Source organism: Taudactylus pleione, unplaced genomic scaffold (assembly GCF_031769625.1).
Source record: "Taudactylus pleione unplaced genomic scaffold, aTauple2 ptg000103l, whole genome shotgun sequence".
Taxonomy (NCBI): domain Eukaryota; kingdom Metazoa; phylum Chordata; class Amphibia; order Anura; family Myobatrachidae; genus Taudactylus; species Taudactylus pleione.
The window spans coordinates 99,160-243,338 of record NW_028284505.1 but is presented as its reverse complement, the minus strand read 5'-3'; the positions used below and the strand labels follow the sequence as shown (position 1 = coordinate 243,338).

General features: G+C 49.4%; 1 protein-coding gene across 1 annotated transcript; it reads left to right on the top strand.

The window, feature by feature from the left end:
• The first annotated feature begins 25,407 nt into the window (after positions 1-25,407).
• MSH4 (mutS homolog 4) lies at positions 25,408-136,634 on the top strand. Its single transcript, XM_088470754.1, has 19 exons — positions 25,408-25,906; positions 48,046-48,216; positions 54,821-54,984; positions 68,687-68,797; positions 71,654-71,769; positions 93,739-93,911; positions 95,823-95,890; positions 99,200-99,274; positions 101,847-101,911; positions 106,118-106,287; positions 111,140-111,270; positions 113,011-113,114; positions 117,136-117,260; positions 118,485-118,685; positions 128,121-128,239; positions 129,128-129,256; positions 131,967-132,141; positions 132,219-132,307; positions 134,999-136,634. Exons 1-19 carry the CDS (start codon positions 25,408-25,410, stop codon positions 135,188-135,190), a joined length of 2,877 nt encoding a protein of 958 aa, XP_088326880.1. The 3' UTR covers positions 135,191-136,634.
• Positions 136,635-144,179: the final 7,545 nt, after the last annotated feature.

The following is a 144,179-nucleotide window of genomic DNA, read 5'->3' as shown; positions in this document are numbered from 1 at the left end:
GTTTCCGGAAACGCTGCCAGTCGCCACGACATTACATACCCAGATCTGTACATGCGCAGTATGTGTCCTGCGCATCCGCAGACTCGCACCATCAGCCAACTATGGAAATATCTGAAATAGCTTTCACCTCTGAACCAGCCCCATACTGGCACATTTTCTATATATATATATATATATATATACACACAGTAATAGTCAAAAGTTTGGATGCACCTTCTCATTCAATGGTTTTTGTTTATTTAAATTATTTTCAACATAGTAGATTAATACTGACTGAAGACATCAAAACTATGAAAGATCACATATGGAATTATGTTGTAAACAAAAAAGTGTCAAACAAATCAAAATATGTTTTATATTTTACATTCCTCAAAGTAGCCCCCTTTTGCTTGGATGACAGCTCTGCACACTCTTGGCATTCTCTCAATCAGCTTCATGAGGTATCTCCTGGAATGGTTTCCAACAGTCTTGATGGAGTTCCCAGAGGTGCTGAGCACTTGTTGGCTGCTTTTCCTTCACTCTGCCGTCCAACTCATTCCAAACCAGCTCAATTGGGTTTACGTCGGGTGATTGTGGAGGCCAGGTCATCTGACGCAGCGCTCCATCAATTTCCTTCTTGGTCAAGTAGCCCTTACATAGCCTGGAGGTGTATTCGGGGTCATTGTCTTGTTGAAAAACAAATGATGGCCCCAGTAAGCACAAACCAGATGGGATGGCATGGCGCTGCAGAATGCTGTGGTAGCCATGCTGGTTAAGTGTGCCTTGAATTTTGAATAAATCACCAACAGTGTCACCAGCAAAGCACCCCCACACCATCACATCCTCCTCCATGCTTCACAGTGGGAACCACACATGCAGAAACCATCCGCTCACCTTCTCTGCGTCTCACAAAGACACGGCGGTTGGAACCAAAAATCTCAAATTTGGACTCATGAGACCAAAGTACAGATTTCCACTGGTCTAATGTCCATTCCTTGTGTTTCTTGGCCCAAACAATTCTCTTCTTCTTGTTGTTCATCCTCAGTAGTGACTTCCTCGCAGCAATACGACCATGAAGGCCTGATTCACGCAGTCTCCTCTGAACAGTTGATGTTGAGATTTGTCTGCTACTTGAACTCTGTGAAGACTTTATGTGGTCTCTAATCTGAGGTGCTGTTAAGTAGCAGTTTCTGAGGCTGGTAACTAATGAATTTATCCTCTGCAGCAGAGGTAACTCTTGGTCTTCCTTTCCTGGGGCGGTCCTCATGAGAGCCAGTTTCATCATAGAGTTTGACGGTTTTTGCAACTGCACTTGAGGGTACATTCAAAGTTCTTGAAATTTTCCGTATTGACTGACCTTCATGTCTTAGTAATGATGGACTGTCATTTCTCTTTATTGAGTTAAGTGGTTGGTGCCATAATATGGATTACAACAGTAGTCATATAACAAGAGATATGGTATCTCTGTTTCTACGAAGTCCATAGGGTCCACAGGGTTGACCTTGGGGTATAGCTTGGATCTGGATCCACGGGCACCATACAGTTAAAGCTTTAGCTCCCAGGATGCACTTGGGTCCATCCTCCTCTATACCCCGCCCCCGAGCCACAGGCACCTCAGTTGGTAAGCAGCCTAGGCCGAAGAAGGAGACTAAACAGAGAGAAGGAAGACTGGAACACACAAGAAACCATACTCACAGAAATGGGAGATGGAAAACCGGTGACCAGCCACACAGCCCATTTGAAGCCAGGTGCGTCAGGGCGGGCGCCCTGTGGACCCTATGGACTTCGTAGAAACAGAGATAACAAAGGTAAGTTCTTACCATATCTCTTGTTTTCTACTTCAGGGTCCACAGGGTTGACCTTGGGGATGTCCCAAAGCAGTTCAACTAAGGGCGGGGACGCTCCTGTGCAGAAAGGAGAATCCTGCGCCCAAAGGATGCATCCTGAGAGGCAAAGGTGTCAAACGCATAAAACCTCAAAAACGTCTGAATGGAAGACCAAGTGGCTGCCTTGCACAGCTGAACAGCGGAGGCACCACGTCTAGCAGCCCAAGAAGGACCCACAGACCGAGTGGAATGAGCCTTAACAGAGGCTGGAACAGGTAAACCTTCCTGTACATAAGCCTCCCTTATAACAGAACAAAGCCAACGGGCTAAGGTTTGTTTGTTGGCAGGCCAACCCCTCTTATGAAAACCAAAGAGGACAAACAACGAATCGGACCTTCTAACTGAAGCAGTCCAATCAACATAAATTTTTAGAGCACAGACAACGTCCAACGAAGCCTCACCAGCTGTAAGATCAGGAGACTGAAAAGCTGGCACCACAAGTTCCTGATTGATGTGGAACTTAGAGGCAACTTTAGGCAAAAACTCAGGACGAGTGCGAAGTACTGCTCTGTCCTGGTGAAAAATTAAGAAGGAGGGACTACAGGAAAGTGCCCCCAACTCGGATGCTCTCCTGGCCGAAGCAATTGCCAGGAGAAACACAGCCTTAAGTGTTAACCACTTGAGGTCAACCGACTCAAGAGGTTCAAAAGGAGGTCCCTGCAGGACCCGAAGAACCACCGCCAAGTCCCACAGAGCCACTGGAGGCACAAAGGGAGGCTGGATTCTAAGAACACCCTGGAAAAAGGTATGAACGTCAGGCAGTGTCGCGATTCTACGCTGGAACCACACCGACAGAGCCGATACATGAACCTTCAGGGAAGCAAGACGTAAGCCCAGGCCAAGACCTGACTGCAGAAATGCCAAAATCCTAGAAACCCTGAACACCTGAGGATCAAAGATTCTGGACTCACACCACTGAAAATAAGTGTGCCACACTCTGTGGTAAAACCGTGCAGAGGCCGGTTTACGCGACCTCAGCATGGTACCGATGACAGGGCTTGAAAAACCCCGGGACCTTAAGACAGCTGTCTCAAGAGCCACGCCGTCAAAGACAGCCGACCCAGATCTGGGTAAAGGCAAGGCCCCTGAGACAGTAGGTCCCGACGCTGAGGTAGAAGGAAAGGAGCGTCGACGGACAAGCTCCTGAGATCGGAGTACCAAGGACGTCTGGGCCACGCTGGAGCCACAAGCAGAAACGTGCCCCCGTCCTGTTTGATTTTTCTGAGTACCCGAGGTAGCAGGGAGATCGGAGGGAATAGGTACGCTAGGTGAAATGTCCATTTCACCGACAGCGCGTCCACCAGGCTTGCGCCTGCATCTTGTTCTTGAGCCGTACATGGGTAACTTGTAATTGTGACGAGAGGCCATCAGGTCCAACTCCGGCAGTCCCCATCTGTTCACGAGAAGTTGAAACACCTCTGGGTGAAGCGACCATTCCCCAGGATGCACGTCATGACAGCTGAGGAAGTCTGCCTCCCAATTGAGGACTCCCGGGATGAAGAATGCTGAGATCACTCGAAGGTGGCGCTCCACCCAATCCAGGATCTGAGACACCTCTGACACTGCAGCTCGGCTGCGAGTTCCTCCCTGGTGATTGATGTACGCCACTGTGGTGGCGTTGTCGGATTGCACCTGCACTGCCCTTTCGTGAAGAGCGGTGCCTGACGACAGCAGAGCCCTGTACACGGCCCGCAGTTCCAGCACGTTTATGGGCAGAACTGCTTCCTCCGCAGACCAACGGCCCTGAAGAGACAACGAGCCGGTCACTGCCCCCCAACCCCGGAGACTGGCATCTGTTGTGAGCAGAACCCAGTCCGGGATCCAAAAGGGGCGACCCTCGATGAGATGAGCTGGCAGAAGCCACCAAGCTAGAGACTGGGGCACTTCCGAGGACAAGACCAGTGTCTGGGATCGGATCCGGTGAGGTAACCCGTTCCATTCCAATAGAATCTGCCCCTGCAGGGGCCTGGAATGGAACTGGGCAAATTCCACCATGTCGAATGCCGACACCATGGACCCTAGGACTCTCATGGCCGAGTGTACCGACACCCTGGCCCTGCTCAGGCAACTGTGTATCCACAGTTGTAGGGAAGACACCTTTTCCGGAGTCAGGAAAACCCTTTGCTGACGAGAATCCAGAAGGGCTCCCAAATGAACCATCCGTTGTCATGGGATCAGAGATGACTTCTTCCAATTTATCAACCACCCGTGTGCTTGAAGACAAGCAATGGTCAGGTGGAGATGACAAAGAAGTACCTCCGGGGAACCCGCCAGCAGAAGATCGTCCAGATACGGCAGCAGCCGTACGCCCTGGTCCCGAAGGTGGGCGGCCATAATTGCCATCACCTTGGTGAACACCCTCGGAGCCGTGGAAAGGCCAAAAGGCAACGCCCGAAACTGGTAGTGATGTTGCAGGATAGCAAACCTCAGATACCTCTGGTGTGCCGGAGCTATGGGCACATGAAGATAGGCGTCCTGGATATCCAGGGAGACCATATAGTCCCCGGGTTCCATCGCCAGAATGATGGAACATAACGTTTCCATCCTGAACCTGGGAACCCTGAGGTATTTGTTCAGAGACTTCAAATTCAGGATAGGGCGATGAGAACCATTGGGCTTCTGTACCAGAAACAGAGTAGAATAGTACCCCGTCCCGCGTTGAGACTGTGGAACGGGAACAATGACCCCTGCTTGTAGCAAGGATTGTACAGCCACCTGAATCTGGGAAGCTTTGGTCTTGTCCAGAGAAGGACTCGTGCAAAAAAACTGGCGTGGCGGCCTGACCCGAAAAGACAGGGCGTACCCCTGAGACTACTTCTCGAACCCATGCATCCGTGATGGTATTGTGCCAACACTGGGCAAATTGGAGAAGTCGGCCTCCCACTCTGAGGTCCCCCAGAGGGAGGCCCGTCCCATCAGGCCGCAGGTTTATCTTCCTGCTTGGAAGAAGGGCGCCGAGCACTCCAGGCTTGCTTCTTGGGTTTAGAGGCGGTCTTAGTCGCCGACTGTCTCGGGAAGGACTGACCCTTTGCCTTACCTTGAACCCGAAAGGACCGAAAAGCAGAGCTCCTCACTTTAGCCGGCGTAGAAGCCGAAGGGAGGAAGGCTGACTTGGATTTAGCCAGAGTATCTACTATCTTGTCCAAGTCAGGACCAAATAGCAATTCACCATTAAAAGGCAAAGCCTCCAGGCCCTTTTTAGAGTCAGCATCAGCCCTCCAGGACCGCAGCCACCAGGACCGGCGAGCAGACACCACAGTAGCTGAAACCCTAGAGGTCAGCAGACTGGTATCCAACGATGCCTCCCCAATATAGGAAGCAGCATCTCTCATCTGTCCTATCAGCGCTCTCTGCATTTCCAGAGCATCTTCAGGAAAAGTATCTTCCAAAGCGTTGGCCCAGCTCTCGATGGCCTTAGCCACCCATGAGATGGCCATGGATGGGCGAGCCACCGCCCCTGAGAGAGAGTAAATGGATTTCAATGCAGTCTCCACTTTCCTGTCTGTGGGATCTTTCAAAGAAGAAATAGATGGTAAAGGCAGCGTAGCACTTTTAATTAAGCGGGTGACATGGGAATCCACCGCAGGTGGGGTTTCCCATTTCCTGCAATAATCATCAGGAAAAGGGTAGTTAGAAACCAACCTTTTCTGTGGTTGGAATTTCTTACTAGGCAGCTGCCAAGCTACCGCCATATGATCCGCCAATTGATCAGATAGAGCAAAAACACTTGAAGTAACTCTAACCTTTTTAAAGTTAGGATACTTAGGCTTAGGCGCCGGGGCATCCTCCTCTATATGAAGGATGACTCGCACCGCCTTAACTAATGCCGGCACATTAATGGAGGACCTAGTTTCCACCTCCTGACCTGTAGCATCAGAATCAGAGTCCTCAAGAATCTCTCCATTGTCTGAGGACACCTCAGAGTCCGATAATTGCGCCATCAATGTACTAACGACATGACGCTTGGACGCCTTCTGCGGCATATCACTTTGTAACATCGACTGAAAAGCCGAAGATGTGGCCGCCAGGCTCTGTACCGAGCTGGACAGTACCTCTACCCAGGGAGGATTAGTCGCCTGAGGGAAACTCTGAAAAGGTACAACAGACTGTTGCGTCACCGGTGGGGGCTGTACGTACACAGGCGTCCCCGTATAGGGACCTACAGTCTGGGACCCAGGGGGAGACTGCAGTATTTGCTGAATACCCGGGGAATGGGGGATGGTGTGCTGGGGCAACGCCCTAGGAGGGACTGTCGGGACCGATAAAAGGTCAGCAATTGACACCAGCACCTGTGAAAACATCGCCCATGGAGGGTCCTGTGACATAGGGGTTTTAGTAGGGCCAGGTACCAGCCGGCACCGCCCGCACAGACCATCCTCAGATAGATCCTCCCTATTGAATCCTGCAGAACAGCGTCTGCAGGAAACCAACACAGGGGTCCCAGAGTGCTCTACCTCCTCATCAGACATGATACAGTAAATACACAGGAATTACTTATCACAGGAAGCAGTATGGTATTAACACCTGCGCACTCTCAAGTGTGCAATACAACAGTTCACAATATGGTACTGTGTGGCACACAACTGTATGTGACTGACCTCACCAATACTTGTTTTATTCAAGTGAGGTCCGTAGAAAGACCCTCCACCACACACCTTAGGGCCGTAGGAGAAGGAAAGGGATAGGTATAAGCTGACAGTAAGTAGAAAGAAATCAGACAGGGAGCACTAGCAAAAGTCACATACAATGCAGAAAGATATACTCACTGCACCTTCCGCTAAACTCAACCGCCCAGATTCAGTGTCTGGGAGGGCTATAGCGCTGTGTACTCTGTCCTACAACAGGGGAGAGGTACACAGGGGGACCGGTCCACATGTACAGCCTGAGAGATCTGAGTTGTGCCACTGGAGAAAATGGCCGCCGGAGACCTCAGAGGAGGAGTGGCCGAAGATAGGAGCAGCTCAGCGACGCCAGACACCGAGCAGAAAGGCGCGCTGAGCTGAGGAGCCATAAGACAGGGAAAGCTGTCTCCCCCGGCTAGCTATTAACCCCAGGGTTGCTGGTCCCGCTTCCAGTGTACTATCCTGGTGGTCTAGTGTTCACACGGGGTATGCCTCAATGGAGGGGGAGCCCGCCGCCACCGCTAGCGCCTCCGGTCTGTCCCCAGAGACCAGGAGGCATCTGACTGCATTTTTAAAGTATCCGCGGGCCGCCAAAAAAACGGTCACTCGCGGCTTACCTGAATCCCGTATGTCCGGCAGCAGTCAAGGGAGTCCCCAAAGCCCGGCTAGTACAGACTCTGGGGTCCCGCCGTGATCCCCAGATCTGTACTGGCGTCGCGGCGCCAGCGGGAAGAACATGCGGCAGCGCGGACTTCTGACAGACAGTCTGATGCTGCCGCTTAGTTAACAAAGTGTAAAAAGAAAGAAAAAAATTAATTCTTCTTCTTTAAAAGAAAGCTTTAGGAGCTGCTCCTGCAGCCCCCCTGCAACAGGTGACCGACTTCGGCCGGCACCAAACTAAACTGAGGTGCCTGTGGCTCGGGGGCGGGGTATAGAGGAGGACGGACCCAAGTGCATCCTGGGAGCTAAAGCTTTAACAGTATGGTGCCCGTGGATCCAGATCCACGCTATACCCCAAGGTCAACCCTGTGGACCCCCTATGGACCCTGAAGTAGAAAGTGGTGTTCACTGTGTACTAACCCTACCTCTGCACAACACAACTGATGGTCTCAAAGACAAGGCACACGTGTTACTTCATAACCATTCCAAGAGACTACCTCATGGTGCTGATTGAGAGAATGCCAAGATTGTGCAAAGCAGTCATCCAAGCAAAAGGGGGCTACTCTGAGGAATTTAAAATATAAAACATATTTTGATTTCTCTTTTGTTTGCAACATAATTCCATATGTGTTCTTTCATAGTTTTGATGTCTCCAGTATCAATCTACTATGTTGAAAATAATTTAAATAAACAAAAACCATTGTATGAGAAGGTGTGTCCAAACTTTTGACTGGTACTATATATATATATAATTATTTTATATAATCCCATTCTTAAATTGTGTTTAGCCTTCAAAACAAAAGACAGACGATGCGTAACCTCTATGTCGCAAGATTGGGGAGGAAATCGTGAGTTCTATCAGTGTAGAAAAGTAATCACTCGTCTCATTGTAAAAAGGCGCGCACACATACACATTAATAGTAAAAGGTAGATAGGTTCCTAGTGGTGTCGAGATCTGAGATAAACAAAAGATTACATTTATAATTCCTCCCCATCTGTGTCACACCTGTCTGTCTCCCCTTCCCCTTTAGAATGTAAGCTCTTACGAGCAGGGCGCTCTTCCCTCATGTGCTTCTCCCTACTTTAGTTTCATCTACTCCTTAAGCTGCATACACACACAACGATTCTTTTAATGATTATCGTTTAACGATAATCGTTTGAAAAAATCATTCACTTTCTGAGTCAAACGATGAACGATTATTGTTCATGCGCGTTCACGTTTGTAGTTCAGTCAGACTTGTCAACTCAACGAATTTCATTAAGTTAATATGCAAAAATCGTTTGTAGTTCATAAAAATCGTTCATTACATTTAAATGAACAACTTTAGTAAACGATTTTAGTTCATTTTTTCAAGGTAGAAAATTGTTTACTAAAATCGTTCATTAACTCAATCGTTGTGTGTGTATGCAGCTTTACTCCCCACTAGGGCACCTAACACTTGGCTGTTTATGCTCTGTTATGGTCACTAATGTAGCAATGTATATTATCCACGTCCTTGTCCTGCATTGTAATGTACTGTAAGTCACTGCTCACCTATTTATGTACTTTGTAAGGCGCTGCAGAACACTTGTGGCGCCATATAAATAAATTATAATAATTATACAGTGGGTAAAGAAACATTGTGCTGAATGTGAATAGTAGAAGCTACAATGTACGTCATAGGGAACATAATTAGAAAAAACAGATGGGAATATCTAGGCCACAATGACATTTAGGGGCGGATTCAATTACAGTAGATGTGAAATCGGAAAATTTTATCGCCGGCGATAATATCGGCCGATTGCGCCTGCGGAATTGGACGTTTTTCACAAAAAAAACAGGCGAAAACAGGTAGGTGCGAAAAAAAACAGGCGAAAATAGGCGTAAAAGTCAGGATATGCAGGAAATTGTGTCTGTACCTCAAAAAATGGCTGATGTACATTGGAAATTATTTTAGAAGTGTACGATTTGCCAAATTAAGTCTTTTGGGGACTTAAATTGCGTAGTTTGGTGGTAATTTGCGTATATGAAAGTGTTAAAAAAAAGTATTTATTTTTTTTCCAGGAAAATACTGTTCCACGTAAATTGGGGGTACGTTAAAAAGGGTACAAGTATATTTTTGTGTTGTAAAAGTGCACTTTTAAAAACCGTTAAAAAAGCACCTGCTGCAACCACGTGCAATGTTTAATACACTTAACTCATCCATATAGCCCCCCGAAATACCAGACCCAATACGTTAAACCCATTTTCATTGTTTGTTTGTTTTTACCCAAAATTTGACCGGTCATTTTCCGCCAAATGACGAAAAACTTTTGGGGTAGTTTATCGTAGGGTGGGGGGAGGTCCAAAGGGTTCTGAAAGAAATCCCCACATTGTTAGGCAAAAATAGGGATTTTGCATTTTTTTTCACCTGGTCTGAAAACTTTTTGTCTGTTTTACACTAATTATCACGGGTGCGATAATTTGCTGCAAAGTCAGACGATTTTATTGCCGGCAATAAAATCGCCCGTTTCCGCACCTAACTGAATCCGGCCCCGAATTGGTTTATTACACGTTTACGAAAATTAGCTACTACATGGTAACGAGATAAAACTTCATGAGGGTCATTTGGAAGATAGCACATAATTACTTGGCAATATATTGTCAGTGGTATCTAGTATTTCATGTGTATATATCTAAAATAGAGCTCACTGTATAGACTATAGGATCCCATGTTAGAGGATATGTATTTCCATTTTATAGATTCATCGAGTGAGAGATAATCCTAGAGCCGTATTCAATATGAGCGGAGTCGCGATACTTTTTCGCGGCCCGGACTTTCCACCTACTTCGCCTGTTTTGTAGGCGGAAAAGTATCGCGGCCGTCCCAGCTTTACCCCGTATTCAATATGGAAGTACGCGAAAACGGGACCCGGCGAAACTTGAACAGGCGGAAAGTACTGTCAGTTTTGGGAAAGTCAGCCTGACACCCCCCAAATGATGCTCTGACATGGGGGTTCCCTATGGTACCCCCCGATTTGGCTTGCTGAAGGTATTTGGTGTTTTTAACGGGCTCAATAGCTGCTAAATAGGGTTTTTCTATACGTGATGCAGAATAGTATTTTGGAGTTTTTTTTCCAGAATATAACTTATCCCAGCAAATTTGGGGTACTTGAAAATGGGGGTCAGCAAATTTAAAATTTGCTAAAGTGAAGTTGACAAAATCGTGAAAAATCCACCTGCCGCAAGCACCTGCAATCAAAAAAACACTTGAGGCATATTTGGGGACCCCCCCAGAGTCAAGTTCTCTGGTTTTTAAGTTTGTACCCCAACTTTTTTTTTTTTGCCCCCTTTTTCAAAGTAATTTTTTGGGGTGTCCTTAAGTGTTTTTCTTTTTATTATTTTTGACAGTTTACCTTTGGGGGACTGTCTGAAGGCTGCAGGGGGGGGTCCCCGCAACGTTGCACCCCAAAACCCCAATTCTGCACTTTTTTACGCCTGCCATTCATAGGCGAAACTTTTCCGCCTATTACACTGCATTGACTTTCCGCCTAGGCGGAAAGTCTTTCAAATTGAATGTGGGGTAAAAGTCAAACAGGCGAAAATGACGTCATCGGCGTAAAGTTTCTGCCAAAAACACGCGAAAACAGACTTTTCGCCTCAAATTGAATACGGCCCTCAGTGTTCCTTTATGAGTACAGGGTGAACATATGTAGAGTAGGGATGGACATTGGAAGTAAATGGATAACAAACATCAACGTTCCCGGCTCAATGGAAATCACCTTTCTACTCAATGTTGGCTATGCGATAGCTGCTAACCATCGCATGCCTCCTTCCGATGTCAATCTGCAGCTGCGGACGCACGGAAGAGCCTGCTTCCAAGTATAGTCTGGTACTATGCCAGCGTCTTCTGATCTCTGGGAATATGGCAGCCACGCCATTTTCATGGTGATCGCTCTGCTATGAATGCGCAGGTCTTTGGGAAAATGGAGCAAGCAACATTTTTCTGCTGATTTATTTGGAGCTGATTTACTGGTATGGGCGCAGGGTGTGAGGTGTGTGCCCCCCTGGGCCCATTTGCACTTTACACCCTGAACCCATTATAGATACGCCCATACATCGATGGTATCCTTGCCATGGCTACACACCAGGCAAGTTTCCCGCTGGTGGTATGGCTGCCACTATACTATGGCCATCCCTCATCTATGTGTACTGAGGTGATTTAAGCTGAGTACACATAAAACGATGTACCCAGGTGATCTATCCTGCACTGGGACCCGGCGGGGGTCCCAGCATCGGCAAGTGCATACACACTTGCCGATGATGGGAGGTGAAGGTGCAGCAGCGGGGCTCATACTGCTTTTGGCAGCAAGGCCCTCGCTGAGGATACACGGGAGCGCACATCGTCAGCGACATAGAGGGTACACACTAGACGATGTGCCCAATATGTCACTCGATCCGGCTGGATCGGACATATCGTCTAGTGAGTACCTGGCATTAGGGTGCAGAGACCTGGGTGTGGAAGTCTTGATATCAGACGCTATCTCATACTGTGGGTGTGACTGTGGGGCATATGTCTGTCTCTGGCTGTGAATGTGGGGTGTGTCTCTCTGGGGGTGACTGTGGGGTGTATGTCTCGTTGGGGTGTCTGTCTCTCTCTGGGTGTGTGTGGGCTGTCTGTCTCTCTCTGGGTGTGACTGTGGGGTGTATTTCACTCTCTGGGTGTCACTGTGGGGTATCTCTCTCTGGGTGTGACTGTGGGGTGTCTCTCTCTGGGTGTAACTGTGGGGTGTCTCTGGGTGTGTGGGGGGTGTCTCTGGGTGTGTGTGGGTTGTTTCTTTCTGGGTGTGACTCTCTCTGGGTGTGTCTGGTGTGACTGTGGGGTGTCTCTCTCTGGTGTGACTGTAAGGTGTCTGCCTCTGGGTGTGACTGAGAGGTGTCTCTCTCTGGGTGTGACTGGGGAGTCTGTGGTGTGACTGTGGGGTGTCTCTCGCTGGGTGTGACTGTGGGGTGTCTCTGGGTGTGACTGGGGTCTCTCCGGGTGTGACTGTGGGGTGTCTCTCGGGGTGTGACTGTGGGGTGTATGTCTCTCGGAGTGTGACTGTGGGGTGTATGTCTCTCGAGGTGTGACTGTGGGGTGTAACTGGGCTGGGTGTGACTGTGGGGTGCCTCTTGGGGTGTGACTGTGGGGTGTCGCTCAGGGTGTGACTGTGCGGTGTATGTTTCTCTGGGTGACTGTGGGGTCTCTCTCTTGAGTGTGACTGTGGGGTGCCTCTAGGGGGGTGACTGTGGGGTGTATGTCTCTCGGGGTGTGACCGTGGGGTGTATGTCTCTCGGAGTGTGACTGTGGGGTGTATGTCTCTCGAGGTGTATGTCCCTTGGGATGTGACTGTGGGGTGTATGTCTCTCAGGGAGTGACTGGGGTGTCTCTCTCTCTGGGTGTGACTGTGGGGTGCCTCTCGGGGTGTGGCTGTGGGGTGTCTCTCTCTCTGGGTGTGACTGTGGGGTGTCTGTCTCTCGGGGTGTGACTGTGGGGTGTCTGTCTCTCTCTGGGTGTGTGTGGGCTGTCTGTCTCTCTCTGGGTGTGACTGTGGGGTGTATTTCACTCTCTGGGTGTCACTGTGGGGTATCTCTCTCTGGGTGTGACTGTGGGGTGTCTGTCTCTCTGGGGGTGACTGTGGGGTGTATGTCTCGTTGGGGTGTCTGTCTCTCTCTGGGTGTGTGTGGGCTGTCTGTCTCTCTCTGGGTGTGACTGTGGGGTGTATTTCACTCTCTGGGTGTCACTGTGGGGTATCTCTCTCTGGGTGTGACTGTGGGGTGTCTCTCTCTGGGTGTGTGGGGGGTGTCTCTGGGTGTGTGTGGGTTGTTTCTTTCTGGGTGTGACTCTCTCTGGGTGTGACTGGGGTGTCTGGTGTGACTGTGGGGTGTCTCTCTCTGGTGTGACTGTAAGGTGTCTGCCTCTGGGTGTGACTGAGAGGTGTCTCTCTCTGGGTGTGACTGGGGAGTCTGTGGTGTGACTGTGGGGTGTCTCTCGCTGGGTGTGACTGTGGGGTGTCTCTGGGTGTGACTGGGGTCTCTCCGGGTGTGACTGTGGGGTGTCTCTCGGGGTGTGACTGTGGGGTGTATGTCTCTCGGAGTGTGACTGTGGGGTGTATGTCTCTCGAGGTGTGACTGTGGGGTGTAACTGGGCTGGGTGTGACTGTGGGGTGCCTCTCGGGGTGTGACTGTGGGGTGTCGCTCAGGGTGTGACTGTGCGGTGTATGTTTCTCTGGGTGACTGTGGGGTCTCTCTCTTGAGTGTGACTGTGGGGTGCCTCTAGGGGGGTGACTGTGGGGTGTATGTCTCTCGGGGTGTGACCGTGGGGTGTATGTCTCTCGGAGTGTGACTGTGGGGTGTATGTCTCTCGAGGTGTTTGTCCCTTGGGATGTGACTGTGGGGTGTATGTCTCTCAGGGAGTGACTGGGGTGTCTCTCTCTCTCTCTGGGTGTGACTGTGGGGTGCCTCTCGGGGTGTGGCTGTGGGGTGTCTCTCTCTCTGGGTGTGACTGTGGGGTGTCTGTCTCTCGGGGTGTGACTGTGGGGTGTATGTCTCGTTGGGGTGTCTGTCTCTCTCTGGGTGTGTGTGGGCTGTCTGTCTCTCTCTGGGTGTGACTGTGGGGTGTATTTCACTCTCTGGGTGTCACTGTGGGGTATCTCTCTCTGGGTGTGACTGTGGGGTGTCTCTCTCTGGGTGTAACTGTGGGGTGTCTCTGGGTGTGTGGGGGGTGTCTCTGGGTGTGTGTGGGTTGTTTCTTTCTGGGTGTGACTCTCTCTGGGTGTGACTGGGGTGTCTGGTGTGACTGTGGGGTGTCTCTCTCTGGTGTGACTGTAAGGTGTCTGCCTCTGGGTGTGACTGAGAGGTGTCTCTCTCTGGGTGTGACTGGGGAGTCTGTGGTGTGACTGTGGGGTGTCTCTCGCTGGGTGTGACTGTGGGGTGTCTCTCTCTCTGGGTGTGACTGTGGGGTGTCTCTGGGTGTGACTGGGGTCTCTCCGGGTGTGACTGTGGGGTGTCTCTCGGGGTGTGACTGTGGGGTGTATGTCTCTCGGAGTGTGACTGTGGGGTGTATGTCTCTCGAGGTGTGACTGTGGGGTGTAACTGGGCTGGGTGTGACTGTGGGGTGCCTCTCGGGGTGTGACTGTGGGGTGTCGCTCAGGGTGTGACTGTGCGGTGTATGTTTCTCTGGGTGACTGTGGGGTCTCTCTCTTGAGTGTGACTGTGGGGTGCCTCTAGGGGGGTGACTGTGGGGTGTATGTCTCTTGGGGTGTGACCGTGGGGTGTATGTCTCTCGGAGTGTGACTGTGGGGTGTATGTCTCTCGAGGTGTATGTCCCTTGGGATGTGACTGTGGGGTGTATGTCTCTCAGGGAGTGACTGGGGTGTCTCTCTCTCTCTCTGGGTGTGACTGTGGGGTGCCTCTCGGGGTGTGGCTGTGGGGTGTCTCTCTCTCTGGGTGTGACTGTGGGGTGTCTGTCTCTCGGGGTGTGACTGTGGGGTGTATGTCTCGTTGGGGTGTCTGTCTCTCTCTGGGTGTGTGTGGGCTGTCTGTCTCTCTCTGGGTGTGACTGTGGGGTGTATTTCACTCTCTGGGTGTCACTGTGGGGTATCTCTCTCTGGGTGTGACAGTGGGGTGTCTCTCTTTGGGTGTAACTGTGGGGTGTCTCTCTCTGGGTGTGTGGGGGGTGTCTCTCTCTGGGTGTGTGTGGGTTGTTTCTTTCTGGGTATGACTCTCTCTGGGTGTGACTGGGGTGTCTGGTGTGACTGTGGGGTGTCTCTCTCTGGTGTGACTGTAAGGTGTCTGCCTCTGGGTGTGACTGAGAGGTGTCTCTCTCTGGGTGTGACTGGGGAGTCTGTGGTGTGACTGTGGGGTGTCTCTCGCTGGGTGTGACTGTGGGGTGTCTCTCTCTGGGTGTGACTGTGGGGTGTCTCTGGGTGTGACTGGGGTCTCTCCGGGTGTGACTGTGGGGTGTCTCTCGGGGTGTGACTGTGGGGTGTATGTCTCTCGGAGTGTGACTGTGGGGTGTATGTCTCTCGAGGTGTGACTGTGGGGTGTAACTGGGCTGGGTGTGACTGTGGGGTGCCTCTCGGGGTGTGACTGTGGGGTGTCGCTCAGGGTGTGACTGTGCGGTGTATGTTTCTCTGGGTGACTGTGGGGTCTCTCTCTTGAGTGTGACTGTGGGGTGCCTCTAGGGGGGTGACTGTGGGGTGTATGTCTCTTGGGGTGTGACCTTGGGGTGTATGTCTCTCGGAGTGTGACTGTGGGGTGTATGTCTCTCGAGGTGTATGTCCCTTGGGATGTGACTGTGGGGTGTATGTCTCTCAGGGAGTGACTGGGGTGTCTCTCTCTCTCTCTGGGTGTGACTGTGGGGTGCCTCTCGGGGTGTGGCTGTGGGGTGTCTCTCTCTCTGGGTGTGACTGTGGGGTGTCTGTCTCTCGGGGTGTGACTGTGGGGTGTATGTCTCGTTGGGGTGTCTGTCTCTCTCTGGGTGTGTGTGGGCTGTCTGTCTCTCTCTGGGTGTGACTGTGGGGTGTATTTCACTCTCTGGGTGTCACTGTGGGGTATCTCTCTCTGGGTGTGACTGTGGGGTGTCTCTCTCTGGGTGTAACTGTGGGGTGTCTCTGGGTGTGTGGGGGGTGTCTCTGGGTGTGTGTGGGTTGTTTCTTTCTGGGTGTGACTCTCTCTGGGTGTGACTGGGGTGTCTGGTGTGACTGTGGGGTGTCTCTCTCTGGTGTGACTGTAAGGTGTCTGCCTCTGGGTGTGACTGAGAGGTGTCTCTCTCTGGGTGTGACTGGGGAGTCTGTGGTGTGACTGTGGGGTGTCTCTCGCTGGGTGTGACTGTGGGGTGTCTCTCTCTGGGTGTGACTGTGGGGTGTGACTGGGGTCTCTCCGGGTGTGACTGTGGGGTGTCTCTCGGGGTGTGACTGTGGGGTGTATGTCTCTCGGAGTGTGACTGTGGGGTGTATGTCTCTCGAGGTGTGACTGTGGGGTGTAACTGGGCTGGGTGTGACTGTGGGGTGCCTCTAGGGGTGTGACTGTGGGGTGTCGCTCAGGGTGTGACTGTGCGGTGTATGTTTCTCTGGGTGACTGTGGGGTCTCTCTCTTGAGTGTGACTGTGGGGTGCCTCTAGGGGGGTGACTGTGGGGTGTATGTCTCTTGGGGTGTGACCGTGGGGTGTATGTCTCTCGGAGTGTGACTGTGGGGTGTATGTCTCTCGAGGTGTATGTCCCTTGGGATGTGACTGTGGGGTGTATGTCTCTCAGGGAGTGACTGGGGTGTCTCTCTCTCTCTCTGGGTGTGACTGTGGGGTGCCTCTCGGGGTGTGGCTGTGGGGTGTCTCTCTCTCTGGGTGTGACTGTGGGGTGTCTGTCTCTCGGGGTGTGACTGTGGGGTGTATGTCTCGTTGGGGTGTCTGTCTCTCTCTGGGTGTGTGTGGGCTGTCTGTCTCTCTCTGGGTGTGACTGTGGGGTGTATTTCACTCTCTGGGTGTCACTGTGGGGTATCTCTCTCTGGGTGTAACTGTGGGGTGTCTCTGGGTGTGTGGGGGGTGTCTCTGGGTGTGTGTGGGTTGTTTCTTTCTGGGTGTGACTCTCTCTGGGTGTGACTGGGGTGTCTGGTGTGACTGTGGGGTGTCTCTCTCTGGTGTGACTGTAAGGTGTCTGCCTCTGGGTGTGACTGAGAGGTGTCTCTCTCTGGGTGTGACTGGGGAGTCTGTGGTGTGACTGTGGGGTGTCTCTCGCTGGGTGTGACTGTGGGGTGTCTCTCTCTGGGTGTGACTGTGGGGTGTCTCTGGGTGTGACTGGGGTCTCTCCGGGTGTGACTGTGGGGTGTCTCTCGGGGTGTGACTGTGGGGTGTATGTCTCTCGGAGTGTGACTGTGGGGTGTATGTCTCTCGAGGTGTGACTGTGGGGTGTAACTGGGCTGGGTGTGACTGTGGGGTGCCTCTCGGGGTGTGACTGTGGGGTGTCGCTCAGGGTGTGACTGTGCGGTGTATGTTTCTCTGGGTGACTGTGGGGTCTCTCTCTTGAGTGTGACTGTGGGGTGCCTCTAGGGGGGTGACTGTGGGGTGTATGTCTCTTGGGGTGTGACCGTGGGGTGTATGTCTCTCGGAGTGTGACTGTGGGGTGTATGTCTCTCGAGGTGTATGTCCCTTGGGATGTGACTGTGGGGTGTATGTCTCTCAGGGAGTGACTGGGGTGTCTCTCTCTCTCTCTGGGTGTGACTGTGGGGTGCCTCTCGGGGTGTGGCTGTGGGGTGTCTCTCTCTCTGGGTGTGACTGTGGGGTGTCTGTCTCTCGGGGTGTGACTGTGGGGTGTATGTCTCGTTGGGGTGTCTGTCTCTCTCTGGGTGTGACTGTGGGGTGTATTTCACTCTCTGGGTGTCACTGTGGGGTATCTCTCTCTGGGTGTGACTGTGGGGTGTCTCTCTCTGGGTGTAACTGTGGGGTGTCTCTGGGTGTGTGGGGGGTGTCTCTGGGTGTGTGTGGGTTGTTTCTTTCTGGGTGTGACTCTCTCTGGGTGTGACTGGGGTGTCTGGTGTGACTGTGGGGTGTCTCTCTCTGGTGTGACTGTAAGGTGTCTGCCTCTGGGTGTGACTGAGAGGTGTCTCTCTCTGGGTGTGACTGGGGAGTCTGTGGTGTGACTGTGGGGTGTCTCTCGCTGGGTGTGACTGTGGGGTGTCTCTCTCTGGGTGTGACTGTGGGGTGTGACTGGGGTCTCTCCGGGTGTGACTGTGGGGTGTCTCTCGGGGTGTGACTGTGGGGTGTATGTCTCTCGGAGTGTGACTGTGGGGTGTATGTCTCTCGAGGTGTGACTGTGGGGTGTAACTGGGCTGGGTGTGACTGTGGGGTGCCTCTAGGGGTGTGACTGTGGGGTGTCGCTCAGGGTGTGACTGTGCGGTGTATGTTTCTCTGGGTGACTGTGGGGTCTCTCTCTTGAGTGTGACTGTGGGGTGCCTCTAGGGGGGTGACTGTGGGGTGTATGTCTCTTGGGGTGTGACCGTGGGGTGTATGTCTCTCGGAGTGTGACTGTGGGGTGTATGTCTCTCGAGGTGTATGTCCCTTGGGATGTGACTGTGGGGTGTATGTCTCTCAGGGAGTGACTGGGGTGTCTCTCTCTCTCTCTGGGTGTGACTGTGGGGTGCCTCTCGGGGTGTGGCTGTGGGGTGTCTCTCTCTCTGGGTGTGACTGTGGGGTGTCTGTCTCTCGGGGTGTGACTGTGGGGTGTATGTCTCGTTGGGGTGTCTGTCTCTCTCTGGGTGTGTGTGGGCTGTCTGTCTCTCTCTGGGTGTGACTGTGGGGTGTATTTCACTCTCTGGGTGTCACTGTGGGGTATCTCTCTCTGGGTGTAACTGTGGGGTGTCTCTGGGTGTGTGGGGGGTGTCTCTGGGTGTGTGTGGGTTGTTTCTTTCTGGGTGTGACTCTCTCTGGGTGTGACTGGGGTGTCTGGTGTGACTGTGGGGTGTCTCTCTCTGGTGTGACTGTAAGGTGTCTGCCTCTGGGTGTGACTGAGAGGTGTCTCTCTCTGGGTGTGACTGGGGAGTCTGTGGTGTGACTGTGGGGTGTCTCTCGCTGGGTGTGACTGTGGGGTGTCTCTCTCTGGGTGTGACTGTGGGGTGTCTCTGGGTGTGACTGGGGTCTCTCCGGGTGTGACTGTGGGGTGTCTCTCGGGGTGTGACTGTGGGGTGTATGTCTCTCGGAGTGTGACTGTGGGGTGTATGTCTCTCGAGGTGTGACTGTGGGGTGTAACTGGGCTGGGTGTGACTGTGGGGTGCCTCTCGGGGTGTGACTGTGGGGTGTCGCTCAGGGTGTGACTGTGCGGTGTATGTTTCTCTGGGTGACTGTGGGGTCTCTCTCTTGAGTGTGACTGTGGGGTGCCTCTAGGGGGGTGACTGTGGGGTGTCTGTCTCTTGGGGTGTGACCGTGGGGTGTATGTCTCTCGGAGTGTGACTGTGGGGTGTATGTCTCTCGAGGTGTATGTCCCTTGGGATGTGACTGTGGGGTGTATGTCTCTCAGGGAGTGACTGGGGTGTCTCTCTCTCTCTCTGGGTGTGACTGTGGGGTGCCTCTCGGGGTGTGGCTGTGGGGTGTCTCTCTCTCTGGGTGTGACTGTGGGGTGTCTGTCTCTCGGGGTGTGACTGTGGGGTGTATGTCTCGTTGGGGTGTCTGTCTCTCTCTGGGTGTGACTGTGGGGTGTATTTCACTCTCTGGGTGTCACTGTGGGGTATCTCTCTCTGGGTGTGACTGTGGGGTGTCTCTCTCTGGGTGTAACTGTGGGGTGTCTCTGGGTGTGTGGGGGGTGTCTCTGGGTGTGTGTGGGTTGTTTCTTTCTGGGTGTGACTCTCTCTGGGTGTGACTGGGGTGTCTGGTGTGACTGTGGGGTGTCTCTCTCTGGTGTGACTGTAAGGTGTCTGCCTCTGGGTGTGACTGAGAGGTGTCTCTCTCTGGGTGTGACTGGGGAGTCTGTGGTGTGACTGTGGGGTGTCTCTCGCTGGGTGTGACTGTGGGGTGTCTCTCTCTGGGTGTGACTGTGGGGTGTGACTGGGGTCTCTCCGGGTGTGACTGTGGGGTGTCTCTCGGGGTGTGACTGTGGGGTGTATGTCTCTCGGAGTGTGACTGTGGGGTGTATGTCTCTCGAGGTGTGACTGTGGGGTGTAACTGGGCTGGGTGTGACTGTGGGGTGCCTCTAGGGGTGTGACTGTGGGGTGTATGTTTCTCTGGGTGACTGTGGGGTCTCTCTCTTGAGTGTGACTGTGGGGTGCCTCTAGGGGGGTGACTGTGGGGTGTATGTCTCTTGGGGTGTGACCGTGGGGTGTATGTCTCTCGGAGTGTGACTGTGGGGTGTATGTCTCTCGAGGTGTATGTCCCTTGGGATGTGACTGTGGGGTGTATGTCTCTCAGGGAGTGACTGGGGTGTCTCTCTCTCTCTCTGGGTGTGACTGTGGGGTGCCTCTCGGGGTGTGGCTGTGGGGTGTCTCTCTCTCTGGGTGTGACTGTGGGGTGTCTGTCTCTCGGGGTGTGACTGTGGGGTGTATGTCTCGTTGGGGTGTCTGTCTCTCTCTGGGTGTGTGTGGGCTGTCTGTCTCTCTCTGGGTGTGACTGTGGGGTGTATTTCACTCTCTGGGTGTCACTGTGGGGTATCTCTCTCTGGGTGTAACTGTGGGGTGTCTCTGGGTGTGTGGGGGGTGTCTCTGGGTGTGTGTGGGTTGTTTCTTTCTGGGTGTGACTCTCTCTGGGTGTGACTGGGGTGTCTGGTGTGACTGTGGGGTGTCTCTCTCTGGTGTGACTGTAAGGTGTCTGCCTCTGGGTGTGACTGAGAGGTGTCTCTCTCTGGGTGTGACTGGGGAGTCTGTGGTGTGACTGTGGGGTGTCTCTCGCTGGGTGTGACTGTGGGGTGTCTCTCTCTGGGTGTGACTGTGGGGTGTCTCTGGGTGTGACTGGGGTCTCTCCGGGTGTGACTGTGGGGTGTCTCTCGGGGTGTGACTGTGGGGTGTATGTCTCTCGGAGTGTGACTGTGGGGTGTATGTCTCTCGAGGTGTGACTGTGGGGTGTAACTGGGCTGGGTGTGACTGTGGGGTGCCTCTCGGGGTGTGACTGTGGGGTGTCGCTCAGGGTGTGACTGTGCGGTGTATGTTTCTCTGGGTGACTGTGGGGTCTCTCTCTTGAGTGTGACTGTGGGGTGCCTCTAGGGGGGTGACTGTGGGGTGTCTGTCTCTTGGGGTGTGACCGTGGGGTGTATGTCTCTCGGAGTGTGACTGTGGGGTGTATGTCTCTCGAGGTGTATGTCCCTTGGGATGTGACTGTGGGGTGTATGTCTCTCAGGGAGTGACTGGGGTGTCTCTCTCTCTCTCTGGGTGTGACTGTGGGGTGCCTCTCGGGGTGTGGCTGTGGGGTGTCTCTCTCTCTGGGTGTGACTGTGGGGTGTCTGTCTCTCGGGGTGTGACTGTGGGGTGTATGTCTCGTTGGGGTGTCTGTCTCTCTCTGGGTGTGACTGTGGGGTGTATTTCACTCTCTGGGTGTCACTGTGGGGTATCTCTCTCTGGGTGTGACTGTGGGGTGTCTCTCTCTGGGTGTAACTGTGGGGTGTCTCTGGGTGTGTGGGGGGTGTCTCTGGGTGTGTGTGGGTTGTTTCTTTCTGGGTGTGACTCTCTCTGGGTGTGACTGGGGTGTCTGGTGTGACTGTGGGGTGTCTCTCTCTGGTGTGACTGTAAGGTGTCTGCCTCTGGGTGTGACTGAGAGGTGTCTCTCTCTGGGTGTGACTGGGGAGTCTGTGGTGTGACTGTGGGGTGTCTCTCGCTGGGTGTGACTGTGGGGTGTCTCTCTCTGGGTGTGACTGTGGGGTGTGACTGGGGTCTCTCCGGGTGTGACTGTGGGGTGTCTCTCGGGGTGTGACTGTGGGGTGTATGTCTCTCGGAGTGTGACTGTGGGGTGTATGTCTCTCGAGGTGTGACTGTGGGGTGTAACTGGGCTGGGTGTGACTGTGGGGTGCCTCTAGGGGTGTGACTGTGGGGTGTCGCTCAGGGTGTGACTGTGCGGTGTATGTTTCTCTGGGTGACTGTGGGGTCTCTCTCTTGAGTGTGACTGTGGGGTGCCTCTAGGGGGGTGACTGTGGGGTGTATGTCTCTTGGGGTGTGACCGTGGGGTGTATGTCTCTCGGAGTGTGACTGTGGGGTGTATGTCTCTCGAGGTGTATGTCCCTTGGGATGTGACTGTGGGGTGTATGTCTCTCAGGGAGTGACTGGGGTGTCTCTCTCTCTCTCTGGGTGTGACTGTGGGGTGCCTCTCGGGGTGTGGCTGTGGGGTGTCTCTCTCTCTGGGTGTGACTGTGGGGTGTCTGTCTCTCGGGGTGTGACTGTGGGGTGTATGTCTCGTTGGGGTGTCTGTCTCTCTCTGGGTGTGTGTGGGCTGTCTGTCTCTCTCTGGGTGTGACTGTGGGGTGTATTTCACTCTCTGGGTGTCACTGTGGGGTATCTCTCTCTGGGTGTAACTGTGGGGTGTCTCTGGGTGTGTGGGGGGTGTCTCTGGGTGTGTGTGGGTTGTTTCTTTCTGGGTGTGACTCTCTCTGGGTGTGACTGGGGTGTCTGGTGTGACTGTGGGGTGTCTCTCTCTGGTGTGACTGTAAGGTGTCTGCCTCTGGGTGTGACTGAGAGGTGTCTCTCTCTGGGTGTGACTGGGGAGTCTGTGGTGTGACTGTGGGGTGTCTCTCGCTGGGTGTGACTGTGGGGTGTCTCTCTCTGGGTGTGACTGTGGGGTGTCTCTGGGTGTGACTGGGGTCTCTCCGGGTGTGACTGTGGGGTGTCTCTCGGGGTGTGACTGTGGGGTGTATGTCTCTCGGAGTGTGACTGTGGGGTGTATGTCTCTCGAGGTGTGACTGTGGGGTGTAACTGGGCTGGGTGTGACTGTGGGGTGCCTCTTGGGGTGTGACTGTGGGGTGTCGCTCAGGGTGTGACTGTGCGGTGTATGTTTCTCTGGGTGACTGTGGGGTCTCTCTCTTGAGTGTGACTGTGGGGTGCCTCTAGGGGGGTGACTGTGGGGTGTATGTCTCTTGGGGTGTGACCGTGGGGTGTATGTCTCTCGGAGTGTGACTGTGGGGTGTATGTCTCTCGAGGTGTATGTCCCTTGGGATGTGACTGTGGGGTGTATGTCTCTCAGGGAGTGACTGGGGTGTCTCTCTCTCTCTCTGGGTGTGACTGTGGGGTGCCTCTCGGGGTGTGGCTGTGGGTTGTCTCTCTCTCTGGGTGTGACTGTGGGGTGTCTGTCTCTCGGGGTGTGACTGTGGGGTGTATGTCTCGTTGGGGTGTCTGTCTCTCTCTGGGTGTGTGTGGGCTGTCTGTCTCTCTCTGGGTGTGACTGTGGGGTGTATTTCACTCTCTGGGTGTCACTGTGGGGTATCTCTCTCTGGGTGTAACTGTGGGGTGTCTCTGGGTGTGTGGGGGGTGTCTCTGGGTGTGTGTGGGTTGTTTCTTTCTGGGTGTGACTCTCTCTGGGTGTGACTGGGGTGTCTGGTGTGACTGTGGGGTGTCTCTCTCTGGTGTGACTGTAAGGTGTCTGCCTCTGGGTGTGACTGAGAGGTGTCTCTCTCTGGGTGTGACTGGGGAGTCTGTGGTGTGACTGTGGGGTGTCTCTCGCTGGGTGTGACTGTGGGGTGTCTCTCTCTGGGTGTGACTGTGGGGTGTCTCTGGGTGTGACTGGGGTCTCTCCGGGTGTGACTGTGGGGTGTCTCTCGGGGTGTGACTGTGGGGTGTATGTCTCTCGGAGTGTGACTGTGGGGTGTATGTCTCTCGAGGTGTGACTGTGGGGTGTAACTGGGCTGGGTGTGACTGTGGGGTGCCTCTCGGGGTGTGACTGTGGGGTGTCGCTCAGGGTGTGACTGTGCGGTGTATGTTTCTCTGGGTGACTGTGGGGTCTCTCTCTTGAGTGTGACTGTGGGGTGCCTCTAGGGGGGTGACTGTGGGGTGTCTGTCTCTTGGGGTGTGACCGTGGGGTGTATGTCTCTCGGAGTGTGACTGTGGGGTGTATGTCTCTCGAGGTGTATGTCCCTTGGGATGTGACTGTGGGGTGTATGTCTCTCAGGGAGTGACTGGGGTGTCTCTCTCTCTCTCTGGGTGTGACTGTGGGGTGCCTCTCGGGGTGTGGCTGTGGGGTGTCTCTCTCTCTGGGTGTGACTGTGGGGTGTCTGTCTCTCGGGGTGTGACTGTGGGGTGTATGTCTCGTTGGGGTGTCTGTCTCTCTCTGGGTGTGACTGTGGGGTGTATTTCACTCTCTGGGTGTCACTGTGGGGTATCTCTCTCTGGGTGTGACTGTGGGGTGTCTCTCTCTGGGTGTAACTGTGGGGTGTCTCTGGGTGTGTGGGGGGTGTCTCTGGGTGTGTGTGGGTTGTTTCTTTCTGGGTGTGACTCTCTCTGGGTGTGACTGGGGTGTCTGGTGTGACTGTGGGGTGTCTCTCTCTGGTGTGACTGTAAGGTGTCTGCCTCTGGGTGTGACTGAGAGGTGTCTCTCTCTGGGTGTGACTGGGGAGTCTGTGGTGTGACTGTGGGGTGTCTCTCGCTGGGTGTGACTGTGGGGTGTCTCTCTCTGGGTGTGACTGTGGGGTGTGACTGGGGTCTCTCCGGGTGTGACTGTGGGGTGTCTCTCGGGGTGTGACTGTGGGGTGTATGTCTCTCGGAGTGTGACTGTGGGGTGTATGTCTCTCGAGGTGTGACTGTGGGGTGTAACTGGGCTGGGTGTGACTGTGGGGTGCCTCTAGGGGTGTGACTGTGGGGTGTCGCTCAGGGTGTGACTGTGCGGTGTATGTTTCTCTGGGTGACTGTGGGGTCTCTCTCTTGAGTGTGACTGTGGGGTGCCTCTAGGGGGGTGACTGTGGGGTGTATGTCTCTTGGGGTGTGACCGTGGGGTGTATGTCTCTCGGAGTGTGACTGTGGGGTGTATGTCTCTCGAGGTGTATGTCCCTTGGGATGTGACTGTGGGGTGTATGTCTCTCAGGGAGTGACTGGGGTGTCTCTCTCTCTCTCTGGGTGTGACTGTGGGGTGCCTCTCGGGGTGTGGCTGTGGGGTGTCTCTCTCTCTGGGTGTGACTGTGGGGTGTCTGTCTCTCGGGGTGTGACTGTGGGGTGTATGTCTCGTTGGGGTGTCTGTCTCTCTCTGGGTGTGTGTGGGCTGTCTGTCTCTCTCTGGGTGTGACTGTGGGGTGTATTTCACTCTCTGGGTGTCACTGTGGGGTATCTCTCTCTGGGTGTAACTGTGGGGTGTCTCTGGGTGTGTGGGGGGTGTCTCTGGGTGTGTGTGGGTTGTTTCTTTCTGGGTGTGACTCTCTCTGGGTGTGACTGGGGTGTCTGGTGTGACTGTGGGGTGTCTCTCTCTGGTGTGACTGTAAGGTGTCTGCCTCTGGGTGTGACTGGGGAGTCTGTGGTGTGACTGTGGGGTGTCTCTCGCTGGGTGTGACTGTGGGGTGTCTCTCTCTGGGTGTGACTGTGGGGTGTCTCTGGGTGTGACTGGGGTCTCTCCGGGTGTGACTGTGGGGTGTCTCTCGGGGTGTGACTGTGGGGTGTATGTCTCTCGGAGTGTGACTGTGGGGTGTATGTCTCTCGAGGTGTGACTGTGGGGTGTAACTGGGCTGGGTGTGACTGTGGGGTGCCTCTAGGGGGGTGACTGTGGGGTGTCTGTCTCTCGGGGTGTGTGTGGGAGGGGTCACTGTGTGAGGTGCTTCCCGCCATTATCCGGTGACCCCGCCGCCGGCTCAGTGACAGGAGAAGCCTCCCGGGTATCTCCGGCATGTCGTTTGTGTCGGATGCTCCCTGTCATGGTGCCCGGGTGTCGGATGCTCCCTGTCATGGTGCCCGGGTGTCGGATGCTCCCTGTCATGGTGCCCGGGTGTCGGATGCTCCCTGTCATGGTGCCCGGGTGTCGGATGCTCCCTGTCATGGTGCCCGGGTGTCGGATGCTCCCTGTCATGGTGCCCGGGTGTCGGATGCTCCCTGTCATGGTGCCCGGGTGTCGGATGCTCCCTGTCATGGTGCCCGGGTGTCGGATGCTCCCTGTCATGGTGCTCGGGTGTCGGGCGGGCGCTGGCCGGTGCCGGGAAGCTCAGACTCCTCCTGTTATTCGGGGCGTGAGACTCCGCCTCACTCCGGGTCCCGGCGCATGTTCTCCATGCTGGAGACCCCGGGTGACCAGGCAGCCAGGACAGGGATCTCCTCCTCCAGCACCCGGCCCTCCCCGCTGTCAGTGAGAGCGACCTCCCCGGCGACCAGCAGTGCGGAGCGGCAGAGGGGTGAGGAGGCCGGGGATGGGGTGAGAGAGGGTCACTGGTAGAGGGATGAGGAGGCCGGGGATGGGGTGAGAGAGGGTCACCGGTAGAGGGGTGAGGAGGCCGCGGCTGGGGTAATAGAGGGTCACCGGTAGAGGGGTGCGGAGGCCGGGGATGGGGTGAGAGAGGGTCACCGGTAGAAGGGTGCGGAGGCCGGGGATGGGGTGATAGAGGGTCACCGGTAGAGGGATGAGGAGGCCGGGGATGGGGTGAGAGAGGGTCACCAGTAGAGGGGTGCGGAGGCCGGGGATGGGGTGAGAGAGGGTCACCGGTAGAAGGGTGAGGAGGCCGGGAATGGGGTGATAAAGGGTCACCGGTAGAGGGATGAGGAGGCCGGGGATGGGGTGAGAGAGGGTCACCGGTAGAGGGGTGAGGAGGCCGTGGATGGGGTGAGAGAGGGTCACCGGTAGAGGGGTGAGGAGGCCGTGGATGGGGTGAGAGAGGGTCACCGGTAGAGGGGTGAGGAGGCCGTGGATGGGGTGAGAGAGGGTCACCGGTAGAGGGATGAGGAGGCCGGGGATGGGGTGAGAGAGGGTCACCGGTAGAGGGGTGAGGAGGCCGCGGCTGGGGTAATAGAGGGTCACCGGTAGAGGGGTGCGGAGGCCGGGGATGGGGTGAGAGAGGGTCACCGGTAGAAGGGTGCGGAGGCCGGGGATGGGGTGATAGAGGGTCACCGGTAGAGGGATGAGGAGGCCGGGGATGGGGTGAGAGAGGGTCACCAGTAGAGGGGTGCGGAGGCCGGGGATGGGGTGAGAGAGGGTCACCGGTAGAAGGGTGAGGAGGCCGGGAATGGGGTGATAAAGGGTCACCGGTAGAGGGATGAGGAGGCCGGGGATGGGGTGAGAGAGGGTCACCGGTAGAGGGGTGAGGAGGCCGTGGATGGGGTGAGAGAGGGTCACCGGTAGAGGGGTGAGGAGGCCGTGGATGGGGTGAGAGAGGGTCACCGGTAGAAGGGTGAGGAGGCCGTGGATGGGGTGAGAGAGGGTCACCGGTAGAGGGGTGAGGAGGCCGTGGATGGGGTGAGAGAGGGTCACCGGTAGAGGGGTGAGGAGGCCGTGGATGGGGTGAGAGAGGGTCACCGGTAGAAGGGTGAGGAGGCCGGGAATGGGGTGATAGAGGGTCACTGGTAGAGGGATGAGGAGGCCGGGGATGGGGTGAGAGAGGGTCACCGGTAGAGGGGTGAGGAGGCCGTGGATGGGGTGAGAGAGGGTCACCGGTAGAGGGGTGAGGAGGTCGTGGATGGGGTGAGAGAGGGTCACCGGTAGAGGGGTGCGGAGGCCGGGGATGGGGTGAGAGAGGGTCACCGGTAGAAGGGTGAGGAGGCCGGGAATGGGGTGATAAAGGGTCACCGGTAGAGGGATGAGGAGGCCGGGGATGGGGTGAGAGAGGGTCACCGGTAGAGGGGTGAGGAGGCCGTGGATGGGGTGAGAGAGGGTCACCGGTAGAGGGGTGAGGAGGCCGTGGATGGGGTGAGAGAGGGTCACCGGTAGAGGGGTGAGGAGGCCGTGGATGGGGTGAGAGAGGGTCACCGGTAGAGGGGTGAGGAGGCCATGGATGGGGTGAGAGAGGGTCACCGGTAGAGGGGTGAGGAGGCCGTGGATGGGGTGAGAGAGGGTCACCGGTAGAAGGGTGAGGAGGCCGGGAATGGGGTGATAGAGGGTCACCGGTAGAGGGATGAGGAAGCCGGGGATGGGGTGAGAGAGGGTCACCGGTAGAGGGGTGAGGAGGCCGTGGATGGGGTGAGAGAGGGTCACCGGTAGAGGGGTGAGGAGGTCGTGGATGGGGTGAGAGAGGGTCCCCGTGTCACCTGCATGTAGTAACAGCAGAGATCAAGCCTTTACTTAAATAATCAGGACTGTAGTAAATCTGCCCTTCTCTCACCAGTGCCTCTGACAGTCCATCTATACTGATATAATGACAACATTGTGACTGTTCCAAGTTGCAAAAACTACTGAACAGATTTTCATGCATCATTGTGTAGTGAAAACTCCTAGAAACAACCTGCACTTTGGGCCTGACTTATTACAGATCGCTATTGCGATCGCGGACCCGATTACGCACACAGATCTGCTGTGAAAATATGCTAATGACTGCAATCGCATAGCCAGCATAGAGACGCCCACTACGGCTTTCGCACATCCGTAATAGCTTGCAGTCCTCCGTATACATCGGGAACATTGAGTAACATCCGCCCCTCACGCACATTTACAGCAGGTCTGACCTTACTCAGAGATAGCTAACCTCATCGCACGCAGCAAGTACACAAACTGCGTATGCCGTCGCAGTGGCTAATTTATGCCAGGTTGCTGACAATCTGGCTGCCTCTCCGGGGACTGTTGCCAACTCTGAAATGAGAAACAAGCAACTCTTGAGTGAAAAACAAGCCCAACCCAATCCGATAAAGCCCAAAACATAAGCCCAACGTAATATGGTGGTACTGGTATGGGGGTAATTTAATGAAAACCACAAACGTTATTGTTTATTGTTCATTTTATTAAAATACATATCAATATTTGCAAAGCACGGCTTTTCCCTGCTCTACGAATAAACTCCACTGTGCGAAGTAAAGCGCAGGGCACTCGGGGCCTGATTCGGCATAGGACGGAATTGCAAAGCCGCATACAAGCAGCTTTGTAATTCTGTCTTTGCTAAAATGCAAATGCAGCAGAAGGTGTCTGAAATCTCCTTGCTGCATCTGCGATCCCAGGCTGTGACCGAGGCTGCAGTCTGGGATCACCATTGCACCCATCGATTGCGATGGTTGCACCTTTGGTCAGGCTGCGGTAGCTGAAGCTTGCCATGTTCTGTCATCATGTAAGGCCAGGAAGTCTGCATCCATGGATGCAGATCCTAGCCTTGCCACTCCCGGAAAACGGGGGCTACATGCCCTCGTTTCCGGGAATGCAGAAAACAGAGGCAACATGCCCCCATTCCCAGGAACGCAGGCCATCTCTGCCCCGCAAACTCCTCTGCCTGTCAATCAGGTAAATGCATACAGGTGCCTGTGCGATATAGCAGGACCCGTTCTGCACATGCGCAGAATGGGTCCTGCGCAGATTCCCAAGCAACTAGTGTGCACTGGTGAATCAGGACCTCTGTGCGCGGTAATGTACAGGACAAACAAAATAACTGACATATGGGAAAATGTAACTTCTATTGATCGTTTAAACGAGTCATTCTAATTAACCAAATCCATATAACTACATATACAGAGAGATATACATACAGACAGCTAAACAGAAATGGATTGGTGAAGGAGCTATATAACATTTGCTCACCTTAGTGGTGGGATCTGGCTATCAAGCCCAAAAACAAGCTACCTAAAAAAAATAAGCCCAAAAACAAGCAACCATCCAAAAAAACATTCAACTGGGAAAAACAACAAGCCCAATTCCGGTTGTTATAAGCGGACTTGGCAACTATGCTTCCGGGAGGAGGTAGCCAGATTGTCAGAGCAGGTGGGCGTGATGTGAATTTGGGGGTAGGACTGGGGGGAGGGGGCTGCGAGATGGCTTCATTGTGGCCACACCCCCGCTACAAAATTCAGAGATTTTGCAGTCGGGCCCACGATGATGCGATTCACCACAAATCGCATCATCAGCTCCCCTGGATGGCCAGTCACAGAGCAGAGCGAACGGCGGGGGGGAGAGAACAGCAAGGGGGTGCGGGTGGGTGGCGCCGGCCGGGAGACTTGCCCACTCTTCCAGGCGGGCCGGGATCACCCGATTTTCAAGAGGCTCCTGATCAACCCCAGAGAGTAGACAAGTGTGGTTTATGCACGCCCATGCAACAGCGTTCAAATGGACTGGCACACCTGCGTTTCTCCGATCACTCCCCTGTCAACACCCCCAAAAGCTGACGTCCCGTCTCACAATCTGCGATGGCTTAGTATATACGTGAGTGATCACAGTGCGATCACAATGCTAACTCGCGCACTGCAGTGGATACGCATGCGCAGTACACCATCGGCCGATCTGCGTACATTGTTGCAGTTGCGATCCGTAATGAATCAGGCCCTTTGTTTCATCTCCATCTGTCAAGTTAAAGCTGAGCAATAATAAAAACAAAATGTATTGACCTCATCAATGTAAGAGATAGGTAGAGCTTTGGGCCGCGGGAGATAGATAAGGAGTGGGGGGAGAGGAGCTTTGGGCCCGCGGGAGATAGCTAAGGGGTGGGGGGAGAGGTGCTTTGGGCCCGCGGTCTCATGAATAGGATAGGCTACATAGCAGTCTGTGCACAGGCCACACAGTGACATTGGTGAGATAGGTGTGGCACCATGTGTGTGGCTGGTAAGGGGTGGGGGGAGAGGTGCTTTGGGCCCGCGGTCTCATGAATAGGATAGGCTACATAGCAGTCTGTGCACAGGCCACACAGTGACATTGGTGAGATAGGTGTGGCACCATGTGTGTGGCTGGTAAGGGGTGGGGGGAGAGGTGCTTTGGGCCTGTGGTCACATGAATAGGATAGGCTACATAGCAGTCTGTGCACAGGCCACACAGTGACATTGGTGAGATAGGTGTGGCACCATGTGTGTGGCTGGTAAGGGGTGGGGGGAGAGGTGCTTTGGGCCTGTGGTCACATGAATAGGATAGGCTACATAGCAGTCTGTGCACAGGCCACACAGTGACATTGGTGAGATAGGTGTGGCACCATGTGTGTGGCTGGTAAGGGGTGGGGGGAGAGGTGCTTTGGGCCTGCGGTCACATGAATAGGATAGGCTACATAGCAGTCTGTGCACAGGGCACACAGTGACATTGGTGAGATAGGTGTGGCATCATGTGTGTGGCAGGTAAGGGGTGGGGGGAGTGGTGCTTTGGGCCTGCGGTCACATGAATAGTGTCACACGCCGGCCTGGAGACCCCAGAATCAGACCCCGTCGCTTACCTGTGCGGGCGCTGACCCGCGCTGTCTTCCGGCTCCCGCGCTGTACGCTCCTTCCTCTTCTTCCAAGGCAGTCTCCGCTGTTGTCCTCTGGAGGGTCCCGCTGCTGTGCTGCTCCCACGCCGGCTCCTGCTGACCGCTGGTCCCCGCTGACTACCTCCAGGAAGCGCTGTCCTCCGGTCCATGGGCGCGGCCATCTTGGATTGCCCATGTGACCCCACTACCACCAATGAGGAGTACTTCTCCTTCTCTCTCAGCCTGTCAGCTCCCAGTGTCCACTATAAAAGGATCCCCAATGCTCACACAAGTTGCCAGTGCAACTAGTTTCTTAGTTTAGCTAAGCAAGCCTTCCCACTGCGCTCCAGCCGCTCCACGTAGCCACTCAGCTACCAACGTCTACCCACGGCTATCCAGCCGCTCCACGTAGCCACTCAGCTACCAACGTCTACCCATGGCTATCCAGCCGCTCCACGTAGCCACTCAGCTACCAACGTCTACCCACGGCTATCCAGCCGCTCCACGTAGCCACTCAGCTACCAACGTCTACCCACGGCTATCCAGCCGCTCCACGTAGCCACTCAGCTACCAACGTCTACCCACGGCTATCCAGCCGCTCCACGTAGCCGCTCAGCTACCAACGTCTACCCACGGCTAACCAGCCGCTCCACGTAGCCACTCAGCTACCAACGTCTACCCACGGCTATCCAGCCGCTCCACGTAGCCGCTCAGCTACCAACGTCTACCCACGGCTATCCAGCCGCTCCACGTAGCCACTCAGCTACCAACGTCTACCCTCGGCTATCCAGCCGCTCCACGTAGCTTCCTAGCTACCTCGTTACTGCCGCATTCCTCAAGTTCCTGTCAGTTCGCTGCACCCTCTCATGCGGAGAAACTTCATTAAGCCAAGTCTCCAACGAGCGTCTGCGCCAAGTAATACAGATCCAAGTCCCAGTCCGGGAACACAGCTCCTAAATTCCACGCTTGTGACAGTTTGCACTGGCCAGATGGACTCGGCAAGTGGTCAAGGATCTGGGATAGAAGCCTCGCAGGATGTACTATCCCGTCTGGAAAGACAGGAGACCTCTCAGGCTCAGCTGATCCAATTTATCCAAGATATGTCGTCACGCCTGGACAACATTCAGTCCTTACGGGCTTATCTCGCTCCCGCTGGCTCCCAAGCCGCCTCTCCTCCTGTGGTGTCACCTGCTCCTCCGGTTCTACCTCCTGCTCGTCTTCAGCTTTCCCCTCCGAGCAAGTTCGATGGCAACCCCAAATTATGCAGGGGTTTTTTAAACCAATGCGAAATCCAATTCGAGCTACAATCCGCCAACTTTCCGACGGCCAGAACCAGGGTGGCATATATCATCTCTCTACTCTCTGGCCAAGCACTCGATTGGGTCTCGCCCCTTTGGGAGAAGTCGGATCCCCTGCTCTCCAACTACCCCGAATTTGTTGCTACATTTCGCAAAATCTTTGATGAACCCGGAAGAACCACTTCCGCATCAGCTGATATTCTACGCCTCCGTCAGGGCAGCAGGACCGTCGGCCAATACGTAGTCCAGTTCCAGACTCTGGCTTCAGAACTCAATTGGAACGAGGATGCCCTCATCGCTGCCTTCTGGAGTGGCCTTTCTGAAAGACTCAAAGACGACCTAGCTTCCCGTGACCTTCCAACCAGTTTGGATGGGTTAATCTCTCTCTGCAACAAGGTGGATCTCCGTCACAGGGAGCGTGCCTTGGAAAGAGGCAGATTTGATCGTGGAAGGCCACGTCCAGTTTCCCGCTTACCCTCTCCTCCTCTGGGTGAAGAACCCATGCAGGTCAACCGCTCTCATTTATCGGCTGAGGAGCGGCAGAAAAGGCAGAGGCAGAACCTCTGTATGTACTGCGGATCTCCTCAACATTTAGTTAAAACTTGTCCCATTCGTCCGGGAAACGCCTCCTCCTAACTTATGAAAGAGAGGTTAAGTTAGGAGTTGCCATTGAATCACAAAGGAAGTCTGATTCCACCATCCAGGCTCATTTAAAGTGTCCTCGAGGTTCCAAAGCTGTATTAGCTCTCCTGGATTCCGGAGCGGCAGAGAACTTTGTCACTACTGAATTTGTCCAGAAGCATCAAATCCCCATGGAAGCGTTGCCTCGAGTCATCACTTTAACCGCCATCGATGGTAGTCGCATTTCTAGTGGAACCATCACCCATCGTACAACACCACTTAAACTTACCATTGGGGTGCTCCATTCCGAACAACTATCCTTCCTAGTGATTCCCAAAGCCTCTCATTCTTTAGTCCTCGGATTACCCTGGCTACAGAGACATTCACCTCAAATCGATTGGACCACCATGCAAATAATCTCCTGGGGTTCCAATTGCTTGAAAGGTTGCCTTCAGCGGGTAATACCTATCAGATCTTCCGTTGTACGGGATTCTACAGACCTGCCCAAAGCCTACGATGGGTTTCAGGACGTCTTTAGCAAACAGAGCGCAGACCTGTTACCTCCCCATCGTGATTGGGACTGTCCCATAGATCTGATTCCCGGGAAGAATCCTCCTGGAGGCCGAACCTACCCTCTATCTCTCCCTGAGACTCAGGCCATGTCGGAGTACATTACGGAAAACTTAAATAAAGGCTTCATTCGACCTTCCACGTCTCCAGCAGGGGCTGGATTTTTCTTCGTAAAAAAGAAAGATGGTGGCTTGCGCCCGTGTATTGACTACCGGGGTCTTAATGAAATAACTATTAAGAATCGCTACCCTCTTCCTCTCATTACAGAGTTATTTGATAGAGTCAAGGGAGCCACAGTTTTTTCCAAACTCGACCTAAGAGGAGCTTATAATTTAATTCGTATCCGTCCAGGCGATGAATGGAAAACGGCCTTCAACACCAGGGATGGGCACTACGAGTATCTCGTTATGCCCTTCGGCCTCTGTAATGCTCCGACCGTCTTCCAGTTTTTCGTCAATGAAATCTTCCGGGACCTCTTGTACAAGTGTGTGGTCGTTTACTTAGACGATATTTTGATTTTTTCTCAAGACCTCCAAACCCATCGAGACCAGGTCAAACAAGTCCTTCTGAGGTTGCGGTCCAATCAACTGTTTTGCAAATTAGAGAAGTGTCTGTTTGAGGTCTCAAGTGTACCATTCCTGGGATACATTATCTCCGGAACAGGCCTTCAAATGGATTCGTCAAAACTACAAGCCATTCTTGATTGGTCTCTTCCTTCCTTAAAATCCATACAAAGATTCCTAGGATTTGCCAACTACTATCGCAAGTTTGTAAAAGGTTTCTCGACTCTGGTAGCTCCTATTACAGCCCTCACCCGCAAGGGAGCAGATCCAACTATATGGCCCGTCGAAGCTACCTCTGCATTTCAACTTCTTAAGCAAGCCTTCATCTCCGCTCCCATCTTAAAGCAACCAGACTCCACCCGGCCCTTTATCCTGGAGGTGGACGCATCCTCTGAAGGTGTCGGTGCAGTGCTCTCCCAGCGATTTAAAGATGAAAAACTTCATCCCTGTGGTTTCTTTTCCCGGAAGTTTTTACCTGCAGAGAAGAACTACACCATTGGAGATCAAGAGTTACTCGCCATGAAACTAGCCCTCAAAGAATGGCGATATTTTCTAGAAGGAGCTCATTACCCCATTACCATTTTTACTGACCATAAGAACCTCCTTTATCTTAAATCTGCAAATTGCTTGAACCCTCGTCAAGCCCGGTGGGCAATGTTTTTCTCCAGATTTAACTTCAAAGTCTCCTATCGCCCCGGTTTACAAAACCTCAAAGCCGATGCACTCTCCCGTTCCATGACGAGCAACCCTGATCTACCCATGGAACAGCCCCAACCAATCTTGAATTCAGCTTTCTTCGCCTCTACCCAATTATCTTCTATACCCCCGGTTGGGAAGACTTTCGTCGCTCCGGAACTCCGCAAGAGGTTACTGCATTGGGCTCATGCTTCCCGGTTCTCTGGTCACCTGGGTATGGATAAAACCCTAGAATTTATCCAGCGGTCCTATTGGTGGTCTTCGATGAAAAAGGACGTCAGGTCTTATGTGTCTTCATGCATCAAATGTGCCCAACACAAGATACCTCGGCGGGTTCCACACGGTCAACTCCAACCTCTTGCAATTCCATCTAAGCCATGGACTCACCTATCTATGGATTTCATCTCTGATCTTCCTCCATCTCGGGGCCACAACACAATTTGGGTTATCGTGGATCGTTTTTCTAAAATGGCTCATTTCGTACCACTTACTGGGCTTCCGTCTGCACCTCTACTCGCCCAGAGCTTTATAAAAGAGATCTTCAAGCTCCACGGCCTTCCTCAAGAGATCATCTCCGACAGGGGAGTACAGTTCGTAGCGAAGTTCTGGAGGTCACTCTGCTCAGCCCTTCAGGTAAAACTCAAATTTTCTACCGCTTATCATCCCCAGACCAACGGTCAGACCGAAAGGGTCAATCAAGACCTGGAACAGTTCCTGCGCACTTTTGTCTCCTCCTCCCAAGATGACTGGATTGAACTTCTTCCTTGGGCCGAATTTGCCCACAATAATCATTATCACACGTCCACCAGCTCAACTCCTTTTTTTTACAGTTTTTGGTCAACATCCTCGAGTGCCAGATTTCCCTCTTCTTCCCACATTAGATGTGCCTGCGGCCAAAATGTCCCTTCAACGGTTCTCCAACATCTGGGAAAACGTTCGTTCCTCTCTGACTAAAACGTCAGCCCGGTACAAGAGATTTGCTGACCGCCAAAGACGAGCGGTTCCAAATTTCCGACCTGGGGATATGGTCTGGCTCTCTACCCGAAACCTAAGACTCCGAGTACCCTCGATGAAATTTGCTCCGCGATTCATTGGTCCATTCCCAATCATCAAAGTCTTGAATCCTGTGGCTTACAAGTTAAAGCTTCCTCCATTTCTTCGCATTCCAAGTTCTTTCCATATTTCTCTTTTAAAACCACTAGTCTTAAACCAATTTCAGAAGGTCCTGCCTAAAGCTTCTAGTGTTCAAACACAGCAGGGAGAGGAGTTCGAAGTTGACAGAATTTTAGATTCCCGTTGTCAATACAACCGTCATCAATACCTCATCGACTGGAAGAATTATGGTCCGGAGGAACGAATCTGGATAAATGCCTCCGATGTCCACGCACCCCGTCTGGTCAAAGCGTTCCATGTGAAATTTCCTCAAACCAAGGAAGTGTCCGGTGGCCACTCTTGAAGAAGGGGGTACTGTAACACGCCGGCCTGGAGACCCCAGAATCAGACCCCGTCGCTTACCTGTGCGGGCGCTGACCCGCGCTGTCTTCCGGCTCCCGCGCTGTACGCTCCTTCCTCTTCTTCCAAGGCAGTCTCCGCTGTTGTCCTCTGGAGGGTCCCGCTGCTGTGCTGCTCCCACGCCGGCTCCTGCTGACCGCTGGTCCCAGCTGACTACCTCCAGGAAGCGCTGTCCTCCGGTCCATGGGCACGGCCATCTTGGATTGCCCATGTGACCCCACTACCATCAATGAGGAGCCTTCTCCTTCTCTCTCAGCCTGTCAGCTCCCAGTGTCCACTATAAAAGGATCCCCAATGCTCACACAAGTTGCCAGTGCAACTAGTTTCTTAGTTTAGCTAAGCTAGCCTTCCCACTGCGCTCCAGCCGCTCCACGTAGCCACTCAGCTACCAACGTCTACCCACGGCTATCCAGCCGCTCCACGTAGCCACTCAGCTACCAACGTCTACCCACGGCTATCCAGCCGCTCCACGTAGCCACTCAGCTACCAATGTCTACCCACGGCTATCCAGCCGCTCCACGTAGCCACTCAGCTACCAACGTCTACCCACGGCTATCCAGCCGCTCCACGTAGCCACTCAGCTACCAACGTCTACCCACGGCTATCCAGCCGCTCCACGTAGCCGCTCAGCTACCAACGTCTACCCACGGCTAACCAGCCGCTCCATGTAGCCACTCAGCTACCAACGTCTACCCACGGCTATCCAGCCGCTCCACGTAGCCGCTCAGCTACCAACGTCTACCCACGGCTATCCAGCCGCTCCACGTAGCCACTCAGCTACCAACGTCTACCCTCGGCTATCCAGCCGCTCCACATAGCTTCCTAGCTACCTCGTTACTGCCGCATTCCTCAAGTTCCTGTCAGTTCGCTGCACCCTCTCATGCGGAGAAACTTCATTAAGCCAAGTCTCCAACGAGCGTCTGCGCCAAGTAATACAGATCCAAGTCCCAGTCCGGGAACACAGCTCCTAAATTCCACGCTTGTGACAGTTTGCACTGGCCAGATGGACTCGGCAAGTGGTCAAGGATCTGGGATAGAAGCCTCGCAGGATGTACTATCCCGTCTGGAAAGACAGGAGACCTCTCAGGCTCAGCTGATCCAATTTATCCAAGATATGTCGTCACGCCTGGACAACATTCAGTCCTTACGGGCTCATCCCGCTCCCGCTGGCTCCCAAGCCGCCTCTCCTCCTGTGGTGTCACCTGCTCCTCCGGTTCTACCTCCTGCTCGTCTTCAGCTTTCCCCTCCGAGCAAGTTCGATGGCAACCCCAAATTATGCAGGGGTTTTTTAAACCAATGCGAAATCCAATTCGAGCTACAATCCGCCAACTTTCCGACGGCCAGAACCAGGGTGGCATATATCATCTCTCTACTCTCTGGCCAAGCACTCGATTGGGTCTCGCCCCTTTGGGAGAAGTCGGATCCCCTGCTCTCCAACTACCCCGAATTTGTTGCTACATTTCGCAAAATCTTTGATGAACCCGGAAGAACCACTTCCGCATCAGCTGATATTCTACGCCTCCGTCAGGGCAGCAGGACCGTCGGCCAATACGTAGTCCAGTTCCAGACTCTGGCTTCAGAACTCAATTGGAACGAGGATGCCCTCATCGCTGCCTTCTGGAGTGGCCTTTCTGAAAGACTCAAAGACGACCTAGCTTCCCGTGACCTTCCAACCAGTTTGGATGGGTTAATCTCTCTCTGCAACAAGGTGGATCTCCGTCACAGGGAGCGTGCCTTGGAAAGAGGCAGATTTGATCGTGGAAGGCCACGTCCAGTTTCCCGCTTACCCTCTCCTCCTCTGGGTGAAGAACCCATGCAGGTCAACCGCTCTCATTTATCGGCTGAGGAGCGGCAGAAAAGGCAGAGGCAGAACCTCTGTATGTACTGCGGATCTCCTCAACATTTAGTTAAAACTTGTCCCATTCGTCCGGGAAACGCCTCCTCCTAACTTATGAAAGAGAGGTTAAGTTAGGAGTTGCCATTGAATCACAAAGGAAGTCTGATTCCACCATCCAGGCTCATTTAAAGTGTCCTCGAGGTTCCAAAGCTGTATTAGCTCTCCTGGATTCCGGAGCGGCAGAGAACTTTGTCACTACTGAATTTGTCCAGAAGCATCAAATCCCCATGGAAGCGTTGCCTCGAGTCATCACTTTAACCGCCATCGATGGTAGTCGCATTTCTAGTGGAACCATCACCCATCGTACAACACCACTTAAACTTACCATTGGGGTGCTCCATTCCGAACAACTATCCTTCCTAGTGATTCCCAAAGCCTCTCATTCTTTAGTCCTCGGATTACCCTGGCTACAGAGACATTCACCTCAAATCGATTGGACCACCATGCAAATAATCTCCTGGGGTTCCAATTGCTTGAAAGGTTGCCTTCAGCGGGTAATACCTATCAGATCTTCCGTTGTACGGGATTCTACAGACCTGCCCAAAGCCTACGATGGGTTTCAGGACGTCTTTAGCAAACAGAGCGCAGACCTGTTACCTCCCCATCGTGATTGGGACTGTCCCATAGATCTGATTCCCGGGAAGAATCCTCCTAGAGGCCGAACCTACCCTCTATCTCTCCCTGAGACTCAGGCCATGTCGGAGTACATTACGGAAAACTTAAATAAAGGCTTCATTCGACCTTCCACGTCTCCAGCAGGGGCTGGATTTTTCTTCGTAAAAAAGAAAGATGGTGGCTTGCGCCCGTGTATTGACTACCGGGGTCTTAATGAAATAACTATTAAGAATCGCTACCCTCTTCCTCTCATTACAGAGTTATTTGATAGAGTCAAGGGAGCCACAGTTTTTTCCAAACTCGACCTAAGAGGAGCTTATAATTTAATTCGTATCCGTCCAGGCGATGAATGGAAAACGGCCTTCAACACCAGGGATGGGCACTACGAGTATCTCGTTATGCCCTTCGGCCTCTGTAATGCTCCGACCGTCTTCCAGTTTTTCGTCAATGAAATCTTCCGGGACCTCTTGTACAAGTGTGTGGTCGTTTACTTAGACGATATTTTGATTTTTTCTCAAGACCTCCAAACCCATCGAGACCAGGTCAAACAAGTCCTTCTGAGGTTGCGGTCCAATCAACTGTTTTGTAAATTAGAGAAGTGTCTGTTTGAGGTCTCAAGTGTACCATTCCTGGGATACATTATCTCCGGAACAGGCCTTCAAATGGATTCGTCAAAACTACAAGCCATTCTTGATTGGTCTCTTCCTTCTTCCTTAAAATCCATACAAAGATTCCTAGGATTTGCCAACTACTATCGCAAGTTTGTAAAAGGTTTCTCGACTCTGGTAGCTCCTATTACAGCCCTCACCCGCAAGGGAGCAGATCCAACTATATGGCCCGTCGAAGCTACCTCTGCATTTCAACTTCTTAAGCAAGCCTTCATCTCCGCTCCCATCTTAAAGCAACCAGACTCCACCCGGCCCTTTATCCTGGAGGTGGACGCATCCTCTGAAGGTGTCGGTGCAGTGCTCTCCCAGCGATTTAAAGATGAAAAACTTCATCCCTGTGGTTTCTTTTCCCGGAAGTTTTTACCTGCAGAGAAGAACTACACCATTGGAGATCAAGAGTTACTCGCCATGAAACTAGCCCTCAAAGAATGGCGATATTTTCTAGAAGGAGCTCATTACCCCATTACCATTTTTACTGACCATAAGAACCTCCTTTATCTTAAATCTGCAAATTGCTTGAACCCTCGTCAAGCCCGGTGGGCAATGTTTTTCTCCAGATTTAACTTCAAAGTCTCCTATCGCCCCGGTTTACAAAACCTCAAAGCCGACGCACTCTCCCGTTCCATGACGAGCAACCCTGATCTACCCATGGAACAGCCCCAACCAATCTTGAATTCAGCTTTCTTCGCCTCTACCCAATTATCTTCTATACCCCCGGTTGGGAAGACTTTCGTCGCTCCGGAACTCCGCAAGAGGTTACTGCATTGGGCTCATGCTTCCCGGTTCTCTGGTCACCTGGGTATGGATAAAACCCTAGAATTTATCCAGCGGTCCTATTGGTGGTCTTCGATGAAAAAGGACGTCAGGTCTTATGTGTCTTCATGCATCAAATGTGCCCAACACAAGATACCTCGGCGGGTTCCACACGGTCAACTCCAACCTCTTGCAATTCCATCTAAGCCATGGACTCACCTATCTATGGATTTCATCTCTGATCTTCCTCCATCTCGGGGCCACAACACAATTTGGGTTATCGTGGATCGTTTTTCTAAAATGGCTCATTTCGTACCACTTACTGGGCTTCCGTCTGCACCTCTACTCGCCCAGAGCTTTATAAAAGAGATCTTCAAGCTCCACGGCCTTCCTCAAGAGATCATCTCCGACAGGGGAGTACAGTTCGTAGCGAAGTTCTGGAGGTCACTCTGCTCAGCCCTTCAGGTAAAACTCAAATTTTCTACCGCTTATCATCCCCAGACCAACGGTCAGACCGAAAGGGTCAATCAAGACCTGGAACAGTTCCTGCGCACTTTTGTCTCCTCCTCCCAAGATGACTGGATTGAACTTCTTCCTTGGGCCGAATTTGCCCACAATAATCATTATCACACGTCCACCAGCTCAACTCCTTTTTTTTACAGTTTTTGGTCAACATCCTCGAGTGCCAGATTTCCCTCTTCTTCCCACATTAGATGTGCCTGCGGCCAAAATGTCCCTTCAACGGTTCTCCAACATCTGGGAAAACGTTCGTTCCTCTCTGACTAAAACGTCAGCCCGGTACAAGAGATTTGCTGACCGCCAAAGACGAGCGGTTCCAAATTTCCGACCTGGGGATATGGTCTGGCTCTCTACCCGAAACCTAAGACTCCGAGTACCCTCGATGAAATTTGCTCCGCGATTCATTGGTCCATTCCCAATCATCAAAGTCTTGAATCCTGTGGCTTACAAGTTAAAGCTTCCTCCATTTCTTCGCATTCCAAGTTCTTTCCATATTTCTCTTTTAAAACCACTAGTCTTAAACCAATTTCAGAAGGTCCTGCCTAAAGCTTCTAGTGTTCAAACACAGCAGGGAGAGGAGTTCGAAGTTGACAGAATTTTAGATTCCCGTTGTCAATACAACCGTCATCAATACCTCATCGACTGGAAGAATTATGGTCCGGAGGAACGAATCTGGATAAATGCCTCCGATGTCCACGCACCCCGTCTGGTCAAAGCGTTCCATGTGAAATTTCCTCAAACCAAGGAAGTGTCCGGTGGCCACTCTTGAAGAAGGGGGTACTGTAACACGCCGGCCTGGAGACCCCAGAATCAGACCCCGTCGCTTACCTGTGCGGGCGCTGACCCGCGCTGTCTTCCGGCTCCCGCGCTGTACGCTCCTTCCTCTTCTTCCAAGGCAGTCTCCGCTGTTGTCCTCTGGAGGGTCCCGCTGCTGTGCTGCTCCCACGCCGGCTCCTGCTGACCGCTGGTCCCAGCTGACTACCTCCAGGAAGCGCTGTCCTCCGGTCCATGGGCACGGCCATCTTGGATTGCCCATGTGACCCCACTACCATCAATGAGGAGCCTTCTCCTTCTCTCTCAGCCTGTCAGCTCCCAGTGTCCACTATAAAAGGATCCCCAATGCTCACACAAGTTGCCAGTGCAACTAGTTTCTTAGTTTAGCTAAGCTAGCCTTCCCACTGCGCTCCAGCCGCTCCACGTAGCCACTCAGCTACCAACGTCTACCCACGGCTATCCAGCCGCTCCACGTAGCCACTCAGCTACCAACGTCTACCCACGGCTATCCAGCCGCTCCACGTAGCCACTCAGCTACCAACGTCTACCCACGGCTATCCAGCCGCTCCACGTAGCCACTCAGCTACCAACGTCTACCCACGGCTATCCAGCCGCTCCACGTAGCCACTCAGCTACCAACGTCTACCCACGGCTATCCAGCCGCTCCACGTAGCCGCTCAGCTACCAACGTCTACCCACGGCTAACCAGCCGCTCCATGTAGCCACTCAGCTACCAACGTCTACCCACGGCTATCCAGCCGCTCCACGTAGCCGCTCAGCTACCAACGTCTACCCACGGCTATCCAGCCGCTCCACGTAGCCACTCAGCTACCAACGTCTACCCTCGGCTATCCAGCCGCTCCACATAGCTTCCTAGCTACCTCGTTACTGCCGCATTCCTCAAGTTCCTGTCAGTTCGCTGCACCCTCTCATGCGGAGAAACTTCATTAAGCCAAGTCTCCAACGAGCGTCTGCGCCAAGTAATACAGATCCAAGTCCCAGTCCGGGAACACAGCTCCTAAATTCCACGCTTGTGACAGTTTGCACTGGCCAGATGGACTCGGCAAGTGGTCAAGGATCTGGGATAGAAGCCTCGCAGGATGTACTATCCCGTCTGGAAAGACAGGAGACCTCTCAGGCTCAGCTGATCCAATTTATCCAAGATATGTCGTCACGCCTGGACAACATTCAGTCCTTACGGGCTCATCCCGCTCCCGCTGGCTCCCAAGCCGCCTCTCCTCCTGTGGTGTCACCTGCTCCTCCGGTTCTACCTCCTGCTCGTCTTCAGCTTTCCCCTCCGAGCAAGTTCGATGGCAACCCCAAATTATGCAGGGGTTTTTTAAACCAATGCGAAATCCAATTCGAGCTACAATCCGCCAACTTTCCGACGGCCAGAACCAGGGTGGCATATATCATCTCTCTACTCTCTGGCCAAGCACTCGATTGGGTCTCGCCCCTTTGGGAGAAGTCGGATCCCCTGCTCTCCAACTACCCCGAATTTGTTGCTACATTTCGCAAAATCTTTGATGAACCCGGAAGAACCACTTCCGCATCAGCTGATATTCTACGCCTCCGTCAGGGCAGCAGGACCGTCGGCCAATACGTAGTCCAGTTCCAGACTCTGGCTTCAGAACTCAATTGGAACGAGGATGCCCTCATCGCTGCCTTCTGGAGTGGCCTTTCTGAAAGACTCAAAGACGACCTAGCTTCCCGTGACCTTCCAACCAGTTTGGATGGGTTAATCTCTCTCTGCAACAAGGTGGATCTCCGTCACAGGGAGCGTGCCTTGGAAAGAGGCAGATTTGATCGTGGAAGGCCACGTCCAGTTTCCCGCTTACCCTCTCCTCCTCTGGGTGAAGAACCCATGCAGGTCAACCGCTCTCATTTATCGGCTGAGGAGCGGCAGAAAAGGCAGAGGCAGAACCTCTGTATGTACTGCGGATCTCCTCAACATTTAGTTAAAACTTGTCCCATTCGTCCGGGAAACGCCTCCTCCTAACTTATGAAAGAGAGGTTAAGTTAGGAGTTGCCATTGAATCACAAAGGAAGTCTGATTCCACCATCCAGGCTCATTTAAAGTGTCCTCGAGGTTCCAAAGCTGTATTAGCTCTCCTGGATTCCGGAGCGGCAGAGAACTTTGTCACTACTGAATTTGTCCAGAAGCATCAAATCCCCATGGAAGCGTTGCCTCGAGTCATCACTTTAACCGCCATCGATGGTAGTCGCATTTCTAGTGGAACCATCACCCATCGTACAACACCACTTAAACTTACCATTGGGGTGCTCCATTCCGAACAACTATCCTTCCTAGTGATTCCCAAAGCCTCTCATTCTTTAGTCCTCGGATTACCCTGGCTACAGAGACATTCACCTCAAATCGATTGGACCACCATGCAAATAATCTCCTGGGGTTCCAATTGCTTGAAAGGTTGCCTTCAGCGGGTAATACCTATCAGATCTTCCGTTGTACGGGATTCTACAGACCTGCCCAAAGCCTACGATGGGTTTCAGGACGTCTTTAGCAAACAGAGCGCAGACCTGTTACCTCCCCATCGTGATTGGGACTGTCCCATAGATCTGATTCCCGGGAAGAATCCTCCTAGAGGCCGAACCTACCCTCTATCTCTCCCTGAGACTCAGGCCATGTCGGAGTACATTACGGAAAACTTAAATAAAGGCTTCATTCGACCTTCCACGTCTCCAGCAGGGGCTGGATTTTTCTTCGTAAAAAAGAAAGATGGTGGCTTGCGCCCGTGTATTGACTACCGGGGTCTTAATGAAATAACTATTAAGAATCGCTACCCTCTTCCTCTCATTACAGAGTTATTTGATAGAGTCAAGGGAGCCACAGTTTTTTCCAAACTCGACCTAAGAGGAGCTTATAATTTAATTCGTATCCGTCCAGGCGATGAATGGAAAACGGCCTTCAACACCAGGGATGGGCACTACGAGTATCTCGTTATGCCCTTCGGCCTCTGTAATGCTCCGACCGTCTTCCAGTTTTTCGTCAATGAAATCTTCCGGGACCTCTTGTACAAGTGTGTGGTCGTTTACTTAGACGATATTTTGATTTTTTCTCAAGACCTCCAAACCCATCGAGACCAGGTCAAACAAGTCCTTCTGAGGTTGCGGTCCAATCAACTGTTTTGTAAATTAGAGAAGTGTCTGTTTGAGGTCTCAAGTGTACCATTCCTGGGATACATTATCTCCGGAACAGGCCTTCAAATGGATTCGTCAAAACTACAAGCCATTCTTGATTGGTCTCTTCCTTCTTCCTTAAAATCCATACAAAGATTCCTAGGATTTGCCAACTACTATCGCAAGTTTGTAAAAGGTTTCTCGACTCTGGTAGCTCCTATTACAGCCCTCACCCGCAAGGGAGCAGATCCAACTATATGGCCCGTCGAAGCTACCTCTGCATTTCAACTTCTTAAGCAAGCCTTCATCTCCGCTCCCATCTTAAAGCAACCAGACTCCACCCGGCCCTTTATCCTGGAGGTGGACGCATCCTCTGAAGGTGTCGGTGCAGTGCTCTCCCAGCGATTTAAAGATGAAAAACTTCATCCCTGTGGTTTCTTTTCCCGGAAGTTTTTACCTGCAGAGAAGAACTACACCATTGGAGATCAAGAGTTACTCGCCATGAAACTAGCCCTCAAAGAATGGCGATATTTTCTAGAAGGAGCTCATTACCCCATTACCATTTTTACTGACCATAAGAACCTCCTTTATCTTAAATCTGCAAATTGCTTGAACCCTCGTCAAGCCCGGTGGGCAATGTTTTTCTCCAGATTTAACTTCAAAGTCTCCTATCGCCCCGGTTTACAAAACCTCAAAGCCGACGCACTCTCCCGTTCCATGACGAGCAACCCTGATCTACCCATGGAACAGCCCCAACCAATCTTGAATTCAGCTTTCTTCGCCTCTACCCAATTATCTTCTATACCCCCGGTTGGGAAGACTTTCGTCGCTCCGGAACTCCGCAAGAGGTTACTGCATTGGGCTCATGCTTCCCGGTTCTCTGGTCACCTGGGTATGGATAAAACCCTAGAATTTATCCAGCGGTCCTATTGGTGGTCTTCGATGAAAAAGGACGTCAGGTCTTATGTGTCTTCATGCATCAAATGTGCCCAACACAAGATACCTCGGCGGGTTCCACACGGTCAACTCCAACCTCTTGCAATTCCATCTAAGCCATGGACTCACCTATCTATGGATTTCATCTCTGATCTTCCTCCATCTCGGGGCCACAACACAATTTGGGTTATCGTGGATCGTTTTTCTAAAATGGCTCATTTCGTACCACTTACTGGGCTTCCGTCTGCACCTCTACTCGCCCAGAGCTTTATAAAAGAGATCTTCAAGCTCCACGGCCTTCCTCAAGAGATCATCTCCGACAGGGGAGTACAGTTCGTAGCGAAGTTCTGGAGGTCACTCTGCTCAGCCCTTCAGGTAAAACTCAAATTTTCTACCGCTTATCATCCCCAGACCAACGGTCAGACCGAAAGGGTCAATCAAGACCTGGAACAGTTCCTGCGCACTTTTGTCTCCTCCTCCCAAGATGACTGGATTGAACTTCTTCCTTGGGCCGAATTTGCCCACAATAATCATTATCACACGTCCACCAGCTCAACTCCTTTTTTTTACAGTTTTTGGTCAACATCCTCGAGTGCCAGATTTCCCTCTTCTTCCCACATTAGATGTGCCTGCGGCCAAAATGTCCCTTCAACGGTTCTCCAACATCTGGGAAAACGTTCGTTCCTCTCTGACTAAAACGTCAGCCCGGTACAAGAGATTTGCTGACCGCCAAAGACGAGCGGTTCCAAATTTCCGACCTGGGGATATGGTCTGGCTCTCTACCCGAAACCTAAGACTCCGAGTACCCTCGATGAAATTTGCTCCGCGATTCATTGGTCCATTCCCAATCATCAAAGTCTTGAATCCTGTGGCTTACAAGTTAAAGCTTCCTCCATTTCTTCGCATTCCAAGTTCTTTCCATATTTCTCTTTTAAAACCACTAGTCTTAAACCAATTTCAGAAGGTCCTGCCTAAAGCTTCTAGTGTTCAAACACAGCAGGGAGAGGAGTTTGAAGTTGACAGAATTTTAGATTCCCGTTGTCAATACAACCGTCATCAATACCTCATCGACTGGAAGAATTATGGTCCGGAGGAACGAATCTGGATAAATGCCTCCGATGTCCACGCACCCCGTCTGGTCAAAGCGTTCCATGTGAAATTTCCTCAACCAAGGAAGTGTCCGGTGGCCACTCTTGAAGAAGGGGGTACTGTAACACGCCGGCCTGGAGACCCCAGAATCAGACCCCGTCGCTTACCTGTGCGGGCGCTGACCCGCGCTGTCTTCCGGCTCCCGCGCTGTACGCTCCTTCCTCTTCTTCCAAGGCAGTCTCCGCTGTTGTCCTCTGGAGGGTCCCGCTGCTGTGCTGCTCCCACGCCGGCTCCTGCTGACCGCTGGTCCCCGCTGACTACCTCCAGGAAGCGCTGTCCTCCGGTCCATGGGCACGGCCATCTTGGATTGCCCATGTGACCCCACTACCATCAATGAGGAGCCTTCTCCTTCTCTCTCAGCCTGTCAGCTCCCAGTGTCCACTATAAAAGGATCCCCAATGCTCACACAAGTTGCCAGTGCAACTAGTTTCTTAGTTTAGCTAAGCAAGCCTTCCCACTGCGCTCCAGCCGCTCCACGTAGCCACTCAGCTACCAACGTCTACCCACGGCTATCCAGCCGCTCCATGTAGCCACTCAGCTACCAACGTCTACCCACGGCTATCCAGCCGCTCCACGTAGCCACTCAGCTACCAACGTCTACCCACGGCTATCCAGCCGCTCCACGTAGCCACTCAGCTACCAACGTCTACCCACGGCTATCCAGCCGCTCCACGTAGCACTCAGCTACCAACTTCTACCCACGGCTAACCAGCCGCTCCACGTAGCCGCTCAGCTACCAACGTCTACCCACGGCTAACCAGCCGCTCCACGTAGCCACTCAGCTACCAACGTCTACCCACGGCTATCCAGCCGCTCCACGTAGCCACTCAGCTACCAACGTCTACCCACGGCTATCCAGCCGCTCCACGTAGCCACTCAGCTACCACCGTCTACCCTTGGCTATCCAGCCGCTCCACGTAGCTTCCTAGCTACCTCGTTACTGCCGCATTCCTCAAGTTCCTGTCAGTTCGCTGCACCCTCTCATGCGGAGAAACTTCATTAAGCTAAGTCTCCTCCAGCAAGCGTCTGCGCCAAGTAATACAGATCCAAGTCCCAGTCCGGGAACACAGCTCCTAAATTCCACGCTTGTGACAAATAGGATAGGCTACATAGCAGTCTGTGCACAGGGCACACAATGACATTGGTGAGATAGGTGAGGCACCATGTGTGTGGCAGGTAAGGGGTGGGGGGAGAGGTGCTTTGGGCCTGCGGTCACATGAATAGGATAGGCTACATAGCAGTCTGTGCACAGGACACACAGTGACATTGGTGTGAGTGCTGGATGTAGGCGCTGTCACCAGTCTGTATAGCGCTGCTGGTCACATGGGGCTACTCCCACGCCAGGGCCCATATACAAAGCAATGCAACTAGAACACCTCCAATAAAGAAAATGTTGGCAGAAGCGATTTCATTGTGGGTGAAATTAAATATGGAGAACAGGACTTGATTTATTTGTATGTAATTATACTGCATGTATTTCTCTTTTCCCCCATAGAATCCTATCTTGCAGACAAAAGTTCCTTTACAGAAAATGTCAGCGCCTTTAATGTCACCTCTGTCACCAGCAGCTCCTCCAGGAAAGGTCCTGGCAATTCCGGCCCTGGAAAACCTGCAGGAGGGTACTTTACAAAACCCAAAATTCAAACTCCCGTGACAGGATATACAGGTACCGCACTTAGCGTACTCTCTCATTTGTATCATATTAGAACATAACATGATAAATAGACTATATATATATATATATATATATATATATATATATATATATATAATTGGGATACGTTCAGTATCTTGACAAAGGAGATGCCGGCACTACAGGGGTAGCCTGCCCTGGTCCTTGAGAGCTACCAACAGAGCATGTTTTCCAGGTCTCCTCACACATTCACATTAATTAGCTGCACCTGTGGATCTTTTCAAATGTGTTCGTGAGTGAGGAATACACAGTAGGTGATCTGGAAAATGTGAACAGTTAGTAGCTCTCGAGGACTGAGGTTGGATACCCCTGGTCTATGATATTACATTTTATTAAATGTTTTGACCTACAGTACACTTATAACAGCCAACCATAGAGAAGGAAGGACAAACCAAGTCTTAGGGCCATATTCAATTAGAGGCGAAAAGTCCGTTATCAGCGATGACGTCATTTTCGCCAGTTTCATGTATCCCCATATAATCAATTTTAAAGACTTTTCGCAAGTGCGAAAAGTCTTTGTTAAAAAACGGGGATAAGTTTTCACCACTGCATAGGTGGCGAAAAAAAGTGCAGAATTGGGGTTTTGGGGTGTAGAATGAAAACAAATATCCCGCAGCCTTTGGAATGTCCCCTTAAAGAAATTCTTTCGCATTTTTAAAAAAAATAATCATAGGACACCGAGAAAAAAAAGTGGTTTCATTTTGGGGGCGAACAAAAAAAAAAGTTGGGGGACAAACTTCAAAACTAGCGAAATTGACTCAGGGGGGGTCCCCATGTATGCGGCAGGTGTTTTCTAGAATGCGGGTGGTTGCGGCAGGTGGATTGTTGAAGAATTTTTAAAAATCACTTTAGGGACATTAAAATATGCTTGCACCCATTTTCATGTACCCCAAATTTGATGGGACTAGTTTTCCCCCCCCCCCCCAAAAAAAAGCTAAATGCTATTCTTCACCACCTCTTCACAGGCGCATTTATGCACCTGCCGCGGCTGTTTCCCCAAAAGTGACAGGATTTTTCGATACTTACCTTTTTCGCCGGGTCCCGTTTTCACCGATTGCTAATTGAATACTGGGATAAGCGGTCACTCGCCCGATACTTTATCCCCTGCAAAAACGGCGAAAAGTCGGACCTCTGACTTTCCGCCTCAAATTGAATATGCCCCATAGTGGGTTATCACACTGAGGGGACCATTTATCAATAAATATTTGCAACTTATTCCCGGAAAACACCTTTTCTCTGGGGGTAACCACAAATATTTAGTATCCCCCGAATGTATGACAGAGGGACTGCTGCAGATATCCCCTCATTTACGCTGGTAGACGCAACTTCCATAGGTTTCTATGGGGGATGCGATGCTGCCGTATTTACCAACTTGCAATGCTTTCCAGAGATCGGCCCCCAGCACTTCGCAGGGACGGGCTCCCTTTGTCTCCTGTACCTGCGGGGGCTCAGGAATACATTCAGCCAATATGATCGCATCCTGCAATGCGATCATGGACACTAATATCGCACCCAGAACGCATTGCCGATGCAATCATTAATAAATGGGCCCCTAGGAAGATCAATTAATCCAGATAGTGACAGTAAATCTCAGTATAACCCTGGGCTGGTTACCCTATTGGTAAAATGAAGAAGATTATCTAACTGCCAGAGGATACTGATAAGATGCATTATCTGCTACAGATAGTCTTTTGTGAACTAAATGGCATGCTCATACCTGGGATATACTGAATACATGCTCATACCTGGGATATACTGAATACATGCTCATACCTGGGATATACTGAATACATGCTCATACCTGGGATATACTGAATACATGCTCATACCTGGGATATACTGAATACATGCTTGTGATCAGTGTTTTTTTTTAAATTCCTTTAGAATATTAGCTCTCACGAGCAGGGCCCTCGTCCCTATGTGCTTTTCCTTCCCTTACTATTACTTAGGGCACCTAACCCTTGACTTCTGCCACCATACTACTTATTTGAGGATTATGGGGCCCATTTATTAATGATCGCATTGCAAAATGCGATCAGGGCATGCAGTACCGCCCATGATCGCATTGCAAAATGCGATCATAGCGGCCGAATGTATGATCTGGCACATGCAGGGCCCGTTCCTGCTTTGTGGCCTGAGGCTGCTGCACATGCGCAGTCCCGCGGACTGCACATGAGCGGCGCCCATTGCCGGCGAAGGGGTCTGGGAGATCCCTCCGCCGACTGACATGCGGTAAGTCCCCATAGACTACAGCGGCTAACGCTATCTTCAGATGGCGTTAGCTGCTGGGGCCAATATCAAGCATTCCCGATATTGATACATTTGGCAGCATCGCATCCCCCATAGAAACCTATGGGGGGGGCGGCTGCCAGCGGTTATGGAGGGCTCACAGCAGGTATCGGAGATACCTCTTGCGGTCCCTCCTTCATACATCCGGGGGATACTTAGTATTTGAGGTAAACCCCTGAAAACAGGTGTTTTCGGGGAATTTACCTCAAATTCCCTTTGATAAATGGGCCCCTATGACCGCTGTTGCAGCCATATTTATATACCATGTACTTCTGCATTGTCTTGTACTGTAAGTCACTGTTCTCTTGTACTGCTCAATTATTTATGTACTTTGTTAGGCACTTCAGAACCTTTGTGGCGCCATATAAATAAAGGATAATAAATAATATTATTTACCCCTCCACCGTCATATTGCACCACCAGGGGCATATACCCCCTCCCCCACATGTAGAGCACAGCAAAGCGTCCGTCTGGGAAGCCAGAGATCAGCCAAATAGTGCTTGGAAGGTAAATAAGTTCCCCTCATCGCACTGTGATCCCCGGCGCATGCTCCCAAAGTGCCGTTTGCACGGTATTCTGGGTCGCAATTCCGGCAGTGATGTTGATGGTCACAGACCACCGCATCACTTGCAGAGGGTCCGAGGAGTCAGAGGAGATCCGTTCCGCACTTGCTCATCCTTTTCTAAAGCCGGGGCCTCATACACACTGCCCAATGGACTGACATATCTGCCATCGGCTGTGAACGACGTTGTTCACAGACATATCGCTGGTACACGATCAATTGATCGGCCAATATATCTGTCAGTGTGTACCCAGCTTAAGGCCGTGTTTAACACAGATATTTTATTTTTGTTTGCGCTTATTTGACACCAAGTAACATTAATTCGTAAATCTATTGCACAATCATTGACCTTGAGAGGCTGATTATTTGCCCATTTTGAAATATGTTATTCAGTTACTGTGAGTACAGTAGGTGTCTTTTCTTTTAATCTGAGTGTCCTCTGGCTTTCTTATGTCTTTTATATATTTCCGCTGTCTCTCACATCTCTCATATTGTCAGACTGCTCTGGTATTTGGAGAATATTTTTGATTTTACCAATAGGACAACAGGCCCAGGGTTATACTGAGATTACTGTCACTATCTGAATTAATTGATCTTAGTGTGATAACCCACGAGGACTTGGTTTCTCCTTTCTTCTCTATGTTTGTGTACTGTAGGTCAAAACATTTACTTATTAAAATGTAATGTGGTAGACCATGTAATATGCTGTGACAGGGCCAGCTCCACCAGCCAGGGACACGGACGTCAACGCAAACGTCGCGCGTGGCTGAAAAGGGTGTGTGGCCTAATTACCATAGGCCACCCCCCCCAAATGACGCTATTTGGTGGCGTGCCCGTATGGCACGCAATCCCATTTAACGTCAGGCTGGGGACGGGGACTACGTCAGTAGCTGGGCTGCCCCCAGTTCTCTCCCTGCACTGAATGTCACGCTGCATCCATTCGTCTTCTCAGGGGCCGGCACAGGTGCGGCGGTGGAGGTGCCCAGCCTCCCGACCGCGTGGAACAGCCGGGGAGTGCACGAAAAATGGGACTGTCCCACTGAAATCGGGAATGGCTGGGAGGGGTGCGTCCTCTATGGGGTGGCGCCCCTGTTCGACCGCACTGGTCGATCATACCTCGAGCCGGCCCTGTGCTGTGATCTCTGTGTGTATCTGTTTGGCTTCTGGGATCACCCCCTCTGTTTTATATACTCTAAGGCAGGGGTGGGGAACCTTTTTTCTGCCGAGGGCCATTTTGATATATATAACATTATTCGCGGGCCCGGTGCAGGCTACACCCCCTCCATGTGACGTCACATGGGGCGGGACCACAATCGCCGGTGATTACAGCAATGGGAGGGCAAGCGGTGTGACCGCGTGAAGCGTCCGGGCGGCACTGCTGCATAGATTTTGGCTGCAGGGTGCCATTCTAGGCACCCAGCTAGCCAGGTGAGGCTAGCAGAAAAAAGCTCAGAGGGCCAGACCAAATGATTCCGCGGGCCTTATACGGCCCCCGGGCCTGAGGTTCCCCACCCCTGCTCTAAGGTATCTTCATAAGGTGGTAGACATAATACATTAACATAAACACTATTTGTAAGACATAAAGACATTTGTGTATAGATAGTGCAAATGAGGGATAATAGTGTTCCCGCTAGGCTGTTCTAAAACAGCCTGACCTGAGCCATTCCCACCCGCGGGCCGCAGTGTGAATGATAACCGCCAGGTGAATAGAGACCGTGTGCATGTGCACAGGGATTATTCAGCGTGAGGGCAGAGCTTGGGGGAAGCCCAGTACCTCCGTAAGTGCTGGGCATGCCCCCAATTGTGTCAAATTGGAGGCGTGTCACAAGGACATGCCCCCTCCCTGGCCTGCCACACACTCTTTTCGGGCTCTCACGCAGTCTAGCGGGTATGCTAGATAAGATCTAGGTCTAGCTGGTGTTCCATGTATTTTAAAAAAAGATGACCACCACTTTTACTATGGGGAGGACATAGGGAAGTGCCGGGCGGTAGGCTGTTAATACCGGGCGATGCGCCCACAAAAAACAGCCTGGGGAGAATACTGTACATTACCCACATCTTCATGGAAACCCATTGTTAGTTTTTTTTTTTTTAATTTAAACATTTTATTGAGGTATTACTCAGATCAAAATACAAAGCAAGAATAAGGGTCATCAAAAAAATGCTCATTCTTTTTGATCAGTAATGCACTTCTTTACTACTTTTCCTTTCAAATGAATAATGTTATTGTTAAGAGCATACTATGAGAATAAGTGGTCTCGTATACACAATAAAAATTTTAAAACACGTCTAGCAGTAATTATATAAGTTTGAAGTATACTGGTTTGCAATAAGAGGGTCATGGGTAACACACTAATAGGGGTATTCAATATGGGAGCGAAAAGTCCATGCTGGACTTTTCGCTCCACATCGGAGATTTTTCTGGGATAAAGTATCGGGCGCGCGCCCGCTTTATCCCCGTATTCAATATAAAACCTCCGAAAACGGGAACCTCCGAAGTGGGATTTGCGTAAAAAAACAAAATTTACCTGAAAAAAATTGTAGGACCCACCTAAAGTTGTAAAAACATGGGGGATCACTATGGGTACCTCCGTTTTGGCCTGCAAATGAAAGTCGGGGATTTAAATAGCCGCAGCAGGTGTTTTTTTCCCGACATTGAAGAAGTGATGCAGAAGAGCACTTAGGTTATTTTTTTCGTTTTTTTAAGTGGTCCCATCAAATTTGGGGTACATGAAAATGGGTACTAGCATATTTTTATGTCCCTAAAGTAAGTTTTTTAAAATTCTGGAATTGTGCACCTGCCGCTAATAATCTATTCTAGAAAACACGTGCCGCATACATGCAGAATAGCCCTGAACCTATTTCCCTATTGTTAAACAATTTTTTCCTATTTTTTTTTTTTCACCCCCAATTTTTAAAATAATTTTTTTGGGGTGTCCCTATTTTTTTTTTTTTTACTTTTTTTGACACAGTTATATTTTAAATGTCATTCCCAGGGGTGCAGGCTATTTTTTTTTAAGCCTGCACCCCTAATCCCCAATTCTGCACTTTTTTTCGCCACCTATTCAGTGGTGAAAATTTATCCCCGTTTTTTTCAAAGACTTTTCAAACCTGCGCAAAGTCTTTGAAATTGAATACAGTGTAAAACTGAAACCTGCGATAATGACGTCATAGGTGCGATATTAACGCAAAAAACTGAGTTTTCGCTCCATATTGAATTCCCCTAAAAAATTTTTGTCCACCATAGTTTTGGGAACCTCTGGGTTAAAAACTGCCCTCCCAAGTACGATGAAAAACCACCCTACCCTGGACGATATTCACTGGGGTCTGCTTCATGCAACAGCTTTTCCTGGGGTCTGCATTCCCTCTCACAGACGCGGCGAGCAGGCGTACCAATGAGAAATCACCATGGGAGTATGTTCTTCCCATTAGGCCGTAGTGCAACATTCAGGCAGTAACGGAATAAAAGGGCATTCTGTCATTTACACCTGCACTGTGGACCCTTTAACTAAAATCCACATTTTACTGCATCAGTATGCAATAAAAATATGCTAAAAATGCAAAAAGGGTATTTATCAAACTTCATATAAATCTTTGGCACAGTTAGACCAGTTGCTGCACGGGTAGTGCCTGCTAATGATGCCGACGACGATGTAACCATGATTGCTGCGTATATACGTGTTGCGCACCAGAGCGTGCATTTTCATGTACCCTCTAATTTTCCAGCGACAACATCGTCTGCAATATCCGCTCAGTCTGTGGCCTCCGTCATTGTCGCCGTTGCGGAAGGACGAGGGCTTGCCAGAGGAGAGATCGGCATGGCTAGTTTGGATCTGAAGAACCCTGATGTTGTGTTATCCCAGTTTGCAGACAGCAGTATATATGTCAAGGTAAAAGTATACAGTAGGTCTCCGCTTTCTTGTAGCAAATATTTATTACTGCTATAAAGAGAACGTAATAATAGAACTACCATTGTTATTCGCAATGCCTATTGTTTCTAAGTTCTTGCTTTCACCACAAGACTGTTTATGATATAGCCTATAGAGCTTTAATGTATAGAATATTTTTGGTATAGGATTTTCCCTATGTTCTATAGTGCTGCTAGTATATCTGTTTGCGGAGCTCATCTGTAAGTAAAATTGCCATTGTCTCTTTATCTCCCCCTGAGCCTACCAGTTCTCTTTATTCAGGTGCGATAATCCGGACAGTTAAACTTCCTGAATTGCCTTTGGGATGGCCAGGGATGGGGTTACCAAAATCCAAATGATCCCATGTAGAGGTTTACCTGACTGGTTTTGGTGTGTATAAATGACTTACCACCGGCCCTAATACAACAGACAGACAACACCCATTCTTGCTATGGGCATCCTAAAAATAAGAGAGAGCTCCAGTGAGGATTGCGGGTGGTGAACCCCCAGCAACATTGATTGACGATTATGTGGCTGATCTGTAACCCTCTCTATTGGATGTCCTTAAGGTGATAACACAATGCACTAGGAGATATTACTTGCTGTATAGAGGGTACTAAGTATAACACCTACTATGACAGGCAAAAACTGCAGGATTGGACGACTGCTGTAGAGACCAGGGTTGGTGAGGCGTAGAAACTATTCCTGCCTATTACAACTTGGGAACGTAAACAGGAAGATCTGGAGGACAGGATTCCTGAGTGGAGAACCTTTAGAAAGGAGCCTATCTCCATGCAAGTCGGTTCAGTCTCACTCTCCTTTTCTACAACGTAACCTTACCACCATTGCCCCAAAACCCCAGGTGCCACCTCCCAAAACAAGTTTCCCCAAAGATCAATTTTGCTGGCTCCCGTTCACAAACTCTGATGGTTTCCTGCAGCATGTCAGTATGTTTTCCTGTGCCATCGCTCAGCCCGCTTGGTGAAATGGTGTAATACATTTGGACCTGAAGCTCAGCCGCAGCTTAGATTCCTTTCCTCCAGGTACTCAGCCTGTCCTTGGTTTGACACAAGGAGGATACGTCAGATATATTCCCTCAGCCTCCCGTCTGTTGTTGATTGCTAGTGAGATACCTCAGCTGTAAATATTTTATCCACCTCCCTCTGCCCAAGTTGCTGTTACGATGATTACTCCTTCATTTTCGCATAGTGAATCATGGCGATCTTCTTTTACCACTTTCAACCTGCTGTAGTTCTCAACTCCCCAAGGTGGCTAAAATGGAGCTATTATAGGCCTTAAATAAGGATGACATTGCTACAGTATGAGGCATCAGTTACATGCTGGTATTATCCCAAAGCCATCTCTGGAGTTCTGGACACTCTGGAAATATTTGTTTCACTACTTACAGCGTCGGTGTGCAGTGTACTGACAGGCTAAAGCGTTCACTTTGGTACAAATGCACATAAAGCCTGTACATCAGGCATGTCAAACTCAAAATTCCAAGGCCCAGGCCGATATTCAAGGTCTTAAGAGTGTGTGGGCCGCAACAAAAAAAAGTCTTATATGCAATTTTGAAAGGTTTATTATTAATAAAAACCAATGCAGTGCCCCCTGTAGTAGTGCCCCTTATATAATGCCCCCTTAATTTGTGCCCATTATGCAATGCATCTTATATAGTGCCCCTTATGCAGTGCCCCCAGTAATGCCCCTTATGCAGTGCCCCCAGTGATGCCCCTTATGCAGAGCTCCCAGTAATGTTCTTAGTAGTGCCCCTTATGCAGAGCCCTAATAATACCCCTTATGCAGAGCCCCTCATGTTGTGCCCCCTCCCAGTATAGAACAGGCCCCACTCACCTGTGCAGTACTTACCTTTCTTCACGGTGGCCGCTGGGCACCGCTCCAGTCCACGCCGTCTTCACTCCCACCGCGTAGATGGTAGATCCAGAGTGGCAGCCGCAGGCTATTCTCATCGCAGGTGACGTCATGGCGTCACCCGCGCGCTGCATCACTGGGAACGCTGGCCTGTGAAGTGAACAGCTTTAAGTACAGTAAACACTGCCGCGATCGGAGCTCAGCTCCGATCGCGGCAGGTGTGTGGGCCGCATATTATATATATGTGGGCATTGTCGGGCCGCATAAAATGTTTATTCGGGCCGCATGTGTGACATGCCTGCTGTACATTGTAGATAGTAGCCCCATAAAGAAACTTATTTCTGAAGGGATAAAATGTACGTTTGTGATTAATTTAGAACTCAGGGTCTGATTCAGAGCCGGACACTCTGAACGAGCGCCCGCTCTGAATCAGGGCGTGTTTTTTTTATGTGCGAAGCGGCCTTTTGGACGCTCGCATAACTGTGGGTTACCACCCACAGCTTATGCGAGCGTCCATGATGATGGTCGCGATGGTCAAGACCATCGCGACCATCGGGCTTGCGACGAGACCCTTGCGGTAGGGTCTCGTCTGCCGCAAGCCCTGGAGTGATTTTGGCTCTATCAGAGCCAAAATCACTCCCACTGACACCACTAGTGATGTCAGTGGGGCCGGACCCAGACGGTAGGCGTTCCCATGGGAACGCCTCCGTCTGGGCAGCCACGCCCACCAAAGGGGGCGTGCTGTCACTCACCATCGACAGCACGCCCCCTTTAGTGCGAGACCCATAACGACGGCTACCCCGTCGTTATTCGGGTCTCGCGCATGCGCACGACGGAGGCGCCTCCGTCGTGCGCATGCGCATTTGGGCAACATCGACCCGCTTGCGAGCGTACAGCGCTTGCGAGCGGGTCTGAATGAGACCCACAGATCTGGTAGTAAGGGCAAAATGGGGCACAGCTATTGGAGGCCTGTGGGATGGTCATTATTTTCTGCAGCTCAGAATGTGAGTAAAGTTTTATATTGCACTTTTAGGCCCAGATGTAATGAGCAGTTCTGGTGAGGTAGCTGCTAGACTTAAAGCGGTAATTAGGCAGAAATAACCTGGTTTTACCTTAGAACTAATTGCAGCTTTATATCTAGCGTCCAGGAATTGCGTCGGGACCAGGAAATTGGAGGCTATTACATTTGTGCTATAGTGCTTAACCCCCCCTAACCCTCTCCTCCTGCAGCATGACCCTAATCATCCCCTTTGTCAGCCTAACCCCAACCGTCCCCTCCCACTAGTGCCTAAACCTAACCCTAATACTCACCGTTGGGATTCCAGAACCAGTATTCTGATGGCCGTTGGGATTCCGGAGCTGGTATTCTGACCACTGGGATCCTGACTTTATCCTGTGCTTAAAGTAAGAGAACCTGTAATTACATTTAAAGTTCCGCTTGGTCCTAACGTCTGTGTCCTGGGCTAGCGTGATGACTTTAATATAGTAAAACAGTTGCCCGGAGGTGCGTGACTCCGGATTCCTCACCCCCTGATCACTATAAAGCCTCAGTTAGTAGGGTTATAATTATAGAAAGATTTCTGTATGAACACAGAATAAACCTGTAAAGCTTGGTGCCATTTGGAGCCAATAGTTGGTAACTTTTGAACCTGAAACATTAATCTCTGGCCTCATTTGACATATACGGCAAACACATAAGTACTTATTCTATTGGGCATCACATGGTAAACGACAATGCTTTCTCAAAGATGGAATGCCCACTTTATGCCCTTCCTACTCCCTGATGCAGTGTTCTCCCCAGAAAATGTTTCTAGTCGGGTGGCATCAAGAAGTAGCCGGATGTGGCCTTCGCAATAATAAAATGTTTTAAATCCTGACCTTATAATGATTTAAACCTGAAATAACATTTTATATATTGATTCTCCTCTTCTTATTAGAGGCCCAGTCGTCTGATTATGATAAAGCTGCAAAGTCTGTAGGATCTGGTCCTTTTTATACAGCTCCCAGATACTGTCTCCACTTGTAGGCTCCCAAAGTGCCGGGTGGTGCACCCGCAAAAAACAGCCTGGGGACAACACTGCTGATGTGTTTTCCCTACGGCATAAAGCTGTATAAGCATATAGATAATGCTGATTAAAAAAAATTATATTTAATACATTTCTCATTCCGATTCTTATTGAGATTTTGGATATGGAACAGTGTTTATGTTCTTGCTTTTGCAACCAAATATTTCTCTAATGCAGATTATGAATAAAAAATACAGTATCACATTAGGAAATAATTGTATAGCTTACATGAAACAACCTCTTGAATAGTGGGGGTAGTGTAGTGTGCAGGTAGGGGGTACAGGGACATTATGCACCGGCTGGAAGCTGTCTGCGATGCTGGAGAGAAGAACCGGAGGAAGAGGCATTGTTGCTAACTGGAAACTTCTAATTGCTTAATTAGTTGGGGGGTGGGAGGGGTGCCGCAGGGGTCCCAGAACAATACCAGACTGTTTTTCCTAAAAATATGGATTTTTGGAAAATGTGGTCATGCTCTGGGTCTGCTCAAAAAAATCCCCCACTGCTCAAAAAAAATCAAAAACCTTGCACCTAATTGAGTAGCATAAATACCCCACTTGCAGGAAAAATGCCACAGGTGCGGGTGTTTTGCTATTCTCGCATGTAATTGAATATGCCCCAAAGAGGCAGATTTTGGCAGGCGTGGCTAAATTTGCCCGAGAGCACACAGCTTTACACAACAAGATGTCTGCATTCAGAGAAGCTGGCTGATGGAAAAATATCAGCAGATTGAGGGCCTCATTCAGCAAGGATCGCAGTATCTAAGACGCACGCAATCGGTCGATTAATGCGTATGCAGTGTGCGTGCGCGAACTAGCAATTGCGATGGGTAATGCGTTTGCAGAGGCTACATAGACTCCAAGCACATTGACAGGAAATGCCGTTTCTTGGGTGGTGACCGTTGTGGTCGGGCGTGTCAGTGCATTGCAGGGGCGTGCATAAATTATCCACTGCAATAACATACGCAGCACGAGGGCTCATAGCATACGCTGAAGTTAGCAATTCCTGAGTGAGTTACTGATTATTTCGCTATGTTGCCCAAGTGTACAGATGTGTGTAAGGGGAAGTGGGCGTCCTTATGTTGGGCTGTGATCGCAATGCGATTGCAAACTTTTGCATTTCACCGCTAATATTAGCAACTGCGGTGCGTGCGTTCTAGCAGAATAGCGATCCTTGCTGAATCAGGCCCTGGGATTGTTGAAATGAGATGAAGGGAGAATTTGTGGCCCTTTGCTTGCTGAGCAGAGGGGCGCATTTCCACTCTGCTAAAGTGCTAAATCGTACCAGCTCTAAACTGCTGAAGGTCAGGTCTCGTCCCATAATGAGACACATCTTGCTTCGCTGGAGGGGACCATGTGTAGGTGCACAAATGTGACTCATGTAACAAAGGCCTTACTGACTCTACTACTTCCATAGACTATTATGACTTTTCTTAAGGCAAAATTAGGTTACATTAAGCAATAATGTTGCAATAATATAGCTGAAAACTTTTATTTAATGAAAGAGTAATTATAAAGCAGGAGTTTAGAATGTTGATGTTGTTATCCTTGTGGCACACCAAGGGGTCAATCCAGGTACACGTGATGTACTCGCAGGTGCGACTCATCGTGGCAATGGCCGCACTTTACAGCAGCCTGAGTTTGCATAAAAGTGCTTGCAGCCTCATAGGGCTCCAAGTAAAATTATGCGAATTCGGACTCTGCGATGAGTGCGAGATTCGGTGCCGTTGACGGCATTTTAACGCTGTGGCAACAGCACATCGCAACCCTTTGCAAGTAGTTGGATTGAGCCCCAAAGTGTCTACCATGAGCGGAGTTTAGGCATGTACCTTGCGCACAGGGCAGAACTTATAAGCGTGCAGGTACAAAATCGAAGTGTTTGCACTGTGGATTGAGTGCGTGTTGTAAATGAGGTCTACAGACTTTCAGCAGATGAAGTTACTATATACATCCTAGGCTGCCCATGTTCCCTCCATGTGGCTTTATTCTCTTTAGAAAAAATTAACAAAATAGACAATGGGGTGTAGGTAGGACTTGGAGGACCGGACACCAACAGCAAAGCTTTTCAATCCCAGGGTGCTCCGGTCCTTTGTTGGTGTCCGGCAGGAGCTGGATCACCGTTTTAACAGTGGGGCAGCTATTAAGCAGCCCAAGCTTATTTTTATGATTTACTTTTATTTTCACTTATTTTACTACATGAGCAGTAGCGCGAGACGGTCCTTCGGACGTCTGCACTGCTGCTCCATCACCCCTCCGCGGCGCCGTGACACCAGCCCTCAGCTAGGTACACCTGGTGGGGCTCTGAGGGGGACCTAGCTAGCAAGGCTCCCCGGACCCCAGACTGCAGCCGGGACTCAAAGGGACAGGTAAGGTGGATCCCCGCTGGCGGGGACCCGCGTCTATGCGCACTCTGGCCTCCGGTCTCAGGAGACAGACCGAAGGCGCTGATGTGGACATCGGTTCGTCTGGGACTCCACTAGACCACCAGGGCATTACAAGCACTGGCGCAGGGCACAATTAAAGCCAGGGGACCCAGTGGTTAATGTCAGCATAGGGGAGAAGGCGCTCTCCCTGCAGCCCCTCCCCCAGCTCGGCGCCATTCCACTGTGGTCTTGCTGCTCCTTCCTCGCCCTCCGCCCCCTCTGAGACTCACGGCAACCATTTTCTGCATTCAGGTTTCCGGGAACGCTGTGTCCAGTCTCCCTGTATACGTCTCCCAAGGGCCAGGTTATACAGCGCTATATCCTACCAGCCACTGTGGCCTGCTTAGTTGATTTTAGTGCCCTTCAGTTATATTGTATATTCTGCATTGTATGTGACTTGTGCTAGTGCTGCTGTCTGTTTTCTTTTTTTCCTATTACTGTCAGCTTATACCTTTCCCTTTATTCTACTATACCCTGGCATACTAATGTATAGGGGCTTCATTGTACCTCACATCTCCCTATATTTGTGAGGGCTATCACATACCATATATCGCTGTTGCGCACTACACTGTGCCATATTACACATACATCTGGGTTGCTCCCTGCACTGTGTCAGATTGTGTGTTACATTATTCTTGCAGCTATGTCTGGCAGAGGCAAGAATAACAACTTGTAAGTCCTACTCAGCAGGCTTAGCTTCAGAGGACCTCATTCAGGATGGTCTTTGTGTATCTTGTTATAGTGCCCCGGGCCCATCAGCCCCGGTGTCCTCTCCTCAGGACCCACCCTGGGCTACTTTTTCACAGGTGCTGGCAAAAATTGCGGACTATCTAGCAGTCCCTGTGGTAGCTCCCCCTATGGGTTGGCCACAGCAGCTACTCCCTGCAAATCCTTTGCCTCCCCCATTCTACCTCAGTGCAGAGTCTGGCGGATACGTCTACAGCCTTTCAACAAATGCTGCAAAAAAAAGAGACCCTTACCTAGTAAACCTACTAAGCGTGCTGTGTGATCTTCCCAGTCCACCCAGCTATCAAATTCTGATTTATCATCTGGGGAGGCAGAAGATGCAGACCTCTCTCTCTCTGACTCCCCCTCTAATTTGAATATACCTGCACTGAGAGCTGTAACATTTATTCTTCAAATAGAAGAGACAAAACCTGCTCCTAAGGCAAAACAGCCACTCTTTAAATGACAAAAGGTAGTTTTACCAGAGTTTCCTCACAGTGGGTTAAATAATTAATTTATACATAGGCATATAAATTGTAACACATAACCTGTGCTAGGCCCCATTGAGGTTTGAAAAGAGATTGTATTCATGCAGTCTACTCATAGACTGGTCAGATCACCTTTGGGGTCAGACAAGACATAATTGAGGGGCCAACTTGTACCTGTCATTAGTATATGTATAATGAGCCTTTCATATCTTATATGGTGTTTATTAGCAGACAGCCACATTCCAGTGGGGTGACCATTGTAAGTTGTGTAGAGACGCTAAGCCAGGGGTCTTCAAACTTGGCCCTCCAGCTGCTGTGGAACTACACATCCCAGCATGCACTGCCACCTTTTTGATATAACAGCATGCTAAAACTATGTGCAGTGCATGCTGGGATGTGTAGTTCCACAGCATCTGGAGGGCCAAGTTTGAAGACCCCTGCGCTAAGCATTATGGGTTACCGATAGTGATGTCCATATTCTACACAAAAGGGTTTTGAAACAGTAACGCCAGATATTTTAGGATACGTCATAACTATTTGTAGGAGTATATCTTAGTGCTTACAGAGTATGTGCAAGAGATAAGAATGGTCCATGCTATGTTGTACCAGTCCGTGCTTGATACCCAGTATGTAACTAATATGGGCTTAATATCCGAAAAGCCAACACCCAGACTATGGTATATAACTCAAGACCTAGCCAAAGGCTCTTCGGCTCGTGTATGGACCTGAGATTGCAGTAGGGTGCCTACAATGTAAATTGAAAGACCTGGCTGTTATTGAAACGAGGGCTCCCCAGAGAAGATGAAGATGAATTACATCTTATGTTGAAGATAATGAATCGCCGGTGTCACCTGAATACATAGACAAAAGTTGAGTATACTGTATACTTTGTATGTTGTTTGTTACTTGTAAATACAGTGTGTTAATTTGTACTCAATCATTTGGTCATGTGTGTAACTTCATTTCGATCAGAATGAAACCCACCGTTATGCACTCACTCGGATCAGCTATCTGATCACATGAGCGATGCATGGAGTATGCTCAGTAAAAGATTTCAGCTGCCTAAACGTTTAACCCTCTTTTACCCTCTTCCCGCTTCTGATTGCACTAAATGGGAAGTTCCCCCAGCAATGGATTCCCACGTGACACTTCTGGTCAAGAATGCTACCTTACCTATCCATACTGCAACCTCCTTGAAGGAGACTATGGATAGAAGGATGGAAGCTTGTCTAAAATCTATATACTCTCTTACAGGAGCTATTACTCATCCTGCTAGGGCTACGGCCTGGGTGGCAAAAGCCATTAAGAGTTGGGCAGAGGCCCTAGAAGAGACATTTCCCTCTGATGCTTCGAGGAAACAGCTGTCCTACATATCTCACATTAGAGATGCAGCCTCCTATTTGGGTGAAGCAGCTATGGATACGGCTCTCCTAGCCTCCAAGGCATCTGCCACTTCTCTAGTAGCCTGCCGTATTGTTTGGCTCCGGTCATGGAAGGCAGATGCGGACTCTAAAAAGGTTTTGGAGTCTGCCTTATTCTGGGGATATCCTGTTTGGCCCAGAATTGGGCAAAATTGTGACTACCTTGGCAGCTTCCAAGATGGCGTTCCTGCCCTCTGCATATAGGGGGTCATTCAGACCCACTCGCGAGCGGCAGTACGCTTGCAAGTGGGTCGATGTTCCCCACTGCGCATGCGCACGACGGAAGGAGCTCCGTCGTGCGCATGCGCGAGACCCGACGAGCGAAGGACTTTCCTTCGCTCGGAGTGTCTCATCGAAGGGGGCGTGCTGTCGATGGTGACTGACAGCAAGTCCCCTTTGGTGGGCGTGCCGGGGGCGTGCCTGCCAGACGGAGGCGTTCCCAAGGGAACGCCTACCGTCTGAAGCCGGCCCCACTGACATCACTAGTGATATCAGTGGGAGTGATTTTGGCTCTGATAGAGCCAAAATCACTCCTGGCCTTGCGGTTGAGAAACCCAACCGCAGGCTTTCTCTCGCAGTTCCAATGGTCGCGATGGTCAAGACCATCGCGACCATCATTTTGCACGCTCGTATATGCTGTGGGTGGTGACCCACAGCTATAAGAGCGTCCAGGAGCACGCTCCATATTAATGGAGGTGGGCCCTGATTCAGAGCGAGCGCTCTGGTCAGAGTGTCCGGCTCTGAATCAGGGCCATAATGCGAAGCCTCGGATGTCATCCTTTTGGTCCTTTCGTCCTCAAGGAAAAGCTAATGGTCAGTCCTTTTCAAGGCATCAGGCATCAATTAAGGCCTCCAAGCCTAAAACAAAACAGACCTGGGCTACTAGACGTCCGCCTACCAAATCTGAGGACAAGCCTTCAGCCTGATAGGGCGGGCCTTTCCCTGGCGGCTCCCAGGGTGGGAGGCCGACTTCCTCAATTTGCCCAGTTCTCGCGTCAGACCACATCAGACGCCTGGGTAAGAGAAGTGGTCTCCCACAGATATGCCCTATCCTTCCTCAAGCGACCCCCCCCCAGCAGTTCTTTTGCACAGTACCTCAAAAGGACAACAAGCAAGGCCCTGCTGCTCTAAAAGGACGTTCAGACCTTACTGCTCTCAGGAGTAATAATTCCGGTCCCCTCACAGTGAGGGAAGGGCTATTATTCTACTCTTTTCTTAGTTCAGAAGCCCAACGGGTCTCATCAGCCTATCCTTAACCTCAATCTCTGGACAAGTTTATCAGGGTGCCCAGGTTTCGTATGGAAACCCTCCACTCTATTATCCTGGCTATAGAGCCTGGGGACTTTATGGTGTCTCTGGACATTCAAGTTGCTTGCCTACATATACCTATATCGCCTTCTCTTCAACAATATCTCCGGTTTGCTATACTACAGCAACATTACCAATTTCAGACTCTGCTTTTTGGCCTTTCAACGGCTCCTCAGGTCTTTACTAAGATCATGGCAGTTATGGCGGCCTATCTTCATCATCAAGGGATCAGACTGCTCCCATACTTAGACGATCTCTTGCTGTTGGCCAGCTCCCCAGCATCCCATGGGAACGCCTCCGTCTGGGCAGCCACGCCCACCAAAGGGGGCGTGCTGTCACTCACCATCAACAGCACGCCCCCTTTGGTGCGAGACCCATAACGACGGCTTGGCCGTCATTATTCTGGTCTCGCGCAAGCGCACGATGGAGTTGCCTCCGTCGTGCGCATGCGCACTTGGCCAATATCGACTGGCTTGCGAGCGCTCAGTGCTCGTGAGCGGGTCTGAATTAGGCCCAGAGTGAGCTGCCTCAGCTGGGCCCTCTCCTGATTATCTGTCCTTCCTGCCCTTATACGACCATCGGGCTTGCGATGAGACCCTTGCGGTAGGGTGTCGTCTTCCGCAAGCCCTGGAGTGATTTTGGCTCTATCAGAGCCAAAAGCACTCCCACTAACATCACGCATAGCTGTGGGTTACCACCCACAGCTTATGCGACCGTCCGTGATGATGGTCAAGACCATTGCGACCATCGGGCTTGCGATGAGACCCTTGTGGTAGGGTGTCGTCTGCCGCAAGCCCTGGAGTTATTTTGGCTCTATCAGAGCCAAAAGCACTCCCACTAACATCACTAGTGATGGGAACGCCTCTGTCTGGGCAGGCACGCCCACCAAAGGGGGCGTGCTGTCACTCACCATCGACAGCACGCCCCCTTTGGTGCGAGATCTAGAGCAACGGCTTGGCCGTCGCTATTCGGGTCTCGCGCATGCGCACGACGGAGCTCCCTCCGTCGTGCACATGCGCACTGGGCTAACCGACCCGCTTGCGAGCGCTCGCGAGTGGGTCTGAATCAGGCCCAGAGTGAGCTGCCTCAGCTGGGCCCTCTCCTGATCATCTGTCCTTCCTGCCCTTATACACTGGACAGCAGAAACAGCCTGTAAATGTACATAATTTTGGGACGAGCTAAGCTGCAGGGTTTTAACTAGCTGGGGTGGGGGGCACTTGGGTCGTCACAGAGGAGATGTATAAAGGGGCAATATGGGGGAGGAGTGGTATCAGCACACGTTATGTGCGTTGATACTGCTTCTCCCCCATGTATTAATGTAGGTTTGGGTGTTAAATGACGGGCGCTATGTGCCTCCGTCATTATTGACGCTGCTATCTACATTGTGCCACCCAATGTATGAATGGCCAGTGGCAATGACCGTACTGACTGCTGCAGCTATCAATTTTGACAGCTGCAGGTATTGCCCCACCACAGCAGGGACAGCAGTGTCCCTGGCGGCAGCGGCTTCCCGGCTTTTACTCCTCCACTCCGGCAGACGAGATGTTCATACATGTCATCTGTACTGCTTCCTGCTCCACCTCGGTTTAAAGGCGAAGCAGGAAGAGCTATAGCGGCACGTGGCGCTATAATACATCTCCCCCTGTGAGTAAAGACACTTAAGCCTGTATTCAATTTGAGGCGAAAAGTCCGGATCCGCGATACTTTTTCGCAGATGACGTAATTTTCACCTGTTTTACTTTTACCCCGTATTCAATTTGAAAGACTTTCCGCCTAGGCGTCAATGTCAATGCAATGTACTAGGCGAAAAAGTTTCGCCTATGAATGGGAGGCGGAAAAAGTGCAGAATTGGGGTTTTAGGGTGCAACATTGTGGGAACCCCCCATGCAGCCTTCAGACCCCCAAAGGTAAACTGTAAATTTTTTAAAAAAGACACTTAAGGACACCCCAAAAAATGACTTTGAAAAAGGGGGCAAAAAAAATGTTGGGGGACAAAGTTAAAAACTAGTGAACTTGCCTCTAGGGGGGTCCCCAAGTATGCCCCAGGTGTTTTTTTCATTGCAGGTGCTTGCGGCAGGTGGATTTTTCATGATTTCTTCAACTTCACTTTAGCAACTTTTAATTATGCTGACCCCCATTTCCAAGTACCCCAAATTTGCTGGGAATAGTTATTTTCTGGAAAAAATACTCCTAAATACTATTCTGCACCACGTATAGAAAAACGCTATTTAGCAGCTATCGAGCCCGTTTAAAAACACCAAATACCTTCAGCAAGCCAAATCGGGGGTACCATAGCTAACCCCCATGTCAGAGCATCTTTTGGGGGGTGTCAGGCTGATTTCCCCAAATCTGACAGTACTTTTCGTCTGTTCAAGTTTCGCCGGGTCCCGTTTTCGTGTACTTTCAAATTGAATACGGGGTAAAGCGGGCACGTGCGTGATACTTTTCCGTCTACAAAACAGGCAAAGTAGGTGAAAAGTCCAGGACGCGAAAAAGTATCGCGGCTCGGCTCAAATTGAATACGGCTCTAAGACCCTCATTTAGTTAATGGACGAAGGGCCTGATTCATAGATGTTTTCACCGTTGACCGATGATCGGCAATCTGTGCATGCGTCTAAGTCTCACTGCACATGCGTCAAGATACATTATCGTAGTCGCTCGTAGCAACGTTTTACTTGCAGTGTGAATGACAGGCAGGGAGGTTTTGGGGGAGGTTACGTGGAGTAGCAGCAAAGGCGTGTCGCAACCGTTTTCGGGACGTGTCACAGTCTGCGTTCCCATATGCAGTGAAATTGGCTCCTGCGTCTCAGTACATGGGGCCATTCTGCACGACCGCACGGTTACTCATAACTGCGATAATCAAGTGATTTGCGAACAATGCTGCGTCTGTTCGCAGATGCATAAATTTCCAAAGCCGCAGACTTCTCATTATATATCCCAGCGATGCGACATTTGCATATATCCGCACAGCAGCTGCGTACACAGAAGCGGCATTAGCGTACGTCTCTGCATCAGGCCACAAATCCAGCTGAAGGGCACAGGTCAGACACCGAGACAAATCCCTGTATTGGCTACAAATGCAATCTCTCATTCTTTTATGCATGCTGGAAAAACACTAACTACTTTGGCAGGCAGCTCCCATATACTGGGCACATTTATTTTCACACTGCGATTTAAGGCAGAGCTAGGATGCACCCCCCCCCCCTTCCCACATACACACTTTCTAAATTGCCCTCCGCCCTGTTGAGCTACAGTGTTTTGTCAATTTGCAAAATTAAATTTTTGTAGTTGGATTTGCTCCTAACTTTTATTGAGGCCATTAAAGTGTAAGGTTTTTGCCTATTTCTTAATTATGTTGCAATAACAAATATATACATATTGTAGGTGATAACAAAACTCCAAATTCTGTCACCACTGGAGATTTTGATGTCAAATACGGCCTGTGACAGCGGGAAGACCACAGAACTGTTCCATCTCATAACTGAGAATTTCAAGGTAAACGGCTGTAGCTTAAAAAGCTTTAGTGATGCATTTGTGTATGTTTGGCTGTTGAACATTAAATCGTTAGCACTTTTATAGCCTGTTGTTTTCTAGCCTTTGTTTTACAGGACGTAAAGGTAGTGAGTGAGTGACATTTATAAGTCACTTTCCCAAGGATGTACGTTCTGCAATCCCTTGCCACTCCAATTAAGGCCCGTAATCAATTAGAGACAAAAAGCTACGATCGGCGAAAAACATGTGCAGATGAGATGTTTTTGCCACTTTCCAAAGTATCGCCCTATTCAATTCCAGGACGTTTTCGCATGTGCGAAAACTCCATAGGCAAAAAGAGGCGGAAAAGTTTCTCCACCCAAAGGCAGGAGAAAAGATGTGCAAAATCCATCATTTTATTCATTCACAAAGTTTTTTCCAAAAAGAAAAAAGATATTCATCCAGTATATCAGCCCAAGAGAGGCAGCTACAATCCCAGGAAATGAGGCTGCTTCCCCACGTCCAAATATAACAAGGACACATCCTGAGCAAGGACTCTGAAACGCGTAGATGGTGGTGGACCTTGATATTTTTATATGATCTTCCAGTGATTTTATCCAGCCGTTGTCCTTGTTATGTTTGGACGTGGGGAAGCAGCCTCATTTCCCGGGGTTGTAGCTGCGGAATTGGTATGAAATACCGCCGATTCCCGGCAGCGGCAGCCCGACATCAGCAGAGATCCCGGCAGCGGAAGCCCGACAGCGCTGGAAATCCCGATCGTGGATAGTTGAGTATCTACTAACCTAACCCTAACCCTCCTTAGGGGTGCCTAACTCTAACCTCCCCCCCAAGTGCCTAACCCTAATCCCCCCTCTAAGTGCCTAACCACCCCCTTCCCCGCTGCCTAAACCTAAGTCCCCCGGGGGGGTGCCTAACCCTAAGTCCCCCCGGGGGTGCCTAACCCTCCCTCCCCCTAGCCTAACCCTCCCGGGGGGTGCCTAACCCTAAGTCCCCCCCGGGAGCCCTAAACCTAACCCTCCCCCCCCGCGGCTATCCGCTCGCGGCGCCCGGCATCTCTACGATTGGGATGCCGGGCGCCGGTCTCCCAGCATCGGGGAAATGCCGGGCGTCTACATCTAGACGCCCGGCATTTCACCCTTGCCGGGATATGACAGTTGGGAAGCCGGCTGCCGGTATTTAGGCAGTCGGCTTCCCGATTGTATATCGTAGCTGCCTCTCTTGGGCTGATATACTGGATGAATATCTTTTTTTCTTTTTGGAAAAAACTTTGTGAATGAATAAAATTGTTGGTATAAAATAAACACTGTCCCTGCTTGAGAATTGAGGACGTATCTGAGTGTAAAGGAATCGTTATGTGAAAGAACCAAGGGGTGTTTTGGTGAGTACATTTCCATTTATTCGTGGAAAAGTGCTAAGAAAGATTGTCCATATTGAAATAAAGGAACCAGTGGGAGTGAAAAGTTAAAAAGATACCTGTTAGTGAACCTCCTTTTCTAACTCATGGTGAGTGCGAACCATTATATAACCTGATGGTGATAACCAGGAGGGAGGAGCATTGACGGGAAAAAAGAATATAAAGAGGTGGAACGGTGATATTCCCCTATTGGACAGCGCTTGTGGACTATCCTAGAAAAAGTCATATTAAGTAGTTATATAGGAGTGGTGTACCTAAGGATAGCACTGAGCTGCAACTACAACTTTCCTTATTTTCTGACGTGTTGTGCTCTGATTGGAGGAGGAGATCACATGCTTCTCTAACTCTTGGTAGATCAGCAGCCTCATGGGATTGGTCTCACCTAGAGTGCCCATGGACCTTCTGCCAGCCCTTCCAAAACTTCTATAAAAACGTGATTATTTGGAGGATTAATGAAAACTACATAGACATGCTTTGCTTGATATGTGTGATGGACATGTAAAAGGTTGGGTGGGGAGGTCTGTTGGCATGTAAAGGACATGTGGAGAGGACTGGTGGCATGTAAGGGGCACGTGGTAGTCATGTGGCATGTAAGGAATAAGTATGGGGTTGGGTATGAAATGCCGACTGTTAGGAAGCCGTCTGACTAAATACTGATGCCGCAAGCCCGAAAGCTGAAGATCCCCACTGGGGCTGGTAAGTACCCTAACCCTCCCCTCTCCCCTCAACCCTCCCGTAGTGGTGCCTAACCCTAACCTCCCCCCCCCCGGTGGTGTCTAACCCTAACCTCCCCCTGGGGGTGCCTAACCCTAAGTCCCCCCGGGGGTTCCCTAATCCCTTCCCCCTCTAATTGGCCCAAACTATTCGTGTTCCCTCCTCCTGGGGGTGGGGGACTGTACAATTGTGTGCCCCCATCCTACCTAGAAGTGACCATCTTAACTCTAAATAGCATTGGGTGCCTCCTGGTATCCCTGGGTGGTGGGTACCAAGGTAATAAGATTAATTGTTGCCCCCACAATAAATAATGTTAATTGTGCCATACTGTATGTATTTTAAAAAAAGTGCTCTCGTAAATAAAAGAATATAGATGGTTGTCCCCTTTAAAAATTTTAAACTTGGTGCCTATTATAATATCCTTGTTCCTGTCTTGATCTGAGTTAGTCCGATGGCAAATAAAAAAAAAAACACACACACACCTTGACCCAGATTTGCTCCGAAGTGACCGGGCAGAGCAATGAGTCGGAAAAGAGTCTACGGCAAGTTAGTAGCAGGGCAGCCAATCAGCGTCTGTCTCTCATAGCTCAGATAGGGCACGCTCAGTCAGCTCCTGATTTTGCTTTCTTCATAAAGGCGCCTTAATAAATTCACTCATGTCCTGATATGTAACCTCTAGATCGATAATATGTTTTTAAATATTGTAATACAATGTGTTTTGTAACTTGCAGGATGTGTCATTTACTACTGTACAGAGGAAATATTTTAATGAAACGAAGGGCCTGGAATACATTGAGCAGTTATGCGCCCCAGAATTCAGTACGGTGCTAATGGAAGTTAAGTCTAAGTATGTATAATTAGGTTCCTGTGAAATGAACCATTCTCTATGATTAGTGTAGACCTATAGTACATAGCAGAAGAATCCTAACATAACCCTTATATGTCATAGCCTGTTGGTGTCACTATTTCCCCGGCTTTCTTTATAGAAGTCTGTCCATCCGCCAGCTGCTTTCTATGAATACTGAGATTATGCCGGTTTATTCTAGTGGATGCATTGCAGATTCATACATTTGTTATTTATTCAGATATAATGCTCCAGTGGCATGAGTTTATGTAAAATGTCCTAGAGCCGAGGTTCCCAAACTCGGTCCTCAGAGCACCTTAAAGCTGGGTACACACTGGACTATGGGCCTGATTCAGACCCGCTCACTATCTGCGTACGCTCGCTGGATGCGTATGCACATTTTTCAAAGTGACGCCACGGGAAGCGAACGCTCACCAAGGCATAAGCACACCCACCATGTCTTAGCATGCGGCCACTTTGTGTATGCGTACGCCCAATCGCACAGGCAGAGCAGCCCACCAGCAACACGTCATCTCCAGGAAGTGTATTAAAACATTGGTACATCGAGCACCATCGGATGTGAACGCAGCGCTTGCGGTTGCTTTACCCTACCGCAAGCATTGCGAGGAAATCAGTGTAAAAAAAAATGCAAGTGACGTGCTATGACGCTGCCTGTTAATTATGCACGCCTCTAAAACGGCGTTAGAACACTCAGACACGCCTGCATCTCCAACCAGTTAGTGTCCTGCCCCTGTTACCACCGACAAACGGCCTCTCCTGTCACTCATTACCCTGGGCTGCCTTTGCTGGGCGAACGAGTGGGATGCGATCGCAGTGTGTAGTTCGCGCATGCACAGAATGAAGCGTACGCAGAACATCGGGCCGCTTGCGAATGCACAGCACGAGCGAGCGGCTCTGAATCAGGCCCAATATATTAGACAATTTGTCGTTTTGGCAAATTGTCCACATCATCCAGTGTGTACGCACTATTGTGTTTTTGTGCGTCGTTCATCACATCTGCAGTGCAAGAGGATCTGAAGATCCGGCGGCGGAACGATATATCGGGCAGTCGTACACCAGATCGTGCAGTGTGTATGGATCACCTGATATATCGCACTGTCGCATCTGCCATCGCTGGCTACACACATGGGAGCTCATTCAGAGCCTCTCTATAGATGCGATCGCTCGCATCCAAAAAAGGGGCCGGGCATGCAAAAGCCACGATCGCAAGGCATGGCTAAAGGACGCCCTTTATGTGTTAGTGAGCGGCGCCTATGCGTTCGCAAGCTCGTGTAATACCGCCCCCTCTACTCTCGCAGCACACGTCATGTCCAGGAAGTGAATAAGACCATCGGTAACATCGAGAGCCATCGGAAGCACTTGTACTGCTTGGGGTAGGCTTTGGCTCCCGCAAGTACTGCGAGTGCTTCAGTCAAAAAAAGATGCCAGGTGACGTGTACAATGACGCAGCTTTGAAGTTTAGCACACCCATAAAACGCCATTATGACGGCCAGACACGCCTGTGTTCGCATTACCACTCCCCCGTTCACAAGCACCTTCCCCTGTTACCACCCACAAACGGCGCTATCTGTCACTCAAAGGAGCGATCTGCCTTTCTGCTACGAGCGCTCTTTTCCTGATCGCAGTGAGTGGTTTACGCACGCGCACTGTGACTAATATGCATGCGCAGTTTGCAACAATCGGCGGCCTGCGAGCGATCGCCCCTTAGCGATCGGGTCTGAATCAGGTCCATGGTCTAGTGTGTACCTGACATAAGAGTCCAGGTTTTAAGAATATATTAATGCTTGGGCACAGGTGATTTAATTAATATCTCAGTTACTTTATTTAATTAACTGTGCTCAATCATAGATATCCTTAAAACCTGGGACCTGATTCAGACCCGGTCGCTAAGGTGCGCTCGCTCGCTGTGAGTGATTTTCGCCCGTCTGCGCATGCGTATAATTTGCAATGCGCATGCGCAAGCCAGTCTTTGCGATTGGATTTTGTTTGCTCGTAAGCCACTATCAGGTCGCTACTTTGAGCGACGGATAGCGCCGTTTGTGGGTAGTTACAGGGGAAGGTGCTTGTAAACGGGGGAGTGGTGTTGCGGACATAGGCGTGTCAGGCCACCAAAACGCAGTTTAAATGGAGTGCATAATTAGCAAAGTAGCATCATTGTACACGTCACCTACATGTATTTCAGCCCGCACTGATCATTGTGCTTGCGGCGGGGAAAGGCAACCTCAAGGACTGCGAGCAGCTCCGATGGCTCTCGATGTTACCGATTAATCCTACAGTTCCCGGAGATGGCGTGTGTTGCGAGTGCCAAGGGGGCGTCTTTATACACATGCGAGCGCTCTTTGCCGTAGCTCGCTAAGACATAGAGGGCGTCCTTACACGACGCAGTGCGAGCGCTTCATTTAAATATCCGGCCTCTTTTTGCTAGCGAGCGGCTGCATCTTACAGTCAGGTCTGAATGAGCTCCCTGGACTTAGGGTGCATTGAGGACCGAGTTTGAGAACCACTGTCCTATAGATGAAATCCTTTATTGCTAAGTGATTTTATATGGAAAGTACCCCCTACTGTGAAAATACAACGGGATATAAAAAGTTACTTTAAAGTCCTGTGTAAAAACAATTGGTCAACAACCTTGTTCTTCTATATGTCCTCTGTGATTCCTATTATTTAAGTTACACTTTGCTTTGATTATACAGACCTGTCAGTGATACTATTAGTGATAAAGAGGAGCAAAGTCAAAAAAGAAACGGCTTTATTTTTACCGTTGCCATGAATGAAGACCGTGAGAGTGAAGTTGGTCCCTTTATGTGCGATATATGTGTATTATAATATTAGCTGTAATCTGTAGGTACTACTGCCTGGCTGCATTGGCTGCACTGCTGAAATATGTTGAATTTATTCAGAATTCAGTTTATGCTCCAAAATCTCTCAAGATCCGTTTTCACGGCAGTGAACAGACCGCAATGATCGACTCTGCTTCTGCGCAGAACCTAGAACTGCTGGTGAATAACAGGGACTCCAGGTGAGAGCATGGGATTGTACAAGCAGGCTCTGAGGATTAGTAGCTGATATGTAGGATGTTTCCCATGGGGATCCAGTAACGTGGTTTTCTTCTAATCGTACACGCACACTGCAATCACGTGCCACATACTCTAAAAAACAATCGCCATGTCCGTGGCCTGCCCCACCTTAATTTATATGTATCTGTCAGTGTAATACAACGCCACATATAGGCCTATTCGTGTTTTTCAATTAAATAGACTGATCAGAGCACAACATATACAATTACTGCCGTACGAATTTATTATCATGACCCTCACAGACCCTATCATGTCGCTCACAGACCCTATCATGTCGCTCACAGACCCTATAATGTAACTCACAGACCCTATCATGTCACTCACAGACCCTGTCATGTCACTCACAGACCCTATCATGTCACTCACAGACCCTATCATGTCGCTCACAGACCCTATCATTCGCTCACAGACCCCATCATGTCACTCACAGACCCTATAATGTAACTCACAGACCCCATCATGTCTCTCACAGACCCTATCATGTCATTCACAGACCCTGTCATGTCACTCACAGACCCCATCATGTCACTCACAGACCCTATCATGTCGCTCACAGACCCTATCATGTCGCTCACAGACCCTATAATGTCACTCACAGACCCAATCATGTCACTCACAGACCCTGTCATGTCACTCACAGACCCTGTCACTCACAGACCCTATCATGTCGCTCACTGACCCTATAATGTAACTCACAGACCCTATCATGTCACTCACAGACCCTATCATGTCGCTCACAGACCCTATAATGTAACTCACAGACCCTATCATGTCACTCACAGACCCTGTCATGTCACTCACAGACCCTATAATGTAACTCACAGACCCTATCATGTCACTCACAGACCCTGTCATGTCACTCACAGACCCTGTCATGTCACTCACAGACCCTGTCATGTCACTCACAGACCTTATCATGTCACTCACAGACCCTATCATGTCGCTCACAGACCTTATCATGTCGCTCACAGACCCCGTCATGTCACTCACAGACCCTATCATGTCACTCACAGACCCTATCATGTCACTCACAGACCCTATCATGTCGCTCACAGACCCTATCATGTCGCTCACAGACCCTATCATGTCACTCACAGACCCTATAATGTAACTCACAGACCCTGTCATGTCACTCACAGACCCTGTCATGTCACTCACAGACCCTGTCATGTCGCTCACAGACCCTATCATGTCGCTCACAGACCCTATCATGTCGCTCACAGACCCCCTTAATGTAACTCACAGACCCCATCATGTCTCTCACAGACCCTATCATGTCATTCACAGACCCTGTCACTCACAGACCCTATAATGTCACTCACAGACCCTATCATGTCACTCACAGACCCCATCATGTCGCTCACAGACCCCATCATGTCACTCACAGACCCTATCATGTCACTCACAGACCCTGTCACTCACAGATCCTATCATGTCGCTCACAGACCCTATCATGTCGCTCACAAACCCAGTCATGTCACTCACAGACCCTGTCATGTCACTCACAGACCCTGTCATGTCACTCACAGACCCTATCATGTCGCTCACAGACCCTATCATGTCTCTCACAGACCCCGTCGTGTCGCTCACAGACCCCGTCGTGTCGCTCACAGACCCCATCATGTCACTCACAGACCCCGTCATGTCACTCACAGACCCCGTCATGTCACTCACAGACCCTGTCATGTCGCTCACAGACCCTCATGTCGCTCACGGGCCCTATCATGTCACTCACAGACCCTATCATTTCACTCACAGACCCTTTCATGTCGCTCACAGACCCTATCATGTCGCTCACAGACCCTATCATGTCGCTCACAGACCCTATCATGTCGCTCACAGACCCTATCATGTCACTCACAGACCCTATCATGTCACTCACAGACTGTATCATGTCACTCACAGACCCTATCATGTCACTCACAGACCCTATCATGTCACTGACAGACCCTATCATGTCACTCACAGACCCTGTCACTCACAGACCCTATCATGTCTCTCACAGACCCTGTCATGTCGCTCACAGACCCTATCATGTCACTCACAGACCCTGTCATGTCGCTCACAGACCCTGCCATGTCACTTACTGACCCTGCCATGTCACTTACTGACCCTGTCATGTCGCTCACAGACCCTATCATGTCGCTCACAGACCCTATCATGTCATTCACAGACCCTGTCACTCACAGACCCTATCATGTCGCTCACAGACCCTATCATTTCACTCACAGACCCTATCATGTCATTCACAGACCCTGTCACTGACAGACCCTATCATGTCGCTCACAGACCCTATCATGTCACTTACAGACCCTATCATGTCGCCCCTATCATGTCGCTCACAGACCCTATCATGTCATTCACAGACCCTGTCACTGACAGACCCTATCATGTCACTCACAGACCCTGTCATGTCACTCACAGACCCTATTATGTCGCTCACAGACCCTGTCATATCACTCACTGACCCTGTCACTCACAGACCCTATCATGTCGCTCACTGACCCTGTCATGTCACTCACACACCCTGTCATGTCGCTCACAGACCCTGTTATGTCACTCACTGACCCTATCATGTCGCTCACTGACCCTATCATGTCGCTCACTGACCCTATCATGTCGCTCACAGACCCTGTCATGTCGCTTACAGACCCTGTCATGTCGCTCACTGACCCTGTCATGTCACTCACACACCCTGTCATGTCACTCACAGACCCTGTCATGTCACTCACAGACCCTATTATGTTGCCCTTATCATGTCGCTCACAGACCCTGTCATATCACTCACTGACCCTGTCATGTCACTCACAGACCCTGTCACTCACAGACCCTGTCTTGTTGCTCACAGACCCTGTCATGTCGCTCACTGACCCTGTCGCTCACAGACCCTATCACGTCGCTCACAGACCCTATCACGTCGCTCACAGACCCTATCATGTCGCTCACAGACCCTATCATGTCGCTCACAGACCCTATCATGTCACTCACAGACCCTATCATGTCACTCACAGACCCTGTCATGTCACTCACAGACCCTATCATGTCGCTCACAGACCCTATCATGTCGCTCACAGACCCTATCATGTCGCTCACAGACCCCATCATGTCACTCACAGACCCTATAATGTAACTCACAGACCACATCATGTCTCTCACAGACCCTATCATGTCATTCACAGACCCTGTCACTCACAGACCCTATAATGTCACTCACAGACCCTATCATGTCACTCACAGACCCCATCATGTCACTCACAGACCCTATCATGTCGCTCACAGACCCTATCATGTCGCTCACAGACCCTATCATGTCGCTCACAGACCCAATCATGTCACTCACAGACCCTGTCACTCACAGATCCTATCATGTCGCTCACAGACCCTATCATGTCGCTCACAAACCCAGTCATGTCACTCACAGACCCTGTCATGTCGCTCACAGACCCTATCATGTCACTCACAGACCCCATCATGTCACTCACAGACCCTATCATGTCACTCACAGACCCTGTCACTCACAGATCCTATCATGTCGCTCACAGACCCTATCATGTCGCTCACAAACCCAGTCATTTCACTCACAGACCCTTTCATGTCGCTCACAGACCCTATCATGTCACTCACAGACCATATCATGTCACTCACAGACCCTATCATGTCGCTCACAGACCCTATCATGTCACTCACAGACTGTATCATGTCACTCACAGACCCTATCATGTCACTCACAGACCCTATCATGTCACTCACAGACCCTATCATGTCACTGACAGACCCTATCATGTCACTCACAGACCCTGTCACTTACAGACCCTATCATGTCTCTCACAGACCCTGTCATGTCGCTCACAGACCCTATCATGTCACTCACAGACCCTATCATGTCGCTCACAGACCCTGTCATGTCACTTACTGACCCTGTCATGTCGCTCACAGACCCTATCATGTCGCTCACAGACCCTATCATGTCATTCACAGACCCTGTCACTCACAGACCCTGTCATGTCACTCACAGACCCTATCATGTCGCTCACAGACCCTCATGTCGCTCACGGGCCCTATCATGTCACTCACAGACCCTATCATTTTACTCACAGACCCTTTCATGTCGCTCACAGACCCTATCATGTCACTCACAGACCCTATCATGTCGCTCACAGACCCTATCATGTCGCTCACAGACCCTATCATGTCGCTCACAGACCCTATCATGTCACTCACAGACCGTATCATGTCACTCACAGACCCTATCATGTCACTCACAGACCCTATCATGTCACTGACAGACCCTATATGGTCACTCACAGACCCTGTCACTCACAGACCCTATCATGTCTCTCACAGACCCTGTCATGTCGCTCACAGACCCTATCATGTCACTCACAGACCCTGTCATGTCGCTCACAGACCCTGTCATGTCACTTACTGACCCTGTCATGTCGCTCACAGACCCTATCATGTCGCTCACAGACCCTATCATGTCATTCACAGACCCTGTCACTCACAGACCCTATCATGTCGCTCACAGACGCTATCATTTCACTCACAGACCCTATCATGTCATTCACAGACCCTGTCACTGACAGACCCTATCATGTCACTTACAGACCCTGTCATGTCACTCACACACCCTGTCATGTCAATCACAGACACTGTCATGTCACTCACAGACCCTATTATGTTGCCCTTATGTCGCTCACAGACCCTGTCATATCACTCACTGACCCTGTCATGTCACTCACAGACCCTGTCACTCACAGACCCTATCATGTTGCTCACAGACCCTGTCATGTCGCTCACTGACCCTGTCGCTCACAGATCCTATCACGTCGCTCACAGACCCTATCACGTCGCTCACAGACCCTATCACGTCGCTCACAGACCCTATCATGTCGCTCACAGACCCTATCATGTCGCTCACAGACCCTATCATGTCGCTCACAGACCCTGTCATGTCACTCACAGACCCTGTCATGTCACTCACAGACCCTATCATGTCGCTCACAGACCCTATCATGTCGCTCACAGACCCTATCATGTCGCTCACAGACCCCATCATGTCACTCACAGACCCTATAATGTAACTCAGAGACCCCATCATGTCTCTCACAGACCCTATCATGTCATTCACAGACCCTGTCACTCACAGACCCTATAATGTCACTCACAGACCCTATCATGTCACTCACAGACCCCATCATGTCACTCACAGACCCTATCATGTCGCTCACAGACCCTATCATGTCGCTCACAGACCCTATCATGTCACTCACAGACCCTATCATGTCGCTCACAGACCCTGTCACTCACAGATCCTATCATGTCGCTCACAGACCCTATCATGTCGCTCACAAACCCAGTCATGTCACTCACAGACCCTGTCATGTCACTCACAGACCCTGTCATGTCACTCACAGACCCTGTCATGTCACTCACAGACCCTATCATGTCGCTCACAGACCCTATCATGTCTCTCACAGACCCCGTCGTGTCGCTCACAGACCCCGTCGTGTCGCTCACAGACCCCGTCATGTCACTCACAGACCCCGTCATGTCACTCACAGACCCTATCATGTCAGTCACAGACCCTATCATGTCAGTCACAGACCCTCATGTCGCTCACGGGCCCTATCATTTCACTCACAGACCCTTTCATGTCGCTCACAGACCCTATCATGTCACTCACAGACCCTATCATGTCACTCACAGACCCTATCATGTCGCTCACAGACCCTATCATGTTGCTCACAGACCCTATCATGTCACTCACAGACTGTATCATGTCACTCACAGACCCTATCATGTCACTCACAGACCCTATCATGTCACTCACAGACCCTGTCACTCATAGACCCTATCATGTCTCTCACAGACCCTGTCATGTTGCTCACAGACCCTATCATGTCACTCACAGACCCTATCATGTCGCTCACAGACCCTGTCATGTCACTTACTGACCCTGTCATGTCGCTCACAGACCCTATCATGTCGCTCACAGACCCTATCATGTCATTCACAGACCCTGTCACTCACAGACCCTATCATGTCGCTCACAGACCCTATCATGTCACTCACAGACCCTATCATGTCATTCATAGACCCTGTCACTGACAGACCCTATCATGTCGCTCACAGACCCTATCATGTCACTTACAGACCCTATCATGTCGCCCCTATCATGTCGCTCACAGACCCTATCATGTCATTCACAGACCCTGTCACTCACAGACCCTATAATGTCACTCACAGACCCTATCATGTCACTCACAGACCCCATCATGTCACTCACAGACCCTATCATGTCGCTCACAGACCCTATCATGTCGCTCACAGACCCTATCATGTCACTCACAGACCCTATCATGTCGCTCACAGACCCTGTCACTCACAGATCCTATCATGTCGCTCACAGACCCTATCATGTCGCTCACAAACCCAGTCATGTCACTCACAGACCCTGTCATGTCACTCACAGACCCTGTCATGTCACTCACAGACCCTGTCATGTCACTCACAGACCCTATCATGTCGCTCACAGACCCTATCATGTCTCTCACAGACCCCGTCGTGTCGCTCACAGACCCCGTCGTGTCGCTCACAGACCCCGTCATGTCACTCACAGACCCCGTCATGTCACTCACAGACCCTATCATGTCAGTCACAGACCCTATCATGTCAGTCACAGACCCTCATGTCGCTCACGGGCCCTATCATTTCACTCACAGACCCTTTCATGTCGCTCACAGACCCTATCATGTCACTCACAGACCCTATCATGTCACTCACAGACCCTATCATGTCGCTCACAGACCCTATCATGTTGCTCACAGACCCTATCATGTCACTCACAGACTGTATCATGTCACTCACAGACCCTATCATGTCACTCACAGACCCTATCATGTCACTCACAGACCCTGTCACTCACAGACCCTATCATGTCTCTCACAGACCCTGTCATGTTGCTCACAGACCCTATCATGTCACTCACAGACCCTATCATGTCGCTCACAGACCCTGTCATGTCACTTACTGACCCTGTCATGTCGCTCACAGACCCTATCATGTCGCTCACAGACCCTATCATGTCATTCACAGACCCTGTCACTCACAGACCCTATCATGTCGCTCACAGACCCTATCATGTCACTCACAGACCCTATCATGTCATTCATAGACCCTGTCACTGACAGACCCTATCATGTCGCTCACAGACCCTATCATGTCACTTACAGACCCTATCATGTCGCCCCTATCATGTCGCTCACAGACCCTATCATGTCATTCACAGACCCTGTCATTGACAGACCCTATCATGTCGCTCACAGACCCTGTCATATCACTCACTGACCCTGTCATGTCACTTACTGACCCTGTCATGTCGCTCACAGACCCTGTCACTCACAGACCCTATCGTGTTGCTCACAGACCCTGTCATGTCGCTCACTGACCCTGTCATGTCACTCACAGACCCTATCATGTCGCTCACAGACCCATAATGTCGCTCACAGACCCCATCATGTCACTCACAGACCCTATAATGTAACTCACAGACCCCATCATGTCTCTCACAGACCCTATCATGTCATTCACAGACCCTGTCACTCACAGACCCTGTCACTCACAGACCCTATCATGTCACTCACAGACCCCATCATGTCACTCACAGACCCTATCATGTCGCTCACAGACCCTATCATGTCGCTCACAGACCCTATCATGTCACTCACAGACCCTATCATGTCGCTCACAGACCCTGTCACTCACAGATCCTATCATGTCGCTCACAGACCCTATCATGTCGCTCACAAACCCAGTCATGTCACTCACAGACCCTGTCATGTCACTCACAGACCCTATCATGTCTCTCACAGACCCCGTCGTGTCGCTCACAGACCCCGTCGTGTCGCTCACAGACCCCGTCATGTCACTCACAGACCCCATCATGTCACTCACAGACCCTATCATGTCAGTCACAGACCCTATCATGTCAGTCACAGACCCTATCATGTCAGTCACAGACCCTCATGTCGCTCACGGGCCCTATCATTTCACTCACAGACCCTTTCATGTCGCTCACAGACCCTATCATGTCACTCACAGACCCTATCATGTCACTCACAGACCCTATCATGTCGCTCACAGACCCTATCATGTCACTCACAGACCGTATCATGTCACTCACAGACCCTATCATGTCACTCACAGACCCTATCATGTCACTCACAGACCCTGTCACTCACAGACCCTATCATGTCTCTCACAGACCCTGTCATGTCGCTCACAGACCCTATCATGTCACTCACAGACCCTATCATGTCGCTCACAGACCCTGTCATGTCACTTACTGACCCTGTCATGTCGCTCACAGACCCTATCATGTCGCTCACAGACCCTATCATGTCATTCACAGACCCTGTCACTCACAGACCCTATCATGTCGCTCACAGACCCTATCATGTCACTCACAGACCCTATCATGTCATTCATAGACCCTGTCACTGACAGACCCTATCATGTCGCTCACAGACCCTATCATGTCACTTACAGACCCTATCATGTCGCCCCTATCATGTCGCTCACAGACCCTATCATGTCATTCACAGACCCTGTCATTGACAGACCCTATCATGTCGCTCACAGACCCTGTCATATCACTCACTGACCCTGTCATGTCACTTACTGACCCTGTCATGTCGCTCACAGACCCTATCATGTCGCTCACAGACCCTATCATATCACTCACTGACCCTGTCATGTCACTTACTGACCCTGTCATGTCGCTCACAGACCCTATTATGTCGCTCACAGACCCTGTCATATCACTCACTGACCCTGTCACTCACAGACCCTATCATGTCGCTCACTGACCCTGTCATGTCACTCACACACCCTGTCATGTCGCTCACAGACCCTGTTATGTCACTCACAGACCCTTTCATGTCACTCACTGACCCTATCATGTCGCTCACTGACCCTATCATGTCGCTCACAGACCCTGTCATGTCGCTCACAGACCCTGTCATGTCACTCACTGACCCTGTCATGTCACTTACACACCCTGTCATGTCACTCACAGACCCTGTCATGTCACTCACAGACCCTATTATGTTGCCCTTATCATGTCGCTCACAGACCCTGTCATATCACTCACTGACCCTGTCATGTCACTTACTGACCCTGTCATGTCACTCACAGACCCTATCATGTCATTCATAGACCCTGTCACTGACAGACCCTATCATGTCGCTCACAGACCCTATCATGTCACTTACAGACCCTATCATGTCGCCCCTATCATGTCGCTCACAGACCCTATCATGTCATTCACAGACCCTGTCATTGACAGACCCTATCATGTCGCTCACAGACCCTGTCATATCACTCACTGACCCTGTCATGTCACTTACTGACCCTGTCATGTCGCTCACAGACCCTATCATGTCACTCACAGACCCTATCATGTCGCTCACAGACCCTATCATATCACTCACTGACCCTGTCATGTCACTTACTGACCCTGTCATGTCGCTCACAGACCCTATTATGTCGCTCACAGACCCTGTCATATCACTCACTGACCCTGTCACTCACAGACCCTATCATGTCGCTCACTGACCCTGTCATGTCACTCACACACCCTGTCATGTCGCTCACAGACCCTGTTATGTCACTCACAGACCCTTTCATGTCACTCACTGACCCTATCATGTCGCTCACTGACCCTATCATGTCGCTCACAGACCCTGTCATGTCGCTCACAGACCCTGTCATGTCACTCACTGACCCTGTCATGTCACTTACACACCTTGTCATGTCACTCACAGACCCTGTCATGTCACTCACAGACCCTATTATGTTGCCCTTATCATGTCGCTCACAGACCCTGTCATATCACTCACTGACCCTGTCATGTCACTTACTGACCCTGTCATGTCACTCACAGACCCTGTCACTCACAGACCCTATCATGTTGCTCACAGACCCTGTCATGTCGCTCACTGACCCTGTCGCTCACAGACCCTATCACGTCGCTCACAGACCCTATCACGTCACTCACAGACCCTATCACTTCACTCACAGACCCTATCACGTCACTCAGAGACCCTATCATATCGCTTACACACATTGTCATGTCGCTCACAGACCCTATCATGTCACTCACAGACCCTATCATGTCGCTCACAGACCCTATCATGTCGCTCACAGACCCTATCACGTCACTCAGAGACCCATTTCACGTCACTCACAGACCCTATCATGTCGCTTACACACATTGTCATGTAGCTCACAGACCCTATCATGTCACTCACAGACCCTTTCATGTCACTCACAGACCCTATCATGTCCCTATCATTTTGCTCGCAGACCCTGTCATGTCACTCACAGACCCTATCATGTCCCTATCATTTTGCTCGCAGACCCTGTCATGTTGCTCACAGACCCTATCATGTAGCTCACAGACCCTATCATGTCGCTCACAGACCCTGTCATGTCACTCACAGACCCTGTCATGTCACTCACAGACCCTATCATGTCGCTCACAGACCCTATCATGTCGCTCACAGACCCTATCATGTCGCTCACAGACCCCATCATGTCACTCACAGACCCTATAATGTAACTCAGAGACCCCATCATGTCTCTCACAGACCCTATCATGTCATTCACAGACCCTGTCACTCACAGACCCTATAATGTCACTCACAGACCCTATCATGTCACTCACAGACCCCATCATGTCACTCACAGACCCTATCATGTCGCTCACAGACCCTATCATGTCGCTCACAGACCCTATCATGTCACTCACAGACCCTATCATGTCGCTCACAGACCCTGTCACTCACAGATCCTATCATGTCGCTCACAGACCCTATCATGTCGCTCACAAACCCAGTCATGTCACTCACAGACCCTGTCATGTCACTCACAGACCCTGTCATGTCACTCACAGACCCTGTCATGTCACTCACAGACCCTATCATGTCGCTCACAGACCCTATCATGTCTCTCACAGACCCCGTCGTGTCGCTCACAGACCCCGTCGTGTCGCTCACAGACCCCGTCATGTCACTCACAGACCCCGTCATGTCACTCACAGACCCTATCATGTCAGTCACAGACCCTATCATGTCAGTCACAGACCCTCATGTCGCTCACGGGCCCTATCATTTCACTCACAGACCCTTTCATGTCGCTCACAGACCCTATCATGTCACTCACAGACCCTATCATGTCACTCACAGACCCTATCATGTCGCTCACAGACCCTATCATGTTGCTCACAGACCCTATCATGTCACTCACAGACTGTATCATGTCACTCACAGACCCTATCATGTCACTCACAGACCCTATCATGTCACTCACAGACCCTGTCACTCACAGACCCTATCATGTCTCTCACAGACCCTGTCATGTTGCTCACAGACCCTATCATGTCACTCACAGACCCTATCATGTCGCTCACAGACCCTGTCATGTCACTTACTGACCCTGTCATGTCGCTCACAGACCCTATCATGTCGCTCACAGACCCTATCATGTCATTCACAGACCCTGTCACTCACAGACCCTATCATGTCGCTCACAGACCCTATCATGTCACTCACAGACCCTATCATGTCATTCATAGACCCTGTCACTGACAGACCCTATCATGTCGCTCACAGACCCTATCATGTCACTTACAGACCCTATCATGTCGCCCCTATCATGTCGCTCACAGACCCTATCATGTCATTCACAGACCCTGTCACTCACAGACCCTATCATGTCACTCACAGACCCTATCATGTCACTCACAGACCCCATCATGTCACTCACAGACCCTATCATGTCGCTCACAGACCCTATCATGTCGCTCACAGACCCTATCATGTCACTCACAGACCCTATCATGTCGCTCACAGACCCTGTCACTCACAGATCCTATCATGTCGCTCACAGACCCTATCATGTCGCTCACAAACCCAGTCATGTCACTCACAGACCCTGTCATGTCACTCACAGACCCTGTCATGTCACTCACAGACCCTGTCATGTCACTCACAGACCCTATCATGTCGCTCACAGACCCTATCATGTCTCTCACAGACCCCGTCGTGTCGCTCACAGACCCCGTCGTGTCGCTCACAGACCCCGTCATGTCACTCACAGACCCCGTCATGTCACTCACAGACCCTATCATGTCAGTCACAGACCCTATCATGTCAGTCACAGACCCTCATGTCGCTCACGGGCCCTATCATTTCACTCACAGACCCTTTCATGTCGCTCACAGACCCTATCATGTCACTCACAGACCCTATCATGTCACTCACAGACCCTATCATGTCGCTCACAGACCCTATCATGTTGCTCACAGACCCTATCATGTCACTCACAGACTGTATCATGTCACTCACAGACCCTATCATGTCACTCACAGACCCTATCATGTCACTCACAGACCCTGTCACTCACAGACCCTATCATGTCTCTCACAGACCCTGTCATGTTGCTCACAGACCCTATCATGTCACTCACAGACCCTATCATGTCGCTCACAGACCCTGTCATGTCACTTACTGACCCTGTCATGTCGCTCACAGACCCTATCATGTCGCTCACAGACCCTATCATGTCATTCACAGACCCTGTCACTCACAGACCCTATCATGTCGCTCACAGACCCTATCATGTCACTCACAGACCCTATCATGTCATTCATAGACCCTGTCACTGACAGACCCTATCATGTCGCTCACAGACCCTATCATGTCACTTACAGACCCTATCATGTCGCCCCTATCATGTCGCTCACAGACCCTATCATGTCATTCACAGACCCTGTCATTGACAGACCCTATCATGTCGCTCACAGACCCTGTCATATCACTCACTGACCCTGTCATGTCACTTACTGACCCTGTCATGTCGCTCACAGACCCTGTCACTCACAGACCCTATCGTGTTGCTCACAGACCCTGTCATGTCGCTCACTGACCCTGTCATGTCACTCACAGACCCTATCATGTCGCTCACAGACCCATAATGTCGCTCACAGACCCCATCATGTCACTCACAGACCCTATAATGTAACTCACAGACCCCATCATGTCTCTCACAGACCCTATCATGTCATTCACAGACCCTGTCACTCACAGACCCTATAATGTCACTCACAGACCCTATCATGTCACTCACAGACCCCATCATGTCACTCACAGACCCTATCATGTCGCTCACAGACCCTATCATGTCGCTCACAGACCCTATCATGTCACTCACAGACCCTATCATGTCGCTCACAGACCCTGTCACTCACAGATCCTATCATGTCGCTCACAGACCCTATCATGTCGCTCACAAACCCAGTCATGTCACTCACAGACCCTGTCATGTCACTCACAGACCCTATCATGTCTCTCACAGACCCCGTCGTGTCGCTCACAGACCCCGTCGTGTCGCTCACAGACCCCGTCATGTCACTCACAGACCCCATCATGTCACTCACAGACCCTATCATGTCAGTCACAGACCCTATCATGTCAGTCACAGACCCTATCATGTCAGTCACAGACCCTCATGTCGCTCACGGGCCCTATCATTTCACTCACAGACCCTTTCATGTCGCTCACAGACCCTATCATGTCACTCACAGACCCTATCATGTCACTCACAGACCCTATCATGTCGCTCACAGACCCTATCATGTCACTCACAGACCGTATCATGTCACTCACAGACCCTATCATGTCACTCACAGACCCTATCATGTCACTCACAGACCCTGTCACTCACAGACCCTATCATGTCTCTCACAGACCCTGTCATGTCGCTCACAGACCCTATCATGTCACTCACAGACCCTATCATGTCGCTCACAGACCCTGTCATGTCACTTACTGACCCTGTCATGTCGCTCACAGACCCTATCATGTCGCTCACAGACCCTATCATGTCATTCACAGACCCTGTCACTCACAGACCCTATCATGTCGCTCACAGACCCTATCATGTCACTCACAGACCCTATCATGTCATTCATAGACCCTGTCACTGACAGACCCTATCATGTCGCTCACAGACCCTATCATGTCACTTACAGACCCTATCATGTCGCCCCTATCATGTCGCTCACAGACCCTATCATGTCATTCACAGACCCTGTCATTGACAGACCCTATCATGTCGCTCACAGACCCTGTCATATCACTCACTGACCCTGTCATGTCACTTACTGACCCTGTCATGTCGCTCACAGACCCTATCATGTCGCTCACAGACCCTATCATATCACTCACTGACCCTGTCATGTCACTTACTGACCCTGTCATGTCGCTCACAGACCCTATTATGTCGCTCACAGACCCTGTCATATCACTCACTGACCCTGTCACTCACAGACCCTATCATGTCGCTCACTGACCCTGTCATGTCACTCACACACCCTGTCATGTCGCTCACAGACCCTGTTATGTCACTCACAGACCCTTTCATGTCACTCACTGACCCTATCATGTCGCTCACTGACCCTATCATGTCGCTCACAGACCCTGTCATGTCGCTCACAGACCCTGTCATGTCACTCACTGACCCTGTCATGTCACTTACACACCCTGTCATGTCACTCACAGACCCTGTCATGTCACTCACAGACCCTATTATGTTGCCCTTATCATGTCGCTCACAGACCCTGTCATATCACTCACTGACCCTGTCATGTCACTTACTGACCCTGTCATGTCACTCACAGACCCTATCATGTCATTCATAGACCCTGTCACTGACAGACCCTATCATGTCGCTCACAGACCCTATCATGTCACTTACAGACCCTATCATGTCGCCCCTATCATGTCGCTCACAGACCCTATCATGTCATTCACAGACCCTGTCATTGACAGACCCTATCATGTCGCTCACAGACCCTGTCATATCACTCACTGACCCTGTCATGTCACTTACTGACCCTGTCATGTCGCTCACAGACCCTATCATGTCACTCACAGACCCTATCATGTCGCTCACAGACCCTATCATATCACTCACTGACCCTGTCATGTCACTTACTGACCCTGTCATGTCGCTCACAGACCCTATTATGTCGCTCACAGACCCTGTCATATCACTCACTGACCCTGTCACTCACAGACCCTATCATGTCGCTCACTGACCCTGTCATGTCACTCACACACCCTGTCATGTCGCTCACAGACCCTGTTATGTCACTCACAGACCCTTTCATGTCACTCACTGACCCTATCATGTCGCTCACTGACCCTATCATGTCGCTCACAGACCCTGTCATGTCGCTCACAGACCCTGTCATGTCACTCACTGACCCTGTCATGTCACTTACACACCTTGTCATGTCACTCACAGACCCTGTCATGTCACTCACAGACCCTATTATGTTGCCCTTATCATGTCGCTCACAGACCCTGTCATATCACTCACTGACCCTGTCATGTCACTTACTGACCCTGTCATGTCACTCACAGACCCTGTCACTCACAGACCCTATCATGTTGCTCACAGACCCTGTCATGTCGCTCACTGACCCTGTCGCTCACAGACCCTATCACGTCGCTCACAGACCCTATCACGTCACTCACAGACCCTATCACTTCACTCACAGACCCTATCACGTCACTCAGAGACCCTATCATATCGCTTACACACATTGTCATGTCGCTCACAGACCCTATCATGTCACTCACAGACCCTATCATGTCGCTCACAGACCCTATCATGTCGCTCACAGACCCTATCACGTCACTCAGAGACCCTATCACGTCACTCACAGACCCTATCATGTCGCTTACACACATTGTCATGTAGCTCACAGACCCTATCATGTCACTCACAGACCCTTTCATGTCACTCACAGACCCTATCATGTCCCTATCATTTTGCTCGCAGACCCTGTCATGTCACTCACAGACCCTATCATGTCCCTATCATTTTGCTCGCAGACCCTGTCATGTTGCTCACAGACCCTATCATGTCCCTATCATGTTGCTCACAGTCGCTATCATGTTGCTCACAGACACTATCATGTTGCTCACAGACCCTATCATGTTGCTCACAGTCGCTATCATGTTGCTCGCAGACCCTGGGCCTGATTTATCACTGATCGCAACAGCATATGCAGATTAATCGATGATGCGTACTGCGCATGCACCGCAGTGCGCATGCGTGAATAAGCATTGCGAGCTGTGAGCGTTTGGGGGGCGGTGATGGGAGTGGTCGGAGAAACGCAGGCGTGCCTGTCGGTTTGAACGCCGTTACATGGGCGTGCATAAATTAGCCACTGTGATGGCATACGCAGCTCGTGCGCTCGCTACGTTGAACGAGTTTAGCAATTTCTAAGTAAGATTAGGGCTGCTGTAATTCTGCATGAGGTGCTGATGGTACTCTATGTTACCGATGTGTACGTGAGATAGTAGGAGGCAGTGGGCGTCTCTATGCTGGCGGTGCGATGGCGCTGCGATATCATTCATTAGCATATTTGCGCAGCAGACTTGCGTGCGATTACGGAGCTGCAATAGCGTTCCTTAATGAATCCGGCTCCCTATTATGTTGCAAACTAAGGGCCTGATTCAGACCCTCTCACAAGCCGCCGCTCGCTCATTCCTGGCCGATGTTATGCAATTGCGCATCGGGGCGTGCGCGTAGTCTGATCGATCGGGAAGCACTCGCTCGTCCAGCAAAGTCAGCCCAGTGGAATGAGTGACAGGAGAGGCCGTTTGTGGGTGGTAACAGGGGCAAGTCACTGGAAACGGGGGAGTGGAGGTGCGAACACAGGCGTGCCTGAGAATCTTAACGCCGTTTCAGAGGCATGCATAATTAAAAGGCAGCGTCATAGTACACGTCACCTGGTTGTATTTCACACTGAAGTGATCGCAGTGCTTGCGGCCAGGTATAGTCAACCTCAAGCGCTGCGAGCACATCCGATGGTGCTCGATGTACCAATGTTTTCATGCTCTTCCTGGAGATGACGTGCGCAAGTGGGCGTCTTAGGAATGGCTGGTGGGCGTCTGCATACACAAAGTGATTGCTCACCAAGACATAGTGGGCGTGCTAATGCCTTGCCGTGTGATCGCCTGCCTTGCTGGGCGTGCTCTGGATTTGCATACACTGGGAGCGAGCGGCCGTATCTAGTGAGCGGCTCTGAATCAGGGCCTAAGTGTATTGGGGTCGATGCAGAGTAAAACTTATACCTGTTTGCGGAGCGTATAGTGCGTGAACTTTTTACTGTGCATTTTTCGAAAATGGGCGCACGCAAGTACAGGTGATGCAGAGTACTACACACTTTAGATGGCATCTGCACTTGTGACCGAAGAGATGCAACTGGGTTGTAACGTGACCTTATTCACGCAATTGAGCCCTATGCAGACCATATGGAGGCGTATCCTCTGCAACTAGTACGGGTCAGGTACAGGTGACGATGGGTAGCAGCACACCAGGTAAATGCACACGCAGGCGCGGTCGTAGCTCTCTGTGTGTGAAGCTTTTCATATGTGCGAATATATGTGTTTTTGAGTAAATTACGTCTGATTTGCTCCCAGCTCTGCATTAGGCCCATTGTATTTAGGGCCTGATTCAGAGCCGGACGCTATTAGCGCTCGCTCGTTCAGAAAAAGGGGGTGGCTATTCAACTGAACCGTTCGCTCTTTGCGGTCTGTTGACGCCTCTTTGTCTGAACGAGCGAACAAAACACGCGGTCGTTTTTTTTAAATAAACGCCCCCTGGCTGCTCGCATCATACGTCATGTCCGCTATTTATTAGATTAATCGAGTACATCGGCCAGGGTATGAACTGCTCGCTATTCTTGTGGTTGGTTTTTCCTACCGCTATCTTGCGAGCAGTTCTGACTATAAAACAACCAAGTGACGTGGTCAATGACGCTGCTGTATTAATTATGCACACCCCTAAAACGCCCGTTTTGACCTTTAGGCACGCCTGCGTTCTGATCTCCACTCCCCGTTTTCAAGCACCTTCCCCTGTTACCACCCACATACGCCTCCTCCTGTCACTCAAAATAGCAGGCATTCGCTATATAGCGAACAAACGATTTTCGGCCGCACTGACTGGTTCGCGCATGCGTATTACAAACCGTACGCATGCGCAGATGTGCGAACATCGCTTGGAACGAACGTACGGCCGCTTACGAGCGGCTCTGAATGAGGTCCTTAGTTTCTAAAGTAAAGTGTTTAGCTAATATGTTTTATTGCAATGAGAGAATATAGGTCCTGATTCGCTATTCTGGTAATACGCAGGCAACGCAGTTGCTAATATCAGCGGTGATATGCAAATGATTGAATTCGCATTGCGATCGCAGCCTAACATAAGGACACCCACTTCCTCTTACTCACATCAGTATACTTTAGCGACATAGCGAAACAATCGGTAATGTTGAGTAACATCGGACCCATGCGCACACTTGCACAAGCCCAGACCTCAGGAATTGCTAACTTCTACGCACGCTATGCGGCCTCGCACTGCATATGGCATCGCAGTGGCTAATTTATGCACACCCCTGCAACGGCGTGCGAACACACTGACACAACGGCATTTCCCTGACCACCCCCCCCCAAACGGTGCTTCCTGTCAATCTGTCTGCAAAGGGGTCTGCATCGCCTCGGCGATGGCAGTTCCGATCGCAGTAGCTAGTTCGCGCACCGCGATGCATGCGCAGAACGCAACAATCTTCCCATCGCGTGCGTATTAGCATCTGCGATCCTTGCTGGATCAGGCCCATAATGCGGTACGTAGCCATGCACAAGCCCCCTCCCTCCCACCACGGTGGGCTCTCCGCTCGCACATCTCCATTGGCAGCAGCTAAATAGTTACCAGAATATTTTTTGTAATTTTGTTGAAGAAATAATCACACCCTCTTCGGGGTCCTGAATAATACTAAAACCCCCGGTGGCAGCCGCAGACTCAGATCAAACATCCTAGAACCTCTTATTGATCTTGAAACCATCAGCACAAGACTGGATTGTGTCCAAGAATGTCTTGAAGATGAGGAGCTGTTTTTCAGCCTCCGGTCAGGTAAATAATTTCTGTCTGCAAAACATATTCAGTTGTACAAACATCAATAATACTGATAGAACTTCTACTGTATAATAAATAGCGCCGATAGATCGCAGCAGCCACACTAGCAATCGTATCAGTGGGAATGATAACACAATCAGAACCAGCCGCCATTCGCCGACATCTTCAGTGCGGATTTTGCACCAAGCTAGAACCCTGCCGGTACCCGGGCCACTGCCATCACTGCCCCGATCGCAGTGGCCATTTCGCGCACACGCACGATGCATACGCCTACGCAGATTGAAACAGTCGGCTGATTGCGTGCGTAATTGCAGTTGCGATCGATAATGAATCCGGCCCTAAGACTGCATTGGAGCGGCCGGACTGCATGTTCTGTCTGCGTGTGGCCGCAGAAGTACTGTACACTGACGGTTGGTGGCAATGGTCATCCACCAATCCGAGTACAGGAGAGGGCTATGATAACCATCTCCCCGTCACCCCCTCTACGCCTGCCTAGCTATCAGACTTACCACGCCGCTAGGGCAGTAACATCTTCCAGGGGCAATAAATGGTCAGGTTATAATTAGAAATGTGACCGTCTTGTGCAGCTACTGTACTTTAGGTTACGTTACCATTTAAAACTTTACACCTAAGGGCAACTCAACGTTACATTGAACAGCGGCACGATAGCTGATTGAAAAGCCTGACCCTTGTAATCATGTCCTTGGCTATTACTATTGTGCTTGCCTGGATGTGTTTTCAGAATTACATATATTATCTTTAAACAAAGTCCATGTTATGAAAGGGGACAAGTAACCCCTCAGGCTGCCTTTAGCTTCATTCCTAAGTGACTCATCATCCTGTACATTGTAACAAAGTCATTAGTATATATTGTCCACTTGTAGTGTAGGATATTGCAGATACCTTTTAGGCAGCAAGAGTTCCACTCTGTAAGTACAGTGGGCCTGATTCAGAGCCGGACGCTCTGACAGAGCGCTCGCTCTGAATCAGGGCCGGCCCTCTGGTTTTTTACAGCGGCCTCCTGGCCGCTTGCATAGTTGTGGGTGACCACCCACAGCTATAGTGAGCGGCCAGGAATATGGTCGCGATGGTCAAGACTATCGCGACCATCAGGCTTGCGACGAGACCCTTGCGGTAGGGTCTCGTTGCCGCAAGCCCCAGAGTGTTTTCGGCTCTAACAGAGCCGAAAGCACTCCCACTGACATCACTTGTGATGTCAATGGGGCCGCCTCCAGACGGTAGGCGTTCCCATGGCTGCCTCCGTGTGGGCAGCCACGCCCCCGGCCCGCCCACCAAAGGGGGTGTGCTTTCACTCAACATCGACAGCACGCCCCCTTTGGTACAAGACCCGGAGCGACGGTTTGCCCGTCGCTATCCGGGTCTCGTGCATGCGCACGACGGAGCCGCCTCCGTCGTGCGCATGCGCACTGAGCTACCATCGACCCGCTTGCGAGCGCATAGCTCTCGCGATGCGGGTCTGAATCAGGCCCAGTGCCCCCACAGGCCACACGTGGTGCGGGCACCCATTTTCTGGAGTTACAGTTTTACCATCCCTACATGTAGTAGGCACCCCTTTTGTGGGCTAAACCGACAATACTCCGCCAATCGTTTCATTCGGAACTAATGACACTTTGCTGTTCATGCCTCAGGCAGGATATTGGCTGTTTCCCTCACAAAAGAGCTCCCCAATTTTTAAAGGCATGATATAACATTTACTCCTTATTTTAATGTAATTAAAGTAACAGCTAGCGGTGGCAGCTTTGGAATAAGTCTGGGTGATGCCATGATTACTCCATCAACTCGGGGTCAATTCAGAACAGTCTTAACAGAAAATGTTTAACATAATTTATATATGAGAAGACATTGGGGATTGCTGGTTTAATTACACATCTTGCTTTTTTTTTCTAGTTCTCTCAAAGTTTCTGGATACAGAACAGCTTCTACTTAATCTTATCCAGATTCCAAAGCAGGACACAGTATGTACAAGACGTACTCCATCCAAATATCTGGTTGCTGTATCTTAGTTATTTGGCTAGGAGAGGGCTGGAGAAGTCCCCTGTGTGTGTGCGCTCTAATGCTGGGGTCCTGGCATGTGTATCAGTGCATTATCTATAGTCTATTCTGCCCATCAGTGACATTTGAAAAAGAAATTTGCTATGCAGACTAAACCTCCTGTTATAAACAAATCTATTGCGTTGTAGCCTAGAGGGACTCCCTTACCGAGCTCTCAGCTGTATAGCAGATGGGAAGGCAGCATAAAACTAATGAACAAAAAAGGTAAAGTTGTATCATGGAGTGGAAACATTTACATATAGGTGTATATTGACGAAGTGGCAGCTTTTGCACTTTCCACGGGTCTGACCTCAAAATCTAAAATGGCACTAATATTAATTTCAACGTTTACACTTATTATTAGTTTTGCTTTAAATGTTGAGGTCACATCCGCCGCTTAGTAAATATACCCCATAGTCATGCTATTTCATCCTAACTACAGATGTATCCACATACATTTATCCTGCGTGCGCTACAAGTCACATTCTGCATAACACGTGAGCGCCGTGTGACTCGGTAGCGCCGAGCGTCTCTTCTTGCAACTTTTTCCCTTCAAATGTGTATTTTTCACAAAGCGATGCGAATAGGACACACAAGCAGATTATGCTGATTAAAAATTATATGCAGCATGGCTATATTCTGTGTGTGACTGCGGCTGTATCTGCATGCGAAATGCTACGTTACAGCGTCAGCGGCTGTGACACCGTAACGTAGCACATTACAGCCGCAGTCACAGACAGAATACAGGCATGCCGCACGTCACTTTAATCAGCATGAGCTGCATGTGCGTCCATGTCTCATCACTTTGCCAATAAGACGCATTTTATGGGAAAAAATCGCACAAAAAGACGCTCAAAGCTACCGAGTTACACCATGGTATGGCGCAACTAGAAGCGCTGTTCAACGCGGAAGGAGGCTACATGTATGTGGACACATCTGTAAGTTTAGCAGCTGTATAACCTACTGTAGCTGGGGATTTTCCTGGAATATTGTGACAAATCCCATTCGCAGTCGCTCCAATATTGTAGCATATGTATATTTATAAGAAGCTGCCTATGCTTGGGGTCCTATGCTTGGGGTATGTCTTTGTTGCTTATGATTGGCTAATAGATGCAGCCAATCACCAGGCTTTCAAGTCATATTTCTCAAGTTTTCCATAGTATGGAAACTTTCACATATAGTTTTGTGATTAAAATATGCCTCTTCATATAGGACGGAACATACAGTATATTTTGAGTTTAGTGGCTCTTTAATGGGTAAAACTGCCAGAGAGACTTATTAGATTGTATTTGAGTGAAAAATAAAAAAAACAGAGTAATGGTGCATACACACGATCAGATTTTTTCTTCAGATATGGACGATAACGATTTAAAAATCGTTCAGTCGTTCATATCTGAAGGAAAATCGTTCATATCTGACATGCCTGAACGATGGACGATCAACGATGCGCGTTCCCGTTTGTCAGATAACGATATCTGACATCTGATGGGTTTGCAGTCAGACTTGGACGATTCCATTCATTTTAATGCAGTCAAAAATCGTTCAATCGTTCAAATCGTTCAAAACTTTGGTCAAATCGTTCAAATCGTTTAATCGTTCAGTCGTTCATCTGACAAATCTGACAAGTCTGACAAATCTGACCGTGTGTACGCTCCATTAGGGGACCCTTGAAGTAATCCTATTAGTCAAGCTGCATACACACACAACGATTTGTTGAACGATTATCGTTTAAAAAAATCGTTCACTTTCTGAGTCAAACAATGAACGATTATCGTTCATGCCCGTTCACGTTTGTAGTTTGTAGTTCAGTCAGACTTGTCACCTGAACGATTTTCATTAAGGGAATATGCAAAAATCGTTTGTAGTTCATAAAAATCGTTCAGTACACTTTAAAAAATCTGACAGATAATCATTCATGAAAATCGTTCATAAAAATCGTTGGTAACAAAATAGCTGTGTGTGTATGCACCATTAGGGATAATGAGAGAACCACTGACTTGAAATGATAAAAGTTAAGTGGTTTTAATGCAAAAGTAACTATTTATCCCATTTCTTTTTGAACAATATGATAATTATTTATATCTGAACATTATTTTAGTATAAGCAGCGCTCTTAATAGAGTGTCATTAACACCTGATTACTTGTCATTAGTGCATTGTTTCCTGCGTATTATATATGGCAGTAGAACAATCGGGTGTCGGTTACTGCAGTAACTCACGTTGTCTGACCTGGGGGAATGGCCGTCACCTGTCTCCTGTCATGTTTTATTGTTTATGTTCAGAGTATGTTACAGATTTCTGGTCTGTAATTTAGGTCTGCAGGGAATTGGACAAATAAACCTTGAGGAGCACAGGTTGCTGCCAACATAAAGCAAACACTGACATAATTGTGGGGTATTTATAAAAAAAAATAGTACAGGGAAACGTTGTGCAGTGAAATAGCACCTGATAATTACTGGCCACTACACCACTCAGGCAAATAGATATCATTGGGAAATTCTTGACAATGCTTGCACATGTAATTGATATTGGCACTCAATCCACCCACAATTGCATTTCTGCTTTACCGTGCATGACAAACCAGACGCGTTAGTCCACTATGGACAGGGGCAGGGTGGCATCTGCCCCTGGGCTGGTAGAGCTCTGCCGATTTGGAGGGATAGGTGGTCTCTGCATTTCCATAACCGGTTGCTCTGATTTGGTTTATAACAATCGAAGCAGTCAGACAGCCCCTCCGCTGGTCCTCAGTGTTTTACTGGGACCCATGAACTGCCCTCAATTCTCAGCAGTTTGCTTGTAGTATGGGGCATTTGGAAAGTTCAGTCACAGTACCCATCTGACTAAAGGCCGCCATACATTAGGGATGGATCGCTGCGATCTTGCAATCGGATCGGTAACGCAGATCCGCCGGCCAAAAATGCTGACCGGCGGACATCGATGTTCCCGCGATCCATCGCAGGATCGGTGAAATTCTACGTGTTAAATTTCACCGATCTGCCAAATCACGATCATTTTTTGATTGTGATGGGCAAAACTGTAAACTCCAACATGTTGGATTTCACCCGCCGACCCGGCATCTCTGGATCGCTGCAATGCGGCGATCCGTCGCTGATGTATGGGGGCCTTAAGCCCTTACTGTGGTTAGCAATAACAGCAGGCAACTAATATATATTATAGATTGTGTTCTCATTTATCAGGATGACTCTAATGGTGTCACATTCACTTATTGTACAGGAGAAAGCTGCAGATACAAAGATAATGTATCTGATTTCACTGAAACATACGCTAGAACTCGTGGAGCCTTTAAAGGTATTTTTTATTTCTTCACTCCTTAGAAGGGACGTTTGAAACCCCATAGCTGGATAAGATAACTCATCAATATGCCCAATAATGTGGTAAGAGGGGTGAGCATGTAGCTAAATCATTTATGGCATTAGAGCACACAAAAGCTGGGTACACACTGGGCTTGATTCAGACCCGGTCGCAAGCACTGAGCGCTCGCAACCGGGTCGATGGTGGCCCACTGGGCATGTGCACGAGGGAGCCGGCTCCGTCGTGCGCATGCGCGAGACCCGTTTAGCGACGGGCAAGCCGTCGCTATGGGTCTTGCACCGAAGGGGGCGTGCTGTCGATGGTGAGTGACAGCACGCCCCCTTTGGTGGGCGTGCCGGGGGCATTGCTGCCCAGACGGAGGCGTTCCCATGGGAATGCCTACCGTCTTGGGCCCGCCCCACTGACATCACAAGTGATGTCAGTGGGAATGCTCTCGGCTCTGATAGAGCCAAAAGCACTCCAGGGCTTGCGGCAACGAGACCCTACCACAAGGGTCTCGTCGCAAGCCCGATGGTCGCGATGGTCTTGACCATCGCAACCATCTTTTTGGCCGCTTGCTATAGCTGTGGGTGGTCACCCACAGCTATGCGAGCAGCCACGAGGCCGCTCTAAAATTAGGAAGGATGGCCCTGATTCAGAGCGAGCGCTCTGTCAGAGCGTCCGGCTCTGAATCAGGGCCACTGTATGACATATCACACAATCTTAGTACTTCCGAGCAATCTGCACGATCATTGTATAGTGTGTACAGGTTGGGTACGGGATTCCGGTGGTCGGGATGCCAACAGGCATAATACAGACAGCGGCATCCTGACAGCCAGAATCCTAACAGAATTTGGTAAGTATCCTTATTCTAACCCTAGCCCACCTTTCCCGCATCCTAAACCTGCCCTCCCCCAGCCTAACCCTACCCCGCCCACAGCCTAACCCTACCCGCCACAGCCTAAACCTCCCCTCCGCAGCCTAACACTAAACCTAACCCTTAAGCGCGACACAAAGGGGGGATCCGACGTCCGACATATCGGGCGGTCACCACACAAGGTGTGATCGGGTGGCCGACTGCCCGGTATGCCGGCTTCCCCCTCCCCCACCTGCATAGCGCTGCAGGGGATCGCACATCGCATCCCCAGATCGACTGAACCTGCAGTAAGATCTGGGGGGTGCAATGTACGACCCCACGGGTGCGCGCACTATCCAATATCATGCCCATACACGGTTAGATATAGCAGCCAAATCGTACCAATCCGTCGGATCGGCTGATTTATCGCACCGTGTATGGGCACCTTAATACTCACCGTCGGGATGTCAGCGGTCGGGATTTTGGAGCTGGGATTCAGACTGCTGTGGGGAACCCGGAGCCGGGATTCTGCCAGAATGCCGACTACATCCCATGTATACACCCAGTACGTCAGTTAGACACGTTGTTCATCGCATCGTACCATGTGATGCGTTGTATATTGTATAGTGTGTATGCACAACCGCACATAGGGCCTGATTTAGATGGTGGACAGTATTGCAGGGAAGCGGGTGTGCAATACTGTCCAGTTGAAATGCCAATGCAGCTGGCGGTGTCTGTAGGAAACAAACGCCTCCTGCATGCATCTGCGATCCGAGAGCAGCGTCTGTAGGCCGGCCACTTGCAATGCCAGGAAATGTGCATCCTACCAAGCAGAACATAGGCCCTCATTCAGAGCCGCTCGTTAGCGGCAGTACGCTCGTTCCGAGCGATGTTTGCACATCTGCGCATGCGTACGGTTTTTAGTACGCATGCGCGAACCAGTCAGTGCGGCCGAAAATCGTTGGTACGCAATATAGTGAGGGCCTGCTATTTTGAGTGACAGAATGAGGCGTATGTGGGTGGTAACAGGGGAAGGTGCTTGAAAATGGGGAGTGGAGATCAGAACGCAGGCGTGCTTAAAGGTCAAAACGGGCGTTTTATGGGTGTGCATAATTAATACAGCAGCGTCATTGACCACGTCACTGGGTTATTTTATAGCCAGAACTGCTCGCAAATTTGTGGTAGCAAACACCAACCACAAGAATAGCGAGCAGTTCATACGCTGGTCGATGTACTCGATTAATCTAATAAATAGAGGACATGACGTAGGATGCGAGCGGCCAGGGGGCGTTTTTAACAAATAAACGAGCGTATGTTTTGCTCGCTCGTTCAGACTTAGAGGTGTGAACAGACTGCAATGTGCGTACGGATCATTTGAATAGCCACCCCTTGTTTTTAAACGAGCGACCACAAATAGCGAACGGCTCTGAATGAGGGCCATAGTCTTGGCACTCCCAGGAAATGGGGGCGACACGCCCCGTTTCCAGGAACACAGCCCAGTCCGGCACCTTCCCCTCCCCAAGCCCAAACGGCTTGGGGGCACTGCGGCTTGGGGGCACTGCGTGCTAACATGCGGGACTCGTTCTGCACATGCGCTAATGAGGTATTTAGAGGACATAAGAGCTGAAAAGTGCAATCATACATACAGGAAGGTAAATGATCCCCATTATATATACAGTAACAGATCTCTCAATATATATTCCTGTGACGCAGGCCGTGCTGAAAAATTGCAAGACCCCCCTTCTCCAGGCCTATTATTCTTCAATAGAGGATAACAGGTGAGTCTTGTTACTGTACATACATTATTTGTTACATTAAAACACAAGCTACAATAAGAATAAACTGTATTTCCCCTTAGAGAGAGAAACCTCACAAGTTTATCTTATTTTTATTGTATTAATTTAATGCTGAATCATTTTTCTAAGTGTAGAGAGGTTTTGTTTTTTATCTTGCCTATAATCGCTTTGATCGAAGGCAGTGGTTCTCAACTCGGTCCTCAGGACCCCACACAGGTCATGATTTCCAGGTCACCCAGCAGGAGCACAGGTATATTCATTACTCACTGACACATTTTAAAAGATCCACAGGTGGAGCTAATTGTTTCACCTGTGATTCTATGAGGAGACCTGGAAAACATGCACTGTTTGGTGTCTCGAAGACCGAGTTTGAGAACCTGTGGTCTAAGGAAACAAAATTGATATAACCCACATCCCGTTTTTCCAGTTGTTTTATTTTAATTTTGTTGTTGTTGTTTTTTTTACCATGCAAAAACTTTAGGAGCTTCAAATACATACAGTTCCCCTCTGTTTCTTCTGTATTGCATAAACATCTTAACAACAGCTACTGACCCTATTGTTGTACCCAAGACCAGTTATTGACGATGATGTTTCAAAACGCCAGTCTGTATATAACACTGTCAGGGTTTAAGTACAGGTTGAATCAGCTAAGCCTCGGCGCTATTTGCTAGCCTCAGGCGTAGGAAGTGTTGTGCATGTGCCATGAGGGATGGGTTACTCTAATTCACACCTCATGCTTCAAAGCCCCTTACTCCACAGTCACTGATGAGTTTGAAACCTGGAAAAATTTTGTCCATTTCAATGAGACAACAATCAAAAACATTCTGCAAATTAAACCACAAAAGCTGCATACACACACAACGATTTTGTTGCCAACGATTTTATGAACGATTTTTATAAACGATTATCTGTCAGATTATCTGTCAGATTTTTTAAAGTGTAATGAACGATTTTTATAAACTACAAATGATTTTTGCATATTCCCTTAATGAAAATCGTTCAGGTGACAAGTCTGACTGAACTACAAACTACAAACGTGAACGGGCATGAACGATAATCGTTCATAATTTGACTCAGAAAGTGAACGATTTTTACAAACGATATCGTTTAACGATAATCAGTCAAAAAATCATTGTGTGTGTATGCAGCTTAAGTACTTCCAGGGAAGGAAGGTGAGGGTTTGGTAATAACTGCCCCCAGACTGGAGTGTTATTGGACATATGCGGGAATATTTCAGACCCACATTACATGCACTAAGGGTTGGGAATATTTGTGACCCAGAAGCGTTTGGCAGGAAAGAATTGGAAATATTCCAAATTCCGGATTAGACAGACTCAGGGCCTAATTCAGACCCACTCGCAAGCGGGTCGATGGTGCCCTAATGCGCATGCACACGACGGAGGGAGCTCCGTCGTGCGCATGCGCGAGACCCGCATCGCGACAGCCAAGCTGTCGCTATGGGTCTCGCACCAAAGGGGGCGTGCTGTCGATGGTGAGTGACAGCACGCCCCCTTTGGTGGGCATGCCAGGGGCGTGGCTGCCCAGACGGAGACGTTGCCATGGGAACGCCTACCGTCTGGGGCCGGCCCCACTGACATCACTAGTGATGTCAGTGGGAGTGCTTTTGGCTCTGATAGAGCCAAAAGCACTCCTGGGCTTGCGGCAGCGAGACCCTACCACAGGGTCTCGTCGCAAGCCCGATGGTCGCGATGGTCTTGACCATCGTGACCATCTTTTTGGCCGCTCGCATAAGCTGTGGGTGGTCACCCACAGCTATGCGAGCGGCCAGGAGGCCGCTCCATTTTTAGGTAGGAGGGCCCTGATTCAGAGCGAGCGCTCTGGTCAGAGCGTCCGCCTCTGAATCAGGCCCTCAGCTGGTTACAGGGAGTGTACGGGAGCGGTTCTCTGCCCAGGGAGGTGTGAATGAGAGGACAGACCATCAAACAACTACTAATAAATAGCAATATGCCATTATTATCAGATTTCTGTGTACATAGATAACGATCTCATGCCTGTTACGCAATGACGCCTATTGATTTCATGCTGCCACTAATGTACCAATATTCTCATGGCCTTGCGGCCCCTCATGCATTTTGGTGCCAGGGTGATTTACTTTATCCTCATTCTGCTTGTATCTTTATTATGGCCAAATTTTAATAGTTGGACTGCTTTATAGGACTGTAGTCTTCATTCCCCTGTAGCATTATGCCCTTACCCCTGTGATCGTACAGTAGGTCTCCATTGTATCATCACCCCACCCCAACGAGATCCCTCCACTGTCATTACCCCCGATCCCTAAGTGCCCCTAGATCCCCATTGTAGCATTATCCCCTCCTTCCCCCCAGTGGCAGTAAAAAACTGCTCTTGTTGCTGAAACGTATGTCAGGTGATTATATGATGTATTATATGATGTATTCAGTATGGATTTATGTAGATGTATTATATGATGTATTATATGATGTATTCAGTATGGATTTATGTAGATGTATTATATGATGTATTATATGATGTATTCAGTACGGATTTCTGTAGATGTATTGACAGCTCTGAATCATTCATTTGTCCAGTTTGTTGTAGAGCGCTGTCAGATTGTGCGATTTGTTTCTGTGGCCTTATCATTAGACCCGAGTGAAATGTTCACGTCTGTTCCACAAAATATCTTTAATTCCTCCTATACGAAACGTCACGTTACATGTTTTTCTGGCGTAATTTTGCCTTTGTACGCACGGAATTGTTTTCCTAGCTCTGTTTATCAACTATAGATGACCTGGACATGTGGATTTACAAATATGGTGCCGAATGGCGAAGAAAAACTTCATATATCCGTACAGCGACCTGGCTATAAATTCATTCCTGTGAAATTCTGCTGTCATCTAGCTAATTGCTGTCTGTCATCTGATGCACATTCCTTGTGTTATTCAGTGTATTTGCAACTTACTCTGATTTAAAAAGTCTTTGGTCGTGTAAGTGAGAGTTTCTGCATTGCCTTGCACACCTCACTCGGTGGCCTGATTCAGAGCCGGACGCTCTTGAAGAGCGCTCGCTCTGAATCAGGGCGTTTTTTTTTATTTTTGTTTTGGCCTCCTGGCCGCTTGCTAAGCTGTGGGTGACCACCCACAGCTTTTGCGAGCGGCCAGGTGATGGTCGCGATGGGCGCGACCATCGGGGCTTGCAACGAGACCCTTGTGGTAGGGTCTCGTCCGTCGCAAGCCCCAGAGAGCTTCCTGCTCTAACAGAGCAGGAAGCTCTTCACTGACATCACTGGTGATGTCAGTGGTGCCTCCCACAAACGGCAGGCGTTCCTTCGGGAACGCCTTCGTTTGTGTAGCCACCCCCCCTCCCTGCCTACAAAACGGGGTGAGCTGTCGATCAACATCGACAGCCGCCCCTTTTGTAGTGAGCCCCGTAGCGAGAGAAATTCTCTCTCGCTCCAGGGCTTGCGCATGTGCAGTACCCCACCAATCGACCCGCTTGCCAGCGCTACGCTAGCGGCTCTGAATCAAGCCCTCGTCGGTACACCCGTGTTTCATCTCTCATCGGATGGCACCACACTAAAGAGAAAAATGAAGCTGTTTAATATAGAGATAAAATACTGTATATGTTTCTAAATGTACAATTACATAGTGCTGCAATGATTCAGAGTACAAAATGCCCAGACATAAATATAATACTGCACTGAAATGATCTGATCACTACTGAAATGCTCTGTAAGCTCAGCCCGTAACTATAAAACATGGTGATAAAAATGTGTAGATCTAGAGATATATCAGAGACATTATTTTACCTGTCAGGCTGCTGAGAAGAGGTGTCAGGGTTCACAGCCTGTGATATGTATTTATAAACCTCTCTGGGTGCAAAAGTAGATAACCACAGAGCCGTTACCAGGGGCGTGTGACCGATGCCGTCGCCCATAGCACTAAGCCTGGGGGGGCAGCACCATCACAACTCCATTGGCATCTGTATTTGGCTTTTACTCCCCCCCCGCAAAAACCGCCATCTTAGTCTCCAAATCCATGTGATCACCAATAAAAGCTGGCAAGATTGTGCATTCATACATAAGCCTACCATTGGCCCAGAGTTTTGCCTATTTCCTCGTCATTATCGCTAGTTTAAATGTACAACTTGGAACGGGGAGATAAACCGCCGATGATTACAACATAATCGGACTGTGTTTGTTTTTTCTATTAGGTTTGACATCATACTTGAAAAAATTAGAGCAGTGATTAATGATGACACCAGGTACACCCGCGGGTGCCTCAACATGAGGACTCAGAAATGTTACGCCGTTAAGCCAAACATAAATGAGTTCCTAGATATTTCCAGAAGGACATACGCAGAAATCGTAGACGACATAGCCGGTATTGATCACCGTTAGATTAACTCTTTTCATTATTTCTTTAGTATCTCCTGGTCATAGAGTTCCTAGTATTGGTGTATTATGTTGTATTATTGTACAGATATTTTTAGGCATTTTGTTCTCAATTGTGTTTTACTGGATCTTAACGGATTCAGTATGAATTACCGCTGGCCGCATGGTTCAAATCCTGACAGCAGCAGCCCACCAAAAATCCAGATCATCCCAAGGTAAGTATTCACTAACCTATTCTACCCCCTAACCCTCCCTTAGGGGTGCCTAACCCTAACCTCCCCTTAGGGGTGCCTAACCCTAACTTCACCCTAAGTGCCTAAACCTAACCCCCCCTTAGGGGTGCCTAACCCTAACTTCCCCCTAAGTGCCTAAACCTAACCCCCCTTTCCCATAGCCTAAACCTAACCTCCCGGGGGGGGGGTGCCTAACCCTAAGTTCCCCCCGGGAACCGTAAACCTATCCCTCCGCCCCAGCGGCTGTCCGCGCCCGTCGCCTGGCTTACCTTCGATCGGTAAGCCGGGTGTCGGTCTCCCGGCGTAGGGAAAATGACAGGCGCCGGGATTTCGACGCCTGTCATTTAAACCTTGCCGGGATTATACAGTCGGGAAGCTGGAGGTCGGGATTCCGTCCATCGGCTTCCCGACTGTTTCCCATCTTAACATCTGTGTTCTGTGTATTATGAAAAGCTGCTTGCGGTGCATATGACACCTTTGTCATTGATCAGATGTTAATACCTTTCTGCACCTGGTATGTAAAGCCCGATGGCGTCAGACAAATGATGCAGTGGTGTGGGCGCTGATTATGCAGACAGCTTTTGAAAGTATACAGAAAAATAATTTTTGAAAATCAAATAAATGCTAGATACGCCGTCCTATGGAGCCCAGGAATTTTCCACCTGTATTTTGCACAGATACGCCAGTTTTAAGGGAAACCCATGGACAGTGGCGTAACTAGCGTATTTGGAGCCCAGGGCAAACTGAAAAATAAAACCCCCCACCCTTTGTGTATGCGCCCAAAAAAATGGGCCTGGTCACATGCCCCAAGGGGCGTGGCCACTGGGAAAATAGGACGTGTCAACATTATACACACCCCTTTATCGTCACTCTGGGAACATTCCTTACCATTCCATATGCACCTTAATACCCCGAGTAGTAGTGCCCCTCTTGCAGTGCCCACTGTAGTAGTGCTCCTTATGCAATGTTCCCAGTAGCAGTGCCCCATGTAGTAGTGCCCTTTATACAGTGCCCCCAGTAGTGCCCTTTATACTGTGCTTCCAGTAGTGCACCCTTATACAGTGCTCCCTATGTAGTGCCCCCAGTAGTGGTCCCCCAGTAATGCCCCTTGTACAGTACCCCCAGTATGCAGTGCCCCCAGTAATGCCCCTTATACAGTACCCCCAGTATGCAGTGCCCCCAGTAGTGGTCCCTCTTATGCAAGCACCTAGTAGTGCCCTTTATACAGTATCCCCAGTAGTGGTCCCCCTTACACAGTGCCCCCAGTAGTGATCCCTCTTATGCAGGCCCCCAGTAGTGCCCCGTATACAGTGCCCCCAGTAGTGATTCCCCCTATGCTGTGCCCCTTATACAGTGACCCCAGTAGTGGTTCCCTTTATGAAGGCCCCCAGTAGTTATCCCCCCTATGAGTTGCCCCTTATACAGTGCCTTCCGTAGTGCATAAAGACATACATACATACATACACACATACACACACAGACACACATAATACTGACTTCACTTACCTGAATCCCCGCGCCTGCTGCTGTCTGCTCCTCCGCCCTCCCGCTGGGTCCCACTCGGTACTATGGGAGAGACGTCATGACGTCGCTTCCCATCACCCACTGCCGGAGCCGGAAGGCGGAGTTCATGAGTGAGCTCCAGCACGGCTCTGGCAGTGGGCGCAGCAGCCAATGAGAGTCTGCCTGACTCTCATTGGCTGCTGAAACACACACACCGCCGCCGTGTAGTACGAGTGTACTACCCAGCGCTGGGAGCGATGTGTGTGTAACAGTGTAGTGGGGACCGCACTCGCCGTGGTCTGCACTACACTGAGTGACTAGGACGGGCCTGTACTGTGGCCAGCGGCGCCTTCCCCGGGCCGCCGGTCCCACAGCGCCCAGGGCACAAGCCCCGGCGGCCCTACCCTAGTTACGTCACTGCCCATGGAGCTACGCTTTGGGATGGGTATCTGCAATCGGTGATTGAATAAATCACAATCTTCTCGTGGGAAGAGCTGAGCCTGCTTAGATAGTTGTGGGCTAGACACACACACTGTACCCACATGCAAAAGTAAGATACAGGGGTTGGAGGGGACACGGTGCTGCTGATTGCCCTAGCTAGTGAGTGGGCACAGAGACTCTCCTCTGCATTAGGCGCCGGTGATATAGAGTCGCACTCTATACTGTCACTGTCATGTCTTTATACCATCAATGTACATTTAATGTACATTGACAAAGACAAATAACCCCCTAATAACACTATCCAAACACACAACGGTGACCCATGTAACCATCCTAATGTCCCCTATTGGTCATGATTAATGTAAGACACCAATCAGGCTGGAAGGAGCAGTATTTTAAGGAAAAATGTAAAAGCTGAAATGACTTTAATGCAAACGTTTGCACCATGTGCATTTCATGCCAGGCCCACAGTGTGGGCACAGACCGCGGATCCACAGATCGCCATGTGGGCATGCACATTTGTGAGGGTAATAGGTTTATTTGTGCACATTCTGAAATTACATTTTGTGCTTCTAACAAGCTAAAGCTGCTAAGGCCTATGCTTCATAGAAGATGTCCCTTTAATCTTACGTCAGATGTATATAAGCCACAATAGAGAGATTCAGTTTCTGCTGCTGTTTTTCTTTTAATCCAATAGACAGTAATAAACCTACCTTCAGCCACTCCTGTTATCCCCCTAGTGAGTGGCGTGTCTGAATAGACATCCCACCATCCCTAACTTTCCTTTCTGCATCAGATGAAACTTTCAGTCCCCTCACTACCAGAGACATTATATAGTAGAGGGCTGTGCACCCAATAAAACTGGTCCCCTCACTACCAGAGACATTATATAGTAGAGGGCTGTGCAACCAATAAAACTGGTCCCCTCACTACCAGAGACATTATATAGTAGAGGGCTGTGCACCCAATAAAACTGGTCCCCTCACTACCAGAGACATTATATAGTAGAGGGCTGTGCACCCAATAAAACTGGTCCCCTCACTACCAGAGACATTATATAGTAGAGGGCTGTGCACCCAATAAAACTGGTCCCCTCACTACCAGAGACATTATATAGTAGAGGGCTGTGCAACCAATAAAACTGGTCCCCTCACTACCAGAGACATTATATAGTAGAGGGCTGTACACCCAATAAAACTGGTCCCCTCACTACCAGAGACATTATATAGTAGAGGGCTGTGCAACCAATAAAACTGGTCCCCTCACTACCAGAGACATTATATAGTAGAGGGCTGTGCAACCAATAAAACTGGTCCCCTCACTACCAGAGACATTATATAGTAGAGGGCTGTGCATCCAATAAAACTGGTCCCCTCACTACCAGAGACATTATATAGTAGAGGGCTGTGCAACCAATAAAACTGGTCCCCTCACTACCAGAGACATTATATAGTAGAGGGCTGTGCAACCAATAAAACTGGTCCCCTCACTACCAGAGACATTATATAGTAGAGGGCTGGGCAACCAATAAAACTGGTCCCCTCACTACCAGAGACATTATATAGTAGAGGGCTGTGCACCCAATAAAACTGGTCCCCTCACTACCAGAGACATTATATAGTAGAGGGCTGTGCAACCAATAAAACTGGTCCCCTCACTACCAGAGACATTATATAGTAGAGGGCTGTGCAACCAATAAAACTGGTCCCCTCACTACCAGAGACATTATATAGTAGAGGGCTGTGCAACCAATAAAACTGGTCCCCTCACTACCAGAGACATTATATAGTAGAGGGCTGTGCACCCAATAAAACAGGTCCCCTCACTACCAGAGACATTATATAGTAGAGGGCTGTGCAACCAATAAAACTGGTCCCCTCACTACCAGAGACATTATATAGTAGAGGGCTGTGCAACCAATAAAACTGGTCCCCTCACTACCAGAGACATTATATAGTAGAGGGCTGTGCAACCAATAAAACTGGTCCCCTCACTACCAGAGACATTATATAGTAGAGGGCTGTGCAACCAATAAAACTGGTCCCCTCACTACCAGAGACATTATATAGTAGAGGGCTGTGCAACCAATAAAACTGGTCCCCTCACTACCAGAGACATTATATAGTAGAGGGCTGGGCAACCAATAAAACTGGTCCCCTCACTACCAGAGACATTATATAGTAGAGGGCTGTGCACCCAATAAAACTGGTCCCCTCACTACCAGAGACATTATATAGTAGAGGGCTGTGCAACCAATAAAACTGGTCCCCTCACTACCAGAGACATTATATAGTAGAGGGCTGTGCAACCAATAAAACTGGTCCCCTCACTACCAGAGACATTATATAGTAGAGGGCTGGGCAACCAATAAAACAGGTCCCCAAACAAGGCCAACCAAGATTGCAGAGGGGCAATAATAAATAGCTCTGAAATTGCCAGATAAGGAACGTTACGTTACTTTTAAAATGATCTATCTGGTCATTGGATACAGACAGTTATTTATGCACCTTTCCATCCACCAGCAGTCTACTATCACATCGTGCTATGGTTGGGTCACTTTTTGGTAATAAAATGGAAAACCATATATATAATTGTCAGCTAGACCGGTGATAGTGCTGGCATGACTTGTATCCTGAACTAGCTGTAAGTTCTATCTGTATGCAGGAATGATATCACAGCTGTCGGACAAGTACAATTTGCCTCTGAAGACCAGTTTTAGTACCTCTCGGGGATTCTTCATCCAGGCGAACATGGAGAGGAACGCGCAGCAGCCTCTCCCGGCAGAGTTTGTCAAGGTACAAGTTATACATAGAACTAGTTATAGCCTATTGTACTAGGATAAGATTTAGGCGCCTGTTGCCACAGTATTGTGCTAGACCAGACATAAGCAGTCTGCGGATCATCAGCTGTTACAGCACTACAAGTTGGAGTGTTTGGTTTGCTTGCTGAGATTTGTAGTTCCACAGCATTTATCAGTTTAACATAACCTCTTCCCACATGTGCTTCTCTTTACATTTTCTTCTACTCCTTACTCCCCACAAGGGCACCTAACAGGTGACCGCCATCTCCCTGCCGCTTATTGTGAGCGCTTTAATCGCTATTGCAGCAATGTATATAAATCGTGTCCTTGTCCTGCACTGTAATGTACTGTAAGTTACTCATTTCTTGTTCACTTACTAGTCTATGTACTATGTAAGGTGCTGCGGAACACCTGTGGCGCCATATAAATAAAGGATAATAATAATAATAATAATAATGACCATCAGGTTGTGTAGATTTTAGCAAGGTGGCTGACTATCTGTTGTCATTGTAAGTGGCCACTAGATGGTGCTAGTTAATGTTTTAATCTTATATGAGCACATTCAGGCTTCAATTTATTTTTTATAAACACACATGCGTACCCACACTATATAATCATCCGTTAATTGAGCGCTAACTGGATCAACATGATTAGTGTTTGTGGTACTGTACGATTATAGAGGTTAGTGGTGACCTCACCAACAAGCTGCTCCCATTTTCTCACCAGTATGTTCGATTGAGCGCACCTACTCCCTGTTTTTCCGATTCAATATACTGATACAATAGCTGAATGACAATTGCGATGGGGCGTGAGGAGGGGATGTAGTTAAAATGCCGGCGGACGGGATACCGGCTGTCGATATACCGACGCCGGAATCCCGACCGTCGGCAAAATGCCGATGCCGCTATCCTGAATGACAACAGGGTACAGGCGTCGGCATCTGAAACGACGGAATGGCGTACGTCCGGACGTAGGTAAGTAGCGCACTTTCCCCGGGGATGGGGGGTGGTTAGGTTTAGGCACCCTCGGGGGACATTAGGGTTAGGCACTAGGGGGGGAGGTTAGGGTTAGGCACCACCAAGGGAGGGGGGGGGAAGGTTAGGGATAGTATACTTACCACTCCTGTCGGGATCTTGACTGTGCGGGGGTCCGGCGTCGGGATTTGAATAGCCCCCGATATTTCATACCCATCCCGCGAGGAGTACTGTAGCACTTTGAGCCTGTCCTGCTAGATGGATAATTGTCTTCATGTAATGAAAGTGTTCATGAAGGTTATGATATAATCATACAGGTATCCATTAGCAAGCATGAGCCCTCAGTGTAGTTAGTTATATTGTTATACTCTATATCCCATTATAAAAACCTTTTAAAGTCTTGTTCTAGCTGGTGGGACTTGCTCATTGAGTACATACAGTATAAGCAGATAGACAAGGTAATTATTGTCTTTTGTACAATGAAAAAAGGTACAATGAAATGTACATGGTATTGCTTCTAATATTACCATGGTGCCTGGCAGTAATATGTTAATGAATTAGCTGCGAGAGCTTTTAATGCCATTTCTGAGTGAAAATGAATCTTTAGTATTACTGGGCTATGTACATGCGGTATCAGCGGAAGCGGGTATTTATACGTTATGTCTGAATTAGGTGCCTGTTTTCATGCTAAAATTTTTTAGTTCAACAGTGGAACCAACGAATGAGTTATAACGAGTTTCTGTCTTGCCTTTTTGTTCCAGGTGACGAGAGCGAAGAACACTTATAGCTTTACATCAGTGGACTTAATTAAAATGAACGAGAGGTGCGAGGAATCTCTCCGAGAAATCTACCACATGTCTTATCTGTAAGAATACGCTGTCTCTCGTCTCGTGTTTGTGTCGCTTGTTTTGTGGACTAAAACTGTACCTTGGTTTTGGTTTCATTTTTTTCTTATATACTTTTAGCATATTATGCTTTACCATGCTTATATAATAAGCTAAATGTATTAATGGAATGGGTATGTAATGCCAGCTGTCTGGATGTCTTCCTGTCAAAATACAGACAGCGGCATTCCGATGGTTGGTATCCCTACAGGGGTCGGATAAGTATACTTACCCTCCCCCCTTCTCCCCCTAACCCTAAACCTCCCTTCTTGTAGCCTATCCCTCCCCAGCCCACACCCTAACCCTCCCCATTAGTGCCTAAACCTAAGTCTCCCCCCTGTGTGGCTAAACCTAACCCTCCCCCTTTAGTGCCTAACCCCACCCCCCCAGTGGTGCCTAACCCCCCCAGTGGTGCCTATCCCTAACCCCCAAAATCTAACACTAACCCCGCTATGCTACCTAAACCTAACCCTCCCCCCCCCACCGCGGCTAACAGCTAAGACGCCCCGGATTTACCTGGTTTGGGATGGCGTCTGTCTGTGTTCCGGCGTCTGTATTTAGACGCCTATATTAAGTCCCGTGTTGGACTTCTAGCGTCGGGATTCAGGCCGGCGGCATCCCGTCCTCCGGTTTACTAACTACATCCCGTATTAATGTATCATATTAAAAATGATTTAATGTTGTAGTGTAAGCCCTGCACAAGGCTACAACTTTTATCCTCTACGTGCAGTGAAGGCAGCAGACAATATTTATAGTAATGCGGCCCTGTCATATCACTTACGTGTCAGTAATTCATGAGTGTCAGCCTCAGTGACGTCACTAACTCTTAGTGAGTTTATAATCTGAATATTGATGAATATGCGTCAGAACACAAAACGGCTGGCCGTATGAAATACCGCAGTCATGTCACTGATTTCTAATTTATTGATAGGCTGCATTCATGTCAATAATGTATTAGAGACAGTGGCCGCCTCTGCTGTGTAATTTAATATCCGGATACAAACAGCAGAAGCATAAATAATGGTATTTTTTTAGAGTTTTTTTTTTTTTTTTTTTAAACCCATTAGGGATGACTGGAGAATACCATGGGGTATAGAAACTGGGAGTCCGGGTACTTTATGTACTTTAAAAACTCAGGCTCCTCCCCCTCTGCACCCCAGTCCTTGCCTGGGAGACCTCCGTTATATCTATGTAGGCGCGAAAGGATGGACCATGAGTAGAGAACGAGAGGTAGAAGAGACAAAATACCATTACCCAACAAGAACAACAATCCTAACCAGGATAACAGCAAAGAGTCAGAACACAAAACAAGAGGGAGGACGTGCCGCTTACCCCAAAGGAATATGAGAAGAGCATTCAATGAAAGCACAAAAACCCTATTATCTCAGTAAGCCATTGGGGAAAAAACCACGGGGACGTCCCATATCTGTCCTTAAGGGGCAAATTTATTATTGTATATTTTAGGTATAATCCTCGAAAACACCCGTAGGTTTGTATGTTGTATGCGATGCTGCCAGATTTACCAACATCCGGCATGTGAGGCATTCCTGATATTGGCCCCCAAAGCCAATGCCATTTGATGATGGCGTAAGCCGCTGTAGCCTATGGGCTACCCCACGCATAGTGAGCCAGCAGAGGGGTCCTCCGAACCCTCCCCCGGCAATGGCGGCCATGCATGTGCAGTTAGAGTGAATGCACATGCGCACTCTGGGCACTGTCTCTGCATGTGCCGGATAATACATCTGGATACTAATCACATATTGCAATGCAATCATTCAGGGGTGGTAATGTTATGCCCAGATCACATTTCAATAGCGATCATTAATAAATGGGGGCATTTAGAGAGGGTACAATTAGAAATTGATGTGTCAGACAAGATGCATCCATCGATGTGGTGAAATGTGCACTTACCGGTTCAGAAACCTGTAGACCACTGCCAGATGGAGAGGCTGAGCCAACTACCAAAGAAACCACTGCCAGACGGAGAGGCTGAGCCAACTACCAAAGAAACCACTGCCAGACGGAGAGGCTGAGCCAACTACCAAAGAAACCACTGCCAGACAAAGAGAGGCTGAGTCAGCTACCAAAGAAAGCACTGCCAGATGGAGAGGCTGAGCCAACTACCAAAGAGACTACTGCCAGACAAAGAGGCTGAGCCAGCTACCAAAGAAGCCACTGCTAGACGGAGAGGCTGAGCCAGCTGCCAAAGAGACGACTGCCGGACGGAGAGGCTGAGCCAGCTACCAAATAAACTACTGCCAGACGGAGAGGCTGATCCAGCTACCAAAGAAACCACTGCTAGACGGAGAGGCTGAGCCAGCTGCCAAAGAGACGACTGCCAGACGGAGAGGCTGAGCCAGCTACCAAAGAGACCACTGCCAGACGGAGAGGCTGAGCCAGCTACCAAAGAAACCACTGCCAGACGGAGAGGCTGAGCCAGCTACCAATGAAACCACTGCCAGATGGAGAGGCTGAGCCAACTACCAAAGAGACTACTGCCAGACAAAGAGGCTGAGCTAGCTACCAAATAAACCACTGCCAGACAGGCTGATCCAGCTACCAAAGAAACCACTGCCAGACGGAGAGGCTGAGCCAGCTACCAAAGAGACGACTGCCAGTCGGAGAGGCTGAGCCATCTAGCAAAGAAACCACTGCCAGATGGAGAGGCTGAGCCAACTACCAAAGAAACCACTGCCAGACGGAGAGGCTGAGCCAGCTACCAAAGAAACCACTGCCAGATGAAGAGGCTGAGCCGGCTACTAAATAAACCACTGCCAGACGGAGAGGCTGATCCAGCTACCAAAGAAACCACTGCCAGACGGAGAGGCTGAGCCAGCTACCAAAGAAACCATTGCCAGACGGAGAGGCTGAGCCAGCTACCAAAGAGACCACTGCCAGACGGAGAGGCTGAGCCAGCTACCAAAGAATACCACTGCCAGACGGAGAGGCTGAGCCAGCTACCAATGAAACCACTGCCAGATGGAGAGGCTGAGCCAACTACCAAAGAGACTACTGCCAGACAAAGAGGCTGAGCTAGCTACCAAATAAACCACTGCCAGACAGGCTGATCCAGCTACCAAAGAAACCACTGCCAGACGGAGAGGCTGAGCCGGCTACCAAAGAGACGACTGCCAGTCGGAGAGGCTGAGCCATCTAGCAAAGAAACCACTGCCAGATGGAGAGGCTGAGCCAACTACCAAAGAAACCACTGCCAGTCGGAGAGGCTGAACCAGCAACCAAAGAAACCACTGCCGGACGGATAGGCTGAGCCAGCTACCAAAGAAACCACTGCCAGACGGAGAGGCTGAGCCAGTTACCAAAGAAACCACTGCCAGACGGAGAGGCTGAGCCAGCTACTAAAGAGACCACTGCCAGACGGAGAGGCTGAGCCAGCTACTAAAGAAACCACTGCCAGAAGGAGAGGCTGAGCCAGTTACCAAAGAAACCACTGCCAGACGGAGAGGCTGAGCCAGCTACTAAAGAGACCACTGCCAGACGGAGAGGCTGAGCCAGCTACTAAAGAGACCACTGCCAGACGGAGAGGCTGAGCCAGCTACCAAAGAGACCACTGCCAGACGAATAACATTGGTTAGTTGCCATGTTTACCTTTTGGTTCCAAGCAGAGCCCGGTAGGCTTAGGAAATGAAAGATTCAAATAAAAAGAAATGACTGCTGACCTCAGACGGGAATGGGAGTGAAGTAATTGTTTCATACAGACCTACAGGAACACACATATACACCTGCTGGGGGTGGTTTCTTTCTTTGTGAGCGCAGGTACAAATACATGCTGATGATGGCTTGGCGTAAATCAGGTGCATATAATGCGGAACTGTGTATAGTTCTGTGTATGTTTGGAAATAAACTATATTTGTCTGCATTTTTTTTTTTTTATCCTTTCACCTATTTTGTGACCATCTCTATATAACCTCTTAGAGACTAAACTCAGAGGATACGAGACTCTACGGGACCTTTTGTTATGCGATGTCTTAATGTATTTTTCAGGATAGTGTGCAAGCTTCTCGGTGAGATCTACGAACACATCCACTGCCTGTATAAGTTATCAGACACGGTCTCAATGCTGGACATGCTGCTGTCCTTTGCCAACGTCTGCACCCTGTCTGACTACGGTAAGAGCTAGGTCCCATTCTAGGGTGGTAAGGTGGCAGCGTTGGAATACCTGTACTTACATCAGTCCACATCCCTGAGCAGAGAGAGCATTAATATTGTAACATTTTGTTTTGTATTATTGATTACATAATGCTACCCCATGTCTGGATGCATATGTACAAACGTACATGAATATCAGCATTGCGTGTGGCTTGTGTGTAGCTCAGAATCGGGCTATAATGGTATCAATTCAGTGTTGCAATCTAACATTAATAAACTGCACTGCACGACCGCTCCATCTTTTTTTATTTCATTTATTTTTTACCTTTGTCCTAGATCCTTTATTGTGCCAGAGCTGGTTGTCTTATTTTTCAAAGTCCAGCTCATTAGCCGCGTATCCACTTGCTGATTAAAATGAGCGTTTGAACGATAACGATATCGTTATCGTTCAAACGCTCATTAACTGCACAAATCGGGCATGATAATGTCGGAAACGACCAGCAATGCGTGCTCTTGCTGGACGTTTCTGACATCAATCATCGCCTGAACATACCGGTCAATATGCCGATGATGACAGATTGGCCATGTTCGGGGATGAGGGAGGATGCCTACACTGAACGACATATCGCTCAGTGTAGGCACTACAGGGGAAGAGGAACGACTGTACGATTACAATGTTGTAATCGTACCGTCGTTCCACTATCTGCTAGTGGATACGCACCTTAAAAGATCGTACACACTAGACGATATGCTCCCTGAGCAATATCGTCTAGTGTGTCCCCGGCAGGGTGTGCTCAGTGTCGTTCATGACATTGAGCACACCCGCTGAACAATATCATTAACGATATCGTTCAGTGCCGGGCTCTCTCCCCCATTCCCCAACATGCAGCAACCTGACAACATCGTCAGGTTGGCCTGCATGTTTACTCGATGAACGATAATGACGAACGATCCGCGGGAACGCGCGTCGTCGTTATCGTTCATCGTTTTGATGTTAAAAATGGACGATAAAGTGGACGACTGAACGATATCGTTATCGTTCAGTCGTCCACTTTAATCGCCCAGTGTGTACGCACCTTTAGAGTTTGAGTATATTTAACAGTAATAAACGATTTTAATATGCTTTAACATTTTTTTTTTTGCTTAACAAGGTAAAGTATTCTGTGGATTTTGTTTATAGTAGTTTTTTTAATTGTTTTTTTTTTTTTCTGCTTATAATGATTTATATTTTCTCCTTCCTCCAGTTCGCCCAGAATTCACGGATACCTTGGCGATAAAGCAAGGCTGGCATCCGATCTTAGAAAACATAGCGCTGGGGAAACCAGTAGCCAATGACACTTTCATAAGTGAAGGAAGCAACTTTATCATACTCACTGGGCCGAACATGAGTGGAAAATCAACATACTTAAAACAGATTGCGCTGTGTCAGATAATGGCACAAATAGGTAATAACTAGAATATTAAAGTGCACCCATGGCCTACAAATGGGGGGAGGAACTGTTATTCATTAGATTGCAGCAAATTAATTCACTAATACTGCTTTTATACCTAAATTCCGGGTCTGACCCGGAGGTTAGAACAGGGTTCCAAACCGGATCAGACCCAGAATTTAGTCGGCGCCGACCCAGGATTTTTCCGAGTCGGCGCCGTTCACACCGGAGCCAAGTCTGCAGTGACCCGGCATGGATGTAGACGCTTGGAGATTACATCATCTCCAAGCACGCCAAAGTCTACCAATCGGCCGGCATGCAGCGCGCTCCGGGTCATCGTGACCCGGATCGCGCCATTTACACTGCAGGGTTTCACGGGTCATTCCCGTGTTAAACCCTGCAAGTTACCTGGGTTGGATGGCCGGGTCACTCGACCTGGAAAACCAACCCTGCCCAATATTTACTCCAAGGAGCTACACCGGTTTAATCCTGCAATAACCCGGAGTTTAGCTCTGGTGTAAAAGGGGTATTACAAGTAACAGTTTATTTGGGCAGCCAAACTGTGGGCATAACCATACATCCCAACATTTTAAAAATCAAAACAGGAACAAAATAAACTCTAACCGTGATCCACCTAAACCCTGCAAACCACACCCATATTATACCTGATAGACTCCACCCCATGGTGAGGATGGGGATAGCCAGCATGGTGAGGATGGGGATAGTCAGCAGGGTGAGGATGGGCATAGCCAGTACGGTGAGGATGGGGATAGTCAGCAGGGTGAGGACGGGGATAGTCAGCCTGGTGAGGACGGGGATAGTCAGCCTGGTGAGGACGGGGATAGTCAGCACGGTGAGGACGGGGATAGTCAGCATGGTGAGGACAGGGATGGTCAGCAGGGTGAGGATGGGGATAGTCAGCATGGTGAGGATGGGGATAGTCAGCATGGTGAGGACGGGGATAGTCAGCAGGGTGAGGATGGGGATAGTCAGCATGGTGAGGATGGGGATAGTCCTGGAAAAACAGGAAGAGCTTGGAGGTATGTCAGCACCTGTAGTCAGTAATCAGCCTGTCAATCTCCTAAGGAGTAATTAAACGACTTTGACATATAGGGCTGATTAAGAGATGGATGAGGAAACACAGCCGCAGCGTCTTTGTACCCAGCGCCTGTATTAAAATATGCTAAATCCACACAAGTTAAAAGACACCCGCTGGTGGCTTCCCTGACCTAATGCTGTAGCCATCAGATCAACTGCGTGACCATCAAACATCTGCAAGTGTCATTGTAACCTCAGATCTGCGCAGATCTTAAAACATTGGAGATGTGTGAACATTGGGTTTAGTACATCTCTGAATTAGTCCCATAGTTATCAAGTATTTGGGGTATTAGTGACCTAAAAAAATTCCTACAATAATGGAAGTGTCTAATGGACTATACTTGTCCATTGTTCTATCTGTCCCATTCCTTTGCGGAAAGATGATGTACAGTATATATATATATATATATATATATATATATATATATATATATATACACTACCATTCAAAAGTTTAGGGTCACTTAGACATTTCCTTATTTTTTAAAGAAAAGCACTGTTTTTTTCAATGAAGGTAACATTAAATTAATCAGAAATACACTCTATACACTGTTAATGTGGTAAATGACTTTACTAGCTGCAAACGTCAGTGTTCTAATGGCACATTGTGTTTGCTAGGCCCGTTAGAAGACTAATGGATGATTAGAAAACCCTTGTTAAATTATGTTAGCACAGCTGAAAATGGGTTTGCTCGTTAGAGAAGTTGTAAAACTGGCCTTCCTTTGAGCTAGTTGAGTATCTGGAGCATCACATTTGTGGGTTCGATTATACTCTCCAAATGGCCAGAAAAAGTGAACTTTCATGTGAAACTCAACAGTCTATTTGTCAGGACTGCGACTATTTCAGTACATAAATATAGACTACTTTTGCCAAAGTTCCATTGTGGTCGTTGGAGGAGCTATCCTGCTTGCTGGCATGCTTCTCATTCAGGGGATAGAGTGTTAAAGTGATCATCTGTTTCCCAGGTGTCATCAGGTTGTGGGATTCCTAGATTGCTCATTATTTCAAACCTAATTCCATTTGGGTCACATGTTCTGAAACTTCCTATGGATCACAGACCTCTAGTATAAAGCCTGTTACTAACTGTGTCTCAGTGTCTGTGCAACGTTGCTTTCAGGTCTTTTCTTGGACTCCTGCCAGATCCCCGCTGTGCCTGTGGATTACTGCGGACTTTATTGTATTCCAGATGAACTTCTGATGTTAGTCACCCATTGCACTACAGGGTCCAGTATTCCTATTGCCTAAGTATTGCTGATTGCTCCATCACTGCACTTTCACCATTTTGCTGCACTATTTACTTTGCCTGTTGTCTTTTCGTTCCTGTGGATATTGAACTCATCCTTGTTACAGTTGTCAACTGCACCGTTACAGTGTCATCGCTGCATCACAGAGCTCAATCCCGCTCCGAACCCTAGCCACACTACAGGGCCCAACCCTGCTACAATCTTCTCCGCATCACGGGTCTCAACCCCGCTACAATCTTCTCTGCATCACGGGACTCAACCCCACTACAATCTTCTCTGCATCCTGGGGCTCAACCCTGCTACAATCTTCTCTGCATCCCGGGGCTCAACCCCGCTACAATCTTCTCTGCATCACAGGACTCAACCCCGCTACAATCTTCTCCGCATCACGGGGCTCAACCCCGCTACAATCTTCTCTACATCACAGGACTCAACCCCGCTACAATCTTCTCTGCATCACAGGACTCAACCCCGCTACAATCTTCTCCGCATCACGGGGCTTAACCCCGCTACAATCTTCTCCGCATCCCGGGGCTCAACCCCGCTACAATCTTCTCCGCATCACGGGGCTCAACCACGCTACAATCTTCTCTGCATCCCGGGGCTCTACCCCACTACAATCTTCTCCGCATCACGGGGCTTAACCCCGCTACAATCTTCTCCGCATCTCGGGGCTCAACCCCGCTACAATCTTCTCCGCATCCCGGGACTCAACCCCGCTACAATCTTCTCTGCATCCTGGGGCTCAACCATGCTAAAATCTTCTCTTCATCCCGCGGCTCAACCCTGCTACAATCTTCTCCGCATCACAGGACTCAACCCCTCTACAATCTTCTCCGCATCCCGGGACTCAACCCCGCTACAATCTTCTCTGCATCCCGGGGCTCAACCCCGCTACAATCTTCTCTGCATCCCGGGGCTCAACCCCGCTACAATCTTCTCTGCATCACGGGACTCAACCACGCTACAATCTTCTCCATGTCACGGGGTTCAACCCCGCTACAATCTTCTCCATGTCACAGGACTCAACCCCGCTACAATCCTCTGTGCATCACGGGGCTCAACCCCGCTACAATCTTCTCCGCATCCCGGGGCTCAACCCTGCTACAATCTTCTCCGCATCACGGGGCTCAACCACGCTACAATCTTCTCCGCATCACGGGGCTCAACCACGCTACAATCTTCTCCGCATCACGGGGCTCAACCCCACTACAATCTTCTCCGCATCCCGGGGCTCAACCCCGCTACAATCTTCTACATGACACGGGGTTCAACCCCGCTACAATCCTCTCTGCATCACGGGGCTTAACCCCGCTACAATCTTCTCCGCATCCCGGGGCTCAACCCCACTACAATCTTCTCCGCATCACGGTGCTCAACCCTGCTACAATCTTCTCCGCATCACGGGGCTCAACCCAGCTACAATCTTCTCCGCATCCCGGGGCTCAACCCTGCTACAATCTTCTCCGCATCACGGGGCTCAACCACGCTACAATCCTCTCTGCATCACGGGGCTCAACCCCGCTCTGAACTCTAGCCACGCCACAGGGCTCAACCCTGTCCTGGAATCTCATCGTCTTACAGGGCTTAACCATGCTCCGACTTCACTACTCCACAAGGCTCAAGTTTGCTTCATCTCTCACTGCACCGAGGGCTCGGCCCTGTCCCGGAACTATATTATTTTGCAGGAACTGCTCTGCTCCGGATTTCCATTACTACAGGGTTCTACCCTGGCAAAGGTCCTTAATGTCATCCTGAGGTGTTAGCCTCATTCTGGACTCGGGGTTCCCAGCACGTTAGTTCTTATATGCTAAAGACTGTATATATATTTGGAGATTCTCTCCTATACATGTTATTGCATATGTGAACCTCTGTGCTGTTTGAGACTTTATTTGAGACCTTGCTGATTATAATTCATATGTGAATAAATTCTATTTTACTGTTATCCTGTGCTACTGAGTTTCATGGAAAGGTAATTCCTAAGACCACCCCAGTTTATTGTGCCTAGTAGGCCTGCCTCCCTCCAGGAGTCTCAAGTGTCTGCAGCCGTGGCACTATTCTTGTTCTTAGAAATGAAGGCTATTCCATGCGAGAAATTGCCAATAAACTGAACATTTCCTACAACGGTGTGTACTACACCCTTCAGAGAACAGCAAAAACAGCCTCTAACCAGAGTATAAAGAGAAGTTGGAGGCCCCGGTGCACAACTGTGCAAGAAGACAAGCACATTAGAGTCTCTAGTATGAGAAATAGACGCCTCACAAGTCTTCAACTGGCAGCTTCATTAAATGGTACCCGCAAAGCGCCAGTGTCAACGTCTACAGTGAAGAGGCGACTCCGGGATGCTGGCCTTCTAGGCAGAGTGGCCAAGAAAAAGCCATATCTTAGGCTGGCCAATAAAAGGAAAAGATTAATATGGGCAAAAGAACACAGGCATTGGACAGAGGAAGATTGGAGAAAAGTGTTATGGACAGACGAATTAAAGTTTGAGGTGTTTGGATCACACAGAAGAACAGTGGTGAGACGCAGAACAAGTGAAAAGATGCTGGAAGAGTGCCTGACGCCTTCTGTCAAGCATGGTGGAGGTCTTGTGATGGTCTGGGGCTGCTTTGGTGCTGGTAAAGTGGGAGATTTGTACAAGGTAAAAGGGATTTTGAATAAGGAAGGCTATCACTCCATTTTGCAACGCCATGCCATACCCTGTGGACAGCGCTTGATTGGAGCCAATTTCCTCCTCCAACAGGACAATGACACAAAGCACATCTCCAAATTATGCAAGAACTATTTAGGGAAGAAGTAGGCAGCTGGTATTCTGTCTGTAATGGAGTGGCCAGCGCAGTCACCAGATCTCAACCCCATTGAGCTGTTGTGGGAGCAGCTTGACCATATGGTACGCAAGAAGTGCCCATCAAGCCAATCCAACTTGTGGGAGGTCATCAGGAAGCGTGGGGTGACATTTCTGCAGATTACCTCAACAAAGTAACAGCTAGAATGCCAAAGGTCTGCAATGCTGTAATCGCTGCAAAAGGAGCATTCTTTGACGAAAGCAAAGTTTGAAGGACAAAATTATTATTTCAAATATCATTATGTGTAACCTTGCCAATGTCTTGACTACATGTTCTATTCATTTCGCAACTCATTTGATAAATAAAAGTCAGTTTTCATGTAAAACACGAAATTGTCTGGGTGACCCCAAACTTTTGAACGGTAGAGTGTGTGTGTATATATATATATATATATATATATATATATAATTGCTGAGGAGGCAGTGCTCCTTTGTGCTGTATCTCTGGAGTAGGGACATAGATATGAAGCAGAGGAAAACTGAACAATTGCCTTGCAGTCTCCTAGGTAACCACTAATCTGGAGGAATTCTTGCACAGTCAGTTGGGATTCCTGTAATAATAGATGACTTTTGTCTCTCATAGGCAGCAGTTAGACTAGCGGCTAGTAGCAGTGGAAGGTCTGTTATACTTAACATATGACAATTATTGTTTTTGGTTTCTGTGAGCCTCAATTGTGCATTTCTCAGTTCCATCTGTGACCTTGGGAATGCAGCCTTGCTGGGAGTGGGTATGTGTTGTAATAAGCAGCTCTGTGCAAGGCCTGCCGTGCTAATAAGAACCTAGGACTCATTCTGGCGTCCAAGGTAATCGGCACTCTGTGTAAGGGTCATAGCACCAGAAAGTGTAGAAACTATTTTGTGAAAAGCTTTATTATAGTTTCTTCTGAGTCTTATATTTCCATCTAATGCCACATACTTGCCTACATTGGTTGAAGTACAAGTAGAAACGAGCTTTTCAACTGGAAGGTGCCAAATGCATCCTGTGGAGACTATAGGAGAGGCCTGATTGCCAGCACATCATACAGGAGCTGTCAGATATGACCAGTAGTCTCAGTATTATTACTACTCTTCAGATAAAGGGGAAGATGTATGAAGCAGTAAAAAGAATGAGAAGTTACTCATCGCAACCAATCGGCTTCTACCTATAATTTTAATGATAAATACTTCCTCAAAACTGACTGGTTGCTATGGGCAACTTCTTCACTCTTTTCACTGCTCGATACATCTGCCCCTTGATCATCGTGTGCCCATTCCCTGATGCAGCTGTCTGTCTCTCACTGTGGTCACTGGAGTATGGATGAGGAGCTGTGATTGGTCACAGGTGCGTTGCATACTGGTCTGTGGTGCTCACAGGTTGCTAGGTTACAGTGTTCAGACCTGTCTGTTTTTGCTCTTGTACTAGCCGTCAGGGCCGTAACTAGGGTAGTGCGACCAGTGCCATGGCACAGGGCACCGCAGGGCAGGGGGCGCTGTTTGGGCCTGTCAAATTTCCTCTTCTTTTACACCCAGCATATCCTGGTCTCCCCTATCTCCTCCCTGGCCCTTCCCCATGAGGCCATGGCCCTCTCTCTGGTGCACTATATTATGTCCCTATTTATCCCCAGCATCTCCTGGCCTCCCCTGTCTCTTCCCTGGCCCTTCCCCATGAGGCCATGTCCCTCTCTCAGGTGCACTATATTATGTCCCTATTTATCCCCAGCATCTCCTGGCCTCCCCTATCTCTTCCCTGGCCCTTCCCCATGAGGCCATGGCCCTCTCCCAGGTGCACCATATTATGTCCCTATTTATCCCCAGCATCTCCTGGCCTCCCCTATCTCTTCCCTGGCCCTTCCCCATGAGGCCATGGCCCTCAGGTGCACTATATTATGTCCTTATTTATCCCCAGCTGCTCTTGGCCTCCCCTATCTCTTCCCTGGCCCTTCCCCATGAGGCCATGGCCCTCTCTCAGGTGCACTATATTATGTCCCTATTTATCCCCAGCATCTCCTGGCCTCCCCTATCTCTTCCCTGGCCCTTCCCCATGAGGCCATGGCCCTCTCTCAGGTGCACTATATTATGTCCCTATTTATCCCCAGCATCTCCTGGCCTCTCCTATCTCTTCCCTGGCCCTTCCCCATGAGGCCATGGCCCTCTCTCAGGTGCACTATAGTATGTCCCTATTTATTCCCAGCATCTCCTTGTCTCCCCTATCTCCTCCCTGGCCCTTTTTCAGGTGCCCTATCTTATGTCCCTATTTAAAAATTGGGGGGGGGGGGGGGGGCGCCAATGCTCTCTCTGGCACAGGGCACCTAAAAGTCTAGTTACGGCTCTGCTAGCCGTGCTCTGCTCATTTTATACTATTCTGATCTTGGTTGGCTGATGATTTCTCTCTCTGGCGTTACCCCGATCCTCATTATTTATTTACTACTCTCTCTTACCACCGGCACTGATCCTCGCTACTGTCCTTCAACTCTGCTCCATATTCGACCATCCGTTGGGCTGTTTGTTTTTTTGTTGCACACTTATTATTTATTTTCCTGGTACCCACCAGCCAGGATCACAAGGTACAGGGCTACGTAGCATTGACCCGGGCACCCCTATGTGCGTGGCCTCCCCCTAGCATGATGGTGGTTTTCCATAAATCACGTTTGGCTTAACCCCCTCGCTGCTGAGGGTTTGCTTGTTCTTGTGCTGAGGCCATCTTCCAACGTTAGCGCTCTTCACATTCAAACATCGATATCAATGTATTCATTTTTTTATGCGGTACCCACAGAAATTATACCTTGATTTATTTATTTATTTTCAGAGGACTTTGTATCTTCAGAAAATACCATTAGTCTTTTTACTCATTCTAATGGTACATACACACGATTGACAGAAAATCTGACCGTGTGTACAGTATGCACCATTACATGTAAAAAAAATATCCCAATTGGCTAAAAAAGTTTTTTTTTTTTAATTGAAATTTCAAGAAAGGGAACCAAAAGCAAATGTCATTTTTTTTTAGTCTTATAAACAGCACAAATAAATACTTTGTGGTTCTTGTTTCACCAAAATCCACCTTTCCAAGATAGTAAAAATAGTAAAGATCAGGATTCTACGTCTAGGTTTTGTAAAAAAAAATCTGCAGTTGAAATAAATGTTTTTTGTTTTTTTTTTTCAAATTTTTGCTGTCTCGACAAATGCTTCCTGTGTATATGTATCTGTATAGCAGGGGTGGGGAACATTTTTTCTGCCGAGGGCCATTTTGATATATATAATATTATTTGTGGGTCTAGTGTAGGCCATGCCCCCTCCATGTGATGTCACATAGGGGTGGGGCCACAATTGCCGGTGATTACAGCAATGCCCGGGAGCTGTAAGGGCAGCGGTGTGACCATCTGACGCATCTTAAGACACTCCAGGTGGCACTGCTGCATAGATTCTGGCTGTAGGGTGCCATTCTTAGCACCCTGCTATCCAGATGAGGCTACCAGAAAAGCTCAGAGGGCCAGACCAAATGATTCTGGGGGCCTTATAAGGCCCCCGGGCCTGAGGTTCCCCATCCCTGTTGTATAGGAAAAATATGCTAGCCCAACAAGGCCTACCATTTTATAAAGCGGACAACCCTACCTTATTAAATGAGGGACCACTTTTTTTTTTATTTGGCCAAGAAGGGGGAGATAGGGGCTTTCAATTTCCCCCACCTGTGAAAATTGTACTGTGTACTGGTTCCGTTATTGTCTGATGATCAATAACTATTAAGGGGGCACATCGTTTGAAAGAAGAGACTCCTCTCTTTGAAGACAGGCTGCCCCCATGTTTGTGCGGCTCAGTATAGGGGAGACAGGGCACAATTTTTCTCATAATGCTGGGGGCGATATTGTTTGGTGATCACCAGATAATAGCTGCTAAGGGGTCATTTGAAAGAGGTGAATGACCCCACATATACAGGGGTAGCTATGGGCATGATAGGCACGTAATGCCCTCACACCCAGCCGTAAGGCAGGTGTAAGTTTCCATGGTGGAACAGATTGCGTGAGGATGCACAAAGCGGTATTCTAGCGTCTATGAACGCGTACAGTGGGTGTCTCAGTTCTGCCATATTGTACACCAGGGAATGGCCTTGTAGTGGCGCTAGCATAATGCTGCAGACGCGTCTGCCGCAAAAGTTGCAGGCACAGGCGCTGTGGCATCCAACTCAGAATCAGGCCCTGTGTATTTTTTTAAACTATAATTATTGTTATTGCAGTTATTTGTAATGAGGTTATTTATAAGAAATCTATAGTGTTCTGTCTGTCACAGGGTCCTTTGTTCCAGCAGAATATTGTTCTTTCAGAATCGCTGAACAGATCTTCACTAGGATTGGAATGGACGATGATATTGAAACGAATTCTTCAACGTTCATGAAGGAAATGAAGGAGGTATGGCCAACACTGGTACAAGTAAAATAAACAGACCAACAGGAACGCCCCCGTCAGGGAGGCACGCCCCCGGCACGCCCACCAAAGGGGGCGTGCTGTCAATCAGCATCGACAGCACGCCCCCTTTGATCAGACACAACGAGCGAAGGACTTTCCTTCGCTCGTCGCGTCTGACACATGCGCATGCTCAGTGCAGAACATCGACCCACTTGCGAACGGACAGCCGCTTGCGAGTGGGTCTGAATCAGGCCCTAAATTTGCTATCACACAAACACGCACATTAGGTATAAGTCAATGACCCTACCCGTATAGGTTTATACTGTGGGAGGAATCTAGAGCACCTGGAGGAAGCCCAGTCGAACACAGCGAGTACATACAAACTCCTCACAGATACTTGCTCTGATTGGAATAGGGCCCTGGCTCCCAGCATTGTGTGGCAGCAATGCTAACTACTGTGCCTCTCCTCTAAGTTCCCACCTGTACTGAATATTAACATCCTGGGTCAGTGACCTATTAGTTACCTGAGTGGCATTGTGTGTGTGATCAATATAATATGGGATATTTAGTAACATTTAGCCTAAAATGTACCCTGATTCATAGCAGACGGTTAGGTGACTTTCACCAGACACACGTAGACTAATCGCTGATGGGTCATTCCGCATTCTGTGCCTAAATGCAGTGTTACTAAATGAGGCCTAATATCCTATGGATAAACCTGACCACGTTTCCTAGTGTAGCCTGTAGATAGATGCTTGCTGAACGACATAAATCTATTGCAGTTACAGTGATGCCTCAGTCACACATCCGCTGTAATGAAGATATTACACCTAAGCAAACATCTGAGAGAGCAGCTGACGTCTTATGTGTAATATGATGTGTCTCTTATAGATAACCTATATAATACAGAACGCCAATGATAAGTCGCTGATAATAATTGATGAGTTGGGGAGAGGAACCAGCACAGAGGAAGGCATTGGAATCTGCTATGCAGTCTGTGAACACCTTCTAGGTTTAAAGGTATTAATCTTCATTATTTATTCACCAACAGGATAACACACTGTTTGTCTGCGCTGGGTGGTGATTAGTCTCCAATTTAATTAGAGAGCAGATAAAACCGTTTGACGCCTTTTGCCTTTATTGTCCTTGATAGTGTTTTTTTTTCTAAAAAGAGCATGCAACAGTTTCAAGGGGTTGGGTACGGGATGCCGACGCTTATGTTCCCGACGGGCAGGATCCCAATAGGGTCACAATAACCACAGGAGGTAAGTATACTCTCCTTCCCCTAACCCTCCCTCCCCGCAGCTTAAAGCTAGCCCTTCCACTCAGTGCCTAAACCTAGCCTTTTTACCCCGCAGCCTAAACCTAACCCTTCCCCCCCATTGCCTAACCCTCCTGCTAGTGCCTAACCCTCCCCCCCAGTGCCTAACCCTCCCCCCCAGTGCCTATCCCTCCCCCCAGTGCCTAACCCTCCCTCCCAGTGCCTAACCCTCCTCCCCCCCAGTGCCTAACCCTCCCCCCCAGTGCCTAACCCTCCCGCTAGTGCCTAACCCTCCCCCCCAGTGCCTAACCCTCCCCACCCAGTGCCTAACCCTCCCGCTAGTGCCTAACCCTCCTCCCCCCAATGCCTAACTCTCCTGCTAGTGCCTAACCCTCCCCCCAATGCCTAACCCTCCCGCTAGTGCCAAACTCTCCTCCTCCCAATGCCTAACCCTCCCACTAGTGCCTAACCCTCCTCCCCCAATACCTAACTCGCCTGCTAGTGCCTAACACTCCTCCCCCCAGTGCCTAACTCTCCCACTAGTGCCTAACCATCCCCCTCCCAGTGCCTAACCCTCCCCCCCAGTGCCTGACCCTCCCACTAGTGCCTAACCCTCCTCCCCCCAGTGCCTAACCCTCCCCCCAGTGCCTAACCCTCCCGCTAGTGCCTAACCCTCCCCCCCCCCAGTGCCTAACCCTCCTCACCCCCAGTGCCTAACCCTCCCCCCCCAGTGCCTAACCCTCCTCACCCCCAGTGCCTAACCCTCCCCCCCCAGTGCCTAACCCTCCCCCCCAGTGCCTAACCCTCCTCACCCCCAGTGCCTAACCCTCCCCCCCAGTGCCTAAAGTGCCTAACCCTCCTCACCCCCAGTGCCTAACCCTCCCCCCCCAGTGCCTAACCCTCCCCCCCAGTGCCTAACCCTCCTCACCCCCAGTGCCTAACCCTCCCCCCCCAGTGCCTAAAGTGCCTAACCCTCCTCACCCACAGTGCCTAACCCTCCCCACCCAGTGCCTAACCCTCCCCCCCAGTGCCTAACCCTCCTCACCCCCAGTGCCTAACCCTCCCACTAGTGCCTAACCCTCCTCCCCCCAGTGCCTAACTCTCCCCCCCCCAGTGCCTAACCCTCCCCCCCCCCTGTGCCTAACCCTCCCCCCCCCCCAGTGCCTAACCCTCCTCACCCCCAGTGCCTAACTCTCCCGCTAACCCCAATACTAACTGTTGGGATTGCGACTCTGGCATCCCAGCACCCAGCATAATACCTACAGAATGGGATTGAATAGCCGCTGGTTCACATCCTGACAGCGGATGCCCAACATGAGGAGATCCCGACTGGGGTAGGTAAGTATATTAACCCTCCGCTATCCCCCCGCCTAATCCTCCCTTAGTGATGCCTAACCCTAACCTCCCCCCTTTGTGCCTAACCTCGCCCCCAGAGGTGCCTAAACTTAACCTCCCACCGTGCCTCACCCTCCCTCCTAGGGGTACCTAACCCTAATCCCCCCCACCCCAAACATAATGCTAACCCCGCTAGACTCCCTAATACTAACCCTCCCCCCCACGGCTAACGCTAAGGGCACCCCTGACTTACTGTCTCGCTGCTATCTCAAGGCTGGAAATGTTGCTGTATATCCAAACAAATTAGGATCGGCAGATAATAAATCTCTCACAATGGTAGTGGTTGTAGCCGCTGATGTAATGCTCTGACGCGTTTCTTCCCATCAGGATTTCCTCAGAGGTGTCTAGAGTGATGTCCATTCACCCTTTTTATACCAAGTTCAAATTACAAACACCAGCATATAGTTTAATCAATCAACTGAATAGTGATACTGACATAGCTATAATTATTGCAGTGAGATGTCTCAATATGCAAATATCCCGGAAAACACAAGAGGGCTCATTTTGTGACTTGTCATTTAGGGGGGGTGTATTCTACCCCGTTCTCCCCCCATATACTCATCCCAGACCCCTTTCTTGCCCTATGCATCCCATTGCCAATACTTTATGATACAGTGGCGCTCCAACATTGGCGATCACACACCCATTTAGTGTCGGAGTGTACTTCACAATGCCACCTTCCCTCCCCCCACAGAGAGAAATGCTCCCCTGCACCATCTGGTGCCCCCCTCCCAGCATCTAGCCTATGGCCTCACGAGGACCGCAACCCCTTGGATGAGAACTGCAGCCATAAGGGGGTCTATTTACTAAGGAGACAGAGTGAGAGGAGATAAGGTGCCAGCCAATCAGCTCCTAATTGTCATTTTTCAAACACAGCCTGTGAGATGACAGTTAGGAGCTGATTGGCTGGCACCTTATCACTTTTCACTCTGTCTCCTAACACTGCTTAGTAACTAGACCCTACAGAGTGCTAGGATTGCTAACTGCTTCTTCCTGTTTGAGCTTATTTTCTGTTAATTATAAATGGCCAGTTATACCGTACGCACATGTACTGACGTGTGTGTTTCATTCCAGGCTTTTACTCTGTTTGCCACCCATTTCTTGGAGTTATGCCATCTTGGCACAATTTATCCGAATGTAGAGAACTTTCACTTTGAAGTGAAGCATGTGAGAGACCGGTCGGGGAGCGAGGACTCCATCACTTACACCTACTTGTTATCGAAAGGCCACACCAAGGAGAAGAATTACGGTAATGGGTGACCCCTCTCATTCCTCCCCCCCACACTTCATCCTGCACTTACTATTACCGTCGTCTTCATATTTCAGGTTTGAAAGCAGCGTCTCTTTCATCCTTACCGTCCTCAGTAATGACAGATGCCAACGAAATCTCGCAGCTGGTGACAGACAAGGTCCTGGTATGTGCCCAGCTGGTTCATTATATATAGGATATAATTACTCAGACTGCAGCAGTATGGAAATACATTTATATAACATTAGACCCAAATATACTTATACAAACATACACAGATGTGTCTACATACAGCTATCCTCAAATCGCGCCAAATAGCCACGTTTTTCGCGCCACGAACTTTGCTTCTTAGCCACGCCAAAACACTAAACCTAAGTATTTAGGGCCTGATTCAGAGGCGCACGCTGTTTGCGTGCGCTCGCTCTGAATCAGGGCGTTCTAATAGAGCAGGAGGTCCACTACTGACATCACGAGCGATGTCAGTAGGGCCGCCCACACACGCCTGCGTTTGTGCAGCCAACCCCCCGACCCGCCTACAAAACAGGGCTAGCTGTCAATCAACAACGACAGCCGCCCCGTCTTGTAGTGAGCCCTGGAGCGACGGAGCCGCCCTCGCTGGCTGGGGCTCGCGCATGCGTACGCCAGAGGCGGCTCATGTGCAGGGGCCCAAACATCGACCCGCTTGCAAGCGCTATGCGCTCGCGAGCGGGTCTGAATCAGGCCCTTAGTACACTATATAAGCGAACTAAGACATAAAATTAAGGAAAAAGTGCACATCATAGGATTTGCGCCTGGCTTATTGCGCAAAAGTAAAGGAAATTACAATTCCAAGGCATTATGAGACAGATCGGTCATTCATCTGCCAGTATAGATTAGATATGGTGGAATGACAATCTCCACGTATCTGCTGTCCTCTAATCCTGGACCACAATGTTCTACAGGGGCAAATGAGGCCCACTCCCATCAAACCAAGCCCACACTACAAGAAACCCCCATTACTGTCACATAGAACCATTCCTGCCAAAACATTTATTATTGTGCGGTGTTGGCATCCTGTGACGGTGTTTTATAACTAATCGGATGCCATATGCAGGCTGTATACTTAGTATATGGTGTTAGGAAGTCTAATGCCAGTATCCACTTAGCCCCGATATATTTTCAGGGGTGAAAAACAGGGATTTTTCGCTGATAATCCGTGTTTTTCACTGATCATTTTATCACCATATCCTGTTTGTTCGGGTGAACAAATAGGATAATTAGTCCGAAAACACATAGGAACTGTGATCGGTATGAATGACCTATGTCCGGCGGTTCAAATCCCGACGCCGGAAGACCGGCACCAGTGAAGATCCCGATGGGCAAGTAAACTAACTATCCCTAACCCTCTCCCCCCCCAACCATCCCTTAGAGGTGCCTAACCCTAACCTCCCCCCCTAGTACCTAACCCCAATCCCCCCATAAGTGCCTAAACCTAATCCCCCCCGCCCCCGCAGCCTAAACCTAACCCTCCCGCCGGGGGGGTGCCTAACCCCCTCTGTCCCATGCCTAAACCTCTGGGGGGAGGTGCCTACCCCTTTGTCCCCCCCCGAGAGCCCCTAACCCCCTCCCCCCAAGGCTGTCCGCGCCCGCCACCCGGCTTACGTTCGGTATACCCTGTGTCGGGCTCCCAGCGTAGGGATAATGATAGGCGTCGGGATTTCGACGTCTATCATTAGTCCCCTGTCGGGATTGCACAGTCGGGAAGCCGTTGGTCGGCATTTCGACCGTCGGCTTCCTGACTGCATACCGTTCACGGACCTATGTGTTTTCTCCATTGCTCCATGTCGGTATTTATTGCTGCTTATTGGATACCGTTCTATGGGGACGATTCAGCATCGAACGGAATTGCAGAGCTGCGCGCAGGCATATACTGTAGTGTGTAGTACACACAGGCATATACTGTAGTGTGTAGTGCACGCAGGCATATACTGTAGTGTGTAGTGCACGCAGGCATATACTGTAGTGTGTAGTGCACGCAGGCATATACTGTAGTGTGTAGTGCACGCAGGTGTATACTGTAGTGTGTAGTGCACGCAGGCATATACTGTAGTGTGTAGTGCACGCAGGCAGCTTTGCAATTCTGTCCTTGTTAATATGCAAATGACGCAGGAGGTGTATGACACCGAGGTTGGAGGCTGGGATCACCATCGCAACCATCGGTGGTCGATGATCGTGGACGGCACCAGGCCGACGGCCAGCTGAGTAAGCCTTAGCTTACACAGGCTTGCCAGGCCAGGAAGCTGCCTTGCCACCCCCGTTTCCGGGACCACCCCTTAATTGCCTCTGTCTGTCAATCAGGCATAGGCATCGAAGGGGCTACGTGCAATTATGCAGGACCCATTCTGCACACTTGCAGAATGGATCCAGCGCACGTACATATTCCCGATAATCGTGAATCTGCGTTCAGCATTGCACTTGCGTGAGATGCTGAATCAGCCCCTCTCTCTATAGAAGAGAGCCCCATCCCCTTTGAACTAGAGTTTTTTTTGGAAAATTTAGAAATAGTATTTTGCCAAGGGACATATAAAGGTGATACATAAAAAACTAATTTAGCAAATGCTGTTTAACATACACACAGTCTAGATTAGTTTCTTTACAATCCAAATAACCTGACTAGTATCTATGAGTGTGGGAAGAAACCAGATAAACCTCCACGCAAATACGGGGAGAATATGCAAACTCCACACACATAGGTGTGGGTATCAAACCCATGACGCCAGTACTGAGAGACAGCAATGCTAACCATTGTGCCACTGTGCTGCCCTTGGGTGTAATACTAGTGTTGTGTTAATTATTTATTTTCTCAATTCTCCAACAGCAGAAACAGAGCATCACCCCAGAAAGCGCCAGACAGATGGCCGCCTATCACTTATCTCTCAGACTTGTGCAGGCCGCGCGCAATTCGCGGCTGGACTCGGACAGTCTGAGAACTTACCTGAAGCACCTGAAAAATAAATACTCCGCGGACTGCGCCGCGGCTGACAAGTTATCTCCCGACGCCACCCAGTGACTGTGGCTGCGTCCACACAGCCCCCATTCCATGTACCATGCCAGGTGTGGATAGACGACCAGTGGGCAATGTACAGTATAGAAGTTGCTGTAGTGTAGAGGAATTGTAATGTCTTGTCTTGTTTATTGTGTACCAGAACATGATTGGGGCGTCATGGGCCTGTTTCGCTTTCCTGCACCCCTAACACTCACATGAATCAGCGAGCAGACAGTTGCTGGCGGATGTGGCACCATGGTCTTATGAATGTCGGGGAGCGGAGACTGCACACCTGGCGGCTCTCCTGAGTTATTGTCAGTCCCCAGGACCGAACCTTTACACCCAATCAGAGGTGACAGAGAATGGATATTGGCCATTGCTTTCAATGCTCTGATTGGCTACAGGTTGGCCCAACCCCCTCCCACTACAAACCTATCAATACGATATTTGCTCAGACATTCGTGAAATGCACCTAATACTGGAACCTTTGCTCTCCAGGTATGAAGTGAGCTAGGTAAAGTCTCCTCTTTTTCCTCCTTAATGCCAGGCGCGCTCTGGGCACATGTGATCCCTACTGACACGTATCCAAACACCTTCCCCAGGATTTGTGCTTCTGGAGAACCATTAACATTAGATCCTGAGTGTTACTGATCGAACATGATTTGTGTTGCCAAATGGCACAATTAATTGATCACCTCGTATCGAACTAACCCAGCTCCCTTTATAGCTTATCTACACAAATGGGATCCTGCCTGTGCTGACACCCGAGGCCTCACCCCGGTATGTGCTCTGGGTGTAACACTTGCAGGTGTCCTGGGAAGTTGCTAGAGAAGGGGAACCAGTGACACTGGCACCAGCCTGTGCTGCTGAAGCCTTTGGGAGACCCCACAAATCTGGCGTCGTTGCATCAGGAAATAAGAACTAAGGAGTAAATGTTAACCCCGCTCAATACTTTGGGGAGATGTATCAAATCTTGGAGAGAGGTAGACTGGAGAAGTTGCTCGTAGTAACCATCAGCTTCTAACTGTAAACTCTCTGACACAGCCTGCAAAATGACAGAAGCTGATTGGCTGCTTTTGGGCAACTTCTCCACCTTATCTCTCTCCAAGGCTTGATATATCTCCCCCCATGACTTTAAATTTAACTGAATGAGATAAAATATAGAGAGAACACTTACGTTCCATTCTCCATTCACTTATTCGGGCCCCGTGCCATCCGTCACACCACTACCCTCTTCCTGCTGTTCCAACATAGCTGAGCTGGTGTCGATGCACCTCTCCTCTTACAGGATGAATTGGGAAGTCCCCTGAGTGGGCATCGACACCGACTCACTCTGTCACGTAAGCTAGTGGGCAGCGGAGCGATGGTTGGGACGGGTAGAGTGAGTGTGGGCACTGGAGGACGGGGAGTTTCATCACAATTATTCTTGAGGACAATGGTTTAGTTTTAGGTGGATTTATTCTTAAAGTCTTGTGCATTCATTAGGGTGTCCTGGCATTTACAGGTCTATTGGTTTTACTGCAAGTTAGATTGTTATTGTTTAATGACGTCAGGATTCATAGAAAATGAGCCCTTGGTCATTGTCTGATTGTTGCCATTGAAAGGCCAGGTCCCCACTTGTATTGTGTTTCTTAAAAATTCACAACACACTTATTTATTTGCTCAATAACCTGTTTGAGTTCTGTTATACAATAAATAACTTGCAATTTGAGTTTGTGAATTTATTAGATTTTATTCAATTAAGTCCAGGTTTCAACATTCCTTATATTGAAGGAGGGATCAGTATTAAACACTCCTTATATTGGAGGAGGGATCAGTATTAAACATTCCTTATATTGGAGGAGGGATCAGTATTAAACATTCCTTATATTGGAGGAGGGATCAGTATTAAACATTCCTTATATTGAAGGAGGGATCAGTATTAAACACTCCTTATATTGGAGGAGGGATCAGTATTAAACATTCCTTATATTGGAGGAGGGATCAGTATTAAACATTCCTTATATTGAAGGAGGGATCAGTATTAAACACTCCTTATATTGGAGGAGGGATCAGTATTAAACATTCCTTATATTGGATGAGGGATCAGTATTAAACACTCCTTATATTGGAGGAGGGATCAGTATTAAACACTCCTTATATCGGAGGAAGCATCAGTATTAAACATTCCTTATATTGGAGGAGGGATCAGTATTAAACACTCCTTATATTGAAGGAGGGATCAGTATTAAACACTCCTTATATTGGAGGAGGGATCAGTATTAAACACTCCTTATATTGGAGGAGGGATCAGTATTAAACACTCCTTATATTGGAGGAGGGATCAGTATTAAACACTCCTTATATTGGAGGAGGGATCAGTATTAAACATTCCTTATATTGGAGGAGGGATCAGTATTAAACACTCCTTATATTGGAGGAGGGATCAGTATTAAACACTCCTTATATTGGATGAGGGATCAGTATTAAACATTCCTTATATCGGAGGAAGCATCAGTATTAAACATTCCTTATATTGGAGGAGGGATCAGTATTAAACATTCCTTATATTGAAGGAGGGATCAGTATTAAACACTCCTTATATTGGAGGAGGGATCAGTATTAAACACTCCTTATATTGGATGAGGGATCAGTATTAAACATTCCTTATATCGGAGGAAGCATCAGTATTAAACATTCCTTATATTGGAGGAGGGATCAGTATTAAACATTCCTTATATTGGAGGAGGGATCAGTATTAAACACTCCTTATATTGGATGAGGGATCAGTATTAAACATTCCTTATATTGGAGGAGGGATCAGTATTAAACATTCCTTATATTGGAGGAGGGATCATTATTAAACACTCCTTATATTGGAGGAGGGATCAGTATTAAACACTCCTTATATTGGAGGAGGGATCATTATTAAACACTCCTTATATTGGAGGAGGGATCAGTATTAAACACTCCTTATATTGGAGGAGGGATCAGTATTAAACACTCCTTATATTGGAGGAGGGATCAGTATTAAACATTCCTTATATTGGAGGAGGGATCAGTATTAAACATTCCTTATATTGGAGGAGGGATCAGTATTAAACATTCCTTATATTGGAGGAGGGATCAGTATTAAACACTCCTTATATTGGAGGAGGGATCAGTATTAAACACTCCTTATATTGGAGGAGGGATCAGTATTAAACACTCCTTATATTGGAGGAGGGATCAGTATTAAACACTCCTTATATTGGAGGAGGGATCATTATTAAACACTCCTTATATTGGAGGAGGGATCAGTATTAAACATTCCTTATATTGGAGGAGGGATCAGTATTAAACACTCCTTATATTGGAGGAGGGATCAGTATTAAACATTCCTTATATTGGAGGAGGGATCATTATTAAACATTCCTTATATTGGAGGAGGGATCAGTATTAAACATTCCTTATATTGGAGGAGGGATCAGTATTAAACACTCCTTATATTGGAGGAGGGATCAGTATTAAACATTCCTTATATTGGATGAGGGATCAGTATTAAACATTCCTTATATTGGAGGAGGGATCAGTATTAAACACTCCTTATATTGGAGGAGGGATCAGTATTAAACACTCCTTATATTGGAGGAGGGATCAGTATTAAACATTCCTTATATTGGAGGAGGGATCAGTATTAAACATTCCTTATATTGGAGGAGGGATCAGTATTAAACACTCCTTATATTGGAGGAGGGATCAGTATTAAACACTCCTTATATTGGAGGAGGGATCAGTATTAAACATTCCTTATATTGGATGAAGGATCAGTATTAAACACTCCTTATATTGGAGGAGGGATCAGTATTAAACATTCCTTATATTGGAGGAGGGATCAGTATTAAACACTCCTTATATTGGAGGAGGGATCAGTATTAAACATTCCTTATATTGGAGGAGGGGTCAGTATTAAACATTCCTTATATTGGAGGAGGGATCAGTATTAAACATTCCTTATATTGGAGGAGGGATCAGTATTAAACATTCCTTATATTGGAGGAGGGATCAGTATTAAACACTCCTTATATTGGAGGAGGGATCAGTATTAAACATTCCTTATATTGGAGGAGGGATCAGTATTAAACACTCCTTATATTAGAGGAGGGATCAGTATTAAACACTCCTTATATCGGAGGAAGCATCAGTATTAAACATTCCTTATATCGGAGGAAGCATCAGTATTAAACACTCCTTATATTGGAGGAGGGATCATTATTAAACACTCCTTATATTGGAGGAGGGGTCAGTATTAAACACTCCTTATATTGGAGGAAGCATCAGTATTAAACACTCCTTATATTGGAGGAGGGATCAGTATTAAACATTCCTTATATTGGAGGAGGGATCAGTATTAAACATTCCTTAAATTGGAGGAAGCATCAGTATTAAACACTCCTTATATTGGAGGAGGGATTAGTATTAAACATTCCTTATATTGGAGGAGGGACCAGTATTAAACACTCCTTATATTGGAGGAGGGATCAGTATTAAACACTCCTTATATTGGAGGAGGGATCAGTATTAAACACTCCTTATATTAGAGGAGGGATCAGTATTAAACACTCCTTATATCGGAGGAAGCATCAGTATTAAACATTCCTTATATCGGAGGAAGCATCATTATTAAACATTCCTTATATTGGAGGAGGGATCAGTATTAAACACTCCTTATATTGAAGGAGGGATCAGTAGTAAACATTCCTTATATTAGAGGAGGGATCAGTATTAAACACTCCTTATACTGGAGGAGGGATCAGTATTAAACACTCCTTATATTGGAGGAAGCATCAGTATTAAACATTCCTTATATCGGAGGAAGCATCAGTATTAAACATTCCTTATATTGGAGGAGGGATCAGTATTAAACACTCCTTATATTGGAGGAGGGATCAGTATTAAACACTCCTTATATTGGAGGAGGGATCAGTATTAAACACTCCTTATATCGGAACAGTAACTGCAGGGAACTCAGACGCTGGTGAGTGAACGTGATACACAGGAGATACAGTGGCAGCATACAAATAACTTGAACAGAGAACTCAGCAAGAGAGATGAGACTTGGAACATAGGCCCTCATTCAGAGCCGCTCGTTAGCGGCAGTACGCTCGTTCCGAGCGATGTTTGCACATCTGCGCATGCGTACGGTTTTTAGTACGCATGCGCGAACCAGTCAGTGCGGCCTAAAATCGTTTGTACGCTATATAGCGAGTGCCTGCTATTTTGAGTGACAGAATGAGGCGTATGTGGGTGGTAACAGGGGAAGGTGCTTGAAAATGGGGAGTGGAGATCCAAACGCAGGCGTGCTTAAAGGTCAAAACGGGCGTATTATGGGTGTGCATAATTAATTCAGCAGCGTCATTGACCACGTCACTGGGTTATTTTATAGCCAGAACTGATCGCAAATTTGTGGTAGCAAACACCAACCACAAGAATAGCGAGCAGTTCATACGCTGGTCGATGTACTCGATTAATCTAATAAATAGCGGACATGACGTAGGATGCGAGCGGCCAGGGGGCGTTTTTAACAAATAAACGAGCGTATGTTTTGCTCGCTCGTTCAGACTTAGAGGCGTGAACAGACTACAATTTGCGAACGGATCATTTGAATAGCCACCCCTTGTTTTTGAACGAACGACCGCAAATAGCGAACGGCTCTGAATCAGGCCCATAGGTAATCAGCTTAACAGCTGAGACATGTAACACAGGTACATAAGAGCTGAACAGCAATCCACAAATGATCAATAAGCTTGACACAGTGGTAATCAACTTAGCAGCTGAAACATGTAACACAGGAAATCAGCATTGAGAGCTGCTACATATAATGCAGGTTAGTAAACTTATTATATACTGTGACTGGATCTACAATATATTAACTGCAGACTAGCTGTCAGATACGCTGAGAAAGTAACTTAGACCCTGGAACAAATACTGGCATCACAGTCACTGGCGAAGCGAAGTTGAACAGCAAATTCCTGCTCCTGGAGTGAGACTAAAAACCCCTAGGTAGCTGGTCAGAGGATCAGCTGAGTGACCGCAGGGCTACCATTGGGAGAGACTAATCAGCTGATATGGACCAACATGCCTGTGCCCATACCCGCCACCACGGGAACCATGACGCACACACAGAACCCTAGCGGACCCCAGGGAAAATACTCAGCTTCCACTCTCAGCAACTGAACAGCTAAGCCCAAGGACGCCAGCGCGGAGATGAGTAGCGGCCGATCCCAGGCTGCATTCTGACACCTTGACTTTATCAGTATGCAAATGTGAGTACATAAGGTGGACGCGGTGGTGATGTCGGAAGCAAGTGGACGATGTTTTCAGCCTGCACATGCGTCCCTATAGTTACCGCTGAAAGACGCAGATCAATATTGTGCCCAGAGAGATGCAGCTTCAGGGGGTTTCTGAGTGAATGTCATGTCGGCATGTCGCGGTCAACGACGGCTTCCAAAGACGCAATTGCGCTGCCACATGCGGCCATGTTCAGAAGAAAAATCTGCTCCTCCATAGGGCTGGTGCAATCTTAGATGGTGCAACCAATCGTGCGTTTTCATACACACAGTGAGGGATTAGCGCAACAGCCAGTGGACATCTCAGTAGGAAGACCATCGGCCGCAGCATTTGCATAAAGAGACGGTCACGGCAACTGCATCCACCTCTTAATCAGACCCATATATAATTCAAATTTTGATATAACATTATGGGGCCTGATGCAGGGTTGAATACAAGCCGCCTGTAACTGCACCCCCATTGTGTGTATGAAACTAAGGGCCTGATTCAGACCTGCTTGCGAGCGCATTGCGAAAGCCCCGTAGAGAGTGATAAATCACTCGCTCCGGGGCTTGCAACAGAACGGGGCGGCTGTCGATGTTGATCGTCAGCTCGCCCTGTTTTGTAGGCAGGGAGGGGGTGGCTGTACAAACGGAGGCGTTCCCGAAGGAACGCCTGCCGTTTGTGGGCGGCCCTACTGACATCTCTCGTGATGTCAGTAGTGGACTTCCTGCTCTATTAGAGCAGGAAGTCCACTCGGGCTTGCGGGAGCCGAGACCCTACCACAAGGGTCTCCTCGTAGTGCCGATGGTCACCCACAGCTGTGCAAGCGGCCTGGAGGCCAGAATTTTTTAAAAAAGGACGCCCTGATTCAGAGCGAGCAAATAGCGTGCGCCTCTGAATCAGGCCCTAAATGCTTATATATTCGCCCACGTGAATTCGCCCCAGTCACTGCGACCAGATCTTCCCTATTGGAATGCTTGGTGTTACACCCGTTACCATCATCAGCGCACACTTTTACAAGTCCTATACTTGGAGTAAAAGATACATCTGAAAACAGTCATATTATCACTATTGCGCAAATCTCTCTGTAATTCGAAATTCCGTTGACGCACCCTGTCTGAACTTTGCCTATGTGCGAACCCCCTTTTACAGCCTAGTTATGTCCCTTCAGTGCCAAGTGGAGTTGTGACTGAGTTGCCCCTATTTGCAGCCCCCTCTTGCCAAGAAAGAGGGAAAACTGCACTTGTGGTTCCTAAAATATAATGCATTCCAATCACTTCTATTTTCCCCACAGAATGATGGAAACACAAATATGTTAAATATTTATTTACCATTAATGAATATTGTATTATGGGGGTCTGTACCTTCTAGAAAACAGAGCATGTAGATCTGAGATTACACATAGAATATCCTTTCAATTAAGACCAGATTTATCCAATATATATATTACATTTCTCCTCTTTACAAAAGGCTGTACTATGAAATGTGCACCCCAAATGCTGAGAGTGGCCCCAGTAAAGGCTGATGCACCAAACAATGAACCAGCTTTAAAGGGTCTATTCAGCATTGATTTTTTTGACATAAAAAATACGGAAACTATGATTTCTGTATTTTTTATGTAGCTCCCCTATTCAGCAATGGGTTAATGGAGAAGATAATGCAATTATCTTGTTCGTTCCCATCTCGCTGAGTACCGCACTGTAGGGATCAGCCATTGATCTCGACAGTACTTTAATGCTTTTTGCTATTCAGAAAAGTGTTAAATCACTCGATAAATATTTCCTTTATATAAGGTAGAAAGAAAATACTTATATTTCCCGAATTGCAGGGACAGAGGGAAATTTTCCCATAAGTCTCTGCAGCATCTTGTAACCCCACCCAGTCTCCGTTCCAGCTTCCCGGTGATCGGCGACAGGTAAGTCACTATAGAGGCTTTAAACCCCCAGAAATTGATTGATGTATATATAGGCTTTATACTAGCTTGTATACAAGTATATTTATGTGCGATTATATTTAACATTTATATATAAATGTTAAATATAAAAGCACATAAATATACATGTATACAGGCTAGTATAAAGCCTGTATACACATGTCAACAATATATTTGGACAGGCAGGAGATGTACTTACCCTGTCGGCGGTCACCGGGAAGCCAGGACGGAGATTGTTCCCGAGCGCATGACTCAGCATGCGCAGAGGAACAAACAGAAGGGATTGTTTTCGGAAACCGAAACCAATCCCTTCTGTGACATCGCAGGGACAGCTCTGTGACATCGCAGGGACAGCTCTGTGACATCGCAGGGACAGCTCTGTGACATCGCAGGGACAGTGTGTTACCGCAACCACTGTCCCTGCTGAAAGTGTTGCTGAATATGCTTACATATTTTATCAAAATTGATCAAATATCGTGACGATGTTGCCCGATAAAATTCTGGGCAACATCGTCACTGTTGCTGAACAGACCCCTTTGACCCTAATCATCACAGATTATATCATTCTCATCATTGCTTTGATCATTATCATCCTGTGCAAACAATAATTCAAAAAATCTGCTGATCTTATCCTGCAGCAGCCTCTGCTTCTCCCTCTCCAGTATACTCCTGTCACAGGTTACAGTGGAGTTTGCGATTAATTCCTGTAAGATCCTTTTCCTCTCGGTCCTGGAAACACTGGTGTGAAGTTTAAGTTTCCTGATGTCACCAGTGGACAAATAATTACTT

What these genes read in the sequence shown, in the direction of transcription:
- MSH4 (XM_088470754.1), top strand. Translation starts at nt 25,408, where the DNA reads ATGTCGTTTGTGTCGGATGCTCCCTGTCATGGTGCCCGGGTGTCGGAT. An exon ending in AACTCGTGGAGCCTTTAAAG is followed by an intron (nt 99,275 to 101,846) that starts GTATTTTTTATT and finishes CCTGTGACGCAG; the next exon opens with GCCGTGCTGAAAAATTGCAA. An exon ending in TCAGATAATGGCACAAATAG is followed by an intron (nt 118,686 to 128,120) that starts GTAATAACTAGA and finishes TGTCTGTCACAG; the next exon opens with GGTCCTTTGTTCCAGCAGAA.